The sequence below is a fragment of the Cryptomeria japonica genome, chromosome 1, assembly GCF_030272615.1.
Source record: "Cryptomeria japonica chromosome 1, Sugi_1.0, whole genome shotgun sequence".
Taxonomy (NCBI): domain Eukaryota; kingdom Viridiplantae; phylum Streptophyta; class Pinopsida; order Cupressales; family Cupressaceae; genus Cryptomeria; species Cryptomeria japonica.
In genome coordinates, this window is record NC_081405.1 from 415,503,850 (window position 1) to 415,648,028 (window position 144,179).

Consider the following 144,179-nt stretch of genomic DNA (forward strand, 5'->3'; position numbering starts at 1 on the left):
ATATATCTATATATATATATACATATGTATATATATATATGTGTATATATATACATATATATATACATATGTATATATATATATATGTGTATATATATGTATATATATACACATATATATATATACATATGTATATATATATGTATATATATACACATATATATATACACATATATATATATACATATGTATATATATATATAGATATGTATATATATATATATATGTATATGTATATGTATATATATATATCATTATATTTAAATCAAACAAAAATATATATATATTAACTAAACAAATTTTTAAAAGAAGAAATAAATATAAAAAAAAAAAGAGAAGGGGTTTTCAGGTGGGAGGCTGAACCCCACTGTGTGTACACACACTGGGCGGTGCCAAGGCACCACCACTATGTGGGCACACAGTGGGCGGCGCCCGCGGCACTGCCACTGTGTGGACACACAGTGGGCGGTGCCTAGCCACCGCCGCCGTTGTGTTTACACACAGTGGCGGGCCGGGGAAACCCGCTCCACCACTCCTCCCTCACTTTGAGCTCAGCCGCCTTCCCTTACATGTCGTTGCTTCCCATGGAAGCCTCCGCTCTGCAAAATAAAATAAGAAAAGAATAAAACCCTAGCCCGGGTAGGGCTAGGGTAGTATAAAACAAGAGAGATTATAAAATGTAAAAGGCATATTATATTATATTCCCGGGCTAGGGTAGTATAAAACAAGAGAGATTATAAAATGTAAAAGGCATATTATATTATATATTTTATTAGGGTTTGTTTTTCATGGATATTTTATAATGTGATTACATAATTGATTATATATATATAGTAAAATATGAATGAGTAGGGCAAAATGTAGATTTGATGTTTTATTGGGTGTTTAAAATTTAAATACGATTTATATAAACCTATGGAGTTGTAAATATACAATAGATGTTATAATTTTAAACATCCTTTAGAGTTAATCTTTTAGAGAATTTTAATGGATCGGGTAAGCTATTTTTGGGTTTCCATAAGCTAGTTGGAAATTAATAAAAAAAAAATAATGAATTTTTTCTACAACATTATTATTACCATAATTGGGTAAATATATTTGGGAAGTTTAATTAATCGAATTTAAAGCAAGAGGAAATGTAAATATTTTGAATACGAGGTATTAAATAGTTGATGTTTGGATGAAGTAATATATATAAACTTGATTTAAATTATATAATTACATTTTAGAGATCTAAATGGTTTTTATAGATGGGATAATTTAATATAGTTAATTAAATAATTAATTTAAGAGGATAATATAGGGGCGTAAAATATTTACTCTAAAATAAAATAAATGGACTAAACCTTGCGAACCTTATTAACCCAAGTGGAGTCTTTTATTAGATAATTTAATTATCTTAATGATGTTTGACACTTTAATTGTATCTGCTCCATTTGATAATATTATCGCAATGAAATAGTAGTAGTGTTGAATTAATAGACGCCATATTTAAATTAAGTTATTAAGGAGGGATGCAATAACAGGATGGAGGAAACTTGATATTTAATAAGCAATTGATATTGAACCCAGTAATTATGTTATTTCCTATTTAGAAGAATTGGATTTAATTAAGTACTAATAAACGCAACTGAAATGAAAGGGGAGTTTTGAGTGAATTTATTATTACTCTTATAAAATTTATTCGTTTCGCTTGACAGTAGGAGTTATAATATTTGTTATGATAGTATTTTATATCAGTTAAGAATTCGTTTGGAACAGCTTGTTAAGTTGTCGCGACTATTTAAGCAATGGTTGCATGTAATTAAGTGTTTAAAAAAAAACAATTGTTGTTTGTGTTTTGCCCAAAGGTTTGGGCATGACATTTCGGTATCAGAGCCCTAGGTTCATACACTGGTGAACATGGGCTACATTCATAACTTAGTTGAAACCAAACCATGTCTTGAAGTATAACACCTAGGTGAAAACTTGCGAAATAACAAAGTGAAAATTCTTGTAAATCAATAGATCAACATATATCAATTCAAGGGGTTCCAAGGGTCACAAAATGCCCTAAAATTTGAACTTATTAGTCATAAGTCTTATAGCATAATAGAACCCCAAGGGCTGTGAAATTTTCAATTATTAATTTATATGAAGTATTTTCGGTGTTTAATCACAGAATTTAGCTCTTTAGTACTTATGAGGTACCATTCAATTGGAACCTAAAGACAATAATTGCCCTAATCAAGTCAAGTATGAGGAGCTAATTCTTCAATAAAATACTCTTGATCATCACTAAGAGAATGCCTTCTGTTGAGATATGTTCTTGACATGGCAAGTCAAGCAAGATAGTTAGACCTAAGATAAAGGCGCAATAAACAAGATAAATAAGATCGAGACAGTTCAAGTTAAGTTTTTAAGCTATGTGAAATTATGATGGTTAAAAACATCAAGGCCGCCATTGGAGACATAAATGAAGAAGAGTTAAAAGGAACTCTTGCAAATCTCAGATAGAAGCTTTAAACTATCCTAATGACTAGGTACCTTAAGAATGTGGTTATGCTAGATTTCTTATTAAGAGCATTTGTTAGACAATTTTTTTTTTTGTAGTGATGCAGTGAAGCTAGAGTTGGGATAACCCTGAAGATTAGAACTAAAATGATGAATGGCAAACTCCCTGGTCATAAAACCCTAGTAATACTATAGATGAGTTAAAATAAGGAGAAAGGAGGCATGAACTTCTTGGGTTAAAACACGTAATTACAATAAACCCTAAGTTCATCTGTGGTTATATAATTGGGGAAACAAGCATGTAAAACCTCAACTAGTTTCTTTATGGGAAGATAATCTTGGAGAGAGTAAATAGTGGAAGAGTAGAGTTGATTTTGGGAATCGTACAAAAATCCCCATTGAAGTGCAAGGAGTGTAAAAGTATTAGGATCTTATAATCTAGGAATAAGTGACTAATACTCGTTTAGAAAACTAAGGGGAAAAGTGCAACCCAATCATGGTTAGCCGCTAGGTACAAGACAATATGTAACACAATTTAACTACTAGGTACAATCAAAGAAGCTTGCAAATGATGGCACTCAAGTATGAAAGTATGTGAGAACATTAAGTATGGATGAAGCAACATGCAGATGGAAATGGCTTATGGAAAGATTGTATAACAATAATATAATACTAAAGTTTTAATGAGAATTAGTTGGCAGTATAAAATAATTTATGACGACATTGATAAGGAGCCAAATTATGTGGTTAGCTAAGGGAGAACTTGGAAATTTTGGGAGTCTTAAGACATTGGTAATTATTGGACATCCTTATGTTATACCATAATTGGGTAGCTGGAAATTAGGATGGTAAGATGATTTATTTAGATTGAAGAGATCGAAGGTTGTGAAGGTTGTGGTAAGTAAATATAAATACGTAATATGGAATGGGACACCTCCCATTTTACTAAATTTTAAATTAAAAGGATGGGTGTTGGTCACTTCTTCGGGTGCACACCCCCTTGATTTCATAGTTGCATAAGTGAAGTAGGAGAGAGTAAGACCACTCTCCGAGTTATTTGTTATATGTCATGAAATGTGTGGGTAGAGATTGTTGTAAACCGTTATTGATCTTACTTGACAATAATTCCACCCCAGATGGCTCTTAACCATAAGTGTTAGCAATTTGGCAACAAGCTCCTACCTAATGAAGGCAAATGAATGTTAGAGGTGAAAATATAAGGAGTTGGCATAAGGTGCTAAGAAAACAAATGATGTCCCTAGTAAAATTATATGATTACATTATACAAATCCTAAGTGGTTCTGAGTAAACAAGTGTCAATTTTGTACCAAACTATCAACTATGTGTGTAAAACATGAAAGTGTTGATGTTGGAGCTACCACGTAACATTGAACAAAGGTTTAGCATATTAAGATAAGTAATGGAAGTCCAAGAAGAATGGATAGAGAATGGTAGAGTTAGTGCAATCACCTGTTGGATATAAATTATGAATGTTAATAACCCTAAATAGATAATGGATTATGTCAGAAAGTGTGGCTTGTGATAGCAATCACGTGAAGGTTAAAAAGGAACATGATCTATTAAACAATTGCAATTCCATGTATATAAGATATGTCGTAAATAATAAAGGAATATAGATAATCTAAGAATCTCAAGAGTTTAATAATCACTTCCTAACACACTCAGGACATGTGATCTTGGGCGATGTGTTGTGGTTACTCCCTATAGCATGGCTAGAATGGTCATCTTGTTTCGAGTTTGATTCGACATTATTTTTGATTTTATTTGAATAGAATTTTGTGACCTAGGGTCTAGTACTTTCTGTTTATTTATTCAAATTTTTTTATTTATGAAAAGACCACTAAATTTATGTTTCTTTTTATTTGAGCTATGGCACTTGCCACATTTCTAGTTTTAATATCTTTCAATGGCCAGCATTTTTCTTCTTTTTATTGGACTTTTTAGAAGTAACTTGTATTTTGATCTTGTAAAGTGTCAAGTGGTCATTTTGAGGTTCAATATAACTAGCCCTAGTGATGTGATTTGTGTAATATCTATCATGTTCGTTGAACCACTGATAGTATGTCAAGGGAGGATACCGCAAGGAGCGAAATTAGGCACAAAGAATTAACAAAGAATATATTTTATCAAATCAAGATAAAGGAAGGAAGATCCTTCTAAATAAAATTAATTAAGAGTAACCTAAAAGAGAAAAATTTATAACAATAGTGTGATCTAGACCTAATGAATTGCGAAAGTAACAACTGTCGATTGGTAAATTTAGCATGTGTATGGAGATGATTGCGTGGATGATATCTAAAATAAGTTTTAATAATTTTCATCACTCCCTTGGAATGGGATTGTTATGTACCTTAATGTTTGGGAATTGCGAATAATGTACCCTATGAAACTTAAACCTTGGAGCCTAGGAATATAAAAACATTTTAATCCCTAGTGGTAGAAAACTACCCTATATAAGGGCAGACTTGAAGAACCTAAATTTGATTATGCCTAGTTTCCTAAGAAAGTTGGAAGAAATTATACACCTAGGACGGTTTACCAAATAGTTTATTTACACCCTAATGAGGTGCCTTGATGTAGAATAAGTAGATTCATTTTGGTTAAGTATGATGTCAATTTTCTTAAGTAACATGCATGGATGAGAATACAGTAGGATAAACATGCTTAAAAACAAATCCTAAACAAAGTAGGACTCCTAGAAAATTCAATATGTGTAACCTTGATTGTGGGAGTTGATGTGTGTTATTGATATGATTTGGATGGCGCATTAATGTAAGTTGTTGAGAGATAGAAATTTGTACACACCTACCTGAGATTGAAGGGAAATGTAATAAAAATACTAAGAATTTAACCTTGTGAGGATAGTAAGTTAATTACAATAATAAGTTGATTTTGGTATTTCATGCTTCTAGTAGGCAAGATAAGATTTTGAGTAACATATTGAAATTGTGGGAAATGTTATGTCCCTACTTCATAATTCTACTCATGCGACTTCCAGGATTAAGTCAAACTCTATGGGAGGAGGATGTAAGGCCTTCCCCAAATCAAGCTCTGATTTAACTTAGTTGACCATGTTTGACCCTATTAATAAATACTATAAAATTCAATAGAATGGACTATGTTAGACAAATAGATTGGTTAGAAAAATAATCGAACCAGGTTATGGAATCATTTTACCTTGAGGTATATGTAGATCAGGAAATTGAAAATCATCAAAGCAATAACAATTAGGACAACCATAAAACCTAAAGCTAATATGAAAGCAATCCCAATCCAATCAATGAAGACATAAAGACAAGATATTCAAATCAAATTAAATCGAAGCAAACCGACGCAGATATCTCCTTCATGTGGCTCCATTGTTCTTCTTTCACCTTCAAATTTGATGTGGATCTCACCTACAAGTGCAAAATACAAGTGGAAAGCAGGTTGTTGAGAGATGAAATTCGTAGCATAAGGTTACTCAAAAATGTGATTGATTCATTCTTTCATTGAAGAAAATCATCCAATTTATAGACAAATTGGAGAGAGGACAAGATTAGCATGAAGATATTTGAAAGGAAATTCAAATCAAGAATGGCAAAATTATGATGAATGTATGACAATTTCTATACAAGGTGTATGACAAATTATGCACAAATTATGGCAAGTTGCTATGCAAGATGTATGACAAATTATGACAAGATTGAAATAGAAATTAGGAATTAGGAGAAATTAGCAAATTAGAAAATTGAGGAAAAAGATGAAATAGAAATTAGGTGAATTAATTAATAGGTTTTCATCCATTAATTAATTCATGAAAGAGACCTAGGACTAAATAAATAGATTTATTTAACCCACAAAGAAGAAGAAAAGGATTAAATGAACAAATCATAAAACCCTAGAAATAAGAGGACAAGGAATTAGGTCAAGACAACAAGAAATTAATGTAGGTTCAATCATGATTCTGATTGACAAAGGACCAATGTTGATAAATGATTGAGATTGGTTGACAAAAATCAATGACAAATTGACCAAGATTGACAAGGAGATCAAATTGATAGGCGCCAATTGGCGAGGAACAATGACTAATTGATCCAAATTGATATGATTAAAAAGGACAAGGATTGATGACGAATCGATCACAAAATGACAAGATTGACAAGGAAAAGGATCGATGACAAATCGATCGCAAAATAACAAGGTTGATAAGGACAAGGATCGATGACGAATCGATCGCAAAATGATGAGATTGACAAATTGATAATCATAAATGATTACTAACAAGCTAAAGATGATTGAAAGATTGACATGAGGACAAAAACCTAATTCTAACATTGATTAGGATTGACGATGTCCAAAATTATGATAAATGAGCATGCACCATGATGCGACAGGATAAGATCGACCAAAATCATGACTGAAGATTGCTATCAACAAGACCTAATTCGAAAGTGAGAAAAACTGAGGAATTTAGAAGAAGGACTCGATGCTCACAAATGATAAAGACCAAGTGCGCAACATAGAAGAAATGTTAATGTGACACAAGAACCCTAAAATAAGACAATGCGCAAATATTAAAGTATGACTCCACAAGCGTTGACCATTTTTAGATGTCTACAGTATACATTTTGATGTGTTATGGATACATAACTTTATATGATTCTAGAATAGGATAACTTTGAGATGATGTATGCCATTAATGTATTTGCAGGACTTTACAATGATGATAAAAATAGGATGCATGTCTTGTGTATGGATCAAAATTATGAGAATTATGTTAATGGCTTATGTGGATAAATTGGGATACATGAGATATTGATTTGTTAATGTCAATTGTATGCAGAGTGTTTGATGTGTATTCTTATTCATGTGTTTAATATTTTATGAGGGTATTTGGAATTGCTAATGTGTAATTGAGATGCACAGGAAAATTATCCATGTGACCATGGAAATATTATGGAGAACCAAACCTAGACCTATGTACGTTCGTAAAACCAGGGTTTGTCTATTTGGAGAGACAACACCCCATTTGTATCGTATTTTATTTGTGAAAGTGAATGTTGCATGAATGTTAAATTGAATTTTGTTAATTTGTGTAATTCCAACAAGAGACAAAATTTCAAGTGTAATTTTGTAAAAGTATTTTTATTGTGTCACTTGACACATGTGATCGATTTATGTTTTGATTTTTAAATTGTCTCTTGGAAGGAGTTGTTTAACCATAGCTTTTTCAAATAATTTAATGTGGTTCTATTTTTGCCATGGGTAGAGAATATTTGGGGTGGTCAACTTACGTTTGACCCGAAAATTAACTTCAGATGGGTTAAAAAAGGGTTAAATGGACTCCTAGGGGTAGTTTAAAAGTGTTTCCTAAAGCCCATAAGGCATACTTAAGGGTTAGGAGTAATTTTAGGCATGTATCAACTCTCATGTGACCATTTAGCCACCCTAAAAAGTGGGTTTCCTAAGTTGAGCGAAAATTGAAAATTAGAAGGCATCATCTAAGTTGTTAACTTTCCTTTTTGAATGAGAGATCCCTTTTGATCTTTTTTTCTGACTTTTCCTTTTTCAATTTTAGAAATCTGTGAGAACTCTGATTGAGGTCTTCTTAGGCAAGAATGAGAGATTTTGCGGGTAATCACCCACTCTCCATTTTTAGAGACAATGCAATTTTGAAAAGAGAAAAAAGATTTGGTGTAGGAAATTTTGGCGAAGTGTAGGGAAACAAGGTTTGTGGATTTGGGTTGCTCATCCTCAACTAGACTAGCATACCTTTGGGCAGTTTGAAGGTTGGTTTATCTTCTCCCTATGTTATTTCATGTTGTATGATTATGTTGAAAGATCGTTTGTGTGGAAAAAAATTGTTCTCTTGTATTTTTCTTTTGAAAAATTATTATGCATTTTGTATTTTTATTTCTTGTATAAAGACTTGTTTTGAGAGTAACTAAGACCTCCTACTCTTGGGAGAGAGGATGATCTTGTGGGTGGTAGATGTTTGATAGCCCTCGAGTGAGAGGCTCTCGTGGTGAGAGTGTTCTCAAGGTATATTTATGTGACCCTTGCTGCATGGCATGTTTATGCATTTGGGGGTCATAAGGAGGGAAATAAGGCTTGAATGCCTTGGGGGGCATAAGGATGTGGGGCTATTATACTTATGATATATTTTAGTTGCCATGAGGTGGCTTTGTGTTTTACCATACTTGCTGTCTCCTTAGGGTACTTGGTCCACTACCACCCTTGAAAAGACACCACAATGTGTGGTGCAGTGTAGCCTTGGTTGGGGATGTGTTTGGAATTGTTTTTCCCTTGATTGTGTGTCTGCATGTGTGTAACCTGTCTAGGGCTTGGTTCTCCAAGCTCGGGGGTGGCTACTAGTTAGCCTAGGCTAGGAGGTGAGCACTCCATGGTCATAGATTTTGATTTATTTGTAGGTTGTTGGAAGAAAGGAAAAAGGACAAGTAGAAGTTTCTGAATACATTTGTTTACAGAAAAAGATTAGAAATAGAATATTTCATATATTAAGTTTGTAGCAATGTAAAGGGATCTAAATGTTGAATCTATTTTGAAAGGAAATTTAACTATTTTATTTAAAGTCCCCATCTAATAGAAATGAGGGACTAGATTGGGTATTTCACCCATTTTGTAATATTAACTATATTGTATGCCAAATATGTTTAAATAAATGCATTATTTATGTTAATTAATTATTGCATAAATGAAATGATTCAATTGGCCTTTAGCTTGTATTGTTCGTAAAAGTTTAATGTTTGCATGCATGTTACTTTGAAATAAATGTTCAATTTAATTCTTATTTGCATAACTCTAAGAATAACTTCAAAGGATTCTAGATAAATAAAGTTGCTATTAGAATTTATTTAAATTCTGTCATTTGATATTTGGAGAAAATAAAATCTAAAGATAAACAGATTAATTGAAATAAATAATTTCTAGATTTATGTAGTTGTTGTTTTAAGTTTATTTAATTCTGTTCTTTACTTTATTTTGTAGAAAGTAAATCTATAGTTAATTAGTCTATCTATGAAATGTAGCAACCAGGAGTCTAATAAAAGGAAATATATACATTGATCTTAATTCTGAAGACTCTATCTATTCTGTTAAAAAAAAAAGGGTTTTAAAAATAAATTATCAACATATATTTGCTTATAGAGGTTGCCCTAGATTTATTATGCAACAAATGTATATATATATAAAATAAATTTATATGCATATATATATATGTTTATTTGTATTCATATCTTTTAAAATATACTTATTTATATTATATTTTTATATAATATATACATATATATATATATATATATATATATATATATATATATATATATATATATATATATATATTTAAATCAAACAAAAAAGTTATATATATTAACTAAACAAATTTTTAAAAGTAGAAATAAATATAAAAAAAAAAAAGAGAAGGGGTTTTCTGGTGGGGGGCCGAACCCCACTGTGTGTACACACAGTGGGCGGCGCCCGCGGCACCGCCAGTGTGTGGGCACACAGTGGGCGGCGCTTGGCCACCATTGCCATTGTGTATACACACAATGGCGGGTCGAGGAAACCCGTGCCACTACTCCTCCCCAACTTCGAGCTCGGTCACCTTCCCTTACATGTCGTTGCTTCCCATGGAAGCCTCCACTCTGCAAAATAAAATAAGAAAAGAATAAAACCCTAGCCTGGGTAGGGCTAGGGTAGTATAAAACAAGAGAGATTATAAAATGTAAAAGGCATATTATATTATATATTTTAGTTAGGGTTTCTTTTTCATGGATATTTTATAATGTGATAACATAATTGATTATATATATATATATAGTAAAATATGAATGAGTAGGGCAAAATTTAGATTTGATGTTTTATTGGGTGTTTAAAATTTAAATATGATTTATATAAACCTATGGAGTTGTAAATATACAATAGATGTTATAATTTTAAACATCCTTTAGAGTTGATCTGTTAGAGAATTTTAATGGATCAGGTAAGCTATTTTTGGGTTTCCATAAGCTAGTTGGAAATTAATAAAAAAAAAATAATGAATTTTTTCTACAACATTATTATTAACATAATTGGATAAATATATTTGGGAAGTTTAATTAATCAAATTTAAAGCAAGAGGAAATGTAAATATTTTGAATACGAGGTATTAAATAGTTGATGTTTGGATGAAGTAATATATATAAACTTGATTTAAATTATATAATTACATTTTAGAGATCTAAATGGTTTTTATAAATGGGATAATTTAATATAGTTAATTAAATAATTAATTTAAGAGGATAATATAGGGGTGTAAAATATTTACTCTAAAATAAAATAGATGGACTAAACCTTGCGAACCTTATTAACTCAAGTGGAGTCTTTTATCAGATAATTTAATTATCTTAATGATGTTTGACACTTTAATTGTATCCGTTCCATTTGATAATATTATCGCAATAAAATAGTATTAGTGTTGAATTAATAGAAGCCATATTTAAATTAAGCTATTAAGGAGGGATGCAATAGTAGGATGGAGGAAACTTGATATTTAATAAGCAATTGATATTGAACCCAGTAATTATGTTATTGCCTATTTAGAAGAATTGGATTTAATTAAGTACTAATAAACACAATTGAAATGAAAGGGGACTTTTGAGTGAATTTATTATTAATCTTATAAAATTTATTCGTTCCACTTGACAATAGGAGTTATCGTATTTGTTATAATAGTATTTTATATCAATTAAGAATTCGTTTGGAGCAACTTGTTAAGTTGTCACAACTATTTAAGCAATAGTTGCATGTAATTAAGTGTTTAAAAAAAAAAAATTGTTGTTTGTGTTTTGCCCAAAGGTTTGGGCATAACATATTATATTTAGATATATGTATATACATGTATATATATGTATACATGTATATATATATATATATATACATATATATACATATATATATATATATATTTATATACATATATGTATATATATACATGTATATATATACATATATGTGTGTGTGTGTGTGTTTTTTGCTGCAGGGTAGGGGAGGTCGATGGTTTTGAAGAGGGAGGGATGCAGTGCGGCAGCTAAGCTCTAAGAAGGGGAGGGAGCGGTGGTGCAGGGTTTCCCCGACTACCACTGTGTGTACACATAGCGGCGGTGGTGCTGGGTGTTGCCCACTGTGTGTCCAAACAGTGGTGGCCATGGGCCGTCCACTGTGTGTCCAAACAGTGGTGGCCGTGGGCCATCCACTGTGTGTCCACATAGTGGAGGTTGTGGGCCATCCATTGTGTGTCCACACAGTGGTTCAGTCCTTCGGCTCCCCCCAAATAGTTTATTTTATTTAATAATAAATTTTTTTTTTTTGTTTTTTTTTTATTATTATTATTTTTTGTTATATATATATATATATAATCTATCCATGGTTAAATCCAAGGTAGATTTAATATGGATTTTCATAGATGAATAATGTTATATTTTTTAAAAAAAAAAACTTGTAGGAAATTAATAAATGAAATGGCAGCTTAGCATTAGTCTAGTATTTTTATTTCTTCCTTTAGATCTAGACACAAATCTATAGTGCAATTAATAAAGTTTAATTCTGCAATACATAAACGAGAGAATGACATAATTAATTAAACTATATTCAACAACTACAATAGTCTAGATTCTTTTAAAGTAACCTTAGGGATAGACATGTTAAATCTATTAAACCATGATTTGGATTTGAGAATAAATAATAGGACTAATGCTTAATTTTATCTTACTAACATGCAAGCTTTCTACTTTACTCATTCCATTATTTCAATATGCCTAAAGAGATAAATGAATTTCTTTATTTCCAGGACTACATATACACAACAAATATTATTTTCAAAACCATATGAACTTAATCCAGAAATACACATTTCATTTTTGCAATAATAACCTAACAGAATAATGTATTTCTTTAAACATATTTAGCATACAATATAGTCAACATTACAAATGGGTGAGTTAACCAACTAGTCTCTCATTTGTATTAAATGAGGACTTAAATAAAATAGATACATTTTCTTTTTTCAAAGTAAATACAACATGCAACTTCCATTTACATTTCTGCAACTAACATATAGCATTTTTTTTAATAATTCTTTTTTTGCAAATCAAGTACAAAACCAGCAACTTCTAACTTGTCTTTTTTTTTTTTTCTTGCAAGCAACTTGCAATTAAATCAAAGGATATGACCATGGAGTGCTCCCCTCCCAGCCTAGGCTTACTAGAAGCCACCCCCGAGCTTGGAGAACCAAACCCTAGATAGGTTACACACATGCAAACACAACAAGCAAGGGAAAAACACACAACACTACTTTCCCAACCAAGGCTACACTTCACCATAAAATGTGATGATTTTACATGGGTGGTACTGGACAAAATACCCTGAGGAGACTGCAAGAATGGTAGATCACAAAGCTACCTCACAACAAACAAAGATATATCATAAATTCATTAACCCCACATCCTTATGCCCCACAAAGGCATTCATGTCATACTTTCCCTCCTTATGACGCCCAAATGCATAAACCAGGCCATGCAGCAAGGGTCACATATACACCCCTTGAGATCACTCTCACAATGAGAGCCTCTCACTTGAGGGCTATCAAACTTCTACCACCCACAAGACCATCCTACTCTCCCAAGAGTAGAAGGCCTTGGTTACTCCCAAAAACACAGAAAATGCATACAAGAAAATAAAAGGTAGATCACATAATAATAATTTTCACAAGAGAAAATACAAGAGAATCACTTTCACATACAACCAAGCTTTCCAACATAGACATGCAACGTAAAAAGGAAAGAGATGAAACAACCTTCAATCTGCCCAAAGGTATGCTAGAACTAGTTTGAGGATGAGTAGCCCAAATCCACAATCCTCCCTTCTACACTTAGCCAAATTTCGAATCTAAAAACTAACTTTTCAAAATGCAAGATCTCCAAAAATGGAGAGTGGGTGATTACCCACAAAATCTTTCATTCTTGCCTAAAAAGACCTCAGTGATAGTTCTCACAGGTTTCTAAAACTGAAAAAGGAAAAAGTAAGACAAAGTGGAAAAGGATTTCTCATAAAAAGGAAGGTTATCTAACCTAGATGGCACCTTCTAATTTCAATTTTCGCTCACCTTCGGAAACCCACTTTTTGAGGTGATTAAACAGTCACATGGGAGTAGACACATGCCTAAAAATACTCCTAACCCATAGGTATATCTTATGGACTTTAGGAAACACCTTTAAGCTACCCCTAGGAGTCCATTTGACCCCTTATAAACCCATCTGAAGTTAAATTTCGGGTCAAACCTTTGTTGACCACTCCAAGACTCTCTACCCAAGGAAAATTTAGAACCACATTCAAATGCTTGAAAAAACTATGGTTGAAACAACTCCCTCCAAGAGACAAGTCAAAAATCAAGACATAAATCAACACGTGTCAAATGACAAAATAAAATACATTACAAAATTACACATGGAAATTATCTCTTGTTGGATTTAAATAAATCAATAAATAAAATTTAATACACATGCATCATTTACTATTACAAATAAAATACGATACATATGGGGTATTGTCTCTCCAAATAGACAACCCCTGGTTTTATGAACGTACATAGGTCTAGGTTTGGTTCTCCATAATATTTCTATGGTCACATGGATAATTTTCTTGCACATCTCAATTACACATTAGTACTTCCAAATAACCTCATACAATATTTAAACACATGAATAAGAATACACATCAAACACTCTGCATACAATTGACATTAAACAAAGTCAATATATCTTGTATCAAAATAAATCCACATAAGTAATTATCATAATCCTCATTATTTGATCCATACATAAGACATGCATCCTATTTCTATCATCATAGTAAAGTCCTACAAATCCAATAATGACATACATCATCCCAAATTTATCTTATTCTAGAATCATATAGAGTTCTATATCTATAATGCATAGAAATGAAGCATGAATATATATATCAATGCTATCCAAATCATGGAATCATATAAGTTCTAAATCTATAATGCATAAACATAAAGAATCCATAATAGTCTCAACATGAAAATCACTAAAATGCTAGGATGAGTCAGGGTAGGGCCTCACACCCTCCCCCTCTAGGCATGAACTTCCTCTTGGAGTTCATCAAAAAGATGGGGTTACTGTGATCTCATATGTGTTGCGTCCTCCCATGAAGTCATAACCTCATCATAGCAATCCCACTGGACCCTAACATGGTCCATCTCTTGACCTCGAAGGGCCAACATCCGACATGCCAAAATGCGAATGGGCTCCAAAGCTAGCTGTCTGTCTGACTCCACCTGCAAGGCATCCCAATCTAAAATATGAGACTCATCATAGATATACTTCCTCAAAACTGATACATGAAACACATCGTGGATGCGTGATAGGTTAGGTGGTAATGTTAAACGATAGGAAACTGGTCCTATCCTCTCAAGGATCTCAAATGGTATCTGTAGTAGTATCATACTATCTGCAGTAGTATCATCTGATTTTGGGTAAGGTTTCCCACTGTGGTTTTCCCCTTATAGGGTTTCCACATATAAATATTTGTTTTATGTGTTGTGGATGTTATTTCTCTTTCTGTTTCATGCATTAAGCTTCATCAGTATTGTTATTAACTGTTAAACTATCAACCGACATTAATTTCAATTTATCCATATTATGCATCAAGTTTGATTAAGTTATATTTGGGTTGAAATTATTAGTTAACTGATTCACCCTGCCTATCAGTTGCCTCTGGGTCATAACAATTGGTATCAGAGACAATTCTTCTTTTTGCAGAAGTGTAACAGCTTGAGGAGATTCTACGGCAACTAACTATTTCAGGAAGTACAATCCGAAACTTGATGGAACTAACTATGGTATATGGAAGATCAGAATGGAGACACATCTAAATTGCATTGGAAGAGACATATGAGATGTTAGAAAGAATGGTTATGTTTGTCCTACACAGAGTCAACATAATCCACCAAACTTGGCTAAAGATCAAGAGAATGATTGCAAAGCAAGAGAATCACTATTGAGCGTATTGTCAGATCAGCAAATCATGGGATTATCAAACCGATCTACTGCTAAATCTATTTGGGATAAATTGGAGACATTGAATGAAGGTGATACCACTGTCAAAATTGCAAAATTGGAATGCTTCCGGGTTAGGTATGAAAATCTGAAAATGGAAGAAGATGAAAGAATTTTTGCTTTTATGGAAAGAGTTAATTAAATTATTTTGGTTATACAATGTTGTGGAGGATCCTTAAGTGAAGATGCAATTGTTTCTGAAGTTTTAAGAGAATTGCCACCGAAATACAAAATGAAAGTAACTGCTATCAATGAATTAAGAACAATGCCTAATACATCAGTATCTAGAGATACTTTGGTTGGAAAACTTTCAGATTTTGAGCTTGAGGAATTTGGTCTTGTTGCTACATTTAAAACAAATTTAGCTTTCAAAGCATCATCATCATCTGCAACATCATCATCATTATTTGCAACATCATCATCATCATCTAAGAAATCTAATTGGAAATCACTTTATGAAAAAGAACTCGAAGACATCAGAAGAGAAAATGAAGAACTTGAAGAGCTTGAAGCACTATTTGCATTAAAAATGCCTAAAGGTCTAGTTGGAAGTAAGTATGAAGGTAAAGCACCATTTCAATGTTTTAACTGTAATAAAATTGGTCATATGGTATCTAGATGTCCGGATAGACATGCAAGATTGAGAGAAGAAGCTAAAAGAACATATACGCCTAACCCTGAATATCGGAGATACAAATTTAAGAAGAATAGAGACAAATCATGTTACTATGCTACTGAAGGAGTTGAGTTTGATGAGGAACCGATAGACAATGGATGGGCTTTTTTTGTAATAACAGAAGATCAACCGACACCTACTAGACAACCTATAGAGCAGGCCCTGGCAGCTAAAATTGAAGAAAAGGATGAATGGATTATTTATTCCGGATGTTCACATCATATGACTGGTGATAAAAGTCAATTTTTAACTTTTCAGGCATACAGTGGAGGTCTAGTAAGATTTGATGATGATAAAGCTTGCTTGATTAGAGGAAAAGGAACTATATCTTTTGATGGTAAGCACAATAATGACAACATTTATTATGTTAAAGGTTTGAAGCATAATCCTTTGAGTGTTGATCAATTAGTTGAAAAAGGATTTTAGTTACAATTCAAGAATGGTGTATGCAAAATCATGAATAAAACTAGTTTGGAAATTGCAACCGGTAATCAGACTAGAGATAATATCTTTCACTTGAATAACAATGAGAATACATGCTTGATTGCACATATTGATGAAAGTTGGTTATGGTATAAGAGACTTTGTCATGTGAATTTTTATTGCATTGTAAAGATCAGTACAAGTAAGGTAGTAAGGGATTTACCTAAGATTGTAAAACCTCACAATCTGGTATGTAAGGAATGTCAACTTGGAAAGCAAGTTAGAACAACTTTCAAGAGTATTCCAAAGAAATCCAATAATGTTCTTAATTTAATTCATACCGACTTATGTGGCGTGGCAAGAACTAGAAGTCTACAAGGAGATAGATATTTTATGCTAATCATTGATAATTATTCTAGAATATGTTGGGTTACTTTTCTCAGGGAGAAATGAAAAGCTTTTGGGAAATTCAAACTATTAAAGGCAATGGTAGAGAATGAAATCGGTAAGAAAATAAAATGTTTAAGATCAGATCAAGGAGGTGGATTCACATCTAAGGAATTTAATACATTCTGTGAAGTGAATGGAATCAGAAGACAACTATCAGGACCTCGGACACCCTAGCAGAATGGAGTTGTGGAAAGGAAGAACATAACTATTGTAGATGTAGCTAGAAGCATGATATCAGAAGCAAGCCTACCTCATATTTATTGGAGAGAAGTAGTGAATACAACCGTTTACACATTCAACAAAGTTCACATCAAAGGTGAAACCAGTAAGACCCCTCATGAACTATGGTTTGGTAATACTCCTACTCTTAAATATTCTTAATATTTGGAAGCAAATGTTATATTAGGAGAGTTGAGTATATTGGTAAATTTGATCCTAGAAGTGATGAAGCAATATTTCTTGGTCATTCATCTAAGAGCAAGGCATATAGATGTTTTAATAAAAGATTGCAGAAAATCATTGGGAGTGCAAATGTGAAGATTGATGAACACTTTAGAAGAGATTCAAGGTCTATGGACTTTGAACTAGTAGTTGAGATAATCACAAATGAACCTATACATAATGCACTAGTATAGAATGTTGATTCAGTCACACCGGCATCATCAAAGAATTCCATAGTGACTGAAGAACAACAGCAAGTGAATACACCCAAGTATGTAAGATTGAATCACTTTGAAAGTGAGATAATTGGGAATAAGTATCAAGGAGTTATGACAAGAGGAAGAATAGCAAATGAAGAGGTATGTTTAATTTCTCAAATTGAACCAGCATTAGTAAATGAGGCATGTAAAGATAAACATTGGATTAAGGCTATGGAATATGAATTGGAACAAATTAAAAAGAATAACACCTGGGCACTGGTTCCCCGGCCTAAAAACAAAAATGTAATTGGAACTAAATGGGTATTCAGAAATAAACTTAATGAAGATGGTAAGGTAATAAAAAAAAAAGCAAGATTAGTGTGTAAGGGATATTCACAGAAAGAGGGAATTGATTACAATGAAACCTTTGCATCGGTAGCTAGAATTGAGGCAGTTAGACTATTCCTAGCATTTGCAGCACACAAGAACTATAAAGTATATCAAATGGATGTTAAATGTGCATTTTTGAATGGTGATCTTGAAGAGGAAGTTTTCATTGAACTACCTGATGGATTTTCTTTGGCAAATGACAAAGATATGGTTTGTAGGTTAAGGAAAGCTTTATATGGATTGAAGCAAGTTCCTAGAGCTTGGTATACTAGATTGGACAAATATATTTTGAAGCTTGGTTACACTAGAGGTAATGTTGACAACAACTTATATTTCAAAGTGACTAATGATGACATGATGGTTATTGAATTTTTTGTTGATGATATAATTTTTGGAGGAGAAGATGGATTGTGTAAAGACTTTTCTAATAAGATGTAGGAAGAATTTGAAATGTCTATGATTGGGGAGATAAAATTCTTTTTAGAATTGCAGATTTCACAGACTGATAAAGGTATATTCATATGTCAATCAAAGTACTTGAAGGAACTACTAAAGAAATTTGGTATGGAAAACTCTAAACCGGTAAGTACTCCTTTGACTACAACTGACAAACTATCATTGAAGGATGATTCAACACTTGTTAATATGACAAGATATAAATCTATGATTGGAGGTTTACTGTATTTAACACAAACAAGACCTGATATTATGAATGCAGTATGTATTGTTTCAATATTTCAGAGTAATCCTAAGGAAAATCTTGAATCAGCAGTGAAAAGGATTTTCTGGTATCTACAAGGCACAACAAATCTTGGGTTATGGTATCCTAAAGATGAATATTTTGATTTATGTGCATACACCAATGCTAATTGGGCAGTAGATGTAGATGACAGAAAGAGTAACAATAAGATAAGACCACAAAAGGTGGAAATTCTCCTACATACATCATCCCTCTGTGCACACTTCCCTTGGTGTCTCATATCCAAACTAATATGAAATACATTAACCTAAGTCAACTTAAGTAAGGTGTAACTATATCCTATATGAACAATTAATTACACTAATAATAAACAACCACAACACCATAACACAAAGATTTTGTATGTGGAAACCCATTTAAGGGAAAAATCATGGTGGGGATGAACCCACAATATAGGTATACTTTATTAAAATTATTACAATGGGGAATGCACATGCATTCAGGTACACCGCCTAGAGCTCACTGCTTAAAACAAAAAGACTCACTACCAAAAGAGAGAGGCTCACTGCCTACAAACAATTACAAAAGATTACTAGAGTTTTTGAGCTGAAGAACAACATCTACAAATACGAAAATATAATTTTGGTTAAGCACAATATACTGATTTCATATAGTTCATCTCTCACTATATATGGTGAAAATGGATAACAATAATAACAATATCGAAAGGCTAAATGAATTCAACCACAAAACCCTAGCCTAACAACAACAAAGATCCACCATAACATATGAAGATTACCTAAGACAATGCAAATCAAATGAAATCAAAAAGATTATACCATCACATGTCCAATAGGATTTAGATCTCCATTCTTCCTATCTCCATTGATCTTGCTTGATATATTTGCTCTCAGATTTTATGTGCACAAGAGCTCAACAAAGAACGGAATGTGGTTGCAAGTAGGATCGTAGTGTAGTCAATTGCATAAGTAATTAGATCATTAGGATGCATCATTAGGGTTTGATAATGAAGGAAGCATCTCCTTATATAGAAGACACTATATGAAATGGAGGGATAAGATTGAGAGGTGTAAAAGGAGGTCGGCTATGATTAGAGGGTAGGTAAAAGAAATAATAAAATAATGAAAGGTGTAGGTAGTGTATGAATTAAGAGATGAATGACATGTGTCATGGGTAGAAAAGGTTAATGAATTAATTAAATAAATAAAGATTTATTTATTTAATAGAGGAAGTGGGATCAACTAAATAAATAAGATATTTATTTAATTTAGGAAAAGGAAAATTCTAATAAATAAATGAATTTATTTAAATGAGAAATAAGGCTAGAAGAGGATAAATGAATTAATTAAATAAATAAAGATTTATTTAATTAATAGAAGAATTAGGCTTAGATAATTAAATAAATAAAATATTTATTTAATTAGATTGGACAATTTTGGGTGTCTACATTTTGCCCCTCTTTGAGACAATGCGGCTTGTCGCGTTGTTTCAAAGAAGATAAGATGAACTGATACAGAGTTGCTCCAAGATGGGAATGATATGCCCCCTCGAGAGATTGGATGAAAATGTCTGGAAAGATTGCAAACAATCTCTCGATAAGAAAGAAAGGCTAGAATGGACTGACCGGATAAAGTGACAAAGTCATGGGATAAAGAAGACTGACTTAGGAAACGAGGGCTAGGGGTAGGGTAGGCTATAAGATAGACCATGGGGGAAAATACATCCTCATTGTCATCTACACATCCATGAGAGTAGATTGCAGAGTGAAAAAAGAGCAACAGCAGTCAGCAGTGATGGCTTTCATCCATAGATTCGACTGCGTTCGCTGATTTCAGAGGCCAGCAGAGGTAGGAGAGCCGGTAAGTACCACCAAACCTCCTCATACTTTGACGCATTTAATTTTGTCTTTAATGCATGCTAGATAGGGTCATAAATGCGCTTAGACTAGGGTCCAAAAAGTGTCAAAAAATGTCCAGGCATGTTTGCATTGGTGCCAGGTGCGTCTGTGCTCACGAGGCGCGTCTGTGTTTGTGTCAGGTGTGTCTGCGTGGGAACCCGCGTCTGTGTCAAATGCGACCATGTCTGTGATGGTCAGTCGTGTCTGTGCCAAGAAGGCACGTTTGTGTAGCCCAAGCATGTCTATGTAGAGCATAGCCACGTCTGTGTTGATCAGGTGCGTCTATGTTTTTCAGGCGCGTCTGTGCTGTCTGAAAGTGCGTTTATGTCAGGTAAGCGCATTTGTGTTGAAAAAGTGTGAAGTTACATCTTCTAGGTCAAATCAGCAGTTCTGTGATGAACATACGCTATCGATTGGATAAGCTGCTGAGAGGATACACTCAAGTAGGTCCTCTAGGGAAGACTAGGATAAATCAAGGCACTTTGTGATGAACAGTGAGTACCAAGATAGAGTACTTTGTGATAAATAGGGAGTACTAGAGTATGAGCAGCACTTTGTGATGAATAGTGAGTGCAAATGTGAGTAACACTTTGTGATGAACAGGGAGTACCACTAGGATAAATAGCAACACTTTGTGATGAACAGTGAGTGTCACTAGGGTAGATAGCCAGATGCATTTGGATAAAAAGTAGCATTTTGTGATAAACAGTGAATGCCACGATGACTAACATGAGTGATTCACTTGACTACAGGAGTATTTGCCGATGCTAGGGTCACGGGAGAGATTCCCATCTACTCAGAGGTTGCGACCTGAGTTGACAGCCGAGGAGCGAGCTGCTATTAAGGAGATGGGATTGAGACATATGCTATATGTGCCTGAGTTTCGATCGAACATGGAACTGCTGACTGCATTAGCTAAGAGATGGCACTCTGAGACGTGCATGTTTCATTTGCCGATGGGTGAGATGATAGTCACCCTGGAGGATGTATACAGGATTCTACGGATACCGATCGATGGGGAACTAATCCCATACGATCGAGATGGAGACAGGGAGGCCCTAAGGCGAGTATTCCAGGACCCAGGACTAGAGATTAGGGCAGGACATGTGGCATGGGATACCATGACAGCCACAAGATTAGCATTGCTGGCAGTGATAGGAGGAGCTATCAATGGGTTCCTATGTCCAGATAGGGCGACATGGGGGTTGGCTGTGGGTTGGGGGGGAGCACTGGAGACACTGGTGACGTAGCACACCAAATATGCTTGGGGACCGTCCGTGTTGGCACACTTGTATTATGAGCTTCATCAGTATGTCTACCATGGATCAGTGGGATTGGGCTGCGGAGTGACATTGCTGCAGGTATGGGCTTATGAGCATCTACCGGTTACCTAACCGATACACTTCAGGGTCAGGGGACATGGACGTAGCTTTGTTCATTTGTATGATATGATCACATCACAGCCACGGATTGGCAGGCTAGAGCATTGGCAACAAGTGATAGATGACATTGATGTGGTCTTATGGAGACCATATCTGGGCTGCGAGCAGTGGGAGGATGATGTAGTTGAGCTTCCCTACACCTTCCAGAGTAGGTATTTGATTGGGCGGACACCCTATGTGTTGGAGAGGCAGCTGGTAGACAGGATTGGCCGACAGTTTGACCAGATTCAGAGGATGCCCCGGGGCTCAGGCTGGTATGCACGGACAGTTAGAGATCAGGCACAGTTTGGGCCCTTGCTGTCATATGATCAGGTAGTGACACAATTGGTAGAGATGATACCCCTACCCTAGGACATGTGGCTAGAGATCAAGGATTCCAGCATGGATGCTGAGTACACAGCATACTGGGCAGAGCATCCCTTCCCATGGTTGATGGATCCAGGGGAGCCATTGGATGGAGATGGGGGTGGAGATGATGATGATGGTGGAGGGGATGGGGGTAGAGGCTGACGGAAGAGGAGGGGAGTAGTTGGAGAGAGGAGGGCTGCACCTTGAAGAGAGGGTGGTGAGGAGAGACAGGCTCGGGTGGTGAGGGGTCACGGTGGATTGCCGCTACAGGTGCTAGCAGCACAGGGTCCCAGATAGGTACAGGTGCAGGGATAGGGATAGAGACAGGTACTAGTACAGGTATAGGTATAGGCATAGGCACAGGGGCAAGCACCCATATAGGGGGAGCCACAAGCAGAGGCGGAGGGGGCTGACCCAGTAGAGGATGAGCTGCTAGAGCTGAGGGAGATCTACCAGGGCTAGGTAGATGAGATCCAGGAGCTAGAGAGGGAGAGGGATCGGCTCAGGATGAGGCTCTGAGATACTGAGAAGGAGTGGGATCAGGCTATCCAGTGCTATACAGAGGCTGAGACAGCACTGAGGGCCGGGAGATAGGTTGGGGAGGATACAGGGGCACAATATGCTTATGTCCTGCAGGTAGGGGAGGAGATTGCCTACTGGAGAGACCTCTACTATGGTGCAGTGCCAACAGATCAGCAGGCGAGGAGCTTCCATAGACTGTTGCGTACAGCGACAGCTACGGGAGGGAGCTGGAGGAGACAGGCATCGAGTGGTGGGGTTATGGGTCCTCCACCACCACCACTAGATAGAGGGGACAAGAGGGATGATCCTGGGGCGAGTCCTTCAGGGGCTCAGATTCCATCGAGGCCAGGTGGCTCTGAGGGAGGGAGTTCATCATAGCCTTAGAGGGCTCCCTTTGTATCAGTTTTGTACCATTTTTGTATTGTAGACACCTGCGGGTGCTTTTGTAGCCATATGATTTTGACATCATTGTATCATGACACTTTATAATTATATATATGAGATGATTCATCTCTGCGGTAGCTATATGCATGTGTACCTATGTGATGAGATGCTCTTATGTGATGCTTATGATATGGATGTAAATATGTATATGATAATGCAATATTTTTGTTCTTTTATGTTTTAACATGTTATGCATGATGCAAATGTAAATGTATGTAATGTAGATGAATATGATAATGCAAATGTAAATTGTGCTAATAGGTGTTGTGTGCAGGATGTGATGCAGTGGCGATATCTATATGTATGTATAAAATACTTACATTTGGTAATGTAGGTGCAACTATATGAAATGCAAATGTTTTTGGTGTGTCATTATACTCAGTCATGTGATAGCAAGCTACGCAGACTCGAGAAGGATGATGGAAGTCAATCAAGAAAGGGGGATGAAAGACAAAAGATATGAAAGTGAAAGAGCTTCTTGTGCGTTATCATCATTGATCTTTATTATAGCAAGTAGGTTATGACAATCGAGGCATATGTTCGACCCAGAAAGTCATTGTACCTATTTGCATGGAGATAAGACAGTCACAAACAAGGAATGCCCCAGTTCACACTAGACTCGCAGTGTCCTCATTTCCTTGGACAAGTCATAGCATTACTAAGAGACAATCCACAGACAGCAAAAGAAAATAGGTGATGATACCTCATCCTCACTTTTCTAGTCAAAGACATCCTGGAAAAGCTAAAAGACATGTCACCAAAAGAAAAATGAAATCAAAAGAAAACCAAGACTCAACACCAACATCCACTGTAGTCCTCAAGTTTAATGTCTCTTGTCACTTGTATAAGTCTTATTTGATTGTGGTCACAATGTTTACTTTCACAAAAAGGATAAATAGCACTGAACCATATGTTGTCTGAGTCTGTTGAAAGATTGGATTTGTTGAAGCCCATTGTTACTGCTGTGTCTCATCTGAAACTGATTGAATCCATGAAACTGATACTTTATTGCGGAGAAGATGGAACTTTATTGTGGATCTGTGATGCAAATGTTGCTTTATTGCGAATTGCGCATGGATAGACTGAAGGAAGCTGGAAGAAACTATACTCCTCAGAATGTGTGATGTTCTCAGTTCCACACCCATTACTAGACATAGGATTTGCCTTAGCCACAGATAGGATCTGATTTATTATGGATAGAAAGGGAGGAAAAGGGAGGTTTATTATGAATGGCTAACCAATCTTGGGTAGATCAATAACAAGCCATGATGGGAATGGGTAAGTTTATTATGAATGGATAGGTTGTGAGTGTGTGCAAAGTGAAAGGATGAAAGTGAATCCTGAAGGAGGGAGGAGCGACGTCTCTACGCATGGCGCTAGTGACCCAGTTTTCACCATGGTACGTGCCCAGGGCGCCACCGAAGTGGTTTTCACTGTTGGACGAAATTATTTCTCTTTACTTTTTTGATTTTTCAATATTTTTTGTGTCACAAGGCACCTGTTTGCCAGGTTTTTACCAAGTAACGATTTTTTATGTTTTAATGATTTTTTTGTATTTTTGAATTTTTTGATTTTTTTTGTATTTTTGAATTAGGATATTCCGAAGAGCTATGTGTAGAACCTATGAAGGTGCATGCTGTTGATAGGATCCTCCAAAGGTTCACCTTTTGTAGTTGAGAGCTGATATGCCCAGATCCATATGCTACTGTAATGATGTAAGGACCAAGCTAGTTTGGTTCGAACTTGCCCTTCTTCTCTTTGTCTTGTTGATTTTTAGGATTTTCTCTGAGAACTAAGTCACCTACTTCAAATGTGCGAGGCTTGACCTTGTGATTGTAACTATGACTCATTTGTTGTTGATAAGCCTTGAGATGACTAAAAGCAGTTTGTCTTCGTTCATCCAATAGTTCCAGCTCTTGTAAGCGAGAGACCCTATAGTCTTCATCACTGATGATGTTTTGAAAAGAGACCCGTAAAGAGGGTAGCTCGACCTCAATAGGCAAGATAGCTTTAGCGCCATAGACAAGTGAATAGGGTGTAGATCCTGTAGGTGTACGAACACTTGTGCGGTAGACCCAAAGTGCAGGATTAAGTTGGATATGCCAATTACGACCAGCATCATCGACTATCTTCTTTAGGATTTTCAGGATTGTTTTATTAGATGCCTTAGCTTGGCCATTACCTTGGGGGTAATATGGTGTGGAGAAATGATGGGAAATATGGAAGCAGTCACAGAGTTCATGAACATCCTGATTTTTGAAGGGACGCCCGTTATCAGTGATAATGGAAACAAGAATACCATATTGGCAAATGATATAGTTGAGGATGAATGTAGCAATCTGTTTTCCTATGACTTGTGTGAGAGGCACAGCTTCAATCCATTTTGTAAAATACTCTGTGGCAGTGATAATGAATTTGTGACCATTGGAAGAAGGAGGGCGAATCTTGCCTATGAGATCGAGTCCCCACTGACAAAAGGGCCAAGGAGACGCAAGTGGTTGAAGTTCTTGTGCTGGCGCATGTATGAGATCTCCATGAATTTGACATTGCTTACATTTCTTGACAAACTGATATGAATCTTTCTTCATATTGGGCCAATAATATCCAGTCCTAATGAGTTTCTTGGCCAAGGTAGGAACACTAGCATGTGGACCACATATCCCTTCATGCACTTCCCGTAACACAATCTGAGCTTCGTCGCTTTGTAAACATCTAAGAAGAGTGCCATCTAGACCTCGTCGGTATAGGATATCAGCTAAAATGACATATCGAGAGGATTGGCGAATGAAAGTGCGACGTTGGTTATTTGATAGATCAGGAGGTAAAGTATTGTCACGTAGGTATGTGAAAATGGAACCATATAACTACGATTTGGGACCAACAATGCATATCATCTCAGTAGGCATGATCTCATATGAAGGGACCAAAAGGTTATCCACCAAGAACTCATAGCGGGTCTCATTTGGAGGTAAATCAATCAGTGAAGCAATTGTAGCCATGGCATCTGCAGTGCGATTCTGCTCTCTTGGTATATGCTCAAAGTCTATCTTTGTGAAGTGTTGTTTTAGATCATCCACCATTTGTTTATAAGGCATTAATTTCTCATCTTTTGTTTGGTAATCATTAGTTGCTTGACGAATGACAAGTTGGGAGTCCCCAAAAACACGAAGTTCCTAGATCTTCCATTGAACTGCAATTCGTAATCCTGTTGTTAATGCCTCATATTCCGCTATATTGTTAGTGCAAGGAAATGATAAGCGGTATGATTTTGGTATAGAATCCCCTTGAGGAGTTATAAAGAGGATGCCCGCTCCTTCCCCATGCTGTGTGTATGAGCTGTCGAAGTACAGTTGCCATGGCTTTGCATGTGACATTATCAAAATGGATTCATCTGGAAATTCTGAACTGAGAGGAACATCATCTATCATGGGAGCATCTGCTAATTGATCTGCAATGGCTTGTCCTTTTATTGCTTTTTTGTCTACATACTCGATGTCGAATTCACTCAGGATCATTACCCATTTGGCTAGTCGCCCAGTAAGTGTTGCTTTATTGAGAAGGTATTTCAATGGGTCTATCCTTGCAACTAACCTAGTCTTATGAGTAAGCATGTAATGTCATAATTTCTGCGAAGCAAAGACCACGGCGAGACATGCACGCTCAATTGGTGTGTAGTTTAGCTCATATCCCACCAATGTGCGACTGATATAGTATACTGCTTTTTCCTTGCCTTCAGCCATTTGTTGCACTAAGATTGCCCCCAGTGCTATTGGAGTAGCTGATATGTATAGTAACAGTGGTTGATCTGGAACTGGTGGCATCAGAACTGGCAGATTTAGAAGATAATCTTTGAGCGTCTGGAAAGCCTATTGACAGTTATCATCCCATTTGAATTTGATGTTTTTATGTAGCAGGTGCTGAAAAGGATTACACTTATCTGCCAGTTGTGCTATAAATCTTCGGATGGATTGGAGTCTGCTTTGTAAGGATCGAAGTTGACTGATATTTCTTGGAGGTTGCATTTCCAAGATGGCCTTAACTTTTGCTGGATCAGCTTCAATTCCTCTTTTGGATACAATGAATCCTAGGAGCTTCCCAGAGGTTACTCCAAAGACACATTTCTTGGGGTTTAATCTTACTTTGTATTTTTCCAATCGATCAAAGATGACTGAAAGTATGTCCAAATGTGTATTTTTGTCTAATGATTTGCCCAAGATGTCATCAACATAATCTTCCACAGTTACATGCATGAGATCATGAAAGATAGTAGTCATGGCTCTTTGATATGTAGCACCTGCATTCTTTAGCCCGAAAGGCATGACATTCTAGCAGAAAGTTCCCCATGGACAAGTAAATGCTATTTTATGTTGATCCTCGGGTGCGATCCTTATTTGATTATAACTAGAGAATCCATCCATCAATGATAACATTTCATGACCTGTTGTGAGATCAACAATTAAGTCAATATTTGGTAATGGGAAGTCATCCTTTGAACAAGCTTTGTTGATGTCTCTGAAATCTGTGCAAATTCTGATGCTGTGATCCAGTTTACTAACAGGTACCAAGTTGGAGATCCATTCGGGATAATCAATTGGGCATATGAATCCGACATCGAGTAATTTCTCAAGTTCTGCTTTGACTAGTAATGCCACTTGTGGATGCATTTTTCTTAATTTCTGTTTTACTGGTTTTGCCCCTGGTTTGACTGTCAAATGATGCATTACCAAATCCGGATCTAATCCAGGCATATCAGCGTATGACCAAGCAAAGTTGATTTGTCGTTCTTTGAAGAAACTTATGAATTTTGACCTTTCGGACTCTTTCAGTGATTGAGCTAGGAATATGTTGTGTGGAACCTCTTATGTACCAATGTTTGTTTTGATAGTCTCCTCTACCAACATGGATGACTTTTCCTCATATGATGCTGGGAGAATGTCGAGCCTTCCATCTTCGGGTGCCTCAAAGAGGTTTTCACTCTCAGATACATCCTTTCTTTTTACTTTTTTGGGGTCAGACAATGCCACAGTGTGGTTTTCGCCATAAGACCCTTGATTTGTTCTTATTTTCACATTTTTGCGACTGGAAGGTCTGACACCCTCACCAAAATATGCCACGCTATTGAGTTCTATAGTGTATCCCGCTTTATGGTCTCCAGGAGGAAGATCATCCCGTATGCCCAGATAGTCAATAAAAGCTTCATCATTTTGGAATGTGTCAAACTATGCAGGTCCTTCATGATCCCAGTCAATGAGTTGGTGGTGAACAAGGGGAAGGCCGTTAATGTCTTCGAAGTTAGCGGGGCTAAGAGTGAAGATGCAGTTATATTTGGGTATGTCAAGGTAATTATCGAGGTCATCGATGGCACTCTCCTCATCAGTCTCGATCATGAGCGAATCCAAATTATCATCACTAGTAGCGCACTCTAGGACAGGTGTTCTCATCCTATGTGATTTCAACCTAGAACCTTGAGACAAGGACTGTGTGGAATACTAATGGGTTGTTTCTTGACCAACTCTGAACTTGTTATAAATCTCCTCTTCTTCTGTGGGTTCATCTGGCTCTCTGAATGTCTCGGTGATCTCATAGTCACTGGAAGACTTGTCTAAACCCCATTCCCATTCGTTGGAATCTGTGGAATAGCGATTCTCTTGTTGAATTTTGGCATCTTTGATTTGTAAGGCTTCTTCTACCCTTTGGGTGTGGACCTTGGAAGTTGAGAAACCAAGTCCTTTCGAGCGTTCCTTCTTGAAAGTCAATTCAGGTTGTAAAGGTTCAATGATGTCTTCCTTTCGTAACCCCAGAGGGCTTTTTCCATCATACCCGAATTTTTGTAGAATTTTGAAGCCTTTGCCATATTTCTCACATGGTAGATTGATGTGATCTTGTGTTTCCTCTTCATTGTCTCTGAAAAGCATTTGGTATAAATCTTCTTCTTCTAGTTCACCCCATCTTTGAAAGGTAGTAGGGCCCCATTTGAGCATCATGATGGACACTTGCTTGTTAGGATATGGTCTCCCATATTCTTTTGGGAAACTCATGACTTTTCGTAAGTACATGGTCTGATTGAAAGTATATTCCCCCATGCCTTTGTCCTAAAACTTGCCTTTAAGCTCACCTTGTTTTGATGTCGAAGGTTTTAATGACTCAGGATCAATGTATGCTGAGGAAGGAACAGCCTCATGATTACTGGGAATGATGGTCTCAGTCTTTGATTTCAGGTTATTGCAGTATATGAATGGATTAGGATCACCGTTAACTGTTACTTCCACTCCATTATGAGGAAACTTAATGCATTGGTGATATGTGGATGGGACTACCCTCATTTATGGATCCAAGGGCATCCTAGCAATATTTTATAAGTGAGATTTAAATCCAGGACTTGACAAACCACATCCTTTGTAACTGGCCCAACTCTGAGAGGTAAGATGACTATGCCCTTGGATGAACGCTCTTCATCATCATATGCTTTAATGGTGATTTTATTTGTAGAATTCACAGCTTTATCAGAATATCCCAATTGTGTAATAGTGCTTAATGTGCAAATGTTTAGACCTGCTCCTCCATCTATCAGGACTCTTTTTATTCGATGTTTATGTATGAAAGCTTCAATGTGTAGTGGTTCATTATGTGGCTAACTTATAGAGGCGTCATTGGCTTCTGTGAAAGTAAGTGAATGTGGAATGGAGAGGTATCCCACCATGGCTTGAAACTGGTCCACGTTCAGATCAGTAGGAATGGTAGTTTCTCTCAAGATTTTGTCAAGAATGGATTTATGAGCAGGAGATATGCGTAATAGCTCAAGGATCGAGATGAGCGCGGGTGTCTTCCCTAGTTGTTCTACAAGGTCATACTTAGGTTTGGTTGATGAAGAAGTGGTGTTTTTAGTTGGAGCACCTTGCAAGGTGATTTTACCTTGACGAGTTGTGACATGACATTCGGAGGTAGGTTCGGAAGAAGATCCAACACCTTTTAGGACAATCCTGGGTCTCTGAATAGAATTCTCGGACGCTTTGTCCTTGATGATAATGGTAGAGACATAATTTTCCATCGAGATGTGATTGATGGTTGAATCATAGTTGTAAGATGCTCTGGTATAGTTGGTTTGATCCTCTGTAGCTTTAGCTTTTCCCTTGTCATGTTTTGGGAATGGTTCCTTAAACATCTCATGTTCTTGATTAGAGGAATGTCCCTCAATTTCAATATCACCTCTATCAATGAGATCTTGTATGATGTTCTTCAGTCGATGACAATTTCCTATCTTATGACCTTTGCTCTTATGAAATTCACAATACTCATCATCATTCCACCAATTTGGCTTGACCTTTGGTTCATATGGAGGAAAATCTAGAACTATGATTACTTTGTTTGCCACTAGCTTCTTGAAGACTGACTCAAGTGGTTCTCCCAATGGAGTGTACTTCCTTCATGACCTGGAAGTTGTTTGAGTATTCACTTGATTGTTTGTAGAACTTGATCCTGAAAAGATGACTTTGGGTCGCACTATGTTGGCATCAACAACACCATCATTGACTGTGTTCTTGTTTTTATTCCAAAATCTTGGCTTGTCTTTTCCTTTAAAGTCATCTTTGTTTTCCTTGAATATCTTGATGACCCCTTGTTCAATTAGAACCTTCTCTATTGCTAAGCCTTTTTCAATGACATCCTTGAAGGTGGACAAACAAGCTTTTCTTAGATCATAGCCAATGTCTTTGTTAACATTTTGGGCGAACATTTCTACCATTTGTTTTTGTGGAATTTCACAAGAGCATCTACTGGCTAGATTTCTCCATCTTTGTAAGAATGATGCAAAATATTCTCCCTCTTTTTGCTTAGTGTTGCACAAAGTAGTGACTGATATGTCTGTCTCTATGTTGTAGGAGAAATGTTGGATAAATGCCTCTGCTAGATCACCCCATGACTTAATACCAGGTGGTAGTTGGGAGAACCATTCCATAGCTTGATAACCTAAGCTTTGTGGGAATAATCTCATCAAATATGTCTCTTCTGCTGCTACCTCAATGCAAGCTATGAAAAACTGTCTTATTTGTGCCTTAGGATCCCCTTTTCCTCTATACTTATCAAATTTAGGTGTCACAAAGTGTGTAGGAAAAGGAGGCATTGGAATGCTCTTGTCAAATGGATAAGGACATATGTCTCTCATTGTGTATGTTGGCTTTGATGTATTTATGTCCTCCATTTTCTTTTGTAAGTCCTTGATTTGTTGCTCCAAATTGCTCTTAGGTGGAGATCAACTTCTTAGACCATATCCTATGTTTGAGGTACCCATTGGAGGAGGAGCATGTTGCATATATGGATGATATTGATCATACACATGTTCATATGGAGGAGGTCTGTAATGATGCTGCGTATATGGACCCCTTGGTATAGATTCATGTTGAGGAACACCATATCTATTTTGTGCATGTATACCATACTCTACAGGCATGTCATGTTCTATTGTATTGCCCCCAAATTTGACACGGGGTTTCCTTGTGTCCAAATTTTGAGCATGCCTTTGAATATCCCATTGCTTTGGTGGTTGATCCTTAGCATTGATATGTGATTGAGCATATTTTTCTCCATAAGACTTCCATAATGGTCTGCGAAGGTGAGTATCATATGTTTGACCATGTGTATGTGGGACCTCTAGTTTTTGAAGCAAAGCTGATGGTGATTCAGGTACCATATATGGTCCTCTATTTCCTCCACTATTAGGTCTCTTTTGATCCATGTTGGAGTGAGGTTGTTGCAAAGGTTGATTTTCCATTATTTGAGACATGTCAAAATCATGAGGTATCTTGGCTCCACTTTGTGCCATCATTTGTAAGAAGTATTGTCTATCCCTCCTCATTATTTCCTCAACCAATCGATTGAAATGGGGATTCATAATGGATTCTTCCACATCTGCTGAATGTACAAAAAAGTTGTCCATATTGTCATTGTGTGTAGCATTGTTGTTTATAGTGTCCATGTTCTCAACATTTGGAATGTTTCTATAGGCATCCATGTCAGGTAATGTAGTATGATCAGAATTGAAAAAGATCTCATTGTCATACTCATAAGAACTCATGTTTGCGGACTCTTGAGCCTCTTTAGTTTCTCTCCTAGATTTTTGAAGACGGGTTTCAACCATGAACTAGGTATTGACCAAGATGTGTGAGACTAGATGAAAAATGGAAAGAGTATGGAAGACCAAGAGTTGGAAGGAATGTAAATGAATCTAAGGTGTACTTGCAATGTCCAAAGTGTAAGACCAAGTATGTATGTAGTAGAGTAGGTGTGACTTCCAAAGAGAGGATAGTTTCTCTTGATGAGGTAAGTTGACCTTGACTCTAAGTAAGACCAAATGAGACCCAAAGGTAAGAAACCTTGATGAGGGACCACTTAGCAAATTGTTGTTGTATGTAGTGTGTTGACAAAGTATGATGAGGACAAGCAAGTGACCTTTTGACTCAAGTTTGGACAATTGTGAATGTAAAGTGAGATGTAAAGCAATGATGGACTTTGTGAGACCCAAAGACAGGTTGAATGCTAAATGAAACCCTGAAGAAATGACCTAGGAAGCTCAATAATTCCGAAACTGACTGTGTTTGTTTGCTGGACTGTAACAGTTTTTCAATTCTGAACACAGACATGCCTGTATACTTCACAAACGCGGTTTTCTGACGCAGACGCGGCTCTGTTTAACATAGACACATCTGAGATTTTTTTTGCAAGGTGTAATGTTGACTATTTGCACACAGATGCGATTCTGCCCTTCATAGACGCGGTTATACAACACAGACGCTATTATGTCCGACACAGACGTGGTTTCCTAAAGCAGACGCTATTATGTCTAACACAGACACGTTTCTGTAAAATTTGTGCAATTTTTTCCAATCTGCGAAGTCATTTTGTTGTGACCAAATCTGACTGTTTGACTATTTTTCGTGACAAGAGGACATAGTGTTGATGAAGACCCAATGTTTGCAAGTGTCTAGACTCAAAATGACTCCAAGAAAAGTGTGTTGTTTGATGTAAAAATGTTTTGCATACACTTGAAGACACAAAAGACACAATGTTTTTCTGTTTGGTCTTGAATGTTTTGAGTGTTTAAAATAAGTCAAGCACAATTCTTATGGCTGACCAAGACAATAGTTGTTGATCCCACATGAGGTTTTACTCTCGAGGCTATGCTATTCAGAGCGGATACTTAGATGCTTGACCTCACCGGCTCCACCCTCAACACTTACTTCTCAGGTCAACCAAGCATCATTCCCCATGAAAACTCCCTGTGGAGAACTTTGTATCTCTACTAAGAACTGTATGTGTGTGGGCCGCTACTAGAGGTCCGACCTCCTGCCTCAACAACTAGAAGAATTTTGGCTTCTAAAACAAAAAGGTGCTAGTAAGGGCATCCGCTCGTGTGGCCATACATGCGGCACTTTCAGATCTGTAAATACAGAAGGCTTCTAGCCAGTAGGGGTTATGCCCTACAACTGATCAAATAAATTTGATCAAACGGGTTTATGGGGAGACATAGTGTCGGTATGAACTAATCAGCACACGTTATCCATAGTTTTCACCATGAATACAGTTGTTTATAGTGGTTCGGAAGAGGTGGGTTTTCCTCGCTACCACTTGGGTCGTTCTCTTCTCACTAGTAGTCTTAATGACCACACGGGAAGACAGGCCCTCTAAAGATTAAACAAAAAAAGTCTATTGCTCAAGACACAAAAGACAATGATTCAATTTTAGTGCACCAATTGAAGTGTTTGCTAGTCTATGAAAACAAGGCACACAATAAAAATCTAAAAACCCTTGCCAAGGACCTGCAACAAATATTGATTAGTAGTTTGGATTGTTTCAAATGATCACCCCTTCCTACAAGCACACAAGTTAGGTAAATTTTAGATCCAAAAGACTTTGTGAAATAGGGGCCTTCAACAATGCATTTTGTTGACCAATTCAAAGATCTGATTCATCATAAAAAAATACCACCTGTAAAATTTCAAGAGATTTCCATAAATGTAAGAAAATCCAAAAAATTTGCTCATTTGCTCCAAAAATTAATTTTTTATGAAAAATCATAAAAAATTCATATAAAATGCAAAATCGATCCAAAAAATATGAAATTTATATTGGAGAGTTATGATGGTCTTCCAGACTTGCAAAATTTTTTTTTTGCAACAAATCCAAGCAGTTTGTGCGATATGAGTAAAATAATGCAAAACCCTAATTTTCAAAGATCTGATTTTTGAGTAATGATTTTGCATCAAATTTAAAATAAAAAAGAACATATCCTATTTATAATTCTGAGAGATTTCCAAAAATGTAAGAAAATCCAAAAAATTTGCTAATTTGCTCTAAAAATTAATTTTTTATGAAAAATCATAAACAATTCATATAAATTTAACAAGTAATCCAAAAAATCTAAAATTATTATTAAATACTTTTGATACATTTCCTGACTTGTACAAAAAATTTGATGCCAAAATTCAAATCCGTTTGTGAGATCTAATCAAAATAAGGAAAAACCCTAATTTTTAAAGATCTGATATTTAGGGAAATATTTTGCATCAAATTGAAAATCACAAAGAATAGATCCTATGTATAATTCTGAGTGATTTCCAAAAATATAAGAAAATCCAAAAAATTCTCTCATTTTCTCTCAAAATTAATTTTTATGAAAAATCATAAAAAATTCATAGAAAATGAAAATGTGCTCCAAAAATTCTGAATTTTGTATTGAGAGCTCTTGATACTTTCTTCAACCTACAAAAAAAATTTGGTACAAAATTTTGTAGCCGTTTGTGAGATATGATTGAATCTCTCCAAGATCTTGATTTTGTGTCCAAAACCCTAGCTGCACAAGGTTATTCTCCAAATTGTTTTATAAAATAGCAATATAGGGTAAGAAAAATCTGCAAAAAAAACACAGATTTAACAAAAATCCATGTCCCACCGGGCATGCCAAAATGTTTATGGTGAAAATGGATACAATAATAACAATATTGAAAGGCTAAATGAATTCAACCACAAAACCCTAGCCTAACAACAACAAAGATCCACCATAACATATGAAGATTACCTAAGACAATGCAAATCAAATGAAATCACAAAGATTATACCATCACATGTCCAATAGGGTTTTTATCTCCATTCTTCCTATCTCCATTGATCTTGCTTGATATATTTGCTCTCAGATTTTATGTGCACAAGAGCTCAACAAAGAATAGAATGTGGTTGCAAGTAGGATCGTAGTGTAGTCAATTGCATAAGTAATTAGATCATTAGGATGCATCATTAGGGTTTGATAATGAAGGAAGCATCTCCTTATATAGAAGACACTATATGAAATGGAGGGATAAGATTGAGAGGTGTAAAAGGAGGTTGGCTATGATTAGAGGGTAGGTAAAAGAAATAATAAAATAATGAAAGGGGTAGGTAGTGTATGGATTAAGAGATGAATGACACGTGTCATGGGTAGAAAAGGTTAATGAATTAATTAAATAAATAAAGATTTATTTAATTAATAGAGGAAGTGGGATCAATTAAATAAATAAGATATTTATTTAATTTAGGAAAAGGAAAATTTAAATAAATAAATGTATTTATTTAAATGAGAAATAAGGCTAGAAGAGGATAAATGAATAAATTAAATAAATAAAGATTTATTTAATTAATAGAAGAATTAGGCTTAGATAATTAAATAAATAAAATATTTATTTAATTAGACTGGACAATTTTGGGTGTCTACACTCACTACTCTATTACACTGTTCTACTATGATCCGAAGCACAAATATATATCTCGCACACGTGAGACTATGCACAATCGATCACTAACACCTTTTTTCATTTCCAAAATGATCAAGAACATCGGTCATATATATTCTTAACAAGAAATTATATTCATCACTAGTTGGCTCATGAAGACTTAGAACATTATTCAAATGTGTATGAACAATTGACTGAATTCGGGCACAAATACTAATGTGGAACATAATAATTGTCCACATGTTACGACAAGTGTTGGCCAAATGTCCTGGATCACAAAATCAATCACCAAAACCACTCCAACAAATCCACATAAAGATCAACTACACAAGGCGGTTGTTCTGCACTGTGAAACCAAAATCCGGTTCTTAGAAGCTTTTAAGTTGCATACCATTTATCACCGGAGAGCAAAATTCTATAATAGGGTAGTCGAGACATCCATAAACCTTCCCTTAGATCCACAACACAAAATGTTAACTTGAAAATAAGTAATGACCAAAATTCTCAACACTGGCAGATGCTTTGTTCTTAGCTTGTCGAACTTGAACAAATCTTTAATTTGACTTTCAGTATGATCTTTAATTTGAATCAATGACACCAAAACAAACACAAATTCTAACACTAACCGGTAGATGAACTTAACCAAGAATTTAAACAAAATACATGCTATCCAAAATGAAATAACAACATACACATAAAGTAGAACATCCACCATAACACAAGTGTTTATATGTGGAAAACCCAAATAGGTAAAAAACATGGTGAGATGGAACTCACAAGTTAACTATCTACAGTAATAGATAATTGACCGATTAAGGTCTTACAAAGTGCTCTGCTAGGAGCGAATCTTGTTAGAGATCCCAAGCTTGATTAGAAGCTTATACTCTGTTAAGAGTACTACCCTGTTAGGAGTAACCTCACTGGAGGATTTGAGAATCCAAACTAATGGAACACCTTGTTAGAGGATTTGTACAATGAATCTTGTTAGACCTTACCCGGTTAGGGGATTTGATTATGTTATAACGATTAGAAAACAACAAGAAAGGTTTGATCTATTCTACGTAGCAGAAGACTTGCTTGATCAAATCATTCTAAGTACATTCAAAACTTCTTTTCATCTTAACACTTATCGTTCTTTTTGTTAAATGATTCACTAAGATGTCTTTAAATAGACATACAAATCTTATGTCGGCCATAGGAAATCAAAACATAATTTCCTAGGTGTAGTGTATCTATACAAGTAAACATAACTCATCACAAAAAATGACTGTCAAGAAAATGGTGCTGGTAACTCATCACAAAAATAGATACTGATTAGAACAGTCAATACCGGTTGGAACAAAACACATGAACCGTTGTTGCGAAATCTTCAGTTTGATCTCCATCTTCATTTTCATGCCGAATTAATGTAACTATAGGTTATCTCTTAAGCACATACTAGTTGACACAGAGTACCAGTTAGAGATAGACCTTAAACATACCAGTTAACAGTGTAAACCAATGAAGTTACACCGGTATTCAATGTAATCATATGTGTGTGTGAGAGTGTTTCATCAGTGACAACAAGTGATGAATACATTACAATCATCATCAAGCCAACAATCTCCCCCTTTGGCATTGATGGCAACACTTAGAATTTTTTTAGAGTAATACAATACCACTAAGTGTGCACAACATATTTACATATGTACTCATATTCCCCTTTCAATGCAATATTCCCCCTTAATGCATGCATAAATACAAAATTTTCAAAAACACACATACATGTTATTACTCCCCCTTTGACAACAATGCCAAAATGATAAAGTAAAATATATACATATATATAGAAAACATGTATCAAAGTGTTTAGCATATATTACAAATTTTTTAAAAGGTTCATGCATTGGCTAGTCTCATAAAAATATCATTGAAATTCTGCTTCATCTGGGATAAAGAATTTTCCCATGATTCCAGTATGTTAGTAGTGCACTCAGAGGTAGACATCAACTGGGAATGGAATTCTTCCATTGAGTCTAGCATGCCGGTTTTAGGAGTAGCAAGAATAGCTTCTGCATTGGAGTAGGCTCTTTGAAGAATGTCGACTTGCAAGGTGAGCTGACTCTTGAGCTCCCTTAGAGATCAAAATCTCTTAGCCTTCTCATTATCATTCCTATTTAGTCTATCATGTAAATCATCTATAGACCAGTTAAAGGCATGAATGGAGTCCAGGAGTGGGAAATATGCCTTGCATAACCTTTCCATTTCCTGCTCGGTTTCATCTTGACTTTTAAAAATGTCAGAGTAAAAGAAAGTAACATTGGAGGTAGAGGCAAGATAGTTTCCTCCAGATTCAATAGCTTTCTTCAACAGACTTCCATTATGAGATAAAGCCATTTTGCCACTTTCAATGTTCTTAACCAGTTTATCTCCATATTTCTTCTTGTGGCTCTTTTTAGCAGACATTTGAGTAGCATCTTCAAGCGATTTGATTTGATCAAATGTATCTGCAACTAACTAACCAAGTTTGTTGATGGGTGTAGGAAGATGTGCAACAACTATTTCCGGTAGTAAACAAGACAAAATTTCTACTGCATTTTGGATTGTCTCTACTTCAATCCTTTGCTCTTTTAGTCTCTTCTTGTGTGCTCAAGATTGCATAACATTAGCAATCTTCATCATTTCTGATGCACTCAAAGTGTTCATGTCAATGGGTCTTGAGATACTTAAATAATCATCATCATATTCTTCAAGTATTTTCTGCTTCGTCGGTTCAGGGGGTACATGTTGGTATTATGGATGTGTTGCATTGGTTTTGTCATTAATGTCAACACTTGTCAACACTTATTAGCACCTATCTTTCTGGATATCTTTGGTTATGTTCACAACTTCACCAGCATGTACAGTGACTTATGCATAGTCACCGATATTTGGTTCACCAACAGGTTATATTGTTCACTGGCATAAAGGATGACTTGTCATCATTTGGAGATTACTTGGTTATGTTGAAGACATGGTTTGGACACTTGGTTTTGGTGATTTGGTTATTGGTCTAATCGAGTAGGCATATTTTTTGTTACCGGCAAATTAGTTTAGGTTATGGACCGGCATGCATTATCTATTCTAGATCAGCACGACACGTTATGGAGATGATTTATTAATTGGTTATTATTGTAAATGGATTGAGTCGACATGATGCATCACATATTGGTTCATTTATAATTGATTTAATTATAATATTCTTAGTGAGCCAACCTACACATTTGGTCTTAGGTTTTGGTATATATGTAAGATCTCAATTGTGAGATTAACATGATATAGAGGATAGGAGATGAGATAAGGTTGTGATATTCATTTTGTGTTGTGGATGTTATTTCTCTTTCTATTTCATGCATTAAGCTTCATCGGTATTGTTATTAACTGTTAAACTGTCAATCGACGTTAATTCTGGTTTATCGGTATTATGCATCAAGTTTCATTAAGTTATATTTGGGTTGAAATTAATAGACAATTGATTCACCCCCCCCCCCCACCCTCTCAGTTGCCTCCAGGTTCTAACAATTGGTATCAGAGCCAAGTCCTCTATTTGTAGAAGTTTAATAGCTTGAGGAGATTCTATGGCAACTAACTATTTCAGGAAGGACAATCTGAAACTTGATGGAACTAACTATGGTATATGGAAGATCAGAATGGAGACACATCTAAATTGCATTAGAAGAGACATATGGGATGTTAGAAAGAATGGTTATGTTTGTCCTACACAGAGTCAACCTAATCCACCAAACTTGGCTAAAGATCAAGAGAATGATTGCAAAGCAAGAGAAGAACTTTTGAGCATATTGTCAGATCAGCAAATCATGGGATTATCAAACCGATCTACTACTAAATCTATTTGGGATAAATTGGATACATTGAATGAGGGTGATACCACTATCAAAATTCCAAAACTGGAATGCTTCTAGGTTAGGTATGAAAATCTGAAAATGCAAGAAGATGAAAGAATTTTTGCTTTTATGGAAAGAGTTAATTAAATTATTTTGGGTATACAATGTTGTGGAGGATCCTTAAGTGAAGATGCGATTGTTTCTAAAGTTTTAAGAGAATTGCCACTGAAATACAAAATGAAAGTAACTGCTATCAATGAATTAAGAACAATGCCTAATACATCAGTATCTAGAGATACTTTGGTTGGAAAACTTTCAGATTTTGAGCTTGAGGAATTTGGTCTTGTTGCTACATTTAAAACAAATTTAGCTTTCAAAGCATCATCATCATCTGCAACATCATCATCATCATCTAAGAAATCTGATTGGAAATCACTTTATGCAAAAGAACTTGAAGACATCAGAAGAGAAAATGAAGAACTTGAAGAGCTTGAAGCACTATTTGCATTAAAAATGCCTAAAGGTCCAGTTAGAAGTAAGTATGAAGGTAAAGCACCATTTAAATGTTTTAACTGCAATAAAATTGGTCATATGGCATCTAGATGTTCAGATAGACATGCAAGATTGAGAGAAGAAGCTAAAAGAACATATATGCCTAACCCTGAATATCAGAGATACAGATTTAAGAAGAATAGAGACAAATCATGTTACTATGCTGATGAAGGAGTTACTGATGAGTCTGATGAGGAACCAATAGACAATTGATGGGCTTTTGTTGCAATAACAGAAGATCAATCGACACCTACTATACAACCGGTAGAGCATGCCCTGGCAGCTAAAATTGAAGAAAAGGATGAATGGATTATTTATTCCGAATGTTCACATCATATGACTGGTGATAAAAGTAAATTTTTAACTTTTCATGAATATAGTGGAGGTCTAGTAAGATTTGGGGATGATAAAGCTTGTTTGATCAGAGGAAAAGGCATTATATCTTTTGATAGTAAGCACAATACTGACAATATTTATTATGTTGAAGATTTGAAGCATAATCTTTTGAGTGTTGGTCAATTAGTTGAAAAAGGATTTCAGTTACAATTGAAGAATGGTACATGCAAAATCATGAATAAAACTAGTTTGGAAATTGCAATCGATAATCAGACTAGAGGTAATATCTTTCACTTGAATAACAATGAGAATACATGCTTGATTGCACATATTGATGAAAGTTGGTTATGGCATAAGAGACTTTGTCATGTGAATTTTGATTGCATTGTAAAGATCAATACAACTAAGGTAGTAATGGATTTACCTAAGATTGTAAAACCTCACAATCCGGTATGTAAGGAATGTCAACATGGAAAGAAAGTTAGAACAACCTTCAAGAGTATTCCAAAGAAATCCAATAATGTTCTTGATTTAATTCATACCGACTTATGTGGTGTGGCAAGAACTAGAAGTCTACAAGGAGATAGATATTTTATGCTAATCATTGATAATTATTCTAGAATATGTTGGGTTACTTTTCTCAAGGAGAAATTAGAAGCTTTTGGGAAATTCAAACTATTCAAGGCAATGGTAGAGAATTAAACCAGTAAGAAAATAAAATGTTTAAGATCAGATCAAGGAGGTGGATTCACATCTAAGGAATTTAATACATTCTGTGAAGAGAATGGAACCAGAAGACAACTATCAGGACCTCAGACACCCCAACAAAATGGAGTTGTGGAAAGGAAGAACATAACTATTCTAGATGTAGCTAGAAGCATGATATCAGAAGCAAGCCTACCTCATATTTATTGGAGAGAAGCAGTGAATACAACTATTTACACATTCAATAGAGTTCACATTAAAGGTGAAACCAATAAGAACCCTCATGAACTATGGGTTGGTAATACTCCTACTCTTAAATATTCAGAATATTTGGAAGCAAATGTTATATTAGGAGAGATGAGTATATTGGTAAATTTGATCCTAGAAGTGATGAAGGAATATTTCTTGGTTATTCATCTAAGAGCAAGGCATATAGATGTTTTAATAAAAGATTGTAGAAAATCATTGAGAGTGCAAATGTGAAGATTGATGAACACTTTAGAAGAGATTCAAGGTCTATGGACTTTGAACTGGTAGTTGAGATAATAACAAATGAACCTATACATAATGCACCAGTACAAAATGTTGATCCAGTCACATTGACATCATCAGAGAATTCCATAGTGATTGAAGAACAACAGCAAGTGAATACACCTAGGTATGTAAGATTGAATTACTCTGAAAGTTAGACAATTGGGAATAAGTATCAAGGAGTTATGACAAGAGGAAGAATGGCAAATGAAGAGGTATGTTTAATTTCTCAAATTGAACCAGCATTAGTAAATGAGGCATGTAAAGATAAACATTGGATTAAGGCTATGGAAATGAATTGGAACAAATTAAAAAGAATAACACATGGACACTGGTTCCCCGACCTAAAAACAAAAATGTAATTGGAACTGAATGGGTATTCAGAAATAAACTTAATGAAGATGGTAAGGTAAACAGAAAAAAGCAAGATTAGTGTGTAAGGGATATTCATAGAAAGAGGGAATTGATTACAATGAAACCTTTGCATCGGTAGCTAGAATTGAGGCAGTTAGACTATTCCTAGGATTTGCAGCACACAAGAACTATAAAGTATATCAAATAGATGTTAAATGTGCATTTTTGAATGGTGATCTTGAAGAGGAAGTTTTCATTGAACTACTTGATGGATTTTCTCTGGCAAATGACAAAGATATGGTTTGTAGGTTAAGGAAAGCTTTATATGGATTGAAGCAAGTTCCTAGAGCTTGGTATGCTAGATTGGACAAATATATTTTGAAGCTTTGTTACACTAAAGGTAATGCTGACAACAACTTATATTTCAAAGTGACTAATGATGACATCTTGGTTATTGAATTTTTTGTTGATGATATAATTTTTGGAGGAGAAGATGGATTGTGTAAAGACTTTTCTAATAAGATGCAGGAAGAATTTGAAATGTCTATGATTGGGGAGATAAAATTCTTTTTAGGATTGCAGATTTCACGGATTGATAAAGGTATATTCATATGTCAATCAAAGTACTTGAAGAAACTAGTAAAAGAATTTGGTATGGAAAACTGTTAACCGGTAAGTACTCCTTTGTCTACAACTGACAAACTATCATTGAAGGATGATTCAACACTTGTTAATCCGACAAGATATAAATCTATGATTGGAGGTTTACTATATTTGACACAAACAAGACCTGATATTATGAATGCAGTATGTATTGTTTCAAGATTTTAGAGAATCCTAAGGAACATCATGAATCAACAGTGAAAAGGATTTTCTGGTACCTACAAGGCACAACAAATCTTGGTTTATGGTATCCTAAAGATGAAAATTCTGATTTATGTGCATACACCGATGCTAATTGAGCAGGAGATGTAGATGATAGAAAGAACACCATCGGTGGAGAATTATTTCTAGGTAGCAGAATGATTTCATGGCTAAGCAAGAAACAAAGTTGTGCATCATTATCAACAGCAGAATCAGAATATGTTGCTGTAGCAGCTAATTGTACTTATTTTATTAATATCATAGGTGGTATTACTAATCCCCAAGATAAGGATGATCATATAATATTCAAGAACTAGAGATTAAAAGGATGAGACTTCTTTCGGACTAATCTTAGAGAAGGTGTGAAATGGGAATTTCCTCCAAATGGTTGATGAAAATCAACTTTTATAGCACCTCAAAGGGTAACCTTGGTAATGCAGGATGTGGAGTGGTCCTAAGGGATGAATGGGGAAAATACAAAATAATTAAATGTATACCTATATGAAATCAAACTAATCATTTTGCTTAGGCTATGACAGCTTATCATGGGATGGTACTTGCAAAGGAAGCCAATTGCACTAGAGTCTGGTGTAAAGGAGACACTTTGAATATCATAAACTGTTTGAATAAGGTGTTCCTGCCTTCTTGTTCAATAAACAATACAATTAAAGCAATAAAGAAAATAAGTGACACATTTGATATGTGTGTTTTCACACATGTGTGCATGGAAGCTAACTCGTGTGCTGACTGGGTAGCCAACTTGACCTGCCAAACAGAGGAAATCATTACTATTAATGGTGAGAGCGAACTTCCGTGAGGCAAAAAACTTGGTTGATCTAGACCGTATCCAGATAAAGAAACGTGGCATCATCAATAATAATTCCTAAATGCTTCTTCCACTTATTTCAATGAAGGGTTACAACGGTGGTGATGAGCATAAATTTAAGTGTCTTATCATATTAATTGGGCACAGATTCAAGGTTGTTTTTTAGGGCAATAATAGAAATCAGAGAAGAAAAATCAAAGCAAAGAGTAGGAATTCCAATGACTGTGAATGAAAAATGGGAGGGAATAAAAAAGGTTTGAACCAACCTCATGTTCGAATTGGAATAAGAACATAGAGGTTTGGGAGATTCTATAGGAGGGGGGATTAAGTGTGTTTATGGAGAGGCTTAGTGGTAAAGACCCAATGGTCACTAAGCACTTTATAAAGAATTGGAAGAGTGGCAAAGTTTTGGTGGGCACCTAGATGATGACAGTGAATGAGGAGATTATTGTAGAAGCCACGGGGATGGTGACATAGGGCATTAAATTCTATAGAGATCATAGCATCTCTGATAACGTAGCGGACAGATTTCCTGTCATGGATGGCAAGAAGAAGAAAATGGTGAAGGTCAAAAAATCCTATCACTCCCCAAAATGCATCTGTAGGGCATGGAGGTTCATTTTATTTGCTACAATTACCTACATTACACTGGATGGGAGATTTATGAGAGCTTACAGGCATCATTTTGTGCTGCTCAACCATTTTCGCCATGGTGAAAAGGTAAGCTTTCCCTATTATCTTGCTTGTTCCATGTATCACACAATTAAAGAAATGTAGAAAGACCCTAAGGGTGACCGTGCTCTTCATCAGGTTCTTATGGTTCTAGTGTATAAATTGCTGAAAGGGAAATACATTGATAAATCTATTAGAGGTAAAAATGCAAGGGATGAAGAAACAGAGAGTGAGGATAGTGGTTTTAACTTTGACTCAAAAATAGAAGGTGAGTCGGAGGAGTTAAGCAAAAAGGGGAGGAATAAGGGGAAGAGAAAGAGGATAGTAGTTGATTCTGATATCTCATATTTTGAGGATGAGTCCTTCAATGGAAAATTCATCAAAAGAAAGAAAGGTAAAGGGATCGGAAAACAAACCCAGAGGAAGAAGAACATCAACAGGGGAGGTAATAAAGATATAAATAAAATTTTGATTGCTTCTGATGAGGAGGTAGAGGAGGATAAAAATGACAAAGTGCAGGGTAAGGAGGGGGATGATATCCCGGTTGTGGGTAGTAATGAGGATTTTAATACTAAAGGTTTGCAGAAAGATGACCAAGAGGATAAAAGGGGAAAACCTAGTGATTGTGTTGGGGATAATGAGAGTATTAAGGGATTTTGTGATACAGTATGTAGAATGGTGAAAGACATAGGTAGCCTGAAGAATGATATGAATGTTGTCAAAAAAGCCATGATAGGTGACAAACCTTTGTCTAAAAATGTTAAAGAATTGGCGGTGGCATTCAACAATGTTGAAGCCATTGAAAATATGGTTAGTAAAATTCTTGAAATTGAAAAGAAGGTTAAGGAGATGGAAGGAAATAAAGATGCAAATGGTCTAGAAATTGCTATGAATAATTTGGGCAAAAGAGTCAATAGGATGGAACTAACTATGAAGAAGATAGCCGAAAAAAATTTCCAAATTCTCAAAGCCTCTGTGGACAATATGAACATTTTGATTAATAGATTTGATAGCATCAAAGATAAAGAGGGCGACAAGGACCAGTTGGATAAAAAAGGTCATCAGAAGAGGACTAGAGCCATTGTTAGGCCCAATATGGAAAGCTAATGTACTGTGAGGGGAGGGGTGAATCAGTACTTCAAAATCTTTCTTTAATAATAACCTTATTGTTATGCATAAACAAAATAGTGGAGTAACATAAAATAAAGTTAAAACAAACAGATAACAATCATACATGATTCACTCCATAACTCATATATTTTGGTTACATAGAAACTCTTGGTTAGAGAGAAAAACTGCGGTGGGGATGGTACCCACAACTTCAATAGTACAATAATAAAGATGCTCGATTAGAGCTACATTTAGCTATTTCTGATAGCTTACCCTGTTAGGAGTAACAAGATCTGTTAGATCTACCTTGCTAAAGGATTTTACAACATTAATCTGAATGTTGCACCTAGTTAGAGGCTTTACAATTTATAGACTTGGTTTGAGTCTTTTACCTTGTTAAAGGTTTCTCTTCCAACTTCACAATATTACAATAAGATTCTATGTGCTCAGAATAAGATTACCTTTCTTATATCATTCCTTGATAACTCATATAGTAACTCAGTAAACCCTTCTATTTACTCTATTCTTTGACTGTTCTCTGAAAATCTTCTCGATGAACTTTGTGTCTCTGTAACAGTCTTCCTTCATACATATATGCACACACCTTGTTCTTAATTCATGCTATATAAATAGATCTCTTAAAATGGTGATCTAATTCATTTCTTCAATCTTACAAACAAGATTCCTCGAATGAATAACTAAACAAAATATTTCATTGGTTAGATTGACCTCGCAATCATACACAATCTTCTAGTGCAATTTCCAATGTAATAACGGTTAGATGTGCCTCGATCTTGTAACACGTTTTCATATGCATGTCCAGGTTCAGTGTATCTGGTAACACATTCCATTCGGTGAATATCAACTCGGTGTGTTAACTTTATTGCTCAGTAGCCATAAAAAGATACTTGGTAGATAGCTCGGTGAATACTATGTTCTGTGACTGCTTTCTTCTATAACCGACTAGAGTATGCATACCGACTTCTCTGTTTATATTGACTGCATGATTTAGTAGTGCTAACCGACTAGAATATAAAGTATGACTTTGAATACAAAAATTAATGGCAACTTGATAAGTAGTAACCCTTTTGACAGAAGTTGAGATGTTTGACAAAAACTACTTTCAAAGTCATAACTCAAAAATCTATATACTTTGCAAAATGACTACACTTGACAATATATACAATAGTCAATGAAATAGTATATGCAGATATACTCCCCTTATCATTATTCTATACATTGCCTCAGATTTTGCATGCTCGGTTATGTTCTATGCTTGTGTGCTCTGCTTGCTCTGTATGCTCTGTATATTCTGCTCGGTATACTCCCCTTGTATACAATGCTCAAAACTGTATTACCAAAACCGTGTCACTCTCCAAATATAGTATTACTCCCCCTTTGTCTAGTATTACTCCCCTATGTAGTATTACTCCCCCTTTTTGACAAACATCAAAAACTTAATTTCCATCCGAGGGCGGTAACTGATCAAAAATAGATTTATACTTGTTCCGGGCGTCGGTGAGTGCGACTGAGAGTGCATCCTTTACACTTTCCATTAAAGAATTTTGCACTTGAATATCAGCCAATAGTGATATTAAGCCATCAAGAGTGCTTCCCTCTTGTGTAGTTGATAGGCATGTAGCTTGTTTAATCTGCTCTTGAACTGATGAGAGATGAGGAAGGAATAATGTCTGAAGGATCATTATATCCATCCTGATCTTATGCTCTTCATTTCTGAGTTCTAACTGTTGAGCCATGAGTTGTTGAAGCTTGGTATAAAAATTCTAACTGAATTAGGCTCGATGGTCAACTTAGTTGAGATATCGGTGATCTCTTTCTCAATTGCATCAGTTTTATTCTTTATATCTTTAATTAATAAGGAAAATGTACAAAGTTTCTGAAATAAATAAAGAATATGCTTGAGTTGAGGGGACAACTCAGCAATGAATTTGACAAGCTTTACTTTTCCTATAGCGAGAGCTTTTTGTACCTCTTCTATCATCTTTGCATTAAGCTCTTTATCTTTTAGCTTGCTCAAGTACTCAGATGCATCAACTCCAGATGTTTCTATTTGAGTAAGGAGTTCATCCAGTTGAATGTGGATGGCTGCATCGGTTGACACTATTGCTGAAGGTAGCATTACTGTTAGTAGTGTCTTTACCTTTTGTAGTACTTTATTCTTCTTTTGAATGGCCAATTGTTTTTCTTGTTCAGCCTTTGCTTTGCATAGTTCACCGAAATCAATAAGTGCTTGCCCTTTTAATTTTGAGATATCCACATTGGGCAACACTATCGGTTTAGTTAAATCAACTTTGAAACTATGCTTTCTCACCTTCTTCTCTTTTCCTTTGTTCGGTGGAACTAAGACAAGTGCCTATGAGGCTTGCTGACCCTCGGTAGATTGCTCGGTAGTTGCAACACTTTGGTCGGTTCCTGTAGCCGTTGTAGTGTCCTTGGGTGTCTTGGTACTAGGGGTCTCAGCTGTAACATTTTTAGTGCTTGATGGTGCTTGAGATGTCTGTTCTTTAGTTGTATCTTCTGCTGCTTCAAACTTGTGAGCTTCAGTGCCTTGTTCTATATCCTTAGGAGTTTTGGTTGAGATAGGTGGCTTGACCGACAGATAAGGCTGAACTTGTTCTAAGACATATTCACTAGATACAAGTTTTGCATAGGTAGTGCCTTCAATCATTTCCTGCTCTGGTTCTTCTTCATCCATGACATCTTCATCAATTTGAATAGTGTCAGCTGGGTCTTGCTTGGTAGCATCAAGACCTTGCTCGGTGACATCAAGATCTTGCTCAATGACATCAACAATTTCAACTTGAGATTGTTCACCAACATCCTTTAGTTTGAAGATTTCCTGCCACTTGGCTTTTGTCTCATTTTCCACATCAATGTATATCCCATTCATCAATTTTAAGGCTCTCTGTTTGACAAGAAATTTAGAATTGTATGTTGTCAAATGCTCCTTAATTTCTGCTACAGACATATCAGGAAATAAATGGACTAGACTTCTTTCTCTTATTTGTTTCTCTGAGTCCATTGCATATTTCCATCTGTTATCAATATGTAAGTATAATTCACTCGGAAGTGACTTTACTAGTTCTAATGGAGCTAGCCAAAACTTTAGAAGTGTGTAGATGACAACTTCTTCAATTTATTGCTTCTCATCATTATTCCTAGTCTCATACTCGACATATCTAAATCCTACAAATCCACCATATTCTTTAAGATTGGCACAAAAATTTTCAACACTATGAATGTTTACCTTCTTGCTTTTTACAATCTGAAATTTGTTTGCATCACCAGATTCTGTATCACTAGACTCTTTTGGCAAAATGAGTCTTTGAGTAGATTTATTGTAGGTCTTGGTTACCTTGGGTGTAGTAACACTCTTTTGTTTCTTACTCGGTGATGCAGCTGATGCTCTAGTGTTAGGTCTCTTTGTTGGTGGAGTCGGTAGGGCCTTTGAAATGTCTTGTTTCTTTCTTTTCAAAACTTTACCCTTAGGTAACTCGGTACTTAATGTTATTGCTGCCTCTTGAGCTTCTGATTCCTCTTTGGTAATGGAAAGAGTGCCTTTGACATGTGTAGAGGAGGATTCTTCTCCAAATTTCTCAGATAAAACCTTTATCATGTTTGTAGCTTTTCTTGTAGCCTTGGGTACTACAATGCTCATTTTTACTTTTTCTTTCACCTCTTCATAAGTTCCATATCTTAGTTCGGTAGCATGCCTTGGCAATGATAGATAGGCATCAATTTGTTGTTGTGTTATATCATAGTCAATCTCATAACCCATTGGTGGCGAAGATTGAGTCCTTGGTTAAACAACATTCATATAACAGTAATCGGTGTCTACCTCAAAACATATATCATCCTTATTTTTTTCTACCAGCTGTGGTGTAATCTGGTACCTATTGTGCATCTTCTCTTGAAATTTGCTGAAATAGTCATCCATGATATCATTAAAATTATCTCCTAGTTTCTTGATAAAATCATTGATTTGATGGGTGATAGGTCGGTGTAGCTCCCAAACTACTTTACCAATTGAGGGAAAGAACTTCTCAAAGTAGAAAAACATGAATACAAGAAGTGAATCAAACTTCAGTGTGTTTTCTGAGTTGTTCTTCTTTGGCTTCCTTGTTGTGTTCAGGTTCTCAAACAAGTTCTTCAGTAGCACTTCACATAAATCTACTTTTATTCCCTTTTTCACTATTTTATAGGCCATGTCAACTGCAACACATGGTACACTGTTTTCCCTTGCTGATTGGAAGAAATAGTAACTAATTACTCTAATTGCAAACTTAAGTTTTGCATCAGTGACATTGTTCAATTTCAGTCCTCGGTAATCAGATTCTACTCCAATTAGACTGATTAGCTCCTTTTGTGATATGCTCATGCATGATCATAGGTAGGATACCCAGTGATCACATGGATGATTTCCTTGGTGATTTTGAATGGTTGCTCCTCTAGCCATATAAAATCATCATGAACTCTACTTAAAACAAACTTAACCCACTGGGGTTTGAACACACGGGGATAGGCTAGGGTTTTAGTTAATCCCTTGATTTTGATATGCTCAAACTTGCTATCCATTTTTCCATCGATATAAAGTTCATCATATGTGTCACTAATCTCAACATGACCAAGTTCTTCAACATGACATTTGGTGAAGAATCTAACATCTTCGACTAACAAGACTCGATAAGGGATGAGTGAAAATGCAGCTTTGTCATCCAGTTCAGAGGCGACTTTGGGAGTCAAAGAGTACTTCAACGAGGGCTTCTCCACATTTTTGACAACTACAAGATCTTGGATCTTGGGCGCCATTGTATGTTTCAGGTAAAACTTAGCAAACTATCCTTAGGGTTTACAAACGACTGACACTTCACACTTGGTACATATAGCAATTTGGCAAGATCAGAAACCAACTTAACAGTGTGATGAGATTTGATGTAAATACCTTGAAATACGCTCTGAATGAAGTTTGATCACCTTGATTCACTCTTCTCTACTCTCTTGAAAACTTGGTGAATAAAAATGACCACGAAAATACCTTTAAGTACAAAATACCTTATCAGGCTTCATGCGAGTTAGGTCAAAACATTAAATGCACTCGGTTCACCTTTAACCGATTTACTCCCTTTTTTCATTTTAACCAAGTAACCAAATTTCCTTCATTAACCAACTTGATAGGCTTCCTATATACACTGACTTGACAGGTTTCCTATAAAGTACTTTGATAGAATTTCAAACTTACTAATTGCATCTTAACTATGCAGATTTTGAATTTTGTTCATAATAGAATAGGATCTGTTATGATTTAACCTTTAGAGAATGTAGTCCCTCCATACCTCTTCTGTAACTTGGTAGGTAAGGTGCTTTCTTCATCTGACATGATTTCCTTGTTTTTCCAAATCATCTTAAATTTTTCTTTTATCTCTTCAATGTCTCTTCTAGGTTGATCTCTGCAATCTCCAGCTAAATGTCCAACTTTGTGACAATGAAAACATGCCATACCAGGATTTCTCCATGATCTTCGGTTGTTCATTCCAAACCTTATAAAATAGTTGGCACTAATATGTATATATCTTGCACAACATTCGCACCATATCCTTGTATTGTAATCACATGGTACTGCTGCATATTGTCGGTAAGGATCTGTGTGAGTTCGGTAACCTCTAGTGTCTGCTCGATGTGGACACCGCATGTAGTTCTTTTTCTTAGACCAGCACTTCTTGGTACTATGTCCATATCTATTGCAGTTTCTACAAAACCCTTTGAATTTTTCCTTCTGATAGTTGTTAACAGACTTTGTCCTACATTGATTAGATGTGTGACCATATTTATTGCAATTGTAACAATATCCATTGGACTTAGTGATATTCAGTTGCTTAGCTTTTCTAATCTGGCATATGTTGGCAGTATGACCTTGATTTCCACAACATTAGCAAATAGGCTTCTTCCTTTTGATGTTATTCTTGTTTCCAACTTGCTTTGATGATTCTCCTCTCTCGGTAGTATGAAGTCCTTTCTTGGTTGATTCTTTTCCTTTGTAACCAAGTCCTGCATCTTTGTTGGGTCTTCTTGTATTCAATTGCTCATCCAACATCTTTGATGCATCATAACTCTTCTTCAATGTTTCTTTGGATTTCTTCTCTGTTTCAAGTTCATCAGTCAGCCTTGATACTTCAAGTTTCAATGCTTGATTTTCATCATTCTTTAGAATTGCTTCATGATGTGCATAACGTAGTTGATCTATCATATTTTGTTGAATCCTAGTTAACCTTATGATTTCATCATTCTTATCAGATACTAAGACTTCAAGTTGTTGTTTCTCTCTTTGTATCCTCTGTTGTCCTCAATGCATCTAGGTTTTCAGTCATTTGTGTACTGAAATGTTCATGTTCTCTTTTCATTGCTTTTAGTTGATCAGCCAATGCTTTGTTCTTTTCTTTCAACACTCCAATCATTTCTTCAGTTTCTTCAAATATACTGTTAACCAGTATGTTCAATGACATGCACAGTCACTGATATCTGGTTCATCGGCAGGTTATATTGTTCATTGGCACAAAGGATGACTTGTTATCATTTGGAGATTACTTGGTTATGTCAAAGACATGGTTTGGACACTTGGTTTTGGTGATTTGGTTATTGGTCTAATCAAATTGGCATATGTGTTGTTACCGGCAAATTAGTCTAGGTTATGGATTGGCATGCGTTATCTATTCCATATCAGCATGACACATTATGGAGATGATTTTTGATTTTTTATTATTGTAAATGCATTGAGCCAACATGATGCATCACATATTGATTCATTTATGATTGATTTAATTGTAATATTTTTAGTGAGCCGACCTACACATTTGGTCTTAGGTTCTGGTATATATGTAAGATCTCAATTCTGAGATTAACATGATATAGAGTATAGGAGATAAGATAAGGTTGTGATATTTGGTATATGCAAATATAAGTAGAGATGCTCACACAGACATCATTTGAAGATTCAAGGAAGGTATGAAGGAGATAATCTGAGCCTAACTGGTACTAAATCTAGCATATGAAGATGCTATTTTGAGCAGTACATTATCTAGGATTTAACCATCCTATTTTAGTAAGTGTGACTCTTATTTTGTGATTGAGCAGTGAGCTCTAGGCAGTTGGCCTTTGTGCATGAGCAGACCCCATTTACATACTATCTGCAGTAGTATCATCTGATTGTGGGTAAGGTTCCCCACCAGGGTTTCTCCCCTTACAGGGTTTCCACATACAAATATATGTGTTATGTGTTGTGGATGTTATTTCTCTTTTTGTTTCATGCATTAAGCTTCACTGTTATTGTTATTAACTATTAAACTATCAACCAACATTAAGTTTGGTTTACCCATATTATGTATCAAGTTTGATTAAGTTATATTTGGGTTGAAATTAATCGACAACTGATTCACCCCCCCCCTCCCTCTCAGTTGCCTTGGGGTCCTAACAGAACACTCTTAATGATTCTGTGTTCTTCTCTATTGTATCTTTAGTCAGATGAGTGACAACTTCCTAACTAGACTCCTTTTGAGTAGTTTCAATGACCGATGGAGATTGGGGTTTCTCTAGTTGTTCAATTTCTGGTTCATTGTCCACTATGAGTTGAATACTTGGTTGTTCAACTAATGTAACATGTACTTCAGTGATTGTAGGAGGATCCATATCTAGTGCAGTAATGTCTCCAGATAGGTCTACTATGTCCTGAACATCTTCATCAACAAGAATAATGGAATCATCATTCTTCTTGATTGGATAGACTATGTCATCTTGAACAATTTCCTCTTCATCCATTTCTGGTCGAGGAACATCATTTGTAGTATCATCCTTATTGCTAGAGTGGATGACTTCTTCCCTCTTTTTGATTACACAGACTAGCTGATGAGTCTCAGACTCAACAACTGACCTTTTTGCTTTAAGAAGCTTCAATCGAATCACTTTAAAATGAAAATATACTTTGTATTTATTAAAGTACTAATTCCATCTGATGATAGATTGGGAAAATACTGTACAAATATTTCATCAATAATCTTCTTTTCTAATTGAATTGCTTTCTCCCATTTATCTAACAGAGTATTATACAAAGAGATTGAAATATCTTTCTCCAAATCATGCATAAATCTATTGTAATGACCCAAATAAGTAATTACCTGTTGGATTACTTGCTTCTTCTCATCTTTAGTAAAAGAATCAAAATATTCTTTGACATTATCAAAACTATTTCTTCCTAATGTCTTCATTATCCTCTCAAAGACTATGTCAAGTTTGTCGGTAGCAATATCTATAGGTGTAGTTTCCTTCAGCACATCCTTTACCTTCTTGGGTGTTATGCTGGTTTCTTTTTCCTTGTTTGGTTTTTCTTCAAAATCTATATCCTCAGACTCTGGTTGCAAAATCAATTTCCGATTTCTCTTCTTTGGTGCATTCTCCTTTTTTACATATTCTTTGGGTCCAGGTTCCTTCTTGGTTAGGACACTCCGAGTCACCATTGTGGTCTTTTTCACAGGAGATTTTTCATCAAACTTCTTTGGCTTTCCTTTCACTTTAGCTATAGGTGTAGTACTGGTTTCAGTTGGTGCAACTTGGACTACCACAATGTCTAATTTTGCCTTCTTTTTATCTTTAGGCAATGTTAACAGGATATCAGCATAGCCGACCAGTAAATCATGATTAACCTCATAACTCATATCTTCCATCTCTTCCTCTCTAGGTTCAATTTCTTGGATCAAGAAAAATTTAGTGGTAACCGTGAATATTATGTCTTTTGCAAAGTGTTTAACCACATCTTCAGGTAACCTCATTCTCATGCTCATCTTTTTTCTGAAATTCATTAAAATACTTGTTCATGGCAGCTGAAAAAGTATTCTTCATAGCCTTAATGTTGTTCTTTATCTGTGCATTAACCGATTGTTCCTTGGACCATTCAATATCTCCAATACCTAGTAGGAAATTCTGAAAATAGAAAAATAACCTGACCAATAGCTGACTGTATTTGAACTTTTATGTATTGTCCTTCTTAATGGATTTCAAATTTTGAAATAATTGATCTCTGATGGCTTCACAAATATCATAGTCTGCATTATCAACAATCATTCTATATGCTATGTGAATTGTTGCAGATGGAACACTGTTAAGTCTACTGGAGTAGAATACCCAGTAGCCTATCACCATTGCTGCAAATTTCACCGCAGGGTCTCTAATATTGTTGATAGAGAAAGCACGCTTATCAGATGTAGAACCGGTTAACTTGAAGGCAGTATCCATTAAAATTCTTCTTAACACAAGAATTTCACTGGTTGAGCAATAACCCGTTACAACCCTAATAGCTTCCTTGGTTATTGTATGGGTCCTTTCCAAATACATATTCTCTCTGTGGACTCGACTCAAGATGATTCTTATGTGTTCATCCTCAAAGTCTTCAAGAAAATATGTAGCATTATGAAACCCTTTTTCAAAAACCCTAACATATTTGGTTTTAATCTTTCCGCTCTTATTACAAAGTGATTTCAGCTGAGTATAGATGTGTAGAGTTCCTAAATCTTCTATCTTGCAATCTATATAGTTGGACAAGTCACCTTTGACCACAACACCACTCGGGACTTGCAATAATGCATTATAAAACATAATTTCATCTACCTTTAGAGCTTCCTCAAGCTTAGCAGTGAGCATCAACCTTTCTATAGACTTAGAAGAAGATACCATTCTAGTTAAACAAGTTTTGAAGTGGTATACAAATAAATACCTTGTATCTTGCACGTCGCTCCGTTCCCTAGTTGAAATGTCCAAATGTACACTCGTACACCTCTCTGCAACTTTTGATTCAACTTGATTTCTCTAAACATGAAACAATTTTCCAATTTGCAACAAGACAATCTTGTTCTACTCTACAATTGCTTCAAATTTCTTTTTCTAAAGAGTTAGGGTAAAAATGATAAAGTAAAACTTGTTTTTATCCACTTTACCAACTATAATAAATGCTCACACTTTAGGTTACAAACCCTAATTTTTATTTATCGCTTAAGTGAAATAACGGTTGATAACATGTTAACAAAAGTCACCAAAATTTATAATTCAAAAATTCTTTCCCGCTCATTTTACAAGGGGTCTAAAGATGTTTTACCGTTAAGCTCCGCTTAGTTGTGTTAGATAGGATTAAGTCACTGGTGTTGGATTCTCTTCACTAGATGAAAGAATAGTTTCTTCTCCAGGTGAATCATCACCTTTCTTTTTCCAAATCTGATTCATATCTTCTCTGGTTTCCTCGACATCAACTTTATGCTTGCCTTTCTGATCCTTAAAGGAGTTGACTGGTTTGTTATTTCACGATCTGCAAAACTTTGCTAAGTGCCTCAAATGTTGTAGTGGCAACAGACCATACCAGATGATCTCTAGGGTCCTGCATTTCCTCTTCCTGTTCTTCTTCTACAGTCATTGCCACATGACCAAAGTTATTACAAAAGGTGCAAACAACATTTGTTGCCATTTCCATTTCAAATGGACTAAACTAGTTTCCATAGGATCTTTGCTAGTTCCGGTTTACTCGATTATCAAAATTCCTTATACGGTCACCATTTGGTCTAGGATGCATGTGTGGTACAAGATTTTTTGATCCATATCTACACTCAATATGTCTATACCCATACATTCCACATGTGTAGCAATGACCTTCAAAATTTCTAGACACATACCTAGCATAAGTATTGTAATTTGCATTTCTATTAGGTTTGTTTTTACAAACATTTGCAGTATGACCAGGCTTGTGACAAACAAAGAACATAGGTTTAAAAACCTTCTTATTGGTAGTCTTATTGACTTTAGGAGAAATTTTGTTCTTTGTACTGAAGGATTCACCTTTTTCAGTTGTATGAAAACCAAGTCTAGAGATATCACCCTTCATTCTCTGTGATTGAATTTGTTCTTCCAGCATGGTAGAACTTTTGACAAAGTTCTCCAATTTCTCATTAGCTTCAGTAAGCTTTTTGACAAGATCTTCATTATGCTTAGATAGGATCTCTTTCAAAGATCCAACTCAAGGTCTAGCTTTAGGTTCTCCTTTTCTTCTGTTTAAAAAATCAAGTCCTCATGTATAGTGTCTTTTTCCCATTTGATCTTTATGATCTCTTGATCTCTTACCTTGATAAGATCTTCAGTAGCTCTTCTGGCTTCCAGTTCCTGACTCATACGGATAGTGAGACCTTCTAGCTCTCTTCTTAGATTCAGTTTTTCATCATTCACCTTTTCAACTTTGTCAACTAAAGCTTCAATATTGGCTTCATTTGAAGAACTATTATCAGATATTTCTAGCAATTTTTCAGATAGCTCTCTCCTTTTGACTTGAGAAACTTTCAGTTTGCCCCTAAGGGATTCAATTTCATTTCTGCTAGCTTCTGGCTCTCTAACCATCTCAAAGTAGCTCCTATCTCCCATGGTAGTTTCAAGATTCCCTTCTAAGCAGTTAGGCTTCAAAGAAGTTAGGCTCTGATACCAATTGATGGACTTGAAAAGCACTGAGAGGGGGGTGAATTAGTGACAACAAAATAAACACAACTTCAAACACTAATCAATAGATGAACTTAACCAAGCATTTAAACAAAATACATGCTATCCAAAATGAAATAACAACATCCACATAAAGTATAACATCCACCATAACACAAGTGTTTATACGTGGAAAACCCAAATAGGTAAAAACCACGGTGAGATGGAACCCACAAGTTAACTATCTGCAGTAATAGATAGCTGACTGGTTAAGGTCTTACAAAGTGCTCTTCTAGGAGCAAATCTTGTTAGAGATCCCAAGCTTGATTAGAAGCTTATACTCTGTTAAGAGTACTACCCTTTTAGAAGTAACCTTGCTGGAGGATTTGAGAATCCAAACTAATGGATCACCTTGTTAGAGCTTACTGGGTTAGGGTATTTGATTTTGTTGTAATGATTAGAAAACAACAAGAAAGGTTTTATCTATTCTGAGTAGCTCAAGACTTACTTGATCAGATCATTCTTCATCTTAACACTTATCGCTCTTCAACAAAATCTTTCACTCTTTATGCATATCAGTATTCATATAAAATCCTCTCCTATATCAGTTCTTTTTGTTAAATGATTCACTAAGATGTCTTTAAATAGACATACAAATCTTATGTCGACCATAGGAAGTCAAAACACAATTTCCTTGGTGCAGTGTATCTAGACAATTAAACATAACCCATCACAAAAAATGACCATCAAGAAAACGGTGCTAGTAACTCATCACAAAATTAGATACCAGTTAGAACAATCAATTCCAGTTGGAAAAAAACATGTGAACTATTGTCCTGGAATCTTCTGTTTGATCTCCATCTTCATTTTCATGCTGACTTAATGTAACCACGGGTTATATCTTAAGCACATATCGGTTGACACAAAGTACCAGTTAGAGATAGACCTTAAACATACTGGTTAACAATGTAAAGCAATGAAGTTACACCAGTAGTCAATGTAATCATATTTGTGTGAGAGAGTGTTTCATCAATGAAAACAAGTGATGAATACATTACAATCATCATCAAGCCAACAGGGTTCACTAACTTGGGTTGCCATCAATGACAACACCTGATAGCCTGTGCAGTGTCTCTCGCCAATATGAAAATTTATCTTATGTTATTTGTTAGAATGATAAATGTGTGTGTGCATGAATGATGATTAGATAATTATTGAAAATGAATGAAAATGAGATTTATATGGTGATAAATTAATTTGTGCAAGACATTTTGATTATGATTATGGATTTATGTACTAATGTATTGACCAATTTTTGAGTCTAAATGAGTGCAACAAATGGGTTGAAGATGAGAACATGGTTGAGGTAGAAGTGATCTAGCTATGTGGCAACAGTTGTTGAGATGGAATCATACACACATGCATGTCTAGATGCAATCATCTTGCATATAGATTGATTTATAAGATTAATGTGGTGTGCATTATGTCATCATAAGTTGAATTGTGCAATATTTCCTCTTATTGGTTAATTGATGATTATGCTTTATGATTGAATAGATTTAGAAAAAAATAGCTTAACGGATATGCACTTTGCCTTATCATTTATTAAATTAACAAATTAATTAAATTAAAAAAATAAAATCTTTTGCTTTCTTTTGTTTGACATGTTATTGTTTTTGTTCATTACAAATGACATAAATTAATGGAAGAAGGACATCCAAATGGGAGATAAGTCACTAAATTCTTCAAATCATTGAGGATTGAGATCATTCAAAGGAGTACTAAGAAATAGAGGAGTTTAAATGTGAGAACTATGAATTTTATTGGGATGGGGAAGAGTAGGAAGAAATAAAAATGGCGTAGGAGTACATATAGTCTTGTGTATCGAGTAATGAAAATAGGTTTGAATGTTTTTATTACACCATCCTCAATACATGATTTTTTCTTTTAAATTTGAGATACTTGAGGCCTTTATGTATGTATCCATACTTTATTTGCATGATTTTTACCTTATGTATAAAAATTTGTTTCTTTATGCATTACATCAATAGTTTAGTACATTATTTTTGGCTTCTCCATTTCCGTATGTGTTGATGCATGCTCCCATTCAGGAGTGGTAGGGAGAATAGTTTTGAAGACCTTTAGTTTGGGTGTTAACTTTCCTATAGGAACCTTAAGATAAAAGATTCTCTCTGATATTTTACCAAATATGTGAAATAGTCAATAGCTCCTATCTTTATTGATGCCCAATTTGATTCCTTGAAGATTCTCATGTAGTGACTTAGTGGTACCTTATTATAAACTAATTCTTAACTATGTTCTTCCATTGAGTAGTGCTACATGTGTTAGAAGGAAATATGAAGGAGATATATCAGATTTTTGCTCTCAAATAATTTATGCTATTTGTATTCTATAACCTTGGGGGAGGTCCTATTGAGGTGGCAATTAGATGAATTTTGGATCTAGTCTAACTACTTAATTAGAAAGAAATATCATACACAATAAGAGTAGCAAGATAGATTTATTTGTATTAATACCTTATAATGCAACGCATATTCCTTATATCTCCCTTTATCATGTATATCTTATATCTATCACCTCAGTCTTTCTTACTCTTAGTCCTTGTCACCTAGCAACTATCTATCATATCTCTACTTATAATTCCATTTAGGGATGCAACTCTTTGATTGTAGATTTCTAGTCTATTCCAAAATTACTATTTTTGGAATACGCCCTTATCTCTTCTAATTGATGTCTATAGCCTATTTTCTAGTCAACATCATCCACTCGACAAAACCTTGACTTGTCCTCAAGTCAACTAGTCTTCTTCTATGGTAGAATATCTTGATAAATGATCTATAGAGTTTGAACCTAGTCATCCCACTATTTCTTCACCATCTATAGATGATTGATATGAATGTGAAATTCTAGGATTTGTGTCTCTACTTTATTCAATGCTATCAGGATCTATAGGTTATCCCTAAAATTTTAAGCATAATTTATGAACCTAGTGATGTGGGATAGTCTCGGGCTCACAAAGTCCCTGAGTTGTTAGAATCTTCTTCCTATATCCATCTAATCCTACTGTCATTTATGTTTATCACATAGGGCCTCAATGTTCATGTGGGTTTTTGCATCTAAATCTTTTGCATGGCATGATGCTGGTAGTAGTTCTTTGATATTTTCCCTTCCAACTCCTCCATTTTTTTTTGAGTATGTTTCAACATACTAGACCACTATAAGCAATATAGATGAAGCTCATTGATCTTTGTGGTAGTCAATTTAGTGAGGACCCATTGGGTCTCCAAAGTTGTCTATGTATAAGCACAATGTTTTCTAGCCTCATTTTCCTTATTTTTGTCAAACTCCTTTTATACTTATTTTTGAATGCTTTCATTCTGGACTACGAGTCTGTACTCTACCGAACATCCTCCATTTGGCCACTTTACTTCTTTTACTTTTGTTGGCTCCTCCTTTTTCTTCTTATTTTCTTCTCTTGTTGACATAGAAAGTTGAAGAACTCTTTTGTAGTTTGATTTTAGGGCTCATTTGGGTTCTTGGGAAGCTACAAGAGGGCTTTGTGCATATGCATCTATCTCAATATCTAAAATTTTGTATGGTATTTTTAGTATCCAAGGTGTGAGGCTCTATGGAATCCATCAGTACAAAGTCTTTATCCCGTTGGCAACAACAATGAGAGAAAACTAAGAGGGGGGTGAATCAGTTTTCAATCGGATATACAAACTCAACCACAAATATAACATTGATAAACTATAGCAACAAAAAAGATAAGAAATTTGATATCACAATAGACAAAACCAATATTTTGATGTGGAAAACCCATTAAGGGAAAAACCATGATGGGAACCTACCCACAATAAGATGATACTCTATAGTAGTATATGAAAATATTACAATGGGGAATGCACTAGCATTTAGGCACACTGCCTAGAGCTCACTGCTTAAATATAATAACCTAGAAGGCTACAACCCTCAGGAAAGTCTCACTAACTTACAACAAGATTAAGACTACAATCCGAAAGGAATGAACTGCAATAATAGTATCTGCAAATACTTGATGACAGTTTTGGTTAAGCACAATTATCTACTCTGCAACATCAATCTTTGCTCAATCATAATGCCAAAGGATGAATCACTTGTTCTCACATACACCACTCTTTGATAATGAGAACACAACCTTGATAACTAAATTACATGACAATATCACCTATTTATACAATTCATCAACCTTGACAACAAGGTCGGCTAAACCCTTAGCTCACAATTAAAAAATTACATCACATGATACAAAGATTGACCACCAAACCAATACAATGATATACATGACATAACATGGACCTAAATCAAATTTTCAAATGCTCATCACCACCAATAATCATGCCAAGATCAACTACAACATGCTACACCACCAGGAAAACTGCTTAATAGAACAACATCACCGATTAAGGAAAATCACCAAGAACTCGCACAATGAACAATATGGATCATCAAAACAAATAGGAAATACTTAGGAAACATGATAAGGAATGATATAATCATCAGTAATAATTGTACCAGCACCACTTATCAAATCTTCATCGATCAAAATTTGAAACTCTGGAGTACTCAAACAAAAGAAACATTCACAAAGAAAGATAACTTGCAGAGCACCAAAACACAAACCATCTGAAATGAAGATACACAAGACCATCCCAAAAAATCATCCAAAATATCAGCTCAAGATCTAATCATATCGAAATATACCAGAGGAAATATCGAACTCAACAAAACAATGATCAGAGAAACTAATTGAAAACCAAATCATATGATATGATCAATTAAGCTTCCTGGATCACCAAAACCAGTATAAAAGAATATATTGATACTATAAATACTCCATACACCAAACCAAAAACCCAATAAACCAATCTACAATCACCGAAGCATGAATATGTTGACATCAATGACAACAACATATCCTAGCAGCAACAATGTCCAACAAACTCCCCCTTTGGCATTGATGACAACATATGAATGTGAAAAACAATCAATACAAAGAAAGAAAACATCTCCAACAAACTCTCCTTAAGATCACATAGATAAAAAAAAATTTCACACGCTTCTCCTCCCCCTTTGACAACAATGCCAAAGATATTCAAAATAGAAAACCAAACCAACAGACTAATCCACTAGAGGAGCAACACCAACTCATCAATCCGAACAAAAAGATAAGACCGTGGAGTCCACCAGATTGATGCAACTCTATACATCTAGTTATCAATAGCAAGAGTAGATACCCCTAACTTGTCTCTCAAATAGACAAATGTATCTGTAGGCAAAGGCTTAGTGAAAATATCAGCAATATGTTCCTTTGTAGATACATATTCCAACTTTACTTCTTCTTTACTAAATCTTTCTCTCAAGAAATGATACTTGATTGATACATGTTTAGTCTTTGAATGTTGCACCGGATTCTTTGACATATTAATAATAGTGGAATTATTACAATATATGATAGTACGCTCATCATAGATAACTCTGATATCCTTCAATATTTTCTTCATCCAAACTACCTAAGTGCAGTTACTAGTAGCAACAATGTACTCAACTTCACCAGTAGATAAGGACACTAAATCATGTTTCTTACTAGCCTATGAAACCAATTTCTTCCCTAAAAAGAAAGCACCACCAGAGGCACTCTTCGAGTCATCAACATCACTAGCCCAATCAGCATCAGTGTAAGAACATAACTTGAAATCATCATTCCTCGGATACCACAAACCATAATCCATAGTTCCTTTCAAGTATTGAATATTATTTTTACCGCAGTGACATGACTCTCTTTGAGGTCATCTTGATATCTAGCATCCATTTACACAACATGCATAATGTCTGGTCTAGTTTGAGTCAAATATAGCAGTCCACCAACCATAGATCTGTACAAAGACTGATTAGCTTTCAAATATTCATCATTTTTTAGATAATTTGCAACCAATCACCATAGGAGTTCCAACTAGTTTGGAGTCATATAACCCAAACTTATTCAACAATTCCTTCACATATTTATTTTGAGATATAAAAATATCTTTTCCAGTTTATGAAATCTACAATCCTAAGAAAGATTTCTTCTCTCCTATCATATACATCTAAAATTCTTTCTGCATATCACCGACAAACTTCATGCTCATGTTATCATCTCCTCCAAAGATAATATCATCAAAAAAAACTTCAACAATCAAGATGTTATCATTCTCAATCTTAAAATGAACATTACTATTAGCAATACCTTTATTAAATCCCAATTTCAGCAGGTACTTATCTAATCTAGCATACTAGGCTCTAGGGGCTTGTTTCAATCCATAAAGAGAATTCTTCAGTTTTTATACCATGTCACCATCATCTGATAATGAAAATCCATTAGGTTTCTAAATGTAGACTTCTTCCTCAAGGTCACCATTCAGAAAAGTTGATTTGACATACATCTAATATACCTTGAAATCCTTATAGGCAACATATGCAAGCAACAGTCTAACAACTTCAAGTCTCCTCATAATCAATTCCTTCTTTCTGTGAATATCCTTTGTATACCAATCTTGCTTTATTTCAAACAAATTCAGGAGCTTCATTCAATTCATTCCCGAATACCCATAATTACAAAATTACATAAAGGTTATGATCTACAATTCAAGAATAGAACTCTAACAAGATTAACAATTTTAGGCAGATCTCTAACAACTTGAATAGAATTGATCTTAATCATTGAATCAAAGTTAACATGATAAATTCTCCTATGCCACAACCAACTTTCATCAATCTGAGCAATGAAATAACTTTTCTCACCAGCATTCAAATGAAAAATATTACCTTCAGTCTTAGTCCCAGATGCAATCTCTATACTAGAGGCATTTAGGATCTTGCATTTACCATTCTTGAATTGTAAATCATAACCTTTGGTAACCATCTGGACAACACTTAAAAGATTATGCTTCAAACCTTCAACATACAAGACATCATCAGTGTTCTGCTTACCATCAAAGGAAATAGAACCTCTACCATGGATCACATGGGCTTTGTCATCTCCAAATCTTACTATTCCACCATCATACCTTTCCATATTCACAAATTTTTTTTATCAGTAATCATATGATGCAAACAACCACTGTCAAAAACCCATTCATATTTCTCTTCAACTTTAGTAGCTACAGCTTTCTCCTCAATAGTGCAGCTTGTGGAATAAATAGGCATCGGTCCATCTTCTTTGTTAGCAATTAACATAACTTCATATCCTTCTAATTATTCAATTGTAACACCTTCATCAATAGCATAATTATAGTTCTTCTGATGCTTATACTTCCGGTTAGGCTTATAAGGCTTATTATACTTCTCATGCCTCTCATATCTATCATTCCTATCATGCTTATCAAATTTGTCATGCCTATCACACTTAAACATTCTCTTCGGGCATCTAGAAGTAAAATTTCCTACCTTATTGAAAGAGAAACATTTGAAGGGCAATCTTCCATCATACTTGTCGGCTCCCTTAGGCAATCTCAAAGCAATCAATGCTTCAAGCTCATCCAATTCTCTTTCTTTCTCTTCCATGTCTCTTCTCTCTCTTTCATATATGGATATTATGCATTCTTTAGGATCATACTTATTCTTTCCGAATACAGATGTTTTAAATGTTGTCGCAAACTTTCCATGTGATTCACCAAATTCTCTTTAGTTCAAATGCAGCAATCTTTTCGACCAACATGTCTCTAGTCACTGTAGTCACACTTTGGATCTCATCAATAGTAGCTACCTTATGTTTGTAAGAAGGAGGAAATGATCTCAACACCTTAGCAACAATTTAATATTCTTCAAGGGTTCCACCTGCACATCTGATACCTAGGACAAGGTCATTCAGTTTAGCCATGAAAGTGTTTATGTTCTCATCATCTCCCATCTTTAGTATCTCATACTTCCCTTTCAAAATATTCAACTTAGCAACTTTGAATTGTTCATCTCCTTCATACAAGGTTTCAAGATTCTCCCAAATCTCATGTGCATTCTAAAGTCCCATTAGATTTGTCATCTCGGAATCAGTCAGGTTACTTAGCAATGCTTCATTTGCTCTAACGTAATTTTCAGCTTCCTTAATCTCATTTGCTGTAACCGGTCCATTCAGAGAAACATAATAGGCAATCTTTGTAAATCTTCCAGTAATATTCTCCAAGACATATCAAGTGCACCTCCATCCAGTTCTTCCATATAGCATAGTTACTTCCATCAAATCTTGGACTCTCCTTCTTAAAGAGAACACTTCCAATTGCTGCTAGGATATGTTGTTGTCATTGATGTCAACATATTATTGCTCCGGTAATTGCAGATTGGTTCATTTGGATTTTGGTTTGGTGTATGGAGTATTTCTAGTATCATTATATTCTTCTATATTGGTTTTGGTGATCCGGGAAGCTTAATTGATCATATCATATGATCCAGTTTGCAATTTGTTTTTCTAATCAGTGCTTTGTAGAATTCAGTATTTCCTCTACTATATTCTAGTATGATCAGATATTGAGCTGATATTTTGGGAGATTGTTTGGGATAGTCTTCTGTATCTCTATTTCAAGGAGTAGGAAGCGGCAATGGGAGAATTCAAAATCCAAAATCTCTGAAAGGTGGGAACTTTGGTTCCAATGGTGGGAGTGGCCAGAATGAAGGAGCTGGTCCTATGGGAGAGAAGGACAAGCCTCTGAACATTCCAAAGTCTACTAGCATTTTGCAAACTGGTGGTACTTTTCCAGAGAAGAAAGAGGGTTTTGGGTTTTTGGGGGAGGGGACTAGTGGGGGGTCCAGTCCATGTGAAGAGACCTTGGAGAATAGAAAAGAATCTAGAAAATGGTCATCCCTTTTTGGAAAAAAACCATCTAGTAAATCCTCTTTACCTTCTGTCAAGAATATTTCTGATCCATCCAATGGAAAATTTGCTATCTCTATCCCTAATCTGGTTCTGGATTATAATATAAATAGTATGTCAAACTCCCTGGTAGGAAAATTTATGGGTTTGCATCCAAACATCGAAATTGTAAGGGCTTATGTCAAATGGAAATGGGCTCTTAAGGGTAACGTTGAAATCTCATCTTTTCCTAAAGGCCTCCTATCTTTTACTTTCTCGTGTGAAGAAGATAAATTAACGATACTTTGTGGTAGTCCCTAGATGGTAGGAAAGATAGCCTTGGTTCTTCAGAAATGGCATCTGAATCTGAACATGAATGACTCTCTTTTGGCACAAGTTCTAGTATGGGTAAAGTTACCAGTTCTACCTCTTGAATATTGGGCAGAAAGCATCTTCTCAGGAATAGCAAGATCCTCTGGTGAACTCCTCTCTATAGACCCAGTCACAACTTCAAAAAGGAGACTTACCCATGCTAGGTTTTGTGTAGGGATAGCTTATGATGTAGATATGCCGGAACAGATAGATATAGTTTCAAAGTTGGGGATATGGAAACAACAAATAGAATATGAATCTACCCCCTTTGCCTACTTCCATTGTAAGAAAGTAGGTCACTGGGCAAAATCTTGTCCTATCAATCCTAAAGGAGAGCTCAAGAAGACTAAACCCTCGGTTGAAAGTAAAAAGGTTCCAAAAAAAGAGGTATGGCAAGTAAAAAACTCAGAGATTAAGGAAGTTGACTTTATTGACAACAACTGTTTTGAACCCTTGGGGTAAAATAAGGAAGTAGTATCCTCAACTTCTGTCTCCATTCCCCCAACCTAGGAAGTATTGAGAAATGAATCAACCAAAGTAAACAACCCTATGACAGAGCAGATCTGAATAGAGGAATCGAAAGAACCAACTAAATCTTCAAAAGACATAGCTGAAGTGGTAATCGTTGATACTTATGCTAGTAAGGAAACGTAACAGAAAGAGGAACAACCTAAGGAAGGCAAGATCTCTGGCTCCCAAGAAGAAAATTTTGACTCTTCCCCGCTTATGATAAGCTTTGAAATGCAAGAAGCCCAAAAATATGCAATACTGGGTATGAACCTTTCGAATTCAGATCAAAACTCAAAAACAGTAAACAATGCTTCACATGATTCTAGATTCCCTAATTGGGGCAATGAAGATGAAATATTCAAAATCCTCAGTAGTCTGGAAGTGGTTCTTGAGAAAGAATTTGACTGGAAAATACCAAAATATAGGAACAAGAAAGGATCCACTTCGTTGGCTTCTCAACTAAGGAAATTCAGCAGAATATCTCAAGTAGATGTTGGGTATATCTCCTCTTCCCCAGGTCAGCCTTCTAACAATAAATTCAGAGACAAGGAGGCCAGTAAGAACATAGTAGATGGGACTCAGAAGACTCTTAAGGAGTTAGGAATCGGTAAGTAACTATGAGGATTATCTCTTGGAATATTAGAGGACTTAATAATCATCATAAACACAATATTATTAGGAATATGATAAGGGATAGTAAACCTGATATTTTTCTAATTCAAGAGACCAAAATGAGTAGAGAAAAAGTTTAATCTTTGAAGTTTTTTAAAAATGGAAGCATCAGTGGTGGTAGCTCAGAAGGTGCTTCGGGAGGCATAGCTACCATTTCTAATCTTAATAGTGTCAAAGGCCATGTTCTTATTCAATAAATTTTTTTTCTCTTGCATTAGATTTGAGAATTTAAAAGATGGAACTTCTTGGGTCCTCACCAACAATTATGCACCCAACACCTTGAAAGCTAGAAACTCCTTCAGGAAAAAACTAATAGAAATTAGGGATAGCTTCAAGAATCTTAGTTGGCTGGTCATGGGAGACTTTAATACTCCTTTGAGAGAGGAGGAAAAATTTGGTGGAAGCCCCTCTTAGTTGGAAAGTAGGTTGGCCCTCATGGACTTTATAAATACTCAGGCTCTCAATGATTTGGAGATACAGGGATGCAATTACACATGGACTAATAGGATAACTAGTACAGACATTAGTTCTTCTCCCTATCTGCCAACATCCAAGTTGGGTTAGACCATTTTCCCATCACCTTCATTGCTGACCCTATTAAAAGAAGAAGACATTTTCCTTTCAGATTTGAAAAAATGTGGACTCATCGCATAGATATCACTCGTAATATTCAGAAATGGTGGAGTATCCAAGTTGAGGGAACTGCTATGTATAGAGTTGTTAAGAAACTCAAAAGTGTAAAGGATAATATAAGACTCTGGAATAAATCCAGCTTTGGGAACATTTTTGAGGCTAAAGGAAAAGTCTAGGATGACCTTAAGAAAATACAGGTCCAAATTCAGAAGGATGGTTTCAGTACTATGTCTATTGCTGAAGAAAATGAGATCCTTAAAAAAAATCATGAAATCATTGCTAAAGAGGAAAATTTTTGGAAGCAGAGATCAAGATGCATTTGGCTAAAGGAAGGAGATAGGAATACAAGATTTTTTCATATGTCGATGATTAAACATAAAGTGGAAAATAGGATTACTAAATTGGCAATGGACAATGGGGAGCTGGTCAAGGAGGAAGAAATAAGGAATGAGGCCAAAAGGTACTTTTCAAAACTTCTGAGAAGGGATCACAAGTTGGATGTTGATGCTCAATCTTCTTTTCTTCAAAACATTCCTTGTCTCATTGATGAGTAGATGAATGCGTCCCTTTCTTCAATTCCTTCGATTTTGGAAATGAAAAATGTTGTTTTTTCTTTTGATGGTAACAAAGCCCCCAGTCTAGATGGCTTCCCCATGTTCTTTTTCCAAGATTTCTGGGACATAGTCAAGAAAGATGTTTCCAACAGAGTCAAGGAATTTTTTAGGGCCAGAAGACTTTTGAAAGAAATTAATGGCACTTTCATTGCCCTTATTCCCAAAAATAAAGGTCCTGACTCCATGGACAAGTTCAGACCAGTCACAACTTATGCAATTCTTTTTATTACTGTCCATGAGAATATTCATTCTCTTGTTAGGGCTAAGAAACAAGGTCTCATCCTCAAGCTTGATCTCTCTAAGGCCTATGACTGAGTTGACTGGTCTTTTCTTGTGAAGGTTCTTGTGGCTTATGGTTTTTCCACCAAATGTGTTGACCTCTTTAGTCAACTTATTACCTCTGTCTCTTTTGTTGTTCTTGTCAATGGTTCCCCATCCCCCTTCTTCCAAGTGTCTAGAGGATTGAAGTAAGGGGATCCCATTTCCCCTATCCTCTTCATTATTATGGCTAAATGTTTTGGTAGGTCTATGGAAAACATGGTTATACGAGGATATTTAAAGGGACTTCAACCTTCCTCAGCTGATCTTATTTTCTCCCACCAACAGTTTGTGGATGATACCATTGTCATGGGGGAATCAAGTATCTTAGAAGCTAGAACCCCGAAGGACACTCTTTGTAAGTTTGCCTCTGTATCTAGTCAGCTTATCAATTGGGTCAAAAGTGAAGTTTTTTTCATCAACACACCAGAGAGAAGACAACACATAATCAATAGAATCCCGGAATGTCAGATAAATGATCTTCATGCCACTTATCTTGGCCTCCCCTTGGGCATTGCACCTCCCAATTATTTTTGGAGCTCTCTAGTGGACAAATTTCATAAAAAGCTAGCTAGTTGGAAAGGAGCCCTTTTAAGTCAGGCTGGAAAGATTCAACTTCTAAAATATTCTCTTCAAAGCATACCTATCTATGCCCTAAGCCTTTTTAGAATTCCAGTTAAGTATGTTGATGCAATTGAGAAAATTCAAAGAAAATTTCCATGGTTAGGGGTTCAGGATAAGAAAAGAATGTCCCTTGTGGCTTGGGATCAGGTATGCAGACTGAAAAGTAAAGGAGGTCTAGGCCTGAGAAGAATTCGGACCTTAAATGAAGCTCTCCTATCTAAACAGGTTTGGAGAATGTTCCACTCAAATAGTGAATGGTGTAAAAGCTGGCAAAGTAAGTACTCTCTTCTGTCCTCCTCTCTTTCCACTTTTATCAATTCTGAAATCAATATGAATGGGTCTCATATCTAGAATCATTCCTCTAAGTGCAGAGATAACATTGATAAAGAGGTTATTTGGAAAGTTGGCAATGGTAGGAAAGTTAAATTCTGGGAAGACCCCTAACTTTTTGAAAAACCTTTGATTGATATCCTAGAATGGCCCCCTTATGCCTCCTATATTAGAACTTTTGGTCCTTTAGTTGAAGGGTATTGGATAGGTAATAAATGGAAGAACATTGAAAGTATCCACCCAAGCCTTATTAAGCTTAAAAGCCATCTGTCTTCGGCCTGGATGAATAAAGAGGAAGACTCCCTCATTTGGAAATTTGAACCCAAAGGTAACATTACTATCTCTTCAATATATGGTGTTCTCTCCTCCACTCCTTCTGAAAATCCTTTCTAGTCTAAAGCTTGGATAAAGGGTCTGACCCCCAAAATCAACTTTTTCTATTGGACTATTCTTTAAAATAAAATATTGACCTTAGATAACCTCAAGGGTAGAGGATTTTCCTTTCATAATAGATGTGCTCTATGTCTTAAGGAGGAAGAGTCAATGGACCATCTGGCCATCCACTATTTCTATTCTGCTTCAATTGGGGAAAAATTTCTTAAGATTTTTTGTATTGATTGGGTGTTTCCTAACACTATCAATGAGTTGTTCTACTCCTGGAATTACCATTGGTCTAACTCTTTTTGAGATCTTTGTGGCAGCTATCTCTCCCTCACATTCTATGGGGATTATGTAAAGAAAGAAACAATTGTATTTTTAGGGACACTTCTCTCACTCAGGATATTGTGTTCCAGAAAATACAATGGGTGATTGTGGAGAACATAGGGATCATTGGGGGCCCCTGCTTTTTAACCAACCTATTGGAATCTCACATTTTAAGTTCCTGGAGTTTGAAGAATGCTGGCAATTCTGACCCCAAGCAAAACAAAATATTAGAAGCAAGATGGCAAACTCCCCCTCATGGGTGGTCCAAACTCAATTTCGATGGTGCTGCAAAAGGTAATTCAGGCCTTGCAGGATGTGGAGCTATTCTTAGAGATGATAAAGGTATATGCAAGGAAATGATTTCTATTCCAATAGGAAGCCAAACAAATCACAAGGCAAAAGCAATGTAAGCACTCCAAGGTATTCTCCTCACAAAAAGATGGAAGTGCCCCTGCATATGGATTGAAGGGGACTCTAAAAACATCATCAAATGCCTCAAGGGGACCTCTAAACCCTCATGGTCTATCAGTAACATTATAAAGGCCACTAGAGACCTCATTAACACTTTTGAGAAAAGTTAAATATCTCATATCTACCATGAAGCGAATGGTTTTGCTGACTAGGCAGCCAATATGGCGGTTAATCAAGATGAAATGATTACTTGGAAGGGAGAACAAGGCCTCCGAGGATGTCAGATCAATCATTTTTAAGGACTAATAAAATAGTACCCCTAAAATTATAAATGGACAAAATAATAATGAAATGGATTAAAAGGATTGCCTCAAAAAATTATAATATTGTCAGCACCATTTATTATAACACTCAATCAATCACTCCCATGCTTTCTAGGTAAATTTGGTAGCTCCGAGAAACTCTCTATCTAAAGCTTTCTACAAGTTTCAGCATTCAGCTCTGAATAGAAAAAATATGGGATGTAATAGACACTGTTATGAACCTAGCAGTTGTAAGGAGTGGAAGCAAAAGGAGGTGGTCTAGAAAATTATGAAGAAGGGTGGGTTTTTGAAATTTATGGAGAGGCTCCATGGACGGGACACCACAATCACTAATTTCTTTTGTAAAAACTAGAGAAAGGGCACTTTGAAGATGGGAGACTAGTCTGTCAATATTGATGAAGATCTCATTGCTCAGGCTACAGGTCTCTGAAGGGAAGGAAGTAACTACTACAGAGATAGAAAAGAGAGAAAGGAGGCCATTAAAAGATATCTTGAAACTAAAAAGGAGAAAAAACTCCTGGTGAAGCTAAGCAAAACTTACTATCCCCCTAGGGATTTTGCTAAACCATGGAGGGAGGTCCTTTTTGTTATAATGCGATATATTACTTTGGATGGTAGATTCACTAAAGTGTATGGCTACCATTTTGTTTTGCTGAATCATTTTAGGCATGACGAGAAAGTGAACATTCCATATTTTCTGTTATGTTCTATGAATACCACCATTAAGGCCTATAAAGAGAACCATACGGGTGACAATGCCATGCATCAAGGCTTAATGGTTATTATTTATGACCACCTCAAGGCTAACCAAATAGCCCACCCTCAGCCCTCTATTTTTGAGTTTGAGGAGGAAGGGTCAAACTTTGTTTTTTCTTTGGATGAGGGTTTTGACAATGATCCAACGAGTGAGTCTAAGGAGAGTATGTATGACTCAGAAGCTGAAGTAGGTAAGAAGAGGAAACATTTGAAAACCAGGCCTTCATCCTTGAAGGGTAAGAAATATAAAGGCAAAATTCTCCAGATTAGCTCCTCAGAGGAGGAGGAGGTCTCTGAAGATTCTAAGAAGGAGAAACCCTAAGGTTCTCTGCAAAAGAATACTAAAGTCCATATTCAGACTAGAAACAAATGAAAGAGAAAGGATGAGAAAGTGAAGGAGCTATAGGAACAAAAGCAGAAAAAGATTTCAAAGGCCGACCAAAACTTGGAGGAACTGACCACTGGGGAAGTTCATAGGGCTGAAGATAAAGGCGCTGTTGGTGACACAACAAATAAGGAACAAGACAACTCTGGTAAGATAGATCCCTCCTCAAACCCTCCTCCTGAGGGTATGAAAGGTTTTATGGACACCATGGAATGGTTAATCACTAGTTACAAGAAAGTTGTGGAGGACAACAGGAAGCTCAGCCACAAAATCCAGATTCTGGAAACTATCAACACTGGCGAAGGGAAGACTATGGCAAATTATATGGAGGATTTGACCAAAACTATTGCTAAAGCTGAAAATATAAGAGACTCCTTCAACCCCAGATTCGAGCAAATCAAGAAAGACCTGATTGAGAGGAAAACAAATGCTAATGCTATGGATCAAACAATGTTGGAAACTGTCAATAAAGTCAGCAAAATTAAGGAATATCTCAAAAGTATTGCAAAGCAAAGCTTAAACATTCTAAAGGTCTCTGTTGGAAAAACTAAAACCCTCATTAGAAAATTGGATGAGGAGAAGGACATCCTAGAAATTGACCCTGACACTAAAGGCACATGAGATGTTCAAGGACCCAATACAAGAACTAGAGGTAAAAAGAAGGAGAAGAAGCCAAATAAGGACCTAGATGAACTCAAAGATGTTAGGGGCCAACTATGACTAGCTGGTGATTAAGGCGAAGGACCTCCTGAAGACTCTATAACTATGTTGTATTTTCCTAGTTTCTATTGTTTTGTTCTTATCTTTTGTTGTCCTTTCTATTTAATGGCTTTATTGCCAGTCATTTTGTAAGCCATTTTTATATGGTCTGGATACTCTATGATGATCTTTTTTAATCTCCTATGTTACAGGTTTTGGGTCCTGAAAACCTATTTTTCTTATTAATTAGAACATATCCATGCAAAAGACTATGCTATTAATATTTATGTACAATTCGGTTGAAGAGTTGGTGTCCATATTATATTTTCTTTTGAAAAATATTAAAATAGCCCCCAAAAACTTAGATATATTCATTAGGGTCCAAGAATTCCCTAATGTAATATAATATCTAAGTAGCTACCAGTTTATCTTGACTCCATTTATTCTCAGCAATTTGGGGTAGGTGTCTGAGAAAATAAAATTTGAGGAAATTCAACATTGTTCCATATTGGAATGGGTAATTAGTTTTATTTGTTTTATATGTATTCTCTAGTAGCTCCTATCGCAAAACTTGACAAACATTGAAATACTTGACCTCATCTATCATCTGGTAGGTTGTATGCATTGCGAATGGTATGGTCACACCTTCTTAGTTTGCAAAATATACCTTGTAAGAAATCTCTTTCGTAGCATAGAGTAGACCTTTTTCAATTATGCTACTAATTTTTAAGCTCATGTTATCAAATATTGCTCCCATAAGCCTTTTAAACTCTTTGTTCTTTATGTCCTTCTTGGGTGGTAGGGCACCAACTCCAATCAACTTGACAATCTCTTGAATGACCTTTTTGGTGATCCCATGAGGCTTTTCTAGGTATAGAAAATCATCGTATAACTAATTGAGAACCATATGGACCCACTCATGTTAGTGGGTGAAGAATGAGAAATCCTTGAAAAAATCAAGCTTTTTCTTTGCATCCCTTGCATACTTTTCTTTATATTCATTATTTCTCTTTAGGAGTTATCCTCAGAATGTCTCGAAGCTGGTGTGATTGATTTCCTCTTGTGGTGCATGTATGTACTTCCAGATATCCTTTATGAAGATGACATCTCCTAACACCTTTGAGAAAGATTTGAACATATCTATTTGTAGGGATTTATTAGGGAATTTTGCAAGGATAGGATGAGGTTTAGTAGAGGTGGCTATTGGGGTGGGAGTAGTGGATGAGGTCATGGTGAATGGGGATAGCTAAGATTAGAAAATTGAGCACTAGGGTTTTCAATGGATGAGTTGTAGAATTGGAGACACGGGAAGATTGGATTTTGCACTAGAGTTATGAGCTAAGAGAGAGAAATTGAAGTGTATAGAGTAGTCAAAGAGTGCTTTATAAGTGTTTTTTTAGTGGTTATATTAAGATTTTGTAGCTGTTAGCTTTTACCTTTCTCTGTGTTTTTCCCATTAGCCACTACAACTAGTCTTTTTTTTATCATTTTTTATTAAGGCAAAAACAGGTTTTGAAGGGACCCAAAACCCTTTAACATAAAAGTAGAGAGAAGTCTAGACTTAACAAGGCATTAAGCCTAAGAAGACCTCAAGATCCAACCAGCCCCATAGAAAAACAAAAAGCAACAATACATCAAAGGGGCATTAACAAAATAAACCAAAATTATAAAACTAGATATGAGTAGATAAAACCAGACACGAAAACACTAGTAGAACCAGAACCAACATAGTGACAATAGAAAACCAACACTACTCTAGCTGCTTCATAGACTGTTCCATCTCTTTTTCAATCTCAATTATAGTGTTGGTGATCTTCTTAATCTTTTGAAAGTCAGGAGGAGGTCTCGCTACCTTTCTCTTCAAATTGCCTCTTGTCCTTTGACTGGGGCCCATGGATATTTTATGTTCATTATTGGTTTCTACATCCACCACATCTTTCAACTAGAACTGATCTTCAAGGTTTCAAATCATGTTCTTGAAGCTTTCCACTATGGCACCAATAACACCATGACTGGTCTTAACAAAAACTTTGATAGACTCCTTAATTTTTGCAATTTTCTCTTCTTGAGTAGCCATCCTAACTTCATAGTCTTTTTTGAACTTATCAAAAGCTTCTATTGTGGTCTTAAGGTAATTTATGACAGAGGCCTTCTCCTTGTCAAACCAGGAGCTATTCTATGTGGGAACCTACACATTATCCATTTTCTTAAACTTATCCTTAACTATCTCCAGGTTGCTGTTGTTGGCTCTTTGTTTCAACTAAATATCCTTTATCTCATGGGAAAACCACTAAAATATCTTCAAGGTATCGACCGCCCCATCTCTATATAAGGCTAGGACATCAGTCACAGTCTCCTTCTCAGAATTGAGAAAATGCAAGGAGGGATCAAGGGTACTCAGAAAGGGATAATATCTCTCCATGTTTTGGTTAGGACAAGATTCATGGGAAGTTGAAGGGGAGGGAATCTTGCCCTATATCTGAGGGTTATCAACCAAAATTCCAGCATTCTTAGCACCTAATTGAAGATTCTAGATAGGGGAAGGGAAGCTGGAACTGTGATGTTTTTTCAATTTAGGGGTTTTGTAGAAATGGATTTCCCTTTAATTTCATGGGGTGATGCAGTGGGAGAAAAGTCATCATCATCGGTGTCCGTGTGGTAATCATACTTAAAGGACTGAGAATTATCTAAGTCAACATTAACCTTAGAGGGGAGGAAGACACAAGCGATAAAGATTTAACATATTAAAATATAATAAGGATCAAACCTTCATGCAAGACAAGGTTTTTAATAGAATCCTTCTTATATTTAGCGATACTAGTATTCAGTGAGGACACAAGAAAGAAGAAAAAATAAATTATCACCTTATGCCAGAAGTGTTTTAGGAGCACAAAATGATAAGCAAAATATCAGGTATACCGCCCATCAAGAGTAACATACTCCATAAGAACCTTCAGGACATCACCCCAAATGGTCTTAATCTTTGTAGTATTATAGCTAGTTGTCAAGTCTCTTACTAGGCCTTTCTTCTCCTTCTCCTCTTTCGATAAAAGCTTAACCGCCTTATCAGAGAATTTTTTGTCTTTGTAAAAATTTGCCCCGTTAGTTGAGAGACCAGTGACAACTGTAATGAGGTCCTCATACACTACAATTTCCCTTCTGAGAAGGGTAACCAACACCTTATTATAATTTTTGACAAACCCTCTTGTCACCTTGGCTTTAGCCCCATGCAATTTTTTATTGCAGGTGGTGAAACCACCTTTCTCCAGGATTCTCCATATAGTTTTATTGTTTTTCAGCATGGTACAGTCCATAGGCTCCACTTATTTTAGATCCCCACCCATTTGATAACCACCACTTTACCTAGAAAGAAGTCTGCAAATGGCAGAAGCGTAGGATTTTTTTAGACAAGAAACAACCCCAAACCAAGAATGAATGCGATAAGAATACAATTGCACCCAAAAAACATGCAAGGAGAAGGCTCTAGAATAGTAATAAAATGCAGAATGCCCGTGATTTATCCCTCGTACAACACTCACAGCTAATATTCTTTGAAAAATGAGTCATGCCCAAATTAGAGATAATCATTGAAGAAATACAATTACCACTACTATCCCTCATCACTCTCCCACACCCAACATGACCCAAGTTACCCTTCACCACCCCATCAAAGTTAATTTTTAACCAACTTGAAGGAGGCTCGTGCTAGAAAGTACCCTCATGCTAATTTCTTATTGGCTTGAAAACTCTGGCAATATCCATTTGAATTTATCAAGCATTTGCAACCTTATGATCATAATCAGTGTAATTTTGAACCTCATTTCTCAACTAGGCACTATTAAGACAATTGAAAATTTCCTTCACAACTCTCTAGATTTTGTGAAAAATGATCTCAGCTAATAATGTAGAGTCTCTAAAAATTCTATTGTTTCTCTCTTTCCATATGCCCCAAACAAGATGAGGAAGGGTATAAGACCAAAGTATTTTGATAACTTGATTTTTGCTAGGAGCTTTCCATTGAAGGAATAGATCTGCATAGAGGAAGGGAAGACACAACATAGATCCCATAATTAAAGCAATATCCCCTACATTTCTTGGGAAAAGGGGCACCCAATAAAAATATGGGAAATAGACTTTGCATCGACCGTACAAATGAGGCATAAGTTGGGAAGATGTAATCCCATTTTGCATAAATTGTTAGTAGTAAGCATCTTGTTTTGGAGAAGAATCCATGTAAAGATATTCACCTTTGGGATAAGGTTTTTAATCTAGGCCTTGGCCCAAATTAGGCTTGAGGAGTTATGATTCTGAGAGAAAATAGAAAAGGCAAAAGAAACCAAATACAAAATAGAAGGATCAACTTTCCACACCATCAGATCATTCAACTGGTTAACACAAACCAAATTTAGGAGAGTTTGAAGAGGGTGTAACTCATAACTGATCTAAATTAGATTAACCCAGCAACCATTCCTCCAATAATCCACTACCATGTGACCAAATCTTCTAATACACTCCTCTCTGAAGGGGTTGAATGAAGAGTTGAGATAAAGAGGCTCTTTTCCAATCCAAAGATCTTCCCCAAAATTGATGCTATAACCATTACCTAGCTTCCAAACAACACCTTTAGCAACAAGACTTCTAACCTTGATGATGTTGTTCCAGAGATAGGATCCACAGGGCAAACAATCAAGGGTGATGAATTCCTTGAAAGAATTAACTTGACTTAAGTATTTGTTGTGCAATATTGAATTCCGTTCCATTCTCTTTGCAAAAATCCTCCAAACCTTCTTTGCTAAGAGAATCTCATTAAAATATCTAATATCCCTCAACCCAATAGCTCCTAATTTCTTTGGTTTACACACCTCAGTCTAGACAATCAACGAAATTCTCCTTTTATTCTCAACTCCTAACCATAGGAAACTCTTTTGAGTACTATCAATTAAATCAACAAATTTAGTTTGGATTTTGAATAAGCTTAGGGTATAGACTAGAAGGTTCTACAAGGTCACCTTTAACAACTAAATTTACCCAACCTGACTAAGAATAACACCTTTCTAGCCAACAAGCTTCTCATTAAATCTTCTCATTAAATCTATCAACTAGAAACATCCAAAAAGAATCTGGCAGTGTAGTCCCTAAAGGAAGACCCAGATAAATTGAAGGGAAGTCTCTAACTATACACCCCATTATATTAGCTATTCTTTGTTGCCTTTCAATTGGTGTATTAAGGAAAAATAGGGAACATTTACCTCTATTAATGAACTATCTCGAAGCTTCTTCATAGGTAATGAGGACTTTTTAAAAAAGTTTTGGCCTCTCCAATTGTAGAAGTTCCCATCAATATAATATCATCAATGAACTATTGATGTGAGAAAATAGTTGTGTCAAATGAGGGGTGGAGACCCTTTAAACAACAATCTCTTACCATTTTTTGCAAGTACCTTCCAAGACTTTCCACCATTATAGTGAAAAGGACTGGGGATATGGGGTCTCGCTATCTTATTCCCCTAGAGGAATGGAAAAAATGAGAGGGTGAACCATTGCCAATAATAGAAGTGTTGGTCATAGAAATCAATTGCCATATGAGCTCCAAAACCTTATTTCCAAAACCAAAAGCCGCCAAGACCTTGAGAAGAAAATTTCAGTCTGTTCTATCACAAGCTTTCGACAAATCCAAGATCAACAAAAAACCTTGTCTCTTAGATTCAACAAGAGAATGAATATTTTCATATATAGTAATAATTGAATCTAAGATTTGTCTCCCTGGAACAAACCCAGTTTGCTGGGAGGATATGAGAAGAGGAAGAATGGTCAGCAATTTGAATGTGAGCACTTTGGAAATGATCTAATAAAAAGAATTGTAGAGACTGATAGGATGAAAAGCATCAAAAGAGTTAGCACCAGGAGTTTTGGGTATAAGAACAAAGAATGCAGAATTGATATCTTTTAAAATTCTTCTAGCTCCAAAAAACTCCTTCACTGCATTACAAACATCTTCAACAACAATGTCCCAAAAGCTATGAAAAAATAGCATTGGGAAGCCATCAGGACCATGAGCCTTATTGCCTTAAAAAAAACAATTTTTTAAATTTCTTGACTAGAAGGAATAGTCGACAACATTTTGTTATGGTCTTCATTAACAATGCAAAGAATAGAATCAATAAGACACTATTGAGCCCGAGGTCTCAGTTTTGTGTCAAAAGATAAAAGCTCACTGAAATACCGGACCACTTCACAACTAATATCTTCCTCAGATTCAAACTTGCTACTATTTCTAAAAATGTGGTTGATTGTGTTGGATGCCCTATGTTTTATTGTAGAAAGGTGAAAGAATTTGGTATTCCTATCATTAGAGGCAAGCTAGGTAGCTCTTGACCTTTACTTCCAAAAGTCCTCCTTCTTGGAGATAATGTCATGGTATTTAGACAATATGTCATTTTCTCTTGCTAGGTAACCATCCTTATGAACTTCCTCTTGGATTTTATCTTGGATTTCTTTCAACTCCAATTGGATAGCAGTCTTGTTGACAAATATATTCCCAAAGGACTCCTTGTTCTAGTTTTTGATGTTCTTCTTGACCTCTCCCAACTTTTTCACAACTCTAAACATGGTAGTACCATTAACACCAATATTCCACCATTGTTTGATTTTATCATGAAGAGAAGGATGATAAAGCCACATTTTCTTAAATCTAAATAGAAAATTCCTTTTGCTTGAAAGAGAGTCAACAACAAAACTAATAGGATAATGATCAAATCCAGTTCTTGTAAGCTCAGAAAGAGAATACAAATAATTACCCAACCAATCGTTAGAGACTAGGGCATGATCAAGTTTGACCTGTATAAGGTCATTGCCAACTCTTCGATTGATCCAAGTGAAGGAGGCACCTTTAAGGTCCATATCAATTAGACCATGATTATTTAAAAATTCCATAAAAACTAATTTACTATCCAGCTACACTTGGGATACACCAAAATTTTTTGAATTATTGATTGGGGTGTTGAAATCACCCATGACAATGCAAGCATCATTTGGGAATTTATCCCTAAATTCAGCCAGAGACATCCATAATTTTCTTCTAGCTGATTTACTATTTGGAGCATAGATGTTTGAAAGAATCCAGCTAAAATTATCTCTAACATGGTGAACTTTAGTAGCAACATGACTAGAATCTTCCCAAACAAAAGTTCCAGTAATAATATTAAGATTCCAAAATGAGGCAATTCATCCAGAAGATCCTTCAGAGCTATTACCATGAAAACCATTAGAGGTGAAGAACTGCAATTTTTCCACTCTATCCTTTGGCATTTTTGACTCTTGAAATAAGACAATATCTTTTTTATGATCTCTAATAAGATTACACAAAATTTCTTGTTTATGAGAGCTATTTAGCCCTTGCATATTCCAAGACATTATCTTCATTACTTACTAGAGGTTAGATTCTTACAAATCTCAGGGATAGTTCGATGTATCCCATCTAAAATATTTTGGCTGCTATCTTTCTCTTTGTGCCATCTTGAAGATTTCCTCCCAACACTTCCTCTCGATCCCACATCAACTCTTATCCTATTTCTAGTAGTCATTCTAGATGTTGGCTTTTCTTGGAACTTTTCTTCTTTATGACTGTAGTAAACCCACTATCCTCCTCATAATCTATTTCTTCTACACTCAAATTCTCCTTGCTTGAATCATAATATTTCTCTTTGGAATTTCCATCTATTACCTTTTCTAGTGTTAGGCTCTAGTAGTTCTCCTCTAATGTGTTTTGGGAAGCATTCCCCATACATGTCGGGCCATCAAGGGGGTATGTAGATTTAACATAGCTAATAGATTCATTTGAGTGAGAAGACATCTTCTCATTCTGACTATTCAATGCTTCCTTCGAGGATAGGATGGGGGAGTTAGGAATCTCTTCATGATAATTCTCTATTCTATTATCCTTTTTTCCAGCAGATCTAGAGCCATTGTCTATATTTTGTGCTGGATCTTTAGCATTCTCTTCTCCTTTTTCACTATGAGTCACTCCTAGTTCTTTTTCTTCAATTTGTGCAATTCTATCTACCTCCTTTGGGTTCACTCCACCCTCTAGGGTAGAACTATTTCCATCCCTCACTTCTTTAGTATTGTGAGTCTCCTTAGGATTATTTCCTTCTGGATGATCCCTCTTCGCTTTTCAAACTTTTTCTGCCTTGCCTTTTGATTTCTCAGCATTGTTTGGGCAAGTTTTTGCCCAATAACCTGATGTTTTACAAATGTAACAAAGAAAGGCAAGGGTCTCAAACTCAATTGGTCGAACCCATTTCCCTAGCTTAGATAGAATCTCAATTGAAGAAGGAAGATTGGTGGATTGAGTCATGCTTACATAGATCCTGGCATAAACCAACCGCTTCCTAGGCACAATCATTTGGTCTATTGATAATAACTCCCCAAAAGAGCTTGCAATTCCTTTGAGCACATCCTCATTACAAAAATCCATAGGGAGCCCAGGAAGCCTAACCTAGATCAGAACAACCTTGTAGAAGTTTCTAGATTCAATGCCATTTGGAGTCCATTTCCTTAAAGCCAATGATGACTTGCCTATAACCCAAGACCCATCACAACAAACAATAATATTGTCTTCTTCACATGAAAAGGAGAAGGAGAAGGAAACTTTAGGCAAGGTTGCTACCTCCATTTTCCTTTTCAAATGCTATTTCTTTCTCACAAACTCTCTAACGATTTCAATGTTAGGCCTTGGGCCCATAAACTTCCCAACCAAAGATAAAGCCATTAGAGAGATGTTATGGTCAACAATAAGATCAGGGACCAAGATTGAGATGCAACCACTACTGGGATCTAAGGAAATTGTAACAAGGGGGAAAGAGGATTTACCATTTCCTTTGAATCCAAAGAGAGAAACCACAAGGTAATTTACCTCCAACCTTTTTCCTGCCTAAATTGAAATTTTAATTCTGATTTTTCCTACCGAAGACAAAAACTTCACCGATGGGCCCCAAGGTAGGACCATCTTGAGATTTGTTACCAGCCCCCCCACCAAAACACAAATCCCCCCTAGGGAGGGGGAATACCATTTTTAAAAGTCAACTCCTTACCTAGGTCCACCTGAGGCCTTGAATCACGAAATCCTGCATAATAGCTCTCCAATCTAGCACTTGTGACAGCTCTAGCAAATGGTGGAAAACCATCTTTCTGTCTTGGAACATTCCTACCATCCCCATCACCTTTAGAACCTCCATCCTTTTGCAAACCACTACCATCAACGCTACCCACCGCTGCTACCATTGCCGATTTTCTTCTATTGATGTTAATCTTTTTATTATTGTTATCACCTACTATCTGCTCACATTTAATGCACAATAGTGTTACAATATGTTAAAAAAAAAAATAGTCTTTTTTGTTATTTCCCTATACCCGTTAAAACTTTTCTAGGGTTTCATAGAAAAATGTCTTACAATATTCCTTGCAACATTCTTTAAATTGTTTTGACTTTCTTATGGTATATACTATATGTTCAAAGGTATATTTGAGTAACCATTCAAAATTGACATTGTTTGGTATGGTGAGGATTCTTTAATTTACATTTGAATTTACATATAGTTATGTTGTAGTTTGGCTAATGTGGTCATTCTAGTCTATTCTGTATAAAGAATACTCTTTGGAAGACATATAATATTAATGTTGTAATCTCGATTTCATTCTTGTATCCATGCCCCTAATAGTTCATTGTTGTCTATTATGTAATCTTAGGATCATTTTTGCATTCAAAGGTATATTTGAGTAACCATCCAAAATTTCCATTGTCTAGTATGGTGAGGTTTAGTCAATTTATATTTTAATTTACATAGAGTTCTACTTCGATTTGAGTAATGTGGTGATTCTGGTCTATTATGTATGAAGAATAATCTTTGGAAGCCACGTAATCTTCATGTTGTAATCTCAGGTTTGTTCTTGCACCCATGCCCTTAACACTTCATCATTGTCCATTATGTATTCTTAGGTTTGTTCTTGCATTCAAAGGTACATGTGATGACAAAAAGAAGGTTAGCTGCTCAAGAGGTGTGTTTAATTTCTCAAATTGAACCAAAATATTTTATTGAAGCAAGTAAAGATGAGATTTGGATGAGAGACATGGAAGAAGAATTGAATTAGATAGAAAAGAATAAAATATGGGAATTGGTTCCTAGGCCTAAAGATAAAAATGTTATTGGAACCAAATGGATTTTTAGGAATAAATTAAATGAGGAAGGTCAGGTTGTAAGAAACAATGATAGATTGATTTGCAAAGGATATTCACAGGAATAAGGAGTTGATAATGATGAAACTTATGCTCTGGTTACTAGGATTGAAGCGATAAGAGTATTTCTTGCCTATGTTGCACACAAGAACTACAAGGTATATTAGATGGATGTTAAATGTGCATTTCTAAATGGATATCTTGAAGAGGAAGTCTACATTGAGCAGCTTGATGGATTTTCATTATCAGAGGACAAGGACATGGTTTGGAGATTGAAGAAAGATTTATATGGATTGAAACAAGCCCCTAGAGCATGGTATGCTAGATTAGATAAACATCTTTCAAAGATCGGTTTTAGCAAAGGTAATGCTGATAGTAACTTATATTATAAGATTGAGCATGATGACACTGATCATAGAAGTCTTTGTTGATGATATCATTTTTGGAGGAGAAGAAAGTTTATGCATGAAATGTGCTGATGATATGAAGAATGAATTTGAAATGTCTATGATTGGAGAGATGAAATTTTTCTTAGGTTTGCAAATTACTCGGACTGATAAAGGTATTTTCATTTGTCAAACTAAGTATGTGAAGGAATTACTTAAAAAATTTGGTCTTGAAAATTCAAAACCTATTGGTACCCCTATGATAACCGGTTGCAAATTGTCTAAAGAAGATGAATCTTAGAGAGTGATCCCATCTAGATACAAATCAATGATTTATGGATTGTTGTACTTAACTCAGACCAGATCGGATATAATGAATGTTGTCTACATTGCTTATAGATTTCAGTCTAATCTGAGAGGAAGTCATGATATTGTTGTTAAGAGAATATTAAGATATTTGGTAGGAACAACAGAGTATGGGTTATGGTATTCAAAGGATGATGATTTCAGATTATGTACCTATACAGACTCTGATTGGGCAGGAGATGTTGATGACCTAAAGAGAACTACAGGTGTTGCATTCTTTCTTGGGAACAAATTAGTTTCATGGCTTAGCAAGAAACAATCATGCACTTCATTATCTACAGCTGAAGCTGAATATGTAGCTGTTGCAACTAACTGTACTCAAATTTTATTGATGAAGCAAATGTTGAAGGATATAAGGGCAAGTTATGATGAGCCTATTGTTTTCACTATGATAATACTATTGCTATTGATATGTCAAAGAATCTAGTATTTCATTCCAATTCAAAACACATTTCTATAAGGTATAATTTCTTGAAGGAAAAGGTTGAAGCAAAGGAAGTCAGATTGGTTTATGTGCCTACTAAGGAACAAATTGTAGATATTATAACTTAACCATTTCCTAAAGATACTTTTGAATATCTAAGAGATTAGTTGGGGGTCACCTCCCCTTTGGAAGAGACTTAGAGATGTAGGGATGCATCAATTTGGTGAGCTTATCATAAACATCTTCTGATCCGGGTTGATGGGATGATGTTGCTGCTCAGTGGGAGTAGTCAGCTATTTGGTTTGGTATCAACCCTTTGTCATTTATGTCAAAGGGGGGGATGGTGTTCATGTGAAAATCTGAAAATCTTAGGTGGAGAGATATTTTGTTGGTTCTTGATTGTTTAGGGAGATTGTTGGCATTTCTTGGCACTTGGATGTTTTTTCGCATTTAGTGTTGCCATCAATGCCAAAAGGGGAGATTGTTGGAAATATGTTTGATTTGTTTATGTGTTGTCATTGATGTCAACATTGTGCTCTGGTTAGATATGGTTCTGTCTTAGTTGGTTACTATTATCTTGGTTGGTTGTTGCTATCCTGGTTGGACATGGTTATCAGTGATTCTGATATGGTATGATCAAATTGGTTGTTTTAGTCTTGGATAGTTATTTAGGATGGTTATATGCTTGTCACATTCAATTGGTTCATGATTTGGTGCTCTGAAAGTTATCTCTTATGTTCTAGATTATCGATTGATATTTCTTGTACTAGTTGGCGATATTTGATGATTTGGTTAAGTGATTTTGGTCTGGCTTATATAAATGGTTCCTAACATGTTGATATAGGTCTTAGCTAAATTTCCAAGGGATATAATTATTTGGGAATTTGAACTAGATCCATGATATGTAATGTAAATCATAATACTGGTTTGGTGGTATCGTGTGATGTCATTTTTATAATTAAGGTTTATGGGTTTAGGGTTTAGTCGACCTTGTTATAAAGGTTGATGATATGTATTTATAGGTGACTTATTCATGTAATTTGCATATCGATAGAGATTGAAGGTTATGTCTGCATTATCAAAGAGCGGTAATTGTGCGAAAAAGGATATATCATTCAGCGAAGGGTTGTGAAGGTTTTGGTGTTGCAGGGAAGACATTTGTGCTTAACTAGAACTGTATCAAGCATTAGGAGATGTTATTTTCATAGTTCATTTTTCTTCGGATTGTAGTCCGATGTTTATGTAAGTCAATGAGACTTCCCTTTTTTGTGTTGAGTAGTGCACTCTAGGTGGTTGGCCTAATTGCAAGTGCAATCCCCATTGTAATCATTTCACATACTATCGCAGAAGTATTATTTGACTATGGGTAGGGTTTCCTACCATGGTGTTTCCCTTTATCAGGTTTTCCACATCAAATATTGGTGTTGTGTGTTGTGTGCTTTTATGCTGAATCTTTCACTATGATGTTTATATTGTTGTCGGGTAAATGGTTTATAATATGCATTAACTGTTTAATTTGTGGAAAACTGATTCACACCTCCCGACCTCTCAGTTTTCCTCTGGTATCAAAGATTCTAAAAATTGGTATTTTGAGTAATCATCCATAATTTACACTGTCTAGTATGGTGAGGTTTTGTTAGTTTACATTTGAATTTACATATAGTTCTACTTTAGTTTGATTTAAATGGTTATTTCGGTCTATGTATGAACTATACTCTCTGGAAGCTATATAGTCTTCATGTTGTAATCTTAGGTTCATTTTTGAACTCAAAGGTATATTTATGTAACCATCCAAAATTTCCTTTGTCTAGTATGGTGAGGTTTGGTTAGTTTACATTTGACTTTATGTATAGCTCTCCTTCCGTTTAATTTTTGTGGCCGTTTCAGTCTATTATGTATGAAGAAAACTCTCTAGAAGCTATATAATCTTGATGTTGTAATCTCAGGTTTTTTCTTGCATCCATGACCCTAACACTTCATCATTGTATGTGCTTTTGGTGTGTCACTATCAAGATCTATTCCCTCATTGAGTTTCAAGTTATCTATTTTTTGTCCATCTGAAATGCTAGAGATGGTGTATAAATTCTTCACATTTTCCTTGGTATGTTCTTGAGCTATTTCTTCAATATAAGATGTATCCTCCAAGTCACTAAGGGAATTATAGAAATTTGGTGATCATCAACAAAATAAATTTCTTATTTAAGGAATCTACAATCCCATTTGCATTTACAAACCATCTAAGCCCCAGTAGTGCCTAAAATATGTTGAAGGGTTCTTTCATCTAGACTACTTCAAAATCAACAAAATATTTGATACCTTTTACTAATTTTGGTCTACCGAATTTTTCCCATGTGATAGACAACATAATGTTTAGGTCTTCTCCTAAATCAACCATTACATATTTTACTTTATGGTTGTTAAACTAAAGACCAATAAATTTTTCCAATTCTAGTCTTCAAATAGGTGGTTCAATTGAGGCTTTTTGTTCCAATACTTTCCTAATTGTTTTAATTTTACAAATAGATCATTATTTATCAGTTTTGTTATTAGCTCTTTTAAGGTTTAGACATCCTTCTCAATGAAGAAAACCACCTTCTCTTGTAATTATTGTTTGGTTTGATTCTTTGCTTCTTCTACCACCTTGTTGTGTTGTGTTACATCTAGTTTGAATAGGGTAGGATATTCTTCTTCCTCTTCTCCTTCTTTCACCAGGCTATAATATTCTTCAAAACCATCTTCTACTATTGCCTTGTTTTTACCTCTCTTGGTGCCTATCCCTTGTGTAGTCACAACATAAGATTTCTTCTTATTTGTATTTTTCTTCTTCCCTTCACTACTAGTTATTCTCCATAGTTATATTTTTGTGACGTGTTAGAGGTCAATACATCCATCTTAGGGAAAATTTTGGTACATAGAGGTGGTATACTTTGAATCATTACTTTAGCCCCCCTCATAGTTCATCACTTTAGGAAGGTTTATCTACATCTTTGTAGAAATCTTGGATTTTTTAAAATTGAACATAGTTTGATCTTTACCTCTACAAAATTTGCATTTAAGATTCTTGTCATCCCTTAATTCCAAGGCAATATTCCCTTTTCTTTTCACAGTTGAAACATGCTACATCATTTATCTCCTATTTCCTCAACCTCTACTTTGTTCTCCTCTATAGTTGGAATCTTTATTATCATCTTAATAACTTTGTAGTACACATAAGTTTTGTTTATCCTGCCATGTAGGGATCCAATATCTCACATCATCTCTATCTTCCTAACAACAACCATTCCCTCCATTCTGTTGAATATATGGAATGTTGAGAGGGGAGGGGTGAATCGGTATTCCCTTGAACATATTAACATTTCTAGCTAACCAATCACATAAAGTAATTTAAATGTAGTAAAAGGAAATCAGCACAAAACACATAGCACCAAATTTATACATGAAAAACACAACACAGGAAAAACCATGGAGAGGATGAACTCTCAATAAAGTGTAATAAGTAACCATTTACATAGTACAAAGATGGCTCACTATTGGAGAATAGGCGTATAGCCAAAATACAAACTGAACTGCTAAAATTGCATCTAACATATGCATGGGATATAGTAATGTTTAAGTACACAAACTTTTTTTAAATCCACTCTACATCTATCACCTAAAGAAAATTCACATTCGCAAAAATTTTTGCATATACAAAATTTACACATTAGTTTCTCTAAAAACAACTCTTCTCATATCTTGCAAAAAATGTTGTTTATATATGCACACCAAAAAATCTATTAAGTTGGCTTGATTGAATATGGGATGAGAACAAGATACACATGCTATTGCAAAATAGCTTCACATGGTGTTGGCTACCATGTTAAATCCAAAATGCCTTGCAGAATACTCCTTCCTTCATATTTGGATATGACTAGTTCCAAAACTGCCTTGTAGAGCATGCCTTCAACATTTATAGATGGGATCGTACCTAAGATACCTTATTGGATAACAAAATTGTATGAGATAAATACTAAACAAGTATCCATACTTTTCATATTTAAAGGAGCAAAACTAGACCACACCAAAAAATATGTATGTCGAATCAGTCTACATCAATAACATCAATGATAATAGGCCAACAATCTCCCCCCTTTTCATCGATGACAACATAAAGAAATAATGTATAGGTTTTCTCAAAACTGAAGTTAAAAATTAAAAATTGAAAAGTTAGAAGATCTGTCTAAAAAAATTACAAAATAACATTACATTGCACTGCTCCCCCTTGACAACAATGACAAAGGACAAAAAAAAGACAAGAAATGTTCATAAACTTAACTCCCCCTAAGGGACAAAAACAAGGTTAACCGAAGAACTGCTTGATTTTTTGAACATGTGTTGTCCATGAATCTTTTTACTTGTCCCAATGTGAAATGACTTATGTCTGAAACTCAATATGCACTTGCAAGGACGCATGCAACTATTTTTCTTCTAGCATTGAACTGAGGTTGGAATACTTGAACTATAGAGATTTGAAAAGAGCACGGTTCATAATAGATATCTTTTCACTACACATGTCTCTTAAATGACCCAAAGGAAGAATGTTGACATCTCTTTGTTTGTTGTAACTCATAATATTTGTTATGCATCTCTTCAATACCCGGTTTGCTAGAGCCAGATAGATCCTGAGTTAACTAGTAATTAGCATAGGCTTGCTAAATTTTGTCTTCAATAATGTTGATTTCATCTTTAACACTTTTTGTGGCATCTAGCCACTGAATAATTTATGAGTAGAGTACATTATCATTTGACAAACATGATTGACCATGAGAGATGAGTTTGGAGAGATATTGATATGTGATCTCACATTTACCTTTGAGTTCAAGTAATAGTTTCTCTTTGTCTTCCTCTATTCTTTCACATATTATTCTTTCAATTTTTGTTGATTTTTTAGAGAACTTATCAAGACTTTACATTTATCAGCATTGGGGGTAGCCAAATCTAATTTACATTTAGGTATAGTAGCATATAGTGTAGTAAGTAATTCTTCAATAATTTTCTCTTTCTTCTATGACTTGCCTATAAAGTCCTGTCTTGCAGAAGATAGAAAAGATTCTCCAATCTAAAGATTTTGTACTAGATCAACCTTATTTAAGTCAACTATCAACTTAGAAGAATTTACGGGTTGGATGTTCAAAGGTGAAGCGAACAGATTCTTCCAGGATTCATCAATTGTACCAGAGCTAGTACCAATTTCAGTCACAACCTTAGTCACTTTTTCACTTGATAGATTGTCTTGATTCCCTATATTTTCTTGTGTTGTTGTCTTTGGCTCAAAATCACCTTATTCTTTTTTTTCTTTCACCTATCCTTCTTGAAATTTGTCACCTAAGCTTTTGATTTCTTTATCTGTTCCAGAATCAGTGTTTGTCGGAGGATTGATAAAATTTTTTGGTAGACTCGCTACATCATTATTGATAGGAACATTATCTATAGGGTCAAGAATCACATCCCTAGACTCACTGGTACCCGAATAATTAGTTGGTAACATTCCATGGTTTTTGGCTATAGACATTATCTTTTCAATGGTTTCTTCCTTAAGTTTTTATTTAGGATTTGGTTCTCTTAACATGAGACTACCCAAAATTTTCTTTTCCCTTAAATTTGTCTTACATGTTTCTATAAGACTGGCTTTGTTTTCTTTTAAAAGAGAAGAACCAATAAAATCAAAAGCATGATCCTTAATGACTTGTTCTTCTTCTCTTGAATCTTATCTAACTCTAATTAATTCTTTCCACAATTCATCTAATATATCATTTCTAAATTATTTTGCAACTGCATCTAACTTAACATAATACAGTAAAAAAGATTTTACTATACTATCTTTATCTTCATTACTAGCCTCATTGTAGATATCACCTACCTCTTTCATGCTTTTTCCTTGTACAATTTACTCAAACAAGCTATCCACATCAAGGGGTCTCTTGTATTTCTTGGCTTTGGACTTCTGGAGATGTATCTGGTATTTCTCCGGTTCTTCTTCTTCCTCTGATTCAATTTCTATGGTTTTCCTTTTTACATCTATCTGCTTCTTTTCTTTGAGGGAACTAGATGGAGGAAGTACCTTTAGATTATTTTCTTTTACAAAGGTTCCAGATGAACCAACTAGTCTTCCGGAGTGCCTATAATTTGTAATCTCCTCTTCAATCACATTTGATTTTTCCATTTATTTCTAAATGACTTTCTTGACATTCTTTTCACAAGTTTTCTTGGTATGATCCATGTGGATTTTCAAAGACTTCTTAGGTGTGTTGGCAATTTGGAGGGATTGATTATGTGTTGCATTGATGTCAACAGTAGCTTGTTTGGTTGTCTGCCAGGTTCCTATAGAGTGGTTGGATTGTGATGTTGATCTAGAGACCATCTCTGGTATGTTCAGATTGCTAGAATTGGTTTGGTTTGGTCATTCATGTGTGTGTCACATTCAGTTGGTTCAAGATTTGGTGATTCAGAAGCTATCGTATGTTCTAGTAAGCCTTTTGATTACTAGTAAGGGTTTTACTGGCAGAGCTTTGTTGAAGATCTTTTGATGGATTCTATAAGTGGTGTTGGTGCAACTTCTAGAAGGTTCTCAGGATGCTGATGGTTATCTTGTTCGTGTTCTAGTTGATTGGTGGTGTTTCCTTTGGCTTATGGCAACCTATTTTAGGTACGATGCTATTCTGTGTTATTGACTTCTAAGTTATGGACCAGTTTGTGTAACATGCTGGTGAATGCTCCCGATGCATTACCGGTTGGATTTATTGTTTGGTTAATGTTGTTTTGGTCTCAGGCTGACTTGGGTTATCATTAGTTTGCAGGTTTATGTAATAAATTTATTGTATTATATTTTAGGAGGCTGACCTAATTGTTTAGGTCAAGGGTTTGTATAAATATGATGTAAGATCTCTTTGTAGATCACTATCATTGATGGGTTATGGGATTATGTGTGTGTGAATAAAGTTGTAATTATATGCAAAGATTTTGGTTGATCATAGGTGATTGAATTGGGTTTGTGAAAGAGGTTTATGACCTCTCGTATTGAGCTTAACCAAAACTGTATCAGGCATAAGAGATGCTATTCTTGCAGTTAAAACTTCTTTCCGGATTATAGTCTGAAGATTTCTTATAGTCAGTGAGACTCCTTTTGTGATGAGCAGTACACTCTTGGTAGTGTGCCTTCCTACATGTGGAGGTCCCTTATATGTAATATTTATTCATTTGATCAATGGATAGATATTTTGGGTCACCAATCCCATCGTGGTTTTTCCTCTTTGGGGTTTTTCACGTATAAATCTCTGTGTTATGGTGTAAATCTTTGTGGTTGCATTATTACTTGTTGTTATCTTCTTTTATGCATATCAGTTGCTAAGTTGTTGTGCTAATAAGGTTAAAATTAATCATACTAGGAGAACACTGATTCACCCTCCCTCTCAGTGTTCTTGCATTCCAATAAGCTGTCATTCCAAATATTTCTTATGTATCATCCACGGGGCTCTTCAGTAACACTTGAGTTCAACCCTTTATCATTTCCTTAGTAACCTCATAATCAAATGGTATAATCTCCTTGGGACAATAGCCTTCATGAAACATTTGTTAGTTGTGAGAACGAGGGTGATGTCTTCTTTATATTTCTCAATTTCCCTGGGAATCCTTTGTCTCCTCTACATTTTGAGTTGTAAAAATGAGAAATAGGAGGTGAATGCATCTTCCCTTGCCACATTGTTAGGATTTATCCTTAGTCATTCCACAATCTAATGAGCTACCGGTTTGTCTAGTGACCAAAGAACTCTTCCTTAACTAGGAATTACTTGTAGGAAATAGAAAAAAATACATAGTGCTACATTCCATACTTGAAAGGATGTTTCTTCATTCTTCACTGCACAAGGCTATCTAAGAATTGTTGTTTCAAAATTTCACAGAAATCAAAATCCTTATTTAACTCATCTATCTCATAAGTCATGTTTACCACCATGGTCGAAATGGAATTGTCTCAGTTGGTAGAGTTTTTCTCCTACCATCATTGATAGATACTTTACGACCTTGTTCTTAATAGAAGTGATGGATAGGGAACATCCATCACAGGTTACCCCTATTAGGGTTACCATATCTTTGTGCTTTGCCAATTTCAGAACAAGAATGGCCTCATAATCATTCAAACCGACAAGAACTCATTATTTCCTTGGTGATATGATAGGTTTTATCTAACCATAAGAACTCATCATGGAATATACTCATTTCCATTCTTACCCATTTATCTTCATAGTAGAAATTTGGAAAATCATTCTAGGTATTCAATTTCTTTTCAACTAGGGTTTTGAATTGAGGTTTTATCTCAAGGTTTTTTCCCATCATCTTGTATGTCCATAGATTCAATAGTTTCCCATGGTAATTGAATTCATCAAGCTTCACATGAATGTATGCTCAGATATCTTCAACCAACACAACTCCAACTAGTAAGCTATAAAATGCACCAGTCGGATTAGTTTCTATTGCCTTGTAAGGAATTTTCTGAAAGACTAGACGAGGCTTAGTCATGATGTCAACAACTATGAGAGTAGCCATGAAAATAGATTCAACAACTTTCAACTTAGAAAGATTTGCCAAGAAACCGCAATTGCCTTGATCACCTTTGATGATTGCAATGCTCTTTTGATTTTCAATGAGATAAAAAAATTTCAAAACTCCCCATTTAACCTTCCATCCTCTAGCTCACATTAAATTCTCATGTGCTGTGATCCACCACCTTGATTTTAGTGATGATTTGCCAAAACTTCATGATGGGTCATAACTTAGCACACTTTTTCAGATTTACACACATACTTTGTTAGGTTGTCACCACAACCTTACTTTCTTTGGCAGGGAAAATATTTTTTCTTTGATTACTCCCCCTGGGCCAAAGCCACATGTTCATCAATTTCTGGATGAAGTACCTGCATCAAAGCTAGGTGCATCCAAAGTTTCTTTCTTCCTCCAAATCTTCTTCATCTCATCCTTTACATCTTCTACATTGATTCTCTTCATCTATTTATTTTGAGCTTTAACCTCATTCGTTCTACACTTCCTTACCATGTGTCCAGATATATTGCAGTTATAGCATCTGATATTTACCAAAGTTTGTCTTGACCTACACTAGTTACCTTTATGTCCAAAAATCTTGTTGTTAGGTCCCAGAGACATCTGAGAGGGGGGGTGAATCAGTTGTCCAATAAATTCAAACCAAAATTAACTTAACCAAAACTTAATGCTTAATGCCGGTAAACCAAAATTTATGCCGGTTGACAGTTTTAACAGTTAATTGCAGTACCAGTAAAGATTAATGCATGAAACAGAAAGACAATAACATCCACAACACATGAAACATATGTTTGTACGTGGAAACCCTATAAGGGGAAAAACCATGGTGGGAAGCCTTACCCACAATCAAATGATACTACTGCAGATAGTATGTGTGTACAATATGGAGTCTGCAAATGTAGAAAGGCCAACTGCCTAGAGCTCACTACTCAATCACAAAATGGGAGTCACACTGACTACAATTGGATGGTTAAATCCAATGATAATGTACTGCACAAAATAACATCTTCATATACTAGATTCAGTACCAGTTTAGCTTTGATATGCCTTCTTCAAATACCTTCCTTCAATCTTCAAATGATGTCTATGTGTATAGCTCTGCTTATTTTTGCATATACCTTATTACAATCCTTTTTCAATCACATATCGATCTCACAAATGAGATCTTAGATTTATACCATAACTTAAGACCAACTGAATAGGTCAGCTCACTATAGATATTACAATAAAATCATTTACAAATAAATCATTATGCAATGCATCATGTCATCTCAATGCATTTACAATAATAATAAATCATCTTCATAACATATCGTGCTGATCTAGAATAGATATGCTTGCTGGTGCATAACCTAGACCTATTTGTCGGTAACAACAAATATGCAAACCTGAATAAATCAATAAACAAATTTCCAAAACCAAGTGATAAAATAATATCTTTGACATAACCAAGTAGTCTCCAAGTCATTCCAAGTGTCGGTGAACAATATAACATGTCGGTGAACCAGATACCAGTGACTGTGCATAAATCACTGAACATGTTGGTGAACATAATTAAGAATCTCCAAGTGCTGATAAGTGTTGACAAGTGTTAACAAGTGTTGACATCAATGAAAAAACAAATGCAACACATCCAAAATACCAACAATCTCCCCCTTTGGCATTGATGGAAACACAAGATGGAAAAACAATCAAAGTGCCAAAACAAAAATGCTAAAAACCAAAAAACAACAATCTCCCAAAGAGATCACTAACTAGAAATCAAATTATATAATGTCTCGCCCCTAGGAATAATCTCTCCCCAAAGGATAATGTGTTTTTCCATAATATCTCTCCCCCTTTTACATCAAATGGAAAAGCAATATAAAACCAAATACAAATAGTTCATAGAACTTATTACAAAATACCAATTAACCAGTTTATCCAACTACTCCCCCTGAGAAGTAGCTCTCCTCATCAAAGCTGGAATAAAATTTCTCTCTTAATTTCCGCCGATTGATGACAAACATCAACTATCTAAGTCTCTATTGGTGAGGGTAGAACTCCAAGGTGCTCTCTAAGATATTCAAAAGTCTCCTTAGGCAAAGGCTTAGTGAAAATATCTGCAATTTGCTCTTTAGTATTCACATAAACCAATCTCACTTCTTTTGCTTCAACATTCTCTTTTTGAAAATTGAATTTGATAGAAATATGTTTAGTTTTAGAGTGAAATACCAGATTCTTAGATATATCAATTGCAGCCATATTATCACAGTAAATAGTTATAGGTTCCTTGCATTTTACCTCTATGTCCTTCAACATTTGCTTGATCCATAATACCTATGTACAATTAGTTGCTACTACAACATATTTTGATTCTCCTATTGATAGTGATGTACAACTATGTTTCTTGCTCAACCATGAAATTAATCTTCTACCCAAAAAATGCTCCGCCGGTGGTCCTTTTTCTGTCATCTACATCTCCTGCCCAATTAGCATCTATGTATGCACATAAATCAAAGTTTTCATCTCTAGGATACCATAAGCCAAGATTTGTAGTGCCTTGTAGGTACCGGAAAATCCTTTTCACTGCTGATTCATGATTTTCTTTAGGATTACTCTAAAATCTTGAAACAATACATACTGCATTCATAATATTAGGTCTTGTTTGTGTCAAATATAGTAAACCCCCTATCATAGACTTGTATCTAGTCGGATTAACAGGTGTTGATTCATCCTTCAAAGATAATTTATCAATTGTTGTCATAGGTGTGCTTACTGATTTAGAGTTCTCCATGCCAAATTTCTTTAGTAATTCTTTCAAGTACTTAGATTGACATAGGAATATACCTTTATCAGTCTGTGAAATCTGCAATCCTAAAAAGAATTTTATCTCTCCAATCATAGACATTTCAAATTCTTGTTGCATTTTATTAGAAAAAGTCTTTACACAATCCATCTTCTCCTCCAAAGATTATATCATTAGCAAAAACTTCAATCACCAAGATGTCATCATTAGTCACTTTGTAATATAGATTGCTACCAGCATTACCTTTAGTGTAGCCAAGCTTCAAAAGATATTTGTCCAATCTAGCATACCAAGCTCTAAGAGCTTGCTTTAATCCATATAAAGCTTTCCTTAACTTAGAAACCATATCTTTGTCATCTGTCAAAGAAAATCCATCAGGTTTTTCAATATGAACTTCTTCTTCAAATCTCCATTTAGAAATGCATATTTAACATCCATTTGATATACTTTATAGTTCTTGTGAGTTGCAAAAGCCAATAATAGCCTGATTGCCTCAATTCTAGCTACTGGTGCAAAGGTTTCATTGTAATAAATTCCTTCTTTCTGTGAATATCCCTTACACACTAATCTTGCTTTGTTTTTTATTACCTTGCCATCTTCATTAAGTTTATTTCTAAAAACCCATTTAGTTCCAATTACATTTTTGTCTTTAGGTTGGGGAACTAATGACCAAGTGTTATTTCTTTCAATTTATTCCAATTCATCTTCCATAGCTTTAATCCAATATTTATCTTCACATGCCTCATTAAATGATGTAGGTTCAATTTGAGAAATCAGACATACCTCTTCATTTGCCAATCTTCCTCTAGTCATAACTCCTTGATATGTATTTCCATTTATCTGACTTTCAAAGTGATTAAATCTTACATACCTGGGTGTTTTTACTTGCTACTGTTCTTCAGTGATTGTTGAATCCTCAGATGATGCCGGTGTAACTGGATCAACATTTTGTACTGGTGTATTCATAGTAGGTTCATTTGTGATTATATCTATTGCCGGTTCAGAGTCCATTAACCTTGAATTACTTCTAAACTGTTCATCAATCTTCACATTTGCACTTTCAACAATTTTCTGCAATCTTTTGTTAAAACATCTATATGCCTTTCTCTTAGATGAATAACCAAGAAATATTCCTTCATCACTTCTAGGATCAAATTTTCCAATATACTCATCTCTTCTAATATAGCATTTACTTCCAAATATTCTAAAATATTTAAGTAGGTGCATTTCCAAACCATAGTTCATGAGGGGTCTTACCGGTTTCACCTTTGATGTGAACTTTGTTGAATGTATAAATTGATGTATTCACTACTTCTCTCCAATACATATGAGGTAGATTTTCTTCTGATATCATGCTTCTAGCTGCATCCAAAATAGTTATGTTCTTCCTTTCTACAACTCCATTCTGCTGGGGTATCCGGGGTGCTGATAATTGTCTTCTTATCCCATTCACTTTGCAGAATGTATTAAATTCCTTAGATGTGAATTAACCTCCTTGATCTAATCTCAAGCATTTGATTTTCTTACTGGTTTCATTCTCTACCATTAGCTTGAATAGTTTGAATTTCCCAAATGCTTCATATTTCTCCCTGAGAAAAGTAACCCAACACATTCTAGAATAGTCATCAATGATTAGCATAAAATATCTATCTCCTTGTATACTTCTAGTTCTTGCTCGACCACATAAATCAATATGAATTAAATCAAGAGCATTATTGGATTTATCTAGTATACTCTTAAAAGATGCTTTAACTTGCTTTCCAAATTGACATTCCTTACATACTGGATTGTGAGGTTTAACAATCTTAGGTAAATCTCTTACAACCTTAGTTGTACTAATTTTCATAATGCAGTCAAAGTTTACATGACAAAGTCTCTTATGCCATAACCAACTTTCATCAATATGTGCAATCAAACATGCTTTCTCATTGCTATTAAAATGAAAGATATTACCTCTAGTCTGATTACCAATTGCAATTTCCAAACCAGTTCTATTTAAGATTTTGCATTTACCATTCTTGAATTGTAATTGAAATCCCTTTTCAACTAATTGACGAACACTCAAAATATTATGCTTCAAACCTTCTACATAGTAAACATTATCAGTATTGTGCTTACCATCAAAAGATATAGTGCCTTTTCCTTTGATTGAACAAGCTTTATCATCTCCAAATCTCACTAGACCTCCATTGTATTCCTAAAAGGTTAAGAATTTACTCTTATCACCAGTCATATGATGTGAATATCCCAAATCAATGATCCATTCATCCTTATCTTCAATTTTAGCTACCAGGGCCTGCTCTATCGGTTGAACAATAGGTGTCAGTTGATCTTCTGTTATAGCAACAAAAGCCCATCCATAGTCTATCAGTTCCTCATCAGAATCATTAGTAACTCCTTCATTAACATAATAACAAGATTTGTCTCTATTCTTCTTGAATTTGTATCTCTGATAATCAGGGTTAGGCTTATATGTTCTTTTAGCTTCTTCTTTCAATCGTGCATGTCTATCAGGATACCTAGAAGCCATATGACCAATTTTATTGCAGTTAACACATTTAAATGGCACTTTACCTTCATACTTACTTCCAACTAGACCTTTAGGCATTTTTCTTGCAAATAGTGCTTCAAGCTCTTGCAGTTCTTCATTCTCCTTTCTGATTTCTTCAAGTTCTCTTGCATAAAAGGCTTTCCAATCAGATTTCTCAGATGATGATGATGTTGCTGATGATGATGATGCCTTAAAAGCTAGATCTGTCTTTATAGTAGCAACAAGACCAAATTCCTCAAGTTCAAAGGCTGAAATTTTTTAAACCAAAGTGTCTCTAGATACTGATGTATTAGGCATTGTTCTTAATTCATTTATAGCAGTAAATTTCATTTTATATGCCAATGGAAAATCTCTTAAAACTTTAGAAACAATTTCATATTCACTTAAGGTTCCTCCACAACATTGTATACCTAAAACAATTTCATTTACTCTTTCCATAAAGCATAAATCCTTTCACTTTCTTCCATTTTCAGATTTTCATACCTGACTCGGAAGCATTCAAGTTTTGCAATTTTGATTGTGGAATCTCCTTCATTCAATGTTTCCAATTTGCCCCAAATATATTTAGCAGTAGATCTATCTGATAATCCCATGATTTGCTGATCTGATAATGCACTCAAAAGTGCTTCTCTTGCTTTGCAATCATTTTCCTCATCTTTAGCCAAGTTTGGTGGATTAGGTTGACCTTGAGTAGGAGTAGTATAACCATTCTTTGTAACATCCCATATGTCCTTTCCAATGAAATTCAAATGTGTCTCCATCCTGATCTTCCATATGCCATAGTTGGTTCCATCAAGTTTCAGACTGTCCTTCCTGAAATAGTTAGAAGACATTGGATCTCCTCAAGTTGTTAAAGTTCTGCAAAAAGAGGACTAGGCTCTGATACCAACTGTTAGGTCCCAAAGACAACTAAGAGGGGGGGGTGAATTAGTTGTCCAATAAATTCAAACCAAAATTAACTTAACCAAAACTTAATGCTTAATGCCTGTAAACCAAACTTTATGTCGGTTGATAGTTTTAACAGTTAAATGCAGTACCGATAAAGATTAATGCATGAAATAAAAAGACAATAACAACCACAACACATAACACAGATGTTTGTACGTGGAAACCCTGTAAGGGGAAAAACCATGGTGGGAAGCCTTACCCACAATCAAATGATACTACTACAAATAGTATGTGTGTACAATATGGAGTCTGCACATGTAGAAAGGCCAGTTGCCTAGAGCTCACTGTTCAATCACAAAATGGGAGTCACACTAACTACAATTGGATGGTTAAATCCAATGATAATGTACTACATAAAATAGCATCTTCATATGTTGGATTCAGTACTGGTTTAGCTTTGATATGCCTTCTTCAAATACCTTCATTCACTCTTCAAATGATGTTTGCATGTATAGCTCTACTTATTTTCGCATATACCTTATTAAAATCCTTTTTCAATCGCGTATCAATCTTAGAAATGAGATCTTACATTTATACCATAACCTAAGACCAATTGAATAGGTCAGCTCACTATAGATATTACAATAAAATCATTTACAAATAAATCATTATGCGATGAATCATGTCATCTCAATGCATTTATAATAATAATAAATCATCTTTATAGCGTGTCATGCTGATCTGGAATAGATATGTTTGCTGGTGCATAACCTGGACCTATTTGCTGGTAACAACAAATATGCAAACCTGAATAAATCAATAACCAAATCACCAAAACCAAGTGACCAAATAATGTCTTCGACATAACCAAGTGGTCTCCAAGTCATTCCAAGTGTCGATGAACAATATAACTTGCCGGTGAACCAGATATCGGTGACTGTGCATAAATCATTGAACATGTCAGTGAACATAATCAAGAATCTCCAAGTGTTGACATCAATGACAAAACCAATGCAACACATCCAAAATACCAACACTTGCATGTATAAAAATGACCTTCAAAATGGTCATGTCTATTTTGGTCTATAACTGGATTCCTACCTTGATTAGCTTTGTGACCATATTTGTTACATGCATAACATCTACTAGAGAAAAAAAAGGAATTATGATTCATACTATTCCTACATTCTATTGCTCTATGGCTTATTTTATTGCATTTATAACAAGATCCATTGAAGAAATCATTTGTTTTACTTATTTTTTTCTCAATTGGTGACTTACCTTTATCCTTCTTAGTTGATTTGTTGGACTCTAGAGCATATGCCAAAAATGGATCCTCTTTGTGAATTATGTTGGATTGTGAGAATTCACCAGATTCTAATCTTGCATCCTTTTTGTTTTCCAAAGGCATCTTTATAGCTATCATCTTATCAGACTTATCAAAATTAGGCTTGTTTTCTTCTTTCTTTACTTTTTCTAGATCTGCCTTTAGAGTTTTTACCTCTTGTTTTAGCTTTTCATGGTCCTTTGATTTGCATTTCACCATTTTGTTAAAATATTCCCTTGTGTTTCATCATATTCACTTTTGGTTTTTAGATCTGTGATAGTGCTACTTTCTTTCTTGAGCTCTTGACTAACTTCTTTATGGCTCATTTTAAACTTTTAGATTTATTCTCTTTGCTTCTTAATGCATTCATTAGCTAGCTGGATATTTTATTTCAGATCTTTGTTTTCACTTTCTACTACCTCAAGATCCTCAAGAGCATTGGTAAATGCATAAGTTCAACTTTCTGGATCTGCTTCAAGTGGTTAAAATATTCCAAAGGACTTGGCTCTGATACTAAATGTTGAATGTCCATAATACTGAGAGGGGAGGGGTGAATCATTATTCCCTTGAACTTATTAAAACTTCTAACTAAACAATCATATAACATAATTTAAATGTTGTAAAAGAAAATCAACACAAAATGCATAACATCTGATTTATACGTGGAAAACCCATGGGAAAAACCATAGAGAGGATGAACTCTCAAGTATAGTGTAATACGTAACCAGTTATACAATACAAATATGGCTCACTACCGGTGGGGACTCACTGCTTGGAGGGCTCATTGCCCAAATACAAAAAGGCTCAATGTCTGAGAATGGGCTTATAGCCAGAATACAAAATTGAACTGCTAAAATTGCATCTAACATATGCATGAGATACAGTTTTGTTGAAGTGCACAAAATTATTTTACAGACACTACATTTATTGCCTAAATAACATTCACATTTGCATATACAATGTGTACACATTAGTTGTTCGAAAAAACAACTCTACTCATATCTTGCAAAAATTGTTGTTTATAGCCTCACACCAGAAACTTTGTTAAGTCAGCTCTGTTGGTATTATACACTCAGATGAGAATAGTTGATGTTGTCATTGATAGCAACCAACTGGTAACATGGTTCACAGGTTACACTGGCAACAAACATCATCTACTAGCACCGACAGGCACTACAAGTTTATTCACACCAGCATCTAGTCTACACCGACAACAGATTATACCGGCACTCTAAGATGACTTGAAATAATATTGGTTTGTATTGTAATTATAATATTTGTATAGCCGACATGATGTATTGTAAAGACTCATATATGTATGAGATCTTGTAGGTCATTTTTAAATGTAATTAGGGAATGTAAGGAAGCCATATATGAGATGTGATAGGTTTTGATAGAAAATGAACTATATATGCATTTTGATATAATTATCCTATGAGCGAATACAAGCAGAGAAAAGAGAAGCAAGGTTTATGACAAAGGTATCTGACAGAACTTAAACCGATACTGAATCCAACATTATAGATGCTATTTTGAGCAATACATTGTTATTAGATTTAACCATCCAATTGTAGTCAGTGTGACTCCATTTTGTGTTGAGCAGTGAGCTCTAGGCTATTGGCCTTCCTACATGTGTAGGCCCCTATTGCACAATAAATATTTATTCATATTGGCTAGTAAGTAAATATTGGGGGTCACAAATCCCACTGAGGTTTTTCCCCTACCAGGTTTCCTTGCCAAAAATATATGTGTTATGGTGTGCATTGATGCTTAGACTTTTGTTTCTCTTTACTGCATTATTATTTGTTTACCGGTATATTAATTTGGGTTATAAAGTTGCAAACAAGTTAAAATCTTTCATCTACCGGTTAGACACTGATTCACACCCCCCCAACCCCCCCCCCCCCCTCTTAGTGTCTTTGGGACTGATCAAGTATCTAACAACTGGTATCAGAGCCTAGTCCTCTATTTACATAAGCCTAACAACTTGAGGAGGATTCTAAAACTGGTAGCGATGGAAAGTTTGAGACAACAATTGGAAGGAGCTCTTGAAGATTTTGATGTAGAAAAATTGAAGAATATCAATTAGGAAGATGAACTCAGAACTACTAGGGAATTCATCAAAGAGCTTCAAGATAACCTTGTTCTAGCAAAGAATAAGAGAAAATAATTATATGTGCAATTGCAAAATTAAGATGATGAAAAAAAGGAAGCTCTCAATGGTATTGTGGAGAAATTAAGACAAGAGAACATTAACATGAAGAATGAGATGCAAGATTTAACCATGAGATTATGCAAGGATATTGAAGATAGAAAGAGGAATGAAGAAGAATTGGCCAGAAGACTTAATGAAAGATTAGATGAATCTTTACGGCTTAGTTATGAAAATTTTATTCTTAAAATAGATTTGATTCACATGAAACATGACAAAGAGGAACTTATGAGACAATTTATCACCTTGGAAAGTGATTTGGTCACTGTAAATGAATACAAAGACAAATTCAAGAATAGTTCACAGAAGCTTGATGATATGCTGAAAAGTCAGAAACTTGATGGAGAAACAATTGGACTTGGATTTGAACATGGAAAAAGTTATGGGACTGCAAACAATCATGATCACAACAAACCGGTAAGGCAACCCAATGCTTATAAATTCAATGGGAAAATGTTTTAATTGCAACAAATTTGGTCATAGAGAAAATTAGTGCAGATTTAGAAATAATTAGAATACAAACTCATCCACCAGTCAATGTTCCAAATGCAATAAAAATGGTCACAACTTAGACAATTGCATAATGAATGTGAAATGCTATATTTGTGGTAGATTTGGACATTTATCTAATCAATGCAGAACTCAAACCGGTCAAGGTTATGGAAAAGCTATTCAGAGAAACAATGTAACTTGTTATGCATGTAACAAGATTGGGCATATTGTAAAATTTTGTAGAAGCAAGAGTGTACCGACAAACACCAAAGGCAGAGAAAAGGTAAATGAAATTAAGCAAGAATTCACTAAACAATGGATCAGGAAGAGAGATTAGAGGAATGATGAATCTGTCTCTGCACCGAAAGAACAAGGCAATCCTACACTAGTAGGAGATTCTTCATGTAACTAAGGAATAATCCTTAGGGGAAATGCAACTAATTGAAAATTGTGCATTTACTCTCGGTTGGTGGTAAGAAGTTATAATTCTTCTTTACTAGAAGACATGTTGAGTTACAATGGAAATTCACTTCACCGACGAAGCATTTATTGCAGTTGTAAGTTAACTTTTTGGTTATAAAACACCATAATTTCTCATTTCAACTCACCAAGGCATTCAAGCATTCGAAGAAGAGCGAAATTGAGCAAAGACATCCCAAAGGCGAAGCAGCAAATTTTTTTCCAGAGCATTCAAGGATTTCTTAGCTAAAAGGTATTTATCTTACACAATGGCTTCTTTATCCTCCATTCCTAAATTCATTGCAAATCCTACCATTGTGGAGAACATAAAATGAACTAGACCCATTTTCAAGATAATCCCTAAGATAGAAAAACTGGATGACTCCATTGGTGCATTTTCTAGAATCCCAAAGGTAGTCGCGTTTGCTGAAGACCCTAGGGCATACATACATTGCTACATTGAAAGTTTAGGGTCCAAAGATTTAAAGAATATGTTAAAAAATGTTATTGCTGACAACTAAGGTATAGTCAAACCAAAACACAAGATTGTTGAGGATTTAGGGTTCATTAACATCCTCCATATGCCAAAATTTTCAGATGAAACTGTACGTTATGTTCTTAGTAGGGTTCGCGATGAATTCATGTGGTTAGATTCAGTTTTTAAGATCACTAAGGAAACTATAAGGGTTGTTACTAGTTTACCCTCCATCGGCACTAGGCCTGACAAGAAAAAGAAAATTCCAAACAAGGAAGTTTTGAGCTTAACCAGAGCTACATTTGACAACAGGTCACTTAGGGTTAATGATATAAAAGGTAACACTGTTAAATTTGTAAGTATGGTCATTGGTTATAAAGTTGCTCATACTAACAGACTAAATTCTGTATCTAGTTTATGCATTCATAGTGCTCATGAGATGATCTTGAATAATGCTAAAATTGACATCTGTGAATGGTTAAAGGATGAATTGCTAGAGAATTTGAGCAAGATGAAAGGAGATAAGAAGAGAACCTTTAAATTTGGAAATCTGATTGTGAGTTTAATGCTTTACTTCTCAAAGGAGATTCTCGGTATTGGACATAAGGATTTTGCCTATGATACTATTGGAAAATAGATAAAGGAGGCAATTACGGGCATGGGATCTGATAGTGATAAACTGGTAAAAGAGTATTTCAAGAATTTTCAAGAAAAAATGAGACAAAGGGAAAGGATTCCCCGAAGCATTGTTGATAAGTATGACAAAAAAATACGCTTTATGATCAAAAGAGATGAAGTATGGATGGAGGCAGTTAGACCTAGAACTATCTGGAATACAAAGATGGGCTATGAGGTGGATTCACACATCTTGGATTCATATGCTAAAATACTCCTAAATGCTCCACCAAAACCAACAGAGGAAATATTTGGAAATGTTGAAACAATTGAGAAAGGTGTTGAATTTAAGAAGCAGAAAAAGATAAGAGACAAGGTAATGAAAGATGCTTTGACGTTTGTTGAAATTGTTAAGAAAGGCTTATTGAAACTAGATCTAATAAAAAGGTGTTGTTGAACAAGAAAGAAGAACAAAATAAAAACCAGTAGCACATATCTCTCCTCTGGCTACCTCATCTGATTTTGACAAGGATAGGGTAGTTGAATTCAAAAGAGTGGAAAGAAAGAAAAGAAAACCCTCACCGACACCTTCTCCATCTCCTAAGAAATCAAGGACACTTAGAAATAAGCAACATGATGTAAGAGAGCCTATTGGTCCTAAGAAGAAAGTTACTCCAAAGAAGAAATATGAACCAAAGCAACTAGATAATCTTTCACTGGAAGAGTTAGTCAATGAAATCACTCAAGATGGTTATCTTAGTAATGTAAATAAATTTTATTATTCTTTTAAGGATTCAGATAAGGATACTATAAAGGAAAGCATTATTTTGTATCTAGACATATACAAGAAGGTTCTTATTTAAGTTGCAGATGTTCTACCTAATGATTTGTACTTAAGATTAGAAGCAAAGAGAATGTTTGTTATGGAACTTGATAAGAAATTGAAGATAGAAGCTCTATTAGCTGTGCATCCTATTAATTCCAAGAAGGAAATTGATGACCTTATATATGAAGCCAATAGAACTATTTTTGTGAGTGGTCACTCACAAGTTAGTATTATGACAAACACGGTGAAAGAAATTGCAGATGAAACAATTGATAAATGGGACATATTTTTTGTTGAGAGAGAAGACAGAAAAGAAATATAGACAAAAGATGGATAAGTCATTTAATAAGGTATATCAAAACACAGATAAGGGTAAGAGTAAGATTGGCAATATACTGGATATTATAGTAAAGGATAATCTACCTCCACTGGCATAGGACACCCTACCAATAACCTCAAAGGAACCGGCACAAACGGATAGGCATCTTGAAGAAGAGAAGTCAGAGAAAGTAACAAAAGATGACATTAATCCGGAGTCAAAAATTCCTTTTACCATGAATGTGGACACTCAGGATATCAATATTGTCTTGGATAAGGAAACTGCAAAGGTAAAGAAAGTTGAAGCTACAAATGATGTGATCTCTAAGTCACCAGTGAACACTATTGACTCTCAACTTAACACTAAAATACCGGTAGAAGCAGAACTAGAAGCAAAAAAGGGACATGAAGAAAATATATCTGAACCGGTAGATAGAAAGATAGATAGTAAGATAGAAAGTAAGGTTGAAAATAAGAATGAGGTTAAGAATGAAGATATGAATGAAGAAAAAGTGGATAAAGAAGAGGTTAAGGATGGAAGCAAGGAAGCATAAGTGGTTAAGATAAATGTACAGACATCCGAAGAATAAAAGAAACCAATTGCAAAACCAAGCACTCCACTTAGAACCTCTACTATGGATTATAGACAAACGAATGTTACAGATGTACTTTTAGATTCAATAAAGAGGATTACAGAATGTAATGCCTTAGCATTTAAGGCCATTGATGATACTTTACCAATTTTGCAAATGATTGCACTTACATGTAAAGTTGATCATATTGATGGATCTATAGATAAATTGGACACATTGTCCAGATTCATTGCTTCTAACATTCAAACTATGGATAAAATAAATGAAGAGCTAAGGAAAGAGTGAATAAGGAGAAAGATGAATTCTTTGACAGGACAGATTGATTCTTTGTTACCGGCACTAAATTCCACCATTCTGGAATACAAAGAGTTGTATAGGGAATCAAGTAAGCCTCACCATTTAACATAGGATATTGATAAGGAAATAAGAAAAACAGAAAAGGAAATTGCTAATATAGCTGATAATATGATTAGTTCTTCGTAACTTACTTCAGTTTTTTATCAGGAAATGGCAACCTATGAAGAGAAGATTGTGAATTTAGAAAGAGAGAAGTCAAGGTTGAGAATGAAAACCCGAGAGTTGAAGAACAATCTTGGTCCTAGATTGGACAACTTATTAACACACTGTTGTTCACCAAAAGTGATAACCCAAGTATACTTGAAATCCTTCTATGAAATGGCCAATTTTAGTCTATGAAACACATTAGGGCTTGGACAACATGACAAGGATATGAATCCTTCTACTCTTCAGGCTCTGCAAAACCCAGGCGGGTGTACCTTTGATGCATTTAATCAGACCTATTACACACAAGACTGCATCAATCAAAAGCAGATGGATCTCAAAAGGTTCAAAAACTAGGAGGTTATTGCAGACAGGATAGATCCACACTTGCAACTCAACATTTTTGAATCATGAGATGGAGGGACACTTCCACATAACATAAAATATAAAAAGATATTCTGATTTTGGATTTTTAAATGGTGTTTTGACAACCTTTCAATATTACAAGAGACCGGTGTCTTATCCAAGCCACATAGTCATGCATAAAACTGGAAGAGAAATCTCAGATGCAAGTTCTTTTCAACATTAAATTTTCATGTATCAATGCCTTACATTAATACAATCCTATGCTCTGTCACAAAACCATACTTATATGTATATATATCCAATATGCATTCAAAATCATTAATGCTAGGTTTTAGGATTTAAATCCTTCCTTGAAGAATACCCAAAAGACAAACATTACACTATTAGAGGAATCTAAAAGAGACAACCCAAATTATCCTTAATAATATGAAATTATATGAGTCTGAGCACATTTTGGAGACAATTTCATGGAAACTCACACATGCCTTGCATATGTGTGAACCTGCAAACTAAAACTAAACCTACAGTAAAGACAACACTGAAAAAATAGAAGAACACACTGTCATTTGCATTGATAAAAAGATACCATCACTGGGACCTACAATTTCAGATTTCTCCCTTGGAGAAAATCTCTCCAAAACTGGAACCCCTGCAAAATGAGAAGAGTTGAGAATAAAAAGAGGGAAGAAAATCAAATCTGCAACTGAAATTGCCAAATATCTCCTCTCTAACTAAATTTCACTCCCATGGAAATTGCTCCCAAAATATCCCACATTTGTCAAAATTAACTACCTAAACGGATTCTTCATTCTGAGAGCTTTTCGGCGATATATAACACTTCATACTTTGGCCAAAAATGAGACCTTGGGCGAATTAATCCTCAACATGTGCACATCATTTAAATTTTTTGAATTTTAATATAGTTGAAACTATATAATAAACATGATTTTAATTTTTATTTTTTTGCTCTGATTGTGCTCTGACGCCTTGCCATGTGGCAGCCTCTGATTGGTTGATGGGGTCTACTAGGCGCCACCTGGGATGACACCTCATCACTCTACCACGTGTTCGCTTCCTTATCTCCATTTCATCACCACGTCATCGCCACTGGGCACCACGTCACTGAGGCCGACCTACTGGACCGCTGACTGGACCTGCCACTTGTGCGCCACCTGGCTTTCGCCATTTCGCGGCCTTTATTCGGCGTGCATCTCCACTCCATGAAACCGCACAGACTGTCGATTTGCTCCAAACTTACTCACTTTTTAACCTGCTACATTTTCGCCATTTCGCGTTTTGCTGTTTCACGGACCTTAGCTAGCGAGCAACTTTCTTTAGCATCATCATTTGTCAAAAGCGAGATTGCATACCATGAAAACTGAACAATTCACCACAAAAATTAGTGCACAAGCATGAGCCAAGTCGGGCCCCAAAGTGGGTCCGACTAAAAAAAATTTCATTTTCATACAACTGACCTCTGAAGTGACTCATGGACCTCAAACATACCTCTGGAAATGATCGACATCATTTTTGGATCATTGAACCACATTCTGCAACCTTCAGGCAGTTACGCCACATTTTCGCATTTAATCGCAAAGACGTAATTTTCAAACCTGTCAAAACACCTTTTTGGAGCTTGCCATCTGACAGGCATGTATTCTGATATACAAGCATGAAATCTACCAAATGGTTTCTCAAGATGAGTCCCAAGCAAATGCGCGCTCATAAAAATGGCTACATTAATTGATTTAACACTGAAAGTGCAGAAGACTGAAAATGATAGCTAAATGAATCCTTTTGAAAATCGATCAAACGGATTGACAAAGTCTTGAAATTTGAAATGTAGCTCATCATTTATACTGACATTAGCCTGGAACAAACATTATGGCATGATTCTTACTGAGGCAACTTTTAGACTTATGCGAAACAGGGCTCCCACTAGCTGTCGAAACAGAGACTAGTCAAACCACACAAACTGCAAATAGATTTGACTTCAAAAACTGAGCAAACGGATTCGTCAAGACTTGAAATTTTGTATATTGATTCACATTTATGCATACAATTGAATCAATTTTTAATATCTCCATGACGATCAACAAGGCAAATGATGTAATCACTCAAAGAAGGCTACTCAATAAAATCTGCATTTGTGCCTAAAATGCACTTCCAGCTCGCCCCTCGAAATGGGTACCTGGTAAACTTCTCCAAACTGAATTCTGAAAGTTTCACATCACTGCATAGGCCAAATGAAAGGTGTAAGACATGAATCCCAAGCCTTACCCTCTGAAAATCAACTGGCTCCATTTTGCCCTCTCGCAAACTAGGCCATTCAAATTGACTCATTTAGGTACTTTTCTGACATGCAGAGAAATTTTTTGAAATGGGCCTCTAAAATTGACTCAAATTTGATGAGTCCCAATAGTGGCTCTAACTGGGATGGTTGATTGCAAGATCAACACAAGAACATAGAATCAATGGTTAAGCAGACCACCCAGAAATGGATCATTCTTCTCTCAATTCTTTTCTTCTCATCTCATTTCAAAAATTGGGCTTCCTTATTCTACCCAAAAAGCAGGGCACTTTATTGAAAACCACACAACTGAAATAAAAGTGACTATACAATATATACAAACAAACTCACAATTGATTATAACTGCTCCACTTACAAACATTTACCTCTGTCAAAAATCTGATTCTCATCTCTTGATACCATGATCCAAACAAAGGCACCTTCTAGTAACAACCGAGCATAATCATTATAATCAGACCTTACCATCATACTGCTGAAACAGCTAGTATGCATGCCATTTGTCTGATTTTGAAATTTGTAATCACATGCAACTTCAACAAAAATAAAACCATGAGACAACTCATCATAAAGGCTTTCCCACAAGCTGCCATACCTTTAATTGTCCCACTCAACTCTATCTTTTGCAAGGGCATCATCATGCTGAACTTGAAAAATAAAACATTCATTTTCAACATTGTAATTCCTATCAACACCTGTCTTATTACCATTTAAATTAATAGAGCGAGGGACACTACTAACCAACTAATGCAAACAAGGAACATACATGTTACAATCTAGATGTGATACTTCACTATACTGATCACACCTCATACTATCCCTGCTTGTCAAACTAAAAACCTCTGCATTCTCAACATCCCATTCATGGAAAAGAATGTATACCTCTGGCTGAAGCAAATCCTCAGCTAACTCTTTCTCTTTCAGGCCTACATCCACTTGAAACACTTTCATTTGTGGTTTTGAATAATCATCACATAACCCATGCCTCTTATCTTCATCATGAAATAAATTTTTACAAGCCATGCTATTGCTGTTTGGAATTTCATCAGTATTATGGACTGGTTTACCATTTACAACATCTAGCTGATTAGTTATTTCTTCATACAAAGGGTTAGAAACAAAATGAAGAATCCCCTTATGAATATTATGACACTGAAGTGGCTGGTCCGTATCTATATCAGCATTGAATAAAGCATTAGTAAAATTTCTAAAGACACCATCCATCCGATCATCATAATCATCTTCATCAAGCAAAGAAGAAATTGACACTTGGCTGGAACAATCCTCAATGTTCCATGTTTCACATTCATGAGATTTTATCCTATGACCATCATTTTGAAAATCAAGATAGTCATACTTATCTTGCCACAACTGATCTTCTTCACCAATAGAACACTCATCATCAGCCAAAGAATGAAAATGAACATCGCTGCCATTTACTTCATCAGAAGAGTTTTCAGCATGTTCACTAAAATTTTTTGTCATAAAACCATCTGTTAGATCAACATGTTCATCAAGTGTACAAGCATTCAATTCACAGTCATTTTCTGAAGAATCCTCTTCACTATATTGCAGAAGGTCTTTATTAACAGCTTGAAGGCTCTCCAACATTTGAACCTTCTTATCCACAACTTCAAGAGCTTTCCTAAGTTCTACAATCTTCTGGACTTGCATTGCACTTTGCTGTTCTATGTGAGATTCCGTAGAAATTTGTCCATCCATGTGTGCTATATCTTCATCGCAATCATGTGTACCATTGATATTTTCTAAATCAACTTTGTGCATAACTTTCAAAATAGAAAGATCATCAACATGATTACAAGAAGTGAAATCTGAAAAAACATTTACTTCATCCTCAACACAAGTGATATTATCAATGTTTAAGTGAGGGTCAACTATTGTTTGCACCAAACAATTCTGATTTTCAGCATATGGCACAGTTTCACTTGCACAAATAGCAACACTTAGTAATCCCTCTGTATTTGGAATTTCAACATCCAATACATTAGTAGCATGTAAAGATTGATGGTCATCACCATCATTATTTTCATTAATATTATCTTGGAGAAATGCATGATTCACTTGGTAATTGGCAGCCACATAATCAGCATAACCGGCATACAAATCAAATGGTACATATCCCTTGTATATACCTACCTCTGTATCAACATTTTCACAACATTGCACACTAATCAGTCCATCATTACTGTGAGAGACAACCGACATTAATAGTAGAGGCTCTTGACTCTCATTTAAATCTGAAACACATGCATCAAACAAACCATTCGGAACTGCAAAGCTTGATTCACTTGGACATAGAATGAATTGTTGAGTCTCACATGGTATTTCACCTTTGAAGGTACTTTGACAAGAAACCACAGCAGACACAAACCTCTTAGCTATCCCAAATTTCAAGTTATTTTCCATGTCCCTAGCTATGTTAAAAGCTTCATACAAGGTTTTGGGTTCTTTGTTTCTCAATAGGAAACCCATCTTCTCATCAAATGCACTCATGTAAACATCCAGACATACTTTATCATCAAGTTTATACTTTCTGGAAATTTTGGAAAAAGCTTGTGAAAATCTAATATTAAATGTTGGTACCAATTCCTCTTCCTTGATTTGTATATAAGTGAATTCTTTCAGCAAGTCGGAATCACTCACCTTCTCATCGAATTGATCCATGAAATCTTAAACCAATTTTTCCCATGAGGTAATAAAATTCACTGGCAAAAAAGAGAACCAATCTCTTGTATCCTCTTTCAATGACTGAATAAACAATTTCATGCATACATCTTCCTGACAAATTTTGAATTCTCCTACCAAATCTGAAAATCTTTTAACATGTTGACATGCTGATTCTGATTTCTTCCCACTGAAAATTGGCAAATACTTTCTAATTTCTGTGGGTATGGGATTTGGGTAACCGGGAATATCTCTGAAATTTAGAGCAACGTAATGGTTCATGATGAAACTTCTCCTATTATACGGTTGTGGCACTTCACCAGGCATGGCTCTATGTGGAAATACACAAGGTTGAAAAACTTCACTATTCATTTTTTCTTACTCCCACAAATGATTATACAACTTTGGATAAAAACTTCAAGGAAGTATCCTCAGACTAAAACTGTTCATAACATTGCTTGACATAGAGCTTTCCAAATTTGCATACTACAACAGAATATATATGCTGGACATTTCAGCAGAATGGATATGCAAATTAATTTATGATTCCTCTATTTTCCCTCTTTATTAGTGTTGTTCACTTAATGGGAAAACTACATTACACATTCAGAATTTTAGAACAAACATCTTTGCATTTGAAACCTTTGAAAATACCTGGAGATTTGCAGCTGTAAGACTTGTAGATCTGGAGATTTACTTCACACTTTAGCACTGTCTTTTACATCAGAGTCACCACCTCTTGCATAGAGGACATTTTGAACAGCAGAACATCATCCAACACTTATTTAATTCTCCGTTTCTCTTTCAATCTTGCTGCAATCAACACTCTTCCAAGCTATTTAACACTGGTATGAACCACAGAGTCACCACCCAATAAGGAATTGGGAAAAAATCACACATAGCTGAAAGAACTTCTTACAACTTTCAACAATGCATTCGTTGTTACTCCTTCATAAAATATGACATGAAACACATATCATTCTGCAAATCCAGAACAAGGAGCATTCTCTTCACCATAAAATCAATTTACACTCTGTGCATACACAATGGACAGATTGGCTGGATATAAAATTGACAGGACTAGGAACACATTCAACCTCTAACCATATCAATCAAGCATTTATATCCATTTATTCCCCAGTAGAGTCACCATTTTTGTTGTTCACCAAAAGTGATAACCCAAGTATACCTGCAATCCTTCGATGAAATGGCCAATTTCAGTCTATGAAACACATCAGGGCTTGGACAACATGACAAGGATATGAATCCTTCTACTCTTCAAGCTCTGCAAAATCCAGGTAGGTGTACCTTTGATGCATTTAATCAGACCTATTACACACAAGACTGCATCAATCAAAAGCAGATGGATCTCAAAAGGTTCAAAAACTAGGAGGTTACTGCAGATGGGCTAGATCCACACTTGCAACTCAACATTTTTGAATCATGAGATGGAGGGACACTTCCACATAACATAAAATATAAAAAGATATTCTGATTTTGGATTTTTAAATGGTGTTCTGACAACCTTTCAATATTACAAGAGACTAGTGTCTTATCCACGTCACAGAGTCATGCATAAAACTAGAAGAGAAATCTCAGATACAAGTTCTTTTCAACATTAAATTTTCATGTATCAATGCCTTACATTAATACAATCCTCTGCTCTATCACAAAACCATACTTATATGTATATATATCCAAAATGCATTCAAAATCATTAATGTTGGGTTTTAGGATTTAAATCCTTCCTTGAAGAATACCCAAAAGACAAACATTACACTCTTAGAGGAATCTAAAAGAGACAACCCAAATAATCCTTGATAATATGAAATTATATGAGTCTGAGTACATTTTGGAGACAATTTCATGGAAACTCACACATGCCTTGCATATGTGTGAACCTGCAAACTGAAACTAAACCTATGGTAAAGACAACACTGAAAACATAGAAGAACACACTGTCATTTGCATTGATAAAAAGATGCCATCACTGGGACCTGCAATTTTGGATTTCTCCCTTGGAGAAAATCTCTCCAAAACTAGAACCCCTACAAAATGAGAAGAGTTGAGAATAAAAAGAGAAGGGAAGAAAATCAAATCTGCAATTGAAATTGCCAAATATCACCTCTCTAATTGAATTTCACTCCTATGGAAACTGCTCCCAAAATATCCCACATTTGTCAAAATTAATTTCCTAACCGGATTCCTCATTTCAAGAGCTTTCCGGCGATATATAACACTTCATATTTTGGCCAAAATGAGACCCTGGGCGAATTAATCCTCAATGTGTGCACATCATTTAAATTTTTTGAATTTTAATATAGTTGAAACTATATAATAAACATGATTTTAATTTTAATTTTTTTGCTCCGATTGTGCTCTGACGCCTTACCACGTGGTAGCCTCTGATTGGTCGATGGGGTCTACTAGGCGCCACCTGGGATGACACCTCGTCACTCCACCACGTGTCTACTTGCTTGTCATCCACATCATCGCCACATCATCGCCACTGGGCACCACGTCACCGGGGCCCGCCTACTGGACCACTAACTAGACCTGCCACTTGTGCACCACCTAGCTTTTGCCATTTCGCGGCCTTTATCGGGTGTGCATCTCCACTCCACGAAACCATGCAGGTCATTGATCTGCTCCAAACTTGCTGCATTTTCGCCATTTCGCATTTCGCTGTTTCACGGACCTTAACCAGTGAGCAAAGTTATTTAGCATCATCATTTTTCAAAAGGGAGATTGCATACCATGAAAACTGAATAATTCGCCACAAAAATTAGTGCACAAGCATGAGCCAAGTCGGGCCCCAAAGTGGGTCCGACTAAATTTTTTTTCATTTTCATACAACTAACCTCTAAAGTGGCTCACGGACCTCAAACATACCTCTGGAAATGATCAGCATCATTTTTGGATCATTGAACCGCATTTTGCAACCTTCAGGCGATTACGCCACTTTTTTGCATTTAATCGCGAAGATGTAATTTTCAAACCTGTCAAAACACCTTTCTAGAGCTCGCCATCTAACAGGCGTGTACTCTGATATACAAGCATGAAATCTACCAAATGGTTTCTCAAGACAAGTCCCGAGAAAAGAGATATTAATCGGTAAAAATGACATTGGCTTTGTCGGCACTGCGGACCAAATGAAGTCAATTTTTTGGCAACACAAGACGCCTTTCTCAAAAATATCAAACGACCTCCTTAGGCCCTCAAATTTGAAACATAGGTACCTTGAAGTACATATTAAAACTTGGAAATCTTAGTTTGATCATAAGACTGACAGGATGCAAATGACACGCTCATAAAAATGGCTACATTAACTGATCTAACACTGAAAGTGCAGAAGACTGAAAATGATAGCTAAATGAATCCTTTTGAAAACCGATCAAACGGATTGACAAAGGCTTGAAATTTGAAACGTAGCTCATCATTTATACTGAAATTAGCCTAGAACAAACATAATGGCATGATGCTTACTAAGGCAACTTTTACACTTATGCAAAACAGGGCTCCGACTAGCTATTGAAACAGGGACTAGTCAAACCACACAAACTGCAAATGGATTTGACTTCAAAAACTGAGAAAACGAATTCGTCAAGACTTGAAATTTTGTAGATTGACTCAAATTTATGCATAAAATTTAATCCATTTTGAATTTCTCCATGAAGATCAATAGGGAAAAAGATGTAATCATTCAAAGAAGGCTACTCAATATAATCTGCATTTGTGTCTAAAATGCACTTCCAGCTCACCCCTCGAAATGGGCACCTGGTAAACTTCTCCAAACTGAATTCTGAAAGTTGCACATCATTGCATAGGCCAAATGAAAGGTTTAGGACATGAATCCCGAGCCTTACCCTCTGAAATTCAACTAGCTCCATTTTGCCCTCTCGCAAACTAGGCTATTCAAACTGACTCATTTATGTACTTTTTTGACATGTAGAGCAAAATTTTGAAATGGGCCTCTAAAATTGACTCAAATTTTATGAGTCCCAACACACACCAGAATGACTTGTCTAAAGCATCTATTCAAGGCGACAGATCACTAGAGAAACAGATGCATTATCTCATCAGTATGATCCGACAGACTGAGACCATAATTTCTGACAGTACTAAGTTTTTGCAAGGTCTTAACTTAGTTTTGGCAGACATTTTCCAGAAAGTACATAACTGATTATAGGTTTCTACATAAATTTTGAATTCTTTGGTTCTTTTGACATCCTTTGTCTTTGATGTCAAAGGGGGAGTAGTGGTGTATGAGAAAAATGTACAGAAGGAGATCATTTGCTCAGGGGGAGCACACTCAGTTTTTGGATTTTTCTCATGAGTGTTGCCATCAATGCCAAAGGGAGAGATTGTTGGCATTATACACTTAGATGAGAATAGTTAATGTTGTCATTGATGGCAACCAACTGGTAACATGGTTCATAGGTTACACCGGCATGGGTAGGCACTACAAGTTTATTCACGCCGGCATCCAGTCTACACCGACAATAGATTATACCGACACTCTAATCCAACTTGAAATAATATTGTTTTGTATTGTAATTATATTTGTATAGCCGACATCATGTATTGTAAAGAGTCATATATGTATGAGATCTTGTAGGTCATTTTCAAATGTAATTAGGGAATGTAAGGAAGCGATATATGAGATGTGATAGGTTATAATAGCAAATGAACCGTATATGCATTTTTATGTAATTATCCTATGAGCGAATAAAAGCAAAGAAGAGTGAAGCAAGGTTTATGGTAGAGGTATCTGACCGAGCTTAAACCAGTAGTGAATCCAGCATTGTAGATGCTATTTTGAGTAGTACATTGTTATTGGATTTAACCATCCAATTGTAGTTAGTGTGGCTCTATTTTGTGTTGAGCAATGAGCTCTAGGCTGTTGGCCTTCCTGCATGTGCAAGCCTCTATTGTACATGTAATATTTATTCATATTGGCCAGTGAGTAAATATTGTGGGTCACAAATCCCACTGAGGTTTTCCCCCTACTGGGTTTCCTCACCAAAAATATCTGTGTTATGGTGTGCATTGAGGCTTATACTTTTGTTTCTCTTTACTGCATTATTATTTGTTTACTAGAATATTAATTTGGGTTATAAAGTTGAAAACAAGTTAAGATCTTTCATCTATCAGTTAGACACTGATTCACCCCCCCCCCCCTCTCAGTGTCTTTGGGACTAATCAAGTATCTAACAAGCTTGGTCGAAGACAGGATGAGACTGTGATACACATGCTACTGCAAAATAGCTTCATACAATGTCAGCTACCGGATATGACCAAATCAAAAACTACCTTGTAGAGCACGCCTTAAACATTTCTAGATGGGATTAGATCTAAGATTTCTTACTGGATCACAGAACTATGTGAGATAAATAATAAACAAGTCCACACTTTGCATATTTAAAGGAGCTAAACTAGACCAAAAATATATGCCAGAGATAACAACTTGACCATACCAAAAACTATGTATGTCAAATTAGACTACATCAATGACATCAATGACAATAGGCCCACATTCTTGACTAGAGCTATATGTCTAGGATAGTCCTCTGTGAGGTGTAAGTCCCAATCTTGGCAATAGGTGCAATACATTTTGTTTTTCTTGACTTTTCTAGTGGCAACAAGTGTCTTTTGTGCTCTATCCTTTGGATAATCATTCTAGATGTGTACTTATCTATTAAAATATGTGCACCAAATTATTTGAGATTCAGTTGCCCTTATTTCTTGTTGTATCATCAACCTCTTTACTTGTTCTTGCAAGCTCTCCAACAATTTTTTGTTTCAAACCTTTTCTGGTTTTCTCCAAGTTTAGGCCTCTATCCCATAGGCCATCTAGATCAAATTTGTATAATTTTAGAAATCCATTCTATCTAGGTTGGTTCTTATGTCTTGGTTCAATCCAAAAATGAATCATTCAATTATCTATTTCTTTGTTAAAGGTTCTTCCATTATATTATATAACAGAGGATCATCCTTTTGGTAGACTCCTCATTCATCTTTCACCCTTAGTGGGGACTTTTGTGCACCAAAACTCAATAGGAACTCCATCTTGACTTGGTTTTTATTTATTTAATTAATTAATTTATTCATGGGGTTTGATTTATTATTAATCTATTAATGTTTTTAATATTATTTCCCTTGTTACTATTTGGATTATCGGATATATTATATAGTTTACCTACCCTTTATTTCTATTGGTTGATCTTGAGGGGCTAAGTAAATAATATTCTTTTATATTATCTACTTTGATTTTATTCATGGTAGGTACATTATATAGTTTATAGGAATATTTTGATTGGTCGATATTCTTCTATAGTTTTGATTTCAAATTTATTTATTGAGCTTTTGAGAATGTTGTTGGGTTACCTTCCAGGATAATTTAGCTTGCATTTATAGTTTGTAATTTGGTTGAAGCTTGGATTATTGAAGAATTTGTGACTGGATTTGGAGTTTGTTTGGTTGGATTTGCCAGATTGGACTTGCTCTACTTTGAATTTCTTTGTCATTACTTCAATATTTCCAGGTTAGAGCTTCAACTCTACTTTGGATTTTCAATTTGAAAATATTGTCTTCATTGTGTTTGTTGAAAGATTGATTGTAAGGGAGATTTTAGTGCTTGTAGATTGCAATTTTTGTATTGGAATTGATTTATGAATATATGTATATATGTGTGTGATATTGGAAAAATTCAGAATTGGGGTGTTGTCAGGAATGTATGTTCTATATTTTCCTTTATGGATATGTGTATTTCCTTCCTTTTGGTCTCGTTGGACTTCTAAATGCCTTAGTATTTATTATATATACCTCATTGTGCTTTACTGCATCTCTAGGTGTTATTGTGCGAATTCAGTGTATTGTTGTGCATGACTGTGTGAAAAAGGTACAGGGATTTGATATTGGATTTCATTTGTGTGACTCTGTGATTCCAATTTTATGTTTTAATAGCCTTATTTTGTTCGCTTGCACCTTCTAGGAGTGTTATTGGTCCATTTTGTGAGTCTATGTGCAAAACTAGGCATTTTTGTCGCTAGGTTTGTCTGTTTTCCTTCATTTTTCTTGCTGACCTTAATATGCTATAGAATAGGACATATGCACCATAGAAAGGCTTGGATACACCTTATATGCACTAATATGGTCGTTGGATGTGCCAGACTGCCCTGTGTTGCCAGATTGTTAGTTTTTTCTCACGTAGGTCACTTTTTTGGATTTGGGGCTTGTACTAGAGGCTTTTTGTGAATATTTTATGTTCTTATAGGTGTCTTTTATTTGATATTTTTCATTTCATGTTTGGTTTGATCTCTGGTGATATGGTTTGTGCCTTATCGTTGAGGGTTATGTGTATGTGTTGGTTTGTTCTAGCAAGAGGATGAGTTTACCTCCTTGTTGAGAGATGATTTTGTGAGAGCTCTAGTGAGGGGATTGTACCTCAATGTTGAGGATGTTTTTGGATATGTATGAGAAGGAGGAATGCATGTCTTACTCATGTTTATTTCTATTCTTTTGTTAGTGAAGGCTCTTGCTTTATGTGTTGGTTTCATGGTTCATATTTTTCTTTAGACATATTAGCGGTGTTGTAGAGAATGTATGTTATGTATTTTCCTTTATGGATATGTGTATGTCCTTCCTTGTGGTCTTGTTGGAATTCTAAATTCATTTTCATTGATTATTTACACCTCATTCTAGTTTACTACATCTCTAGGTGTTACTATGTGAGTTTGGTGTATTTTTGTGCATGACTGCGTGATGGAGGTGTAGGGATTTGATGTTTGATTTCATTTATTTGACTCAGTGATTCCAATTTTATATTTTAATAGCCTTATTTTATCCCCTTTCACCTTCTGGGAGTGTTATTGGTCCATTTTGTGAGCCTATTTGCAAAACTGGGCAGTTTCATACTTGGTTTGTCTCTTTTCCTTCATTTTTCCTTGCTATCCTTGATGCTCTATAGAACAGGGCATAGGCACCATAGAAAGGCTTGGATGCACCATTATACACCTTATATGAACTAATCTGGTCCTTGGATGCACTACTTTGGCCATTGGATATGTGAGACTGCCCTGTGTTGCTAGATTGTCAGTGTTTGCTCATGTATGTCACTTTTTCGGATTGGAGCTTGTACCAAAGGATTTTTGTGATATTTTTGATGATCTCAAGGTGTCTTTGATTTAATATTATTCATTTCATATTTTATTTTATCTCTGATAAGATGGTTTGTGCCTTATCGTTGAGGGTTATGTGTATGCATTGATTTGTTCCAACAAGAGGATGAGTGCCTTGATGTTGAGAGATGATTTTGTCAAAGCTCTAGTGAAAGGATTGTTTTTGGAAATGTATGAGTAGGAGGAAAGAATGTCTTACTCATTTTTATTGATATGCTTTTGTTAGTGAAGGATCTTTCTTTATGTGTTGGTTTCATGATTCATATTGTGCTTTAGTGGTATTAGTGATGTTGTGATTATGGATTATTTTTATGTTGAGCCTTCATGATGTTATTGTGATGTCTTTGTGGTTTATGTTTTACCCTAAGGTATTGGTCCATGGTTACGGGGAGTGGGCTCTTGCATGCATGGACCAAGGTAATGAGAAATAGACCACTAGGGTCTAGACTAGCCAAGGAACCACATGAAGAGTTTTCCTTTGTAATTTCAAGTGATAACCTTGATGATTGATTAGTGGGTTTGTGTAATTAGGAATTCACTTAATCAAGATAATGAAATTGGTTTTTGGTACCCCACCTCATATCCCTTTAGTGTTGACTCGAGATGAGCTTTGGAAGACCATTCGAGTAGTAAACTGATCTCCCTTGATTGGCTTCAAGGTGGAGATGGTTCCACATGGCTATCAGGGTGTGGCTTGGCCCCTTCTGTTGGCAATTGACACTCATCCGATTTAGTAGTGCTGTCATTGATGGAAGCACCCATGATTTTAAGTTGGACACTTAACTAGCACTCACCAATATTCATTATTTGGAAACCAACATTCAAAGAAACTAGCAACCGACAGACAAGGAAAACTAGCAAACTAGGAACCGATACATGAGGCTGACATAGGAAATTGATTTGGCAGGTTTACATGACAGTGATCAGCAGCATCGGTCACGAAGTTTAATGCATTTATTTTTGTCTAGGCCGATATGTAAATAACTTGTAATATCATTATAAGCTAACATAAGGCATTTATGTTTATGTTTGGGAAGGGTATTTAAGTTAGTCTAGTTAGGTTATTTTGATATACATAAGTGATATAGACGAAGTGATATTGTGTGAGCGATATTGATCGACAGATTGTGAATATAATATTCTGTAGTTGGTCTTGATTATTGGTTTAGAGTTTTGTGAAGAAAAGTAAGTTACTGGTAAGGGAGGACATAGTGAAAACCAGTACAAATAGTTCTTAAACTAGAACTCATCTAACATAGCAGATGCATTTCCTGAGTTTAGAATTTTGTTTGTAACTCCATATTTGGTGTTTGTAGTCATTGAGGCTCCTTTTATGATGAGCAGTGCACTCTAGCCTATTGGCCTTCTTGGATGTGCAGGCCCCTATTGTAATATTTATTCATTTGGCCAGTGGATAGATATTATGGGTTACCAATCCCACCGTGGTTTTCCCTCTTTGAGGTTTTCCATGTATAAATCTCTATGTTATGGTGTATGTTCTTGTGGTTGCATCATTTCTACTTGGTGTTACCCTGTTTTATGCATACCGGTTAATAAGTGGATTTGTTAATAAGGGTAAAAATATAGAAACCAATAAAACTCTGATTCACCCCCCCCTTCTCAATGTTCTTGGATTCCAACACCTTCTATATTGAGGATAACATGTCATGACACTCTTTCCCTATATGTGTCCATGTCCTTATACCTTTATTGTTGATTATGCCTTTGGGATTTTATTGCTTTTTATTCAACCTCATGATGTGATTTGATTTTGTTCTAGGTTGTTATCTCGTGGATGTAATGTTGAGTCTCTTTGTTGTTAGGTGTCATCCTAGGTCTAGAGTGTGAGTTGGAATCATATGTCATCTCCTATCACAGGGGATGTTACCTATTTGGTTCCACTTGGTCGAGTGGTTTGATGCCTTCTTCCATTGGGATGTTCTTCATTGGATGCTAGCATGTGTGGATTTGGATCCTCTGATTCTTCATTATGCGAGTGGTTTATTGAGTTGATTTCTATGCATTGTAGAAAGTAATATTGTATCTTGATGGCATTGTAAATTTAAAATAGAATATGTACTATTATGCATGTGTTCTTATGCATTAGGACATGATGTAATAGATGAGATTATGGCTTGTAAGAATATGAGATGTTGTAGTCATAGAATATGTTGCAATGAATGTTCAATGTTTAAGAGAAAGAGATTTGGATTTCATATTGGATCAACAAATGAATGATTATTTTATATGTATTCTTGTAGTATATGAGTTCATGAATTAGTCTTGTATATATGGAATCCTATTTGAAACAAGTTTAGTACTTGCTGTTATAATTCTTAAACATCTATGTGAGTAGAATCTTAGTGAAATATAATATGATTCTTAAGGAAATGGTCTAGTTATATTGTGAAAGATGGTTATTTAGATTATGATGTCATTGTTAGAAAGATGAGAGGGGGGGTGAATCATATAAACTCACTATACAATATATTCATCAGATTCAACCTCGGTAGCCTTTACTTCAATATGCAACCTACACTGTAAATCATTCAAACTCATAAACCAACAAACTTAAAACATCACAACACATTTAACACCAAGTTTTTGTGGAAACCCAAATAGGGAAAAAATATTGTGGGATTTCGGACCCACTAAGAAATATACCCTTCTAGAGTATGCTCGGTTAAAAGCCAATCCTATTTTAGATTACATAAACACATTGCTAGATGTGACCCGGTTAAGGGATTTCCCTCAGATCTATTAGAATCTTGCACTTTGTTAGAAGTGACCTTGTCAGAGGATTTCAAACACTCAACTAGAATGTAACCTTGCTAGAGGATTTACAAATAAGACTGTTAGGTCCACTTGGTTAAGAGATTTCCTGTCACTTACAGAATAAATAACAGTAATAAAATATATCTGCAGCTTCACATCTGAAATGCTAAAGCAGATTCTATATGCTCAATGTACTCAAGATAATCTTGTCATAAGACTTATCTTTCACCTTGCTGGGCTTCTCAATCTATTCTTCAATCTTCTATGCTTGGTGATCACTATAGGAACATCACTATTCTTCTATTTGCCCGCATACATTGTTCATCAACAATTCCTTATTTATAAACAAATCCTAATTGCTTAATCTCCTTGATCACATTTCCCATCATCAATCTTAGCCATCAGATCATCATACTTGACTAGGTTCATTGAATCCTTTTATCTGAAAAATGTTTTATCTCACCTTGGAACTTGTATTCCTTCCTTGGTACTTGTGCTAGGTTATGTCCATTCAATCTGCGCTGTAGATTTGACTCTTGTATTTTCATTGTCGTAGATCCTCAACAAACTTCTTGCATGACATACCAATTATCTATACATCTCCCGCTCATTGGCATCCTTCATTTAATAATGCTTTTATTCATCCAATGTGTTCTGTTACTGCTTAGTTGTTACTCAGTTAATATTGAACTTCATTTGGTAGTCATTCTGCCTTCTTTAACCGATATCGATAACCTTAGTGTTTACCGAATAGCTTCATTGCTCGGTAACATAGAACAATATTAAACCTATATTCATCTATTGAATGAAATCTTTTCTTATTCTTATTCAGTCTTTGAATACACATATATAGGATATCAAAACAATCAAAACAACAAAATCTCATCACTGTCTAACTCAGTAATAGTTGCCCATTTGAATAACTTATTATTCCCCTTCATTTTCACAATCATTTTGTGTCAGTTACTGACATCTTTATACTCATCAAAACATACTTCTTAAGATATGGCAACATCATACTGAATCAAAAAATCAATTTCTTGACATCAATGACAAAATAATATTATTAAGACAGTAATTATCCTTTATCAGTTATATCAATAATCTCCAGCAACCTTCTCAATATCCTTATACCAACAAACTTATTGAAATGCCAACAATCTCCCCCTTTGGCATTGATGACAATGCCAACTTTAATGGCAATACCAACTTGATTCATTATCCTTGATTTCTCCTGAAATTCTCTCCCCCAGTCATTAGTCTTCTCCTATCTTCTCCTATTAGTCTTCTCTCCCTTGGACAACAATGCAATAAAAATAATTCATGATTTCTTCCCCTATGAAGTAATTTCCTTGTAGCTAAAACATATACAAATGTATCATCTCAGTCTCAGTCAGAGCATCCTGTCTTCAATCACTATTTCCTACACAACTTTAGGTGACCTCCTAAAGTGTGTAAATCAGCATCAACTCATAAATAGTATTTTGTAAAGTCATAGAATTTATGCTTTCACCAAACTCTGTCAGTGAGTAGAAGATAGGGGTAGGACCCCTAACTTGCTTCTAAGATACTCAAAAGTGTCCCTTGGCAGTGGCTTTGTGAAGATGTCTTCTATTTGTTCCTTTGAACTATATATTCCAGCACAACTTTCTTTTCTTGAACTTCTTCTCTGAGATAATGATACTTTATAGAGATGTGCTTTTTCTTAGAGTGCATTACCAGATTCTTTGAAATATTAATAGCATTAGTATTATCACAGAATATAGTTATTGGCTCGGTAACTTTCTCATTCATACCTTCCAATAGTTGTTTGATCCATGCTATATTGGTGCAGTTCAATGCTGTAGTAACATATTCAGATTCAGTTGTTGACTGTGAAATGCATCCTTGTTTCATGCTAAGCCAACTTACTAGTCTTTCACCTAAGAAGAAAGCTCCACCACTTGTGCTTTTTCTGTCGTCAATGTTTCCTGCCCAATCAGCATCAATATAGACTTTTCAATCAAAATCATTCCTCTTTTTATATACTAAACCATAATCTTCAGTGCCTCTCAGGTATCTGAAAATTCTCTTGATTGTTGTCATATGGGTTTCTTTGGGATCTGCAGAAAATCTTGCAACTATACCTACTGCATGTGCTATATCAGGCCTGCTGTGAACTACATATTGGAACTTTCCAATCATATATCGGTAAAGTGTATCATCAACAAATGCAGATTCATCATTGTTTGATAGTTTACAATTGGTAGTCATAAGAGTACTTACAGGTTTAGAATCCTCCATTCCAAATTTCTTCACGATTTCCTTTATATACTTGGATTGAGTAATGAAAATCTCATCTTTCATTTGCAGTATTTGTAAATCTATAAAATACTTTATTTCACCGATTAATGACATCTCAAATTCTTTGCACATTTGATTTCCAAAGTTCCTGCATAAAGAATCATTTCCACAAAAAAATAATATCATCAACAAATATGGTTGACATCAGTATTCCATTGTCCTCATCCTCTTCATAAACATGTTGTTGTTTTCACTTGTTCTCATAAAACCAATCTTGATTAGATAAGAGTGTAACCTCTCATACCATGCTCTAGGTGCTTGCTTTAGGCCATATAAAGCTTTGTTCAACTTACATACCTAATCTTTATTCTTCTCTTCAACAAATCCTTCAGGCTATTCAATATAAACTTCTTCTTCTAGTATATCATTCAAAAATGCAGATTTAACATCCATTTGATATACCTTGAAATTTTTGTAAGTAGCATATGCCAACAATGTTATTACTCCTTCAAGTCTTTCCATAGGTGCAAAAGTCTCACCATAGTCTATTCCTTCTTCTTGAGCATAACCTTTGCAAACTAGCCTTGCTTTATTCCGAATGACCTCACCTTTTTTAGTTAGCTTGTTTATGAAAATCCACTTAGTATCGATTACATTTTTCTCTTTTGGTCTTGGGACCAGTGTCCATGTTTCATTTTTCTTGATTTGTTCAATCTCATCTGTCATAGCATTTACCCAATCTTCATTGCTAAATGCCTCTTTTACTATCCTCGATTCAAATTCAGATATCAGACATGTGTTCTATCTCAGTTTGTTTCTTGTCATCACTGGATCATCCTTATTTCCTATAATCTGACTTGATGCATGATTCCTTCTGACATATTTGGATAATATAGGCTCGGTAGGCTCTGTATGATCTTCTTCATCACTCGATAACTGGGTATTTTCTTCATCAACTTTCTCGGTAGGACTTCTCAGTTGAACATATACAAACTCTTCATAATCTTCTGGTTCTTTGGAATTTCCTTCATCATTTCTTTCCACAAATTCATCAATTTTCACATTTGCACTTTCCACTATTTTGTTAGATGATTTGATTAGACATTTAAATGCTTTGCTTCTAGAAGAATAACCAAGAAATGTTCCTTCTTCGCTTTTCTGATCAAACTTTCCATTTCTATCATCTTTGTGAACATAACATCTACTCCCAAATATTTTAAAATAACTCATATTAGGTTTCTTGTCATACCAGATTTCATACGGTGTCTTCAAAGTTCCTTTCTTCAGTTGTACATGGTTCAAGGTGTAGACTGCAGTGCTTATTGCTTCTCTCCAAAATGTTTGAGGTACCCTCTTTTCTATCATCGGGGTTCTGGCACAATCTACAATAGATCTGTTTCTTCTTTTAGCTATCCCATTTTGCTATGGAGTTCTCGATGTAGACACTTGTCTCTTTATACCATGATCATTGCAAAATAAGTTAAATTCATCAGAAGTGAACTCTCCTCCTCTATCAGATCTTAGACATTTCAGTTGTCTTCCTGTTTCATTTTCAACTCTTGCCTTATACCATTTGAACATTTGAAAGGCTTCTGATTTTTCTTTTAAAAACATAACTGACATCATCCTTGAGTAATCATCCACAAATAATATGAAGTATTTATCACCATAATAACTTTGACCTTTCATAGGACCACAAAGATCAGTGTGCACAAGGTCTAGAATTCCTTTAGAAGTGTAGGACTTACTTGTAAAGCTTGATCTTGTCATCTTACCCATCTGGCATCCTTGGCACATTGCATTCTCAGGTTTTTCCAAGCTCGGTAGACCTCTTACTTGGTGCTTCTTACTTATTTTGATCGGATTATCAAAATTTACATGACAAAACCTTTTATGCCATAACTAGGTATCTTCTATTTTTGCATATAGACAATTATTGTGAGTTGAGTCAAGATGAAATGTATTACCTCTTGTTTGAGTCTTGATAGCAGCTAACTTTCCATATTTGTCATGAACTTTGACAATTCCCTTCTGAAATTCTATTCGGTATCCTGTATTGTTTAGTTGTGCTACACTCAACAAATTGTATTTCAAACCTTCATGCCAATATACATCATCACATTTAGCATTGTCAAGAAGTGTGATAGATCCTTTACCTTTCATCGGACATGGTGCATCATTACCAAATCTTACATAACCTTTATCATAATCTTCTAATTTAACAAACTTGTGTTTATCACCTGTCATGTGATGTGAGCATCCACTATCTATGATCCAAGAATCATTATGATTTATGTGAGATATTAAGGCTTTTTTTTCATACCTTTCTTCATCTAATCCATCTTTGATAGCCACATAAACAACTTCCTCTATCTCAGTCTCATCAAATTTATCATCATTGGATTCCTCATCAGCCACTAGGCATGTCTTTCTATCTCTCCTTCTAAAGTCTCGATGCCCTCTGTACTGATTGTTTTTCTATTTGTCATCTCGGTATTCTCTCTTTTCACTAGATCCTTTGTCAGGATAGTTAGAAGCCATATGTCCTATGTTATCACAGTTAAAACATTTCAAAGGTAACTTCCCTTTATACTTACCTTTACCTCTTGGTAACCTTCTGGCCAATAATGCTTCAAACTCTTCTTGCTTTCTTATTTCCTCATATAGTTTGTGTACTTCTTCCATGTTTTTGTGAAATCTTTCACTTGCTCCACTGTGATTTCCTTTGGTATACTTATACATTCTATCATTGTAATCATCAGATTCACCAAGATGAAAAGAACTGAATGCAAATTCAACTTTTTTACCGAAGACCCACTATTATAAAAATCGCTTAACTCAAATGCATGTAACTTACTGATAGTAGCATTTAAGGAGACTGGCATGTTTGGTACAAACCTTAATTCATTAATTGTAGAGACTCGAATGGCATAAGTAGGTAGAATTGTTCTTAGCAACTTACTTGTTACATCCTTTTCTTCAATAGTTCCTCCTACTCCTTTGATTTGATTGATAGTTTCCTTTAACCTTGTACTGTATTGGATAATGTTCTCACCTTCAATCATTCTCATGAACTCAAGTTGACCTCTTAGACTATCTACTTTTTCTCTTTGAACATGTTCATCACCATCATACATAGATATGAGCTTATTCCACATAGCTTTGGCATCATTACAACCTTCCAGATCATTAAACTCCAAGTCGGTCAATGTTGATGTTATTTCAATCATTGCTTGAATATGTTCTTGCTTTTCTTTTATCTCTTCCATTGTCATTGTGTGGGTGCTAGGTGCACTGTAGTCATTCTCCAGATAATATGTTGCATATTCTCCAATTCCTGATAAGTGCAGCTTCATCCTTTTCTACCATGTGGATCTTGCCTCAAGTTCCTTTAAACTTTTCTTCTGGAGTCCAAAGCTCTGATACCAATTATTAGAAAGATGAGAGGGGGGAGGGGTGAATCATATAAAATCACTATACAATATATTCATCAAATTCAACCTCAGTAGCCTTTAGTTCAATATGCAACCTAGACTATAAATTATTCAAACTCATAAACTGACAAACTTAAAACATCACAACATATTTAACACCAGATTTAACGTGGAAACCCAAATAGGGAAAAACCACTATGGGATTTCAGACCCACTAAGAAATATACCCTTCTAGAGTATACTCGGTTAAAAGCCAATCCTATTATAGATTACATAAATGCATTGCTAGATATGACCCAGTTAAGGGATTTCCCTCAGATCTATTAGAATCTTGCACTTTGTTAGAAGTGACCTTATCAGAGGATTTCAAACACTCAACTAGAATGTTACCTTGCTAGAGGATTTACAAATAAGACTATTAGGTCCACTCGGTTAAGAGATTTCTTGTCACTTATAGAATAAATAACAGTAATAAAATAGATCTACAACTTCACATCTGAAAGGCTAAAGAAGATTCTATATGCTCAATGTACTCAAGATAATCTTGTCATAAGACTTATCTTTCACCTTGTTGGGCTTCTCAATCTATTCTTCAATCTTCTGTGCTCGGTGATCACTATAGCAACATCACTATTCTTCTATTTGCCCGCATACATTGTTCATCAACAATTCCTTATTTATAAACAAATCCTAACTGCTTAATCTCCTTGATCACACTTCCCATCATCAATCTTAGCCATCAGATCATCATACTTGACTAGGTTCATTGAATCCTTTTATCTAAAAAATGTTTTATCTCACCTTGGAACTTGTATTCCTTCCTTGGTACTTGTGCTAGGTTATGACCATTCAATCTGTGCTGTAGATCTGACTCTTGTATTTTCATTGTCATAGATCCTCAACAAACTTCTTGCACAACATACCAATTATCTATACATCTCCAGCTCATTGGCATCCTTCATTTAATAATGCTTTTATTCAGCCAATGCGTTCTGTTACTGCTCGATAGTTACTTAGTTAATACTGAACTTCACTCGGTAGTCATTCTGCCTTCTTTAACCGATATCAATAACCTTAGTGTTTACCGACTAGCTTCATTGCTTGGTAACATAGAACAGTATTAAACGTATATTCATCTACTGAATGAAATCTTTTCTTATTCTTATTCAGTCTTTGAATACACATATATAGAATATCAAAAAAATCAAAACAACAAAATCTCATCACTATCTAACTTGGTAATAGTTGCCTATTTGAATAACTTATTATTCCCCTTCATTTTCACATTCATTCTGTGTCGCTTACCGACATCTTTATACTCATCAAAACATACATCTTAAGATATGGCAACATCATACTGAATCACAAAATCAATTTTGTGACATCAATGACAAAATAATATTCTTAAGATAGTAATTATCCTTTATCAGTTATATTAGTAATCTCCAACAACCTTCTCAATATCCTTATACCAACAAACTTATTGAAATGCCAACAATGATAGATGGATAATGAAAGAATGAATGATCTAGGATTATTTGGGGTACCTTGCATGAGAAAGTTAATACCATGATAGATGGTTTGAAAGGGGAATTAAGAACATTTGATTTGGTTCTTTAAAGTGAACTTAAAGGATAATGGGACATGTTAGTGATTCTATTGGTTAATAAGAGAGTAAATGACTAGGAAATGATTGTATTATGTGCATATGAAATTTTAGATGGAGATGTGTCTATGTGTTAGAGTTGTTTAAGTAGTGACATTGTGATACTGTAGGAAATGAATGAATAGATGAATTTATGCAATAAGAGATAGTTGCTATTTTTTTATTTCCACTTGCATTATATATTTATATGGATATGGTTATGTTCATGATGTTTTATGCACTCATGTGATGTTTATCTATGATCTTAATGATAGTTTTTATTATGTTGCTTACTAGAAGTTTTAAATTTATTTTTTATTTCTATTTGTTAGTTAGTTTAGTTATTTTGTCTAGGTTATTTTGCCAGGCATTACATCTGGTATCAGAACCCATGTTCCTACATTGGGTACTATGGTTTCATATTATCCCATTGTGCATGTTAGCACTATAGCATGGGGTAGCCCAACAATTTATCATTGCATGTTATTTTCTTGTCCTTGTTTCCCTAGATTTTAGCTTATAGATTATTTTGCATCTTGGTTAGACAAGATTCCTACTATAGGTAGAGGCCATGATCGTGGTGGTCATATGGGAACTTGACATAATCCTCATCTTGAGGTTTCTGAAGAGTCATGCCATGAGGAATAGCAATAGGATCAATAGTGTGGTGATGCGATTCTATAGTTGGTTAATGTGCTTTAGAAGCTTCTTGGCCACATAGGATTGAGAGGGGAGTCTCACCATTTTCATCATCAGGAGAGATAGTGGTCACATTCACCTCATAGGAGAGAAGATGCTATTGTGGATTAGGATGTAGTTGTAGCTAGTCATATGAGAGATCTTTTGAGACCCTGTCCCCCTACTTTTGAAGGATCTAGCAATAGAATGGAGGCAAAGACTTGGCTTCTAGATATGCGTAGGTGTTTTGTTGTGCATCCATATAGGAGTAACACCAAGGCTAGATGAGTGAAAATGCATCTTTGTGATTTTGTGTCTACATGGTGGCATATGGAGGAGCAGACGTTGCATTTGGATATTGTGATGATGTCTTGGGAGTTATTCCTTGAGAGGTTTCATGCTTGATTCTTGTTAGACCATTGGATGTAGAGAAAGGTAGATGAGTTTTGTGATTTGAGGCAGTAGAACATGATAGTTGAGTTGTACAAGCATAAGTTCTTTGAACTTAAGCAGTACACAGGGATAGTAGATGATGAGTCCATGTTCATTCAACATTTTGTTAGAGGTCTTATTGACCACATCAGTGGAGGAGTTTGACTTCTTGAGCCTAAGAATATGGAGTTAGCTATGGAGAAGGCATGGTTGGTTGAGGAGAACCTGACTTTAGTTTTGGGAGGTGCACCAGGTGTCTAGACTATTAGTGCTCCAATTACAAGATCAGTTGTGAGAGGTGCTCAGTCACAATTTTTCAGGTCATGCTAGGAGTTATCCTTCCTCTTTCAAGGGTAGTCAACAATATTGGAAGAAGTATCCTTAGGACAAGAACTTTGTTCATGTTTCTAGATCATAAGAGGATCACGATTGTGGTAGACAATGAGATAGGTGTTTTCATCCTTATCAGCCAACTCAAAGTTCTCAATAGTAGTTTAGTAGAGGTAGCATTCCGTAGTCCAGTGCACCCACAACTACTCGAGGATTCAATAGAGGGAGTTGCTTAACTTGTGGACAATAGGGTCATTTTTCAGCTCATTTCCCTAAGAAATCCACATAGATGTTATTTCAGAGGTCAGTTGCTTTCAAGAATATAGTTGGTGATGTAGGAAGATCCCATCGTATATTTGCAATGATTGATAACTACCAAGATGAGCACCAAGCTATAGTTTTTGAGAATAGAGGTTAGATAGGTGGCATCTCTTGCTCAATGCTATTTGATTCAGGTGCTTAAGATTCTTTCATTTCTCCTTTAGTAGTAGAGCCATCCGGTCTTGTTGAGGCAAAGCAAGGTGATAGGGGGCAGGTTGAGTTGGCTATGTGGTCCAAGATGGTATTTGATTCCTTTGTGCATGGTTGTGTGTTGGATTTGGGAGTTATTACTACCTTAGTGGATCTTCATGTTCTCTCTTTGGCTTCCTATGGTGTTGTTCTAGGCATGGATTGGCTTGAGGCTCATTAGGCTAGTATTGATTGTCATGGAAAGAGAGTGTATTGTCTTGATGATAGTGGGAAGAATGTGGAGATAGTGGGTGTTCAATGACCTATTTCCATTTTGGTGGAGGGGCATTAGGAAATGTGTCTACATAATTTTCATTCATGGTTATGTTAGGAATAGAATGTGTAATGTGTGTGTTTGAAGGCCTATTGATTAGGCCTAGGCAGTGTAATAATCCTTAAGGCCCCAAGGTATGTCAACTTGGTCAAAGGAATTATATGAGAATTTTATATGTATTTTTGGTGTTTAGGGGTCTGCAATGTGTGGTATGTTCAATCTTGACCTTTGGTGTGAAGGCAAGACTGATTGTAGAAAGTTGTCAAAAGTTGCAAAGCTGCATTATTGTCTTAAGCAACTTTTCTTGCAAGATTTTTGAAATGTGGTTATCCCAACGGTTAGTTGGTTGATTGTATGCATTGGAGGTAGTTGGAGGATTTCCTTCATGTGATATAATCCTAGAGAAAGGATGCCTACTGGTTAGAGAGATTATTTTGAATGAATTTCTTGTCTTCAAAGTAAACGGTTATTGTGATTTCCTGCATTCTTCTTGAGTTTTTTGTTCTTGCATAATAACCTATGAATGGTGGGCATGAATTAAACATTTGGAAAGTTGTAATAAATTTTCACCATCCATTTGGAGTTTATTTGAGGTCTTGAAGCCTTTGGGTTTGGAAGAAAGTGAATTTTCTATCCCATTGGCCTGACAAAACCCTCAAAACCAGGGTTTGGATGCTAACAGTGACACAAATCAACATCTCTCTATGGAATCAATATTAAACCTTGGAGGATGTTGATTTGACATGTATAATAGATGTTCCTAGTGGTTTTGGAGACAATAAGTTTCATTTGTCTTTCCTATGATGAAGCCCTATGCTTGGCATCGCTCATATGGCAAGCCTGTGTAGTAGGAAAAGAGGGTAGAAACCTTGAACATCAGATTGAAGGATGATCAAACTTGAAATGAGAAGAGCCCTTGAACAAGTGCAGACCCTTGGCAAGTGTTTTCCTTTCAGTCCTTTATCACCGGTGAAGCTTATGAGAGCTTAAACCCCAATACTGGCTAGAAGAGGCTAAATAGGGTCCGTAGGGTTTGACCATCCTTACTTAAAACCCAGATGCAGAAATTTGGAATCTTGTAGAATTATAAATAGGGTATTCGAATATCAAATTTATTTAGGGGGTTGTTTAGGTAGGTTGTAAGAAAAATCAAGAAATGTCCAAATGGAGGGCTAATTTCTTGTAGTCCTATTTCCTAGGTCCAAAAGGGGAAAAGATACAAAGGGATAGTAAACACCCATCTAAGGGGTCAAGATCAATGAAAATGCCATATAAAACATGTGTAAACACTCACATAGGTTAGATTCCACCTTTTGAGTAAAGATCTTGTTGCTTGGGGTTTGGGGTTGTTAGGTGTCCTTGGTTGAAGGGTTGCAACCTTAGGGGTAGGAGACTCCTTATCAATTGTGAGTTGTCCCGAGTGAAGAGATCCTTAGGAAGGATCTAGGACAAGCTCTAGAAACCTTGAGAAGGTTAAAGATACTGTTACATTGGGTGATACCAAGTGGAGACCCTTTTTTTGAGTAAAAACCAAGAAAGTGATATAACATCCCAAACCCTCTACATCATATTGGTATAAGAGCTATAACAAGTGTGAAATAGTGTATGTCAGACTCAAAATTTGGAGTAGAGGCTGCTACAATGCCTCATAAGGAAATGAACCCAAAGGCCATCAAGAAGATGGTAGAGGAGTTGCTTGAAGAGAAACTCAAAGAGACCGGACAGTCCAAGGGAAAGGACAAAACTTATGATGATGAATCATAAGAGATAAATGAGAAGGAGGCCATCCCTCAGAATATGGCTCCTAATCAAAAGATGTTCTTGGATGCCCTAAAATCAGTAAATAGGGATAATGTGGAAATTATACCTATCTATAGTGATATCCTAAATGGAGAAGAGGTGCTTGAATGGATAGAAGCACTCAATAACCACTTTGAGTACAAAGAGGTCCCAGAGGAGAAAAGAGTAAGTTTGGAAAAGTCTAGACTCAAGGGGTTTGGCAAAGTCTTAGGTCCAAGAAGAATGAAGAAGAGGCAGAGAAGGTGGCTAGATACCTAAATGGTTCAAGGCAAAATATCCAAGATGAGATCAACATCATGGCTCTAGACACTATGCACAAATGGTTCCAATTGGCATTGAGGGTGGAAGATAAGATAAGGAGGATAGGAGAACAAAATAATAGAGGAAGAGGTGGAAGAAATTTCAGAGGTAGAAGTGGCTTTGGAGGAAGGAATACTCCTTTTAAAAATGGTGATTCTAACCAGCAAGAGTCCAATGGAGAGTTCAATAAAAAGAATTGAGGCTTTAGAGGATGAAGAAGAACTTTTGGTAGGGGTAGGCAAGTTCACTAGTAAATGTTACAATTGCAACCAAGTGGGTCACTCTATGAGTAGATGCCCTGAGAAATCTTCTAGCTCACATGGACCAAAAAGGACTCAAGTTGTGCAAGAAGATTATGGACAAAGTGTCAATTCACCCATGGGAAGTGCAGGTCCTACCTTGGATGGAGAAAGTCTTATGCTAAGGAGAACGTTTTTGAAGGTACCCCAATGCAAAGAGCCCCCACAAAGAAAGTCACTCTTCAAAAATACTTGTAAGTCTCATGGTAAGGTTTGAAAAGTGATTGTTGATTCTAGATCCACAGAGAATATTGTTGCTTTAGAAATGGAAGAGAAGTTAAAATTGAAAAGGTTACCACATGTGAGTTATTATAGAGTGTCCTGGCTTAACAAGGGGCAACATGTAGTAGTAGATGAACAAACCTAGGTAGATTTTAAAATGGGGGACTATAAGGATAGGATCTTGTGTGATATCCTTCCTATGGATGCTTGTCACCTATTGTTAGGTTGCCCTTAGCAGTATGATGTCAAAGCACAACATGATGGTGAGAAAAATGTGTATGCCATTATCAAGAATGGTAGATAATTTAAGATGGATCCTTTACCGGATCAAGGGGAAGAGAATATTGTTAGTCCACATGTAATGTTGCTTAGTGGAAAGGAGGTTTTGGAAGTCCTCAAACAAGAAGAGACCCAAGGCTATGCTTTATTTTTATACCCAAAAGATGAGTCCAAGCAAGGAAATGGTGAGAAAGGAAAGATTACTAGTGAAGTGCAAGCCATGTTGGATATATATAAGGGAATTGTGGCTAAAGACATGCCTGATAACTTGCCTCCCATAAGAGAAATCAATCATCAAATTGATCTAATCCATGGAGTGACCTTGCCTAATAAAGCTGCCTAAAACATGACTCGTAGTCATAATGAGGAGAAAGAAAGACAAGTGAAAGAAATTTTGGATAAGGGGTTGATTAGGAAGAGTTTGAGCCCATGTGATGTACCCACTATGTTGGCACCAAAAAAGGATGGAACATGGAGGACGTGCACTGATTCTAGAGCCATCAACAAGATCAAAATTAGGTACTGGTTTCCTATGCCTAGGATTGAAGACCTAATGGACTATCTTAGAGGGTTACGCTATTTTCCAAAGATTGATTTAAAGTAAAGTTATCATCAGATCAGAATCAGACCTAGTGATGAGTCAAAGACAACTTTTTAAACCAATGAGGGCTTATATGAGTAGATGGTGATGCCATTTGGCCTCACAAATGCACCTAGTACCTATATGCACCTGATGAATGAGGTATCGACATAATTTATTAGAAAATTTGTTATTGTTTATCTTGATGACATCTTGGTGTTTAGCAACTCCAAGGAGGAGCATTTGGATTAGGTTTTGAGGAAGATTCATGAGGAGAAATCGGTAATCAATCTAGAGAAGTATGAATTCATGAAAATTGAGTTGGTGTATCTAGGCTTTGTAGTTTCAAATGGATCTTTCTAAGGTTGATGCTATTGTAAATTGGCCTACACCTAGGACAATAGGTGACGTTAGGAGCTTTCATGGATTGGCTACTTTTTATAGAAAGTTCATCAAGTGCTTTAGTCATATTTGTGCTCCCATCCTTAACACTATAAAAGGAGGAATCAAATGCATGTTTGAATGGATAGAACAAGCAGCCCAAAGCTTTGAGATTTTGAACAGGAAGGTTGCAAAACTTCCCACTTTGAGGCTCCCTAGTTTTGATCAACTTTTTATAGTTGAATGTGATGCAAGAAAGCAAGAAATAGGTCCAGTCCTTAGTCAAGAAGGACATCTGGTGGCATTCTTTTCAGAGAAGTTGAATAAGGCTAAACAAAGGTATTCAACCTATGATTTGCAGCTTTATGCCATGGTGCAAGCACTCAAAAAGTGGCACCATTACCTTCTTCCAAAAGAGTTTATTGTTTATACTGATAACCATGCATTGATTTTTGTTAATAGGCAAGAGAAGTTGAACCAAAGGCACATCAAGTGGGTTGAACAAGTCCAACCTTACACCTTTACTATCAAGCACAAGAAGGGTGTGAATAATAAGGTTGCAGATGCTTTGAGCAGGAGAACCCTCACTCTTCAAGAAATTTAGTTGCAAAGTGTTGGTCTTGATTCTCTCAAGGCCATGTACAAGGAGGATCATGATTTCAACGATGCATATGATGTATGTACTAAGTTTGATGACTTTTTTCATGTTTATTTTTTTGATTTTATGCTGCAGGATGGATTTCTCTTCAAGGGGAATCAATTATGCATTCCTCAATGTTCTATGAGGGAGAATATCATTATAGAAAAACACAATGGAAGTCTTGGAGGTCATTTTGGTTTAGACAAAACCTTAGAGTAGGTAGCAAGGTTTTACTTTTGGCCCAAGACACACATAGAGGTAAGGAGATTTGTGGAGCATTGTCCTATTTGTCAAAGGGAAAAAGGTGTTTCAACCAATGTTGGTTTGTATCAGCCTTTACCGATTTCTACTAGGCCTTGGGAAAGCCTTAGTATGGATTTTGTACTTGGATTGCCCAAAACTCCTAGGGGGTTTGATAGTGTCTTTGTAATTGTTGATAGGTTCAGCAAGATGGATCATTTTGTGCCATGTAAATGCACAAATGATGCATCTCATATTGCAGGTTTGTTTCTCAAAGAAGTTGTAAGGATACATGGATTACCTCTCAATACTGTCACTGATAGAGACTCTAAGTTTGTTGGTCATTTTTGGAGGACTCTCTGGAAGAAATTAGGTACCAATCTATCATTTTCATCAGCATACCACCCTCAAATTGATGGGCAAACTGAGGTGGTTAGTAGATCCCTTGGTAATCTCCTTAGATGTCTTACCAAGCAGCATGGACAAATTTGGGATTTAGTGATTGGACAAGCTGAATATGCATACAATGATTCAGTCAATAGGAGCACAAGGAGAAGTCCATTTGAGGTTGTGTATGGCCTACACCCCAGGGGGTATTTGAACACAAAGATCTTGGAGCCATGGACAAAAGGAGTTCCCAAGGAGAAGAATTTGTTGTCACCATGAAGGAGATGCATGAACAAGTTAAGGCTTCACTTCAACAAAGTGCTGATAAATATAAACTTAGAGCTTACCTAAGGAAAGAAAGGTTATCTAAAGGCCAACCCTCTAAACTGCTCATGAAGAAGATAGGTTCCATTTGGGTGGTTCATAAATTTGGAAACAATGCATATGAAGTTGAATTTCCAGAAGACTTGGGAATATCTCCCATCTTCAATGTATATGATTTGATAGCCTTCAAAGGATCCTTGATAGATGCAGCACCTAGTTCATCTCTTGAGGAAGAGGATGTAGAATGGATGAAGGATATACCGCCTTGAAAGCCATTGGAATTGGAGTGCATTCTTGACTCCAAGGTGATAAAACAAACAAGTAAAGGTGTGTACAAAGGCTATCTAGTCAAATGGAAGGGGCTTCCTGAGTCTGAAGCTACTTGGATGAGTGAAAGTGATATCCTCAAGCATGGAACTATAATCAATTGATTGGAAACTCAAGGGACTTGAGTTTTCTTGTCCAGGGGAGTATGGTGTAGGGGTGATAGGAAATGTGTCTACTTCATTTTGACAAGTTTATATATCATTTTCATTCATGGTTATGTTAGGAATAGAATGTTCAATGTGTGTGTTAGAAGGCCTATTGATTAGGCCTAGGTAGTGTAATAAGCCCTAAGGCCCCAAGGTGTGTCAACTTGGTCAAAGGACTTGTATGGGAATTTTATATTTATTTTTGGTGTTTAGGGGTCTGTAATGTGTGTTATGTTCAATCTTGACCTTTGGTGTGAAGGCAAGACCAAATTGTAGAAAGTTGTCAAAAGTTGCATTATTGTCTTAAGCAACTTTTCTTGCAAGATTTTTGAAATGTGGTTATCCCAATGGTTAGTTGGTTGATTGTATGCATTGGAGGTATTTGGAGGAGTTCCTTTGCATGATATAAGCCTAGAGAGAGGATGCCTACTAGTTAGAGAGATGATTTTGAATGAATTTCTTGTCTTCAAAGTAAACAGTTATTGTGATTTCCTACATTCTTCTTGAGTTTTTTGTTCTTGCATAATAACCTGTGAATGGTGGGAATGAATTAAACATTTGGAAAGTTGTAACAGATTTTCACCATCCATTTGGAGTTGATTTGAGGTCTTGAATCCTTTGGATTTGGAAGAAAGTGAATTTTCTATCCCACTGGCCTGACAAAACCCTCAAAACTAGGGTTTGGATGCAAACAGTGACACAAATCAACATCTCTCTATGGGATCGATATGAAACCTAGTACGATTTTTATTTGACATGTATAATAGATGTTCCTATTGGTTTTGGAGATAGTAAGTTTCATTTGTCTTTCCTATGATGAAGCCCTATGCTTGACATCGATCATGTGGCAAGCCTGTGTAGTAGGAAAAGAGGGTAGAAACCTTGAATATCAAATTGAAGGATGGTCAAACTTTGCATGAGAAGGACCCTTGAACAAGTTCAGACCCTTATCAAGTGTAATCCTTTCATTCATTTGTGAATGGTGAAGCTTTTGAGAGCTTAAACGCCAATACCGGCTAGAAGAGGCTAAATAGGGTCAGTAGGGTTTGACCATCTATACTCAAAACCCAGATGCAGAAGTTTGGAATCTTGTAGAATTCCCAATATGGTATTCTAATATCAAATTTATTTAGGGGGTTGTTCATGTAGGTTGTGAGACAAATCAAGAAATGTCCAAATGGAGGGCTAATTGCTTGTAGTCCTATTTCCTAGGTCCAAAAGGGGAAAAGATACAAAGGGCTAGTAAACACCCATCTAAGGAGTCAAGATCAATGAAAATGCCATATAAAACATGTGTAAACACTCACATAGGTTAGATTACACCTTTTGAATAAAGATCATGTTGCTTGGGGTTTGGGGTTGTTACGTGTCCTTGGTTGAAGGGTTGCAACCTTAGGGGTAGGAGACTCCTTGTCAATTGTGAGTTGTCCTGAGTGAAGAGATCCTTGGGAAGGATCTAGGGAAAGCTCTAGAAACCTTTAGAAGGTTAAATACATTGGTCCATTGGGTGATACCAAGTGGAGACCCTTTTTTTGAGTAAAAACCAAGAAAGTGATATAACATCCCAAACCCTCTGCATCACCTTTGCATGATTTCCACTATGCAGTTGAAATGATGTGCGTGAAACTGTTGTGATTTTTTTGTAGTGAGGATGAATGAATTGGATGAGAGAGAGAATAATGATGATGATTTCATCATCATCCCATCCTCCGGGAGTATTTAGATGTTTTCCCTAGTGAGATTTTGGGTATGCTGCCTAAGTGTGACATTGATTTTTGGATAGATTTGGCTCCTGGAGAAGAGCCTATATATAAGGCTCCCTATCAGATGACTAATCAGGAGTTGAGTTAGTTGAGATTGCAATTGGAGGATATACTAGGTAAGGGATTCATTCCCCAATGCCTCTTTGTGGGGTGCATTGGTGTTGTTTGTGAAGAAGGATGGTTCTCTTCACTTATGCATTGATTATCAACAACGTAATAAGGTGACAGTGAAGAACCAATATCCCTTTTCGAGGATTGATGACTTGTTCAATAAGATTAAGGATGCAAATATCTTCTCTAAGATAGATCTTAAATTCGGGTATCACCAGTTGAAGATTCACGAGGCAGATATTCATTATACAAAATTTTGCACTCGATATGAACATTATGAGTTTACAGTGGTACCTTTTGGTTTTACTAATGCTCCATAAATTTTCATGAGCTTGATGAATGGCACTTTCAAGACCTATCTCAACCAATTTCTGATTGTATTCTTGGATGATATATTGTTGTATTCAAGATTAGTGGGGAAGCATGAGGAGCACATGATGCAAGTTTTGCGATGTCTTCAGGAGAACTACTTGTATGACAATATGGTGAAGTGAGAGTTCTTCTAGATAGAGGTTAGATATCTTCGCCATATCATATTAGGAGAGGGTATCACAGTGGATCCCTTTAAGATTGAAGCTATAGTGGATTGGATAAAACCCACTAATGTGGGCAAGGTTCATAGCTTCATTGGTCTTGCAAGTTATTATTGCAGATTTGTTCAGGATTTCTCAAGGATTGCTCACCCTATCACTTATCTTCAGAGGAAAGGGAAGAAGTTTCTGTGATCAAATTAGTGTGAGACAACTTTTCAAATCCTTAAGTAGAGTTTGACTAGTGCACCTATTCTAGTACTGCCAGATCCTTTGGGTGATTTTGTGGTGTGCACAGATGCATCTTTGAAGGCTATAGGAGCAGTTATGATGCAAGACAATCGAGTGATAGAATATGAGTCATGTAAGCTCAAATATAATGAGTTGAATTATCCTACTCACAATTTAGAGCAAGTGGCAGTGGTTCATGCTTTGGTTTGGTGGAGATATTTCCTTCTTGGACATTAGTTTGAGTTGCATAGTGATCACCATAATTTTCAATACATTTTGACACATTCAAACTTGAATGCTAAGTAGTGGTTTTGGATGAAGTTCTTGTGTGAGTAAGGTTTTGAGGTGAGATATATTCAGGGCAAGGAGAATGTGATAGCAGATTATTTGAGTAGTAGGAGGCATGAGGTCACAATGATGACTCTCAGTGTGGATTTGAGGAGTAGGATTCTTAGTGCCCTTCCTTCAGATGCTTGGTACTAGGAGGTCAGAGCTGAGATTCCTTTAGGGAGAGCTTTGGATGGCAGATATTCAGGTTACTTGAATTGGAGTTTGATGGTCTCCTTCGATAGGATGTATCTATGTTCCACCTTCAGATTATCTTTGAGCATTGATCTTATTAGAGGCTCATCATGTACCTTACTCGACAGATCCAAGTGTTAAGAAGATGCACACAAATTTGAGAAAACTATATCATTGGATAGGCATGAGGAGAGATATAGAAGATTTTGTGTCTTATTTCTTAGAGTATCAACATGTGAAGGCAAAGAACCAACATCAAGCAAGTTTGTTGCAGTCAAATCTGGTTCCAAATTGGAAATGGGATATTATATCTATGTATTTTATCATTGAATTGCCTATGTCTTCACATCAAGATGATGCTATCATGGTCACTGTTTATAGGTTGACCAAGGTGGCACACATCTCTCTGATCAAATCTCATACATAGCAGTGACAGTAAATTGGATTTTCATGGAGGAGATAATGAGATTGCATGGCATTCCTTGACAGATTATATCAAATTGTGATCCAGTGTTCACTTCTGCATTATGGACTTCCCTTTAGCATGATTTAGGAGCACAACTAAACTTGATTTCAGCCTATCATCTCAAGATAGATGATCAGACTGAGAGGGTTAATCAGGTGTTGGAGGATATGTTGCAGATGTATGTCATGGATCAACAGTCTAGATGAGAGGATTACATTCATTTGGTGGATTTTTCCTATAATAATTGGTATCATAGTTTGATTGGCATGTCCCCTTTTTAGGCATTGTATGGTTGACCGTGTCAGACACCCTTGAGTTGGGATCATTTGGAGGATAGAGTGCTTCTTGGTTCAGATATGTTGCAAGACATGGAGCAATAAGTGACACACAATAGAGAGCATTTGATAGTAGCAGAAGACAGGTAGAAGAAATATGTAGATTCTCATTGTTTGGATAGGTAGTTTTCAATGGGTGACAAGGTGTTTTTGAGAGTACGTCCACAAAAGATTCCTATCTGCTATAGGAAGGGATCTAAGTTGACACCTTGATTTGTTGGACCATTTGATATTTTGGAGAGTATTGGTCTTGTGGCTTATCGTCTTGCCTTGCCACCCAGCTTGTCCTGTATCCATGATGTGTTTCATGTGTCTATTTTGAGGCCTTATTATCTTGATGTATCACATGTTTTGGATTGGAATGGATTGCAAGTAGAGGACAAGCATCTTTCTTTGGAGATCATGCACATTCTTTAGCATCAAGGGCTGACCCTCATGGGTG